This window comes from Trachurus trachurus (assembly GCF_905171665.1).
Source record: "Trachurus trachurus genome assembly, chromosome: 5".
In the NCBI taxonomy this organism is placed as follows: Eukaryota; Metazoa; Chordata; class Actinopteri; order Carangiformes; family Carangidae; genus Trachurus; species Trachurus trachurus.
The window spans coordinates 22,060,776-22,204,954 of NC_139896.1; the positions used below are offsets into that span (position 1 = coordinate 22,060,776).

At 42.1% G+C, this 144,179-nt stretch overlaps 1 protein-coding gene across 2 annotated transcripts; it reads right to left on the reverse strand.

Moving 5' to 3' along the window:
• Positions 1 to 67,966: 67,966 nt before the first annotated feature.
• dag1 (dystroglycan 1) lies at positions 67,967 to 115,871 on the reverse strand. Of its 2 annotated transcripts, none has more exons than XM_083972436.1 (4): positions 115,586 to 115,871; positions 87,744 to 88,546; positions 70,539 to 70,997; positions 67,967 to 70,383 (listed from the first exon to the last, which is right to left on the reverse strand). In XM_083972436.1, exons 2-4 carry the CDS (start codon positions 88,194 to 88,196, stop codon positions 68,557 to 68,559), a joined length of 2,739 nt encoding a protein of 912 aa, XP_083828562.1. In that variant the 5' UTR covers positions 88,197 to 88,546; positions 115,586 to 115,871; the 3' UTR covers positions 67,967 to 68,556. The 2 variants fall into 2 exon arrangements, with proteins under 2 accessions (XP_083828562.1, XP_083828563.1); XM_083972437.1 differs by lacking the exon at positions 115,586 to 115,871 and adding an exon at positions 114,629 to 114,824.
• Positions 115,872 to 144,179: the final 28,308 nt, after the last annotated feature.

Below are 144,179 nucleotides of genomic sequence, written 5' to 3' on the forward strand. Positions count from 1 at the left end.
TTGACAACATTTCTTCGGTGCGAAAAAGCTGTTTTAGATTTAGTGTCAATATGTGAGAAGTGAAATGTAACACCCTATTAGCAGGTTTTTAAATGCAGGTAAACCAACTAATAAAAGCTGACTGATCTCCTATCCACTCACGTTTAGCTTTTTGTTCAGATACAGATATGCAAGGAGCGATGTCATCACATGCACTGTACTGTCTCATTCCTGGGTAGGCGCTCCTGTAAAAAGTGACATAGAGTGAGACCTTCAATCTGTGTTCGAATGTTTTTCAAACTTATCTTGAAGCTGAATCGTGATGTTACTGGTGTAACAGCAGAGCAATGGACAGGTGGCAGGTGTGTTTAGTGTCTGTGCTCTGAAAGACATCACAGCAGAGAAGTGGTGAAAATGAATGGGTTCACCTGTGTGAATGCCGATTGAACCCTTTCCCATGGCAGAAAAAGGCCTGATGTTAGTGAATGTTAGTGGTGGAACAAGAGCTTTCAAATCAAAAATTATCCTTGGGCATGTTACTTCTGTTTTAAACTTGGAAGCCAGACCCAAATTTACTAGAGAGTAAATCTCATTTATATCTCAGGGGGGGCACTATAAGTATTATTGTAGTTGATAAGAATATAGCCTAGTAATATAACAATATAATAAAGTAATTGATGTACTGTTTTCTACTCCTGCCAGGCCCAGTGGTCAGAGAACAAAGTATAGTATCATCATCAGACTCAGATCAATAAAAAAAAAAGTTAAAATAGCTATAAGCTAACTATAAAATGCATACCAAGGAAACAAAGCTGCAAATGATGCACCATGTCTATGTAGTTAGATGGAGAGTGAGCAAACATACACACATTTCAGCTGTACAAGTGACCAGTGATGCAGTTTGTGATCAAACCGTTCAGGCAAATCTCCTCTGACTGTGTGATCATGCAGTCGAGAAGAGGGAGCAAATAAGAGTGAGGTAAAAAGTTTGGATGAAAGCATAAATCAGGCCGAGCATCAGAAGAATATGGGATATGATTCAGTGTGAAGAGGCTGACATGAAGCACTTACTGAAGAGATGAGTTTCCAGCCCACGCTACGCCATGAGACATCATGCGGTCATGGTGCACAGACCAAATTATCATATCCAATTCATTTTCCGAAATTTTGTGGATAAACGCAGCTGAGAAAAATCAGCTGTAAAATGTGTTGCGATGTTGGAGATTTATTTGAATATATCGGGGTGGTGCTGTCATGTGTGGGGAAACCGTTAACTTCACATTTTCTCTGAACTCTCGCAAACTGTGTCCTCCAATTGAATTTAACAGAACAAAATCATCTTTGGTTACAATTTTAATGCATCAACTGTTTGTTTTTTTTTGTTTTTCTGAAATTGAGGATTACAATTAATAGATGCATCTCAGTGCATGTGCATACACACACACATACTTACACATTTAATCAGCCATCTCCATGTAGTGTGTGTGCTCAACAAAGAAGAGCAGTGCAGGATAGAGTGTAATTCCTTGATATCCCACCTCAGCTGTAATCTACACAGCAGATAACACCTGACAAGGCTTCAGAACAACACCTTTTGGCCTGAATTATTCATAGAGAATCAAAAGAATATGAGAGGTGTGAGGTGATGAAGAAAAAAGACATCCCGCATACCAAATCTTTTTTCTTTCACCCCCTAGTAAACAGAATCTCGACTGGAAGATCGATGAGTTGACGCTGTGGGGAGGAAGGTGCAGATTTGGATAAATGCTCACGTCATAAATTATTGGGTCATGCGTGTTTTGAAAAGCTAAAATATTAAATACCCCCTTTCCCTTCAGTTTTCTTGTTCAGTGGGTCTGAACTTTTATTGCCTGATAAAGACGCCACCTGAGGATTTATAAGGCCGACAGCTGACCGAGACAAGGTGCTAATCACAGTGTGCAGAATGTGGAATCTGTTTACTCGCTGTGCTTTTCTGACCCATTTACCTCACAGAGCAATGGTGCATGAACAAAATCGTCACTGTTGACCTCACACTCAAATTGGCTGGCTTCTTTTCCATGGTGTATGATACAAATAAAAATGAACACAATGAAAGGGCAACGTAAAGATCTCAAATCGTGCCAGGTGATGTAGAAACAGCAATTAATCACACAATATCTCAAGAAGGTGACAGACAGACTGGTGATGGTGACTGGCTGCACTAAGAGTCTAAAGCCCCACAGTGAAACCACAGGGGTTGAAAGCTGAAGCATGGAGGATGCCATGCAGCTAAATCAGCTCAATATGCACTGGGATGATAGTTGTTGTCTCAGATAGAGTTCAGATTAGTGCTCATTCACTGACACTGCCCCCAGGGCGTCTGGGCTGAGGCCTACAACAGAGCCATCCCTTTTAAACAGTCTGTTAATTCTGATTGCATCCCCAGCGTTGATGCCGCCCTCTTCCCCGGAGCATCACCGGAAACAACAAAAGAACCAGATTAACCTCCACTGTGCTCCGAGAGATAATGAAAGAACTCTGCCTCTGTTAGCATCTCCAGAAAGGGCTCAGATCTGCCGTGGTTCTGTGTAAAATAATATTCACACCAAGTCGGTAAAATGTATCAGCAGCAGATGCAAACATTGGAAACACATTTTGTTTGTCACACGTTTACAATTTTTTGAATTGTATCATATCATTACCCAACTGCAGCTCCTAATGTGAGTCAACTCTCATAGACTTCCATGTTTTTTCCTTTCATTTGTACGCTGCACAGGGGGTGAATCTTTTAAAACCCGCCCCGGTTTAAATTCTACAAATCTAAAGCTGTAATCCCGGCGATGCCTTCGGGCAACTGCTGTCATGCATATTTGAGGAGAACTAATAGACACTCCAAATATCTTATTCCTTCAGTCAACTCTGACAGTAGCCATTTTAATTGTTGTCCCTTAATTGATGGACATTACAAATGTCAATATATTTATTTATTTTAGTTAGAGTCAGGTAGCCAAGATGGAGACGGTGGAGCAGCTCACTCTGAGCTTCAAAACTCTTCAGAAATCTATGAGTGATGTCATGGAGGCTGCATTTATCTTCATACACCAACATTTTAACTTCATAAATCCCACCTGATCATAGTGAGATGCATGTTTATGATATCTGATCATTAGCACAACCATATTTCTATGTAAGTATGTATGTGCCTAATTTGTGGATAAGTGTCATTCACAGAAGTGTAACAGAACAGTAAAAAGTCAAAAAGTATTAGACCATCTCAGAACCTCCGGTCAGTGCATGAAAACCAACAATATTTAGCAGTATATTATATTAGGGGACCAGAAACAATTACAAATACATTCACACAGCTGGCAGTGCCTGATTATTTCTTGGTCAGGCACAGTAACTTCCCAAAGTCTCTGCTGCTTGTTGTCTGGCAAATAGCCTGCTACATGACCTCCACATTCAAGTATGAATTTCCATTTTTACACTTTCCACACACAGTGTTGCGTGGATTAAACAAATGTGATGTAATCTGCTCAGAATCGATGTAGTGTTAAACTTTCTTTTTAAAGAAAAGACAGATGGACTACCTACTCCTGAAAGACAAATGAGCTTCTAAATACGGACTCTGGATTCCCAGAGGGATCAAATTTTCCTTAAAGGGATAGTTCACCCGAAATTCCACTCATTATCTACTTACCCTGTCGACTAAGGGCTGGGAGAATTTTCAGAGTCCTCCGTGCCTTCTCGGAGTTACGGGGGGGGTCCGCGCAGCAGTATTTGTCCATAATGGTTGTGAATGGTGCTCACTTTTCTTGGTCCAAAAAGACACACCAAAACACATCCAAATACCTCCATACTGCTCGTCTGTAATGTCCCTCTTGTATTGAAGCCCCGACATGAGAAAATTGTTCCGCCGGTGATTTGCACTGACACAGGAAGAGCAGTGAACTGAGACACTGGGAGCTTCCGCTACAAACAAGCTTAAAATATAGACTCATTTAATTTTTTTCGGAACAATTTCTCATGTTGGGGCTTCAATACAAGAGGGACATTACAGACGAGCAGTATGGAGATATTTGGATGTTTTTTGGTGTGTCTGAGAAAAGTGAGCACCATTCACAACCATTATATGGACAAATACTGCTGCACGGATCCCCCCGTAACTCTGAGAAGGCACGGCTCTAATTACGTAGACCAGGCGCAGGCACGGCGGACATGCCCTGGGTGTGTCCAGGCACAGTTTGCAATTTTCGTGCACGACGCAAAGTCCTCTTTTATTTAGTTTGAACTGTACCAATCTTTAAACTTTTATTGTATTATATAATTGTATGCCTTATGGGGACAAATAAAGTTCTTCTTAAGTGAACCTTACTTGACTTGTGCAAAATTGCAAAACTCAGTTGGTCACGCCCATATGCCCTGAATTTGCTTGTGTCCAATTTCCAGAAATTAGAGTCTTAGTCTTTCGTCTGTTATCCCTGCACCTCATTCCGTCCAGAGATTCTTCGAGTCAGCATTGCAGGACTTTGAGTGGAAAATATCTCATCAGCACAGCTGAAGTTCAGTTTCAATTGAGTATGTAGAGAGTAGAGGGTGAGTATGTAAATGTGCAGTATATGTGTCTATGCAGCCGCTGCAGCATTCAGGTATCCGAGCTTTCACGCTAGCTGTCTCTGAGGTTTGAATTTTATGAAGCAGACACTGAAAAATAGCCCCCAGACACTTCCCAATATACATTGCACACCCTGCTCCTCTTTGAAATGGGAACAACTATACAGTGTGTGACGGGAATGCATTCAGCTTATTAATTCTTCAGGCTATCTGGGGCAATGCAGGAGTGTTTTATGCATTACATACCTCGCCAGGGTTTTCAACCTGTGAGGGGGAAGATGTGCAGCAGGGTGGCCTGGTGGTTAAAGAGGATCATCCACTAGCCAGAAGCTTTCCAGCTCAATTGCATTATGTTCGTCCCAGTGAGAGTGTCCTTGCATGAGTCACCCCCGTCTCTACCTGCTCCAGGGGTATCGCTCACAGTTGCCACCGATTCTGAACCCTCTGTAAAGAACACACAGGAATGTTGGAAGTAACAAGCCTCTAATTTTGTTGCATATGTGTTATGGGTGCAGCACTATAAATTATTGTCGCTACAGGGGGAATGGGTTTTTTTTTTTAAATGTTTTTTAAATTAAAAGTTAACATGGTCATTTTATTGGTGATTAGGTTTCATGGCCCAAGGCACCAGTAAGCCCACTTTAAATAGACTGTGTAATTTGCACAGCCATCAGTTTCAATTTAACACAGATTTTTTGGAAAAGCTGAGGTTTTGGAGATATGATGGTTTGTACCTACATGAGCCACTATAACAGACATATAACAGTTGAGATTTTCCTCTTTTTATGTATGTATAGCCTACTTTCCCTTCTTAATGGGTTTTATTCAGACTCTGAAACTGTTTTTTGAGCTAGTAATTCTGATCAGACCAAAATACCATTTTTGTTTTCTTCATAAATTTTATTATTTATAATTCATGTTAGCTGGGATTTTTTTGGCAGTAGTAGTGACTAGCCATACTATTATTTTCACTAGATATGCACAGCTGTGATGTCAAGTTCACTAGAAGACCTGATTATTACAGTAAGGTGTCAACTTCATTGTTATGCATGTTACGCTGTGTACTTTATGCTAACAGTCCCAATATTTTATAGATGACAAAATTGACTTCACATGTTTCTGTTTTGACTCAAAATGTGATGACTGAAATCTCAATTTACTGCTCACTGTAGAGTTAACCACTGGCTGTTTGTTATATGGGGTTTAATAAACAAGTAACCTTTTTTTAATCCCACATCCACAGCTCTGATTGGTTTCTCAGTTTAGTTAACATCTGTCAGTAAACACAGACTCAGACCTATATATTCAACAAGGAGGAGGACACAGCTCTTGAATTGTTTTCAAAGGGTCAGACAGCAAAATTAAACTTTTGGTCAAACATTCGCCTAGATCCTTTGTCCAAGTCTGGCCCAAATACTTCCATATCTGGGCAGATTCTGGTAGCTGTTGTCCTCTGGTATTGGCTGCCAGAGTGTGCCAGAAGTGGTACAGAAGTGGTAAGTAACACTTGAGATTTGGGACATGAAATGGGAGCGTAATCCAGTCCAGAAGAAAACAAACACATGGGTTGGACTTTAAATTAAAATAGATCAGCAACTTTGTTTTTAGTGGCTAAGAACGTGATCTGCGGCCTTTGATATATCCAGATGAAGTTCATGATACCTCTCAAGTAGTCAGGACAAGAAGTACAAACAAGAGAAAGGATGTTGTGGTGGAGCAAGAGAGAAGACAGGTAGGTAAAGACAGGACACAAGGCAAACAAAGATGGCAGCAGCGGCCCCAACAGATGTTAATATGGTTTGTGCTCAGTCTGCTCCAGCCAAGCCTCTGGCAACACTTCATTTCCAACAACGTGCTTGTGCGCTACAGTGTCTGTCTCTTCTTGTTTTACTGTCCTTCTGAGAGCCGTTTGAGCTTTATGTAAACCGGCAGAGGGGCAGTTTGGCAAAGTGGGGTCATTTGTGCAAGTCCATTCTTCCCTCTGAGTGTCTTGCACCCTGGGTTTAGGGTTAAAGTAAGAATCCATTATATTTACATATAAATTAATCTGTTGTGTTACTTTTGATCTCTGACATAATAGCAGTTGATCTCATGCCCTTCACAGCAGTGGGATATCTTCAAAACTCTGTTTCTGTAATTTTGTCTTTTCTTTCTCTCTCCACTAATTGTGAATCATGTAGGCTATTAATTGTTTGTATATTGATGTTTGCAGCTGGAATACTTAATGGCCGTCTGTGAGTAAATGTAAGGAAAAAAGTCAAGTCAGATCTTACCCTTGTTTTGGGGGAATCAGAGTTTAAACTGTGAGATTGCTGAAAATGTCAAAAGAATTAAATTATTTGTGTAAAAAATGTCAATGCTATACTAATACTACCAAATTAATTGTTGATGTATGTAATTTAATTAAAGCCATAACAGGTCAAAAATGTTAGGGTTTTTTTTTTTTCTTTTTTTTTATTGACCATTTTCGACCCGTTACTGATTCAAATATTTCACCCTCACAATTCACCACCATGTAGAGGTGGGTGGATCAATCTAAACATTATTGATACCATGTGGGTATTGAAACCAGATAGGTGGGCGCGATGCTCGTTTCAGGTTCTCTGATGCAAGTTACCCACTAAAACAAAAAATAGAATACAATCTAACTGTGTGTGCAAAAAACATGCTGTTGTCGTAAATCTGCATGCTACTTCTCTTCTCACTGCTGCTGCTGTCAGTGTTGTGACCTGTGTCTCGTGAACAAATTCTTCATGCACAGCTGTGCACTCCCTGACAGACGTCAATCAATCAGACAGACAAAACAACATGGCAGAGGAAAAAGAAGTGCCATTTGGACCTACATATATTTTACAAATGTTGTTTAAAATGTTGCAAACAAACTGCAATATATACAAGAAAGTGTGGAGCAAAAAAAAAAAGTCATGAAAAATTTAGTGGTGATGAAAATGTATTCAGATTTAGCCTAATTTTATTTGCAAATTAACCAATCAAAAAAAAATGCTAGGGAAGACACACACCCCCTCACCCAAATATTGGATATATTCAGAATATTGGGAATAACTGGGACACATTGGGACATTGAAAAGACAATTAGTGAAATTGTATCTTTGTGTTGCTGTCAGAAGGGTTCAGTTTGGGTCAGTTGCAATATCTGAATTCTTTCATTCAAATAAATATTGAGAATGATATGTCATAATCTGTGTCTAATCATTAGTTCAATTCATAAAGGTTTTCTTGCTCTTAGCCAAACAGTCTGTGAGTTACAGAGACAAAATGCCTTCTCAGTAATCTCTCTGCCTTTACATACTCCACTCAAATAATACCCATTGGCTTTTGTGGTGTTAGTAAAAACTGAACATACAGTAGGTGTGTGTGTGTGTGAGAGAGAGAGAGAGAGAGAGAGAGAGAGAGAGAGAGAGAGAGAGAGAGAGAGAGAGAGAGAGAGTGTGTGTGAGTGAGGGGATTACTCTGCACAAGACTAAAATGTTGTACTGTATGTTGTAAGTGTGTATGAGTCAGTGGGAAAGGAATCTCTGTATGCTTGCTTTATTTATGAAGAACATACTTTACCTGAGTGCACTCAACAGATTTACCCTGTGCTCTAATGAACTGGAGGGGTTCATGGTGTTAGGTGAAAACTGTCTGGTTAAAGAAAAACACGAAGCAGGAAACTCATTTATTGTGACATTAACTTCATCTCTAATTTGGTCTCAGTCGAGTGTGTGCATGATCACACGCCTGCAGAGGAAGAGGCACAGACTGAGCTGTTCTTGGCTGTATGGGAATAAGGCTGTGGTGGAGAATGTCACACTGACACACTGAGCTCTACTTTATTATTCTTGCACTTTATATGTAACAGTTTTGTGGTTTTAAATGGTTAAAAGGGAATAATTGATGAATTAATGTATAGGTGTATTCATTCAAGGGATTTACTCGCATTGTGTCAGTCCTTTTTAAAAAAATTTCTTTACAGGAAAACTGCATTAAATTTGGCCAAATAGCATCATAATCTGTGTTCTGACATGAATATTGTCCACAGACAATGATGTGCACACATTTTGAACAATGATGTTACGGATAGTGTGTGGTTGTGTATATTCACTACCTGATTACAATTTTTCCTACCTCCTACTGTATGCTTGAGCTGTCAATAATAAAGCCTTATCTTGTTTATCTTATCTTATCTTGTCTTGTCTTATCTTATCATACCTTCTTCTATCTTCTGTCTTATGTACTCTTATGTAATATACTAACCTATATCCAACCCTATTTCACTCCCACTGAGCCGCCCCCCTGCAACCAGGAAATTGGTGTGGAGGCATGGAGGCCATAACACATGTTCGAAACACAAATTCTTCATGTAGCATATTGTCTCTGTATGTCATCCACCCTGTCATCCCCTCCCTGTGTAACATATCACTCTGTGCAGACACAGTGTGAACACAGTGGACCTCTCTGCTGAATGATAAAAGATAACCCAAAGAAGGTCTTTAAGTGCATATAAGGCACATGCATGTTGTGTATTTTACTGTAATGTAGGTTTGAAGATCAGCTTCTTTAAGATGAGGAGATTAATATCACAATCCTTAGTGATTCACAGCGTTAAACATGACTGCAGCGAATGAGATCTGGAGTAAACCAAAGCTGCATAATTATAGTCTTGTACAGAAAATGTCACTGGTTATAATCCTAGATTACAGCTGGTAAACCGTCTTTTCATATTGACATGGGTCAGTTCTCTGCTTTTGAAGAAGCCAGTCAAATTTGTCCAGTGACAAATTACATCCTACAAATGATCCGGGAGAAAAACAAGCATTATTGTGCTTCTAATATTTATCTAAATATATTTCTTTTGTATTTCAACATAAAAGAGAGAGCTGATATGAATGATTCATATGAGACCTCCCCCTTTTGCTTATTACCATATTCAAAATCAAAATCAGATACTTAATTGATCCCCAGAGGGTTATTACATTCCATTACAGTTGCATAGAGATAAAACATATATATATCATAACAGTTATTTTCTTGTATTTCTTTATTGATGACTGTTTCTGTTTGTTTTTATATTGCAGCACCTTTTCCTTCTTTGTGCCTACAGTTTTAATGTTGACATTACAATCATAAACATTCCAACTACTCATCACAAACCAAATAATTATGCATATAACAATAACAAGTGACAACAGATTAACAAGCTCCAACTGAATTCAATATCTAACAGATTACTATTGTGTTTGTTTATTTGTATGTATGTGTTGTGAGTTTTTTCTTCTTTTTATTTTTTGCAGTGCATGTGTTGTCACCTTGATGAAGGTGTTTTCTCAATTTGCAATGCATTGAGCTCTCAGGGCCACCGTAGATGAGGCCAGGGTCAGTGATGGCAAGGCTATTGAATCAAATTAATGTTAGTGCATACAGTCACATATTGCACTGTGTCACACGTGTTTATTCACTCCACCCATGCAGCTACCGTCACATAACAGCATATTGTTCCTCATCACGTGGCACATCTGCAGAGCTGGTGATCGAAATGTGTCGTCTTCAGCAGCTTTGAGTGTCTCCAACTCTCTGTTTTCACTTTGGAAAATGACACAATGCTCTTTAGCTGCACTTTCACTGCGGCACTAACAGGTAAACATCCTGTTAATGAGTACCCTTCCCTCCAACGGCTTAATGAAGGCTGCATAACAACAACAGCGGTAACAAAAAAACAGACACATTAGTTTACAGCGCGATAGCACATGTGTGATATGTTGTTGCTTTGAACAACCTGTTTATTTTTAATTGCTGTAACAGGCTGCGTTGTGCATGAAATGAGTTGCAGACACGTGGCACTGTACATCTCTAAGCCCTGCTACCCATCCCGTTAGCGTCTGACAAATTAAAGCCGTATCTGCTGCTGCCTCCTTCAGACGCTGCTGCTGTCAGACTTGTAATTCATTCAGTCTTAATCTTGTATTATTATGCTAATAATAAGCAATCAAAAAACATTTTAACGCTAAATTGAAAATGGAGAGTATTTCAATGGCAAACAATTCAACAGTGACAGCAGATTTGTCAGCGCTGAGCTTGGAGAAATGTTTTCCACGGCTGTTTCATGTTGTGAAAAACCACTGGGCCACGAGCTCTAAGCTGGTCTGAGTTGGCGACATTCGAAAAATGTCGATCCAAGTGGCTGATCCTCGATCAGTTTCCTCGAGGAGGGAGAAGACGCTCATCCCCACTGTGAAATCAGAAGCTGTTCTCTGGTGTCAGCTTTTATTTTATTTATTGACCTGACGATCAGATCAACGGCAGAGTAAGAGAGAACAACAGGTGCTCAGCTCTTTAGCAGTCTTCGTTTTATACTGTCTCACTCTACTTGTTTATTCCTCTATGCATTCTGCATATATGTGAAAATGATGTCTATGTTTAAGTGCAGTCCCCATCTAAATGTCAGAGAAATAAGCCTGTGACTGAGAGGTCGCCAGTTTGTTCCCAAGACTTAGGTTGGGGTGGGAAAAGAGAAAGAATAGCATTTATTCAAATCCTTCACAACAGCACTGTGCCCTTGAGCAAGGCCCTTGCTCTCTCCAGCTGAGCTGCTGAGTGGCCAGCAGGGTTAAGGTTAGGACAGCTCTGGCACTGGTCTCAGTACTCTAGACTGTGGTCGTTCCCAGTGAAACAACAACAACAAAAAAGAAAAATGCTTTATTCACAGTACATGTACAAATAGTTAAAGCTACAGCAGTGACTTTGCATGTCGGATATTTTGCACAGCCTGTTTACTGAAGATGACATGGGCTGTAGCCTATGACTTCTCCTATCAAGTGACTGCATTTTTAACAGTCCTTGGTTTCCACTTGTGCACATGAAAATAAAAAGTCATACCATGTCCAAAATTGTTTTTTTCCCCCATAAACTCACTCACATGTTTTGATTCTCAATTGCAAATAAAATGGGTTTATCAACCTCATTCTCTGCCTCATGAGAGAAGAGACAGTCATCCTTAGTCTGCATATGGAAAATAATTATGTTGTTTAATTGATTAGGACTGTGTATTAATGTGAACCAGCTGCTACATAGCACACAGAGCATGTGCTGTTTGTTTCTGATTGGGAAACAGCTGTGGCTGCTGCAGAATGCTGTCAGTTAACTTGATTCAACCTCAAAATCCTCAATCACCAGAATCACCAGTCTGTCCGTTTGGAAAAATTAGCCCCCGCTAATACAGCTCTGCAAACAGAGCCAGAGCTGCTAAGGTCACTGATATTATTAGCAACTCGCTGACATTTGGTTGCCATGACAGAAAACAGCAACAGCTGAATCAACCGGAGAACAAGTTAGCCAGATAGCCCACAATGAAACACCACTGAGGTCCAATTATGTGCACAAATAAGGGGAATGTCAATTTAATGTAAAAATCGACTCATAATAACCACCATGCGTCTGAACAAAGCTGTCAAAGTCCATGCAGGCTTGATGCTTTTTTCCCTGCATGAATTGTGCATGAGAAATAAATTACCTCTGCACTGTTAGAAGGGGGAGAGGTCATACAAGGTGGACTGTGATTATGGAGTTAACAGTGTGAAAACCAAAAGGAGTTCTTTGATAAAGTTCACCTAAGAGAACTACATTATAAGGACACCTGTATGTATCGGACACAAAGTCACAGGACAAGGTCAATATTTAAAATGAGCATTTCTGTAATGACAATGGCCATAATGTGACCACGTCTCAAATTAAAGAACCCAGCAAGAGTTATCACCCAACTTTGAATTTTCCCTCTCGCGCCCTGCAGCGATCGTTTCATCTGGTCTATTTTCCGCGAGCGATCGCGTCAAGCCGGGCAGGAAGCCAAGCAAAGAAACACGAGAGAATCCGGTCCTAACCCAAACCCTTCAAAATAAAACACCGCAATTGACACCTTCGGAATGGCGGCCCCTCAGAAGTTCGGAATGGCGGCTCCTCGGAAATTCGGAATGACGGACCTTCGGAAATTTTTGGAATAGTGGACCGTCAGAATGGCGGTCCGCCAGATAGACCAGGATAGAAGGACCATTTCACCCAGTATAACAAAACATGTTTCTGAACAGGATTACCAACCATAACTTTAAGTTTAGTTTTTATTAGTTTCAGTGTTGGTTTATTTATTTATTTGGAATATGATGTAGGCTATTTCTCAGAGGTGAGATTTGAAAAAGGTCAGAAAAGTATTGTGTATAAAAACTCACCAAAACATTTCATATTCACTAAGGACTATACAATATGTGTAAGCCCATGTATTTTTTGTTATTAATAGGAAAAAAAAAAGTGAATGGATACAACAAAACAGAAGATAAATGAAGAAATGGGCACAAATATCCAAACATTTGACACACAAGGCCTGAGACAAGAACAGACCACCTATGAGCTCAAATATTCATAAGGAGACAAGTGTTAGCTTTTTGTGGTGCCCTGAAGATGCCAAAGCCGGGATATATCTGTATACATCTGGGTTCACATGATGAATGTGCTATGAGCTTCTCAAAACAAGCCACAAACCCTCCAGGCAACAGGATGCTGAAATATTGAAGGTGTTTTAAAGATTTCACACTCCTGGGTCAGGTGTTTTGTGTCTATGTTATGGGGTTGTTGACTCTTCAGTGTGTGTGTGTGTCTGTTGTCAGAGCAGCAGCTCCTTCCTGCCTTGTTAAACTTTCTGTTTTTCTCTTTTTGTCAATCCCTTTCTCTTCTCTGTCATAGACGTATAAAAACTTTTACTCACCGCTCTGCCCTTGTTTTATCCATCTCACATTCTGACCATTCTGAAAGACAAATTAGTCTCAGTCCACATCCCTGTCTCACCCTCCGTGTCTCCCCCACCTCTTTCTTTTTTCACAGCTCATCAAACCCAATCACTCTGGTGGCTTCCAGTTTTGTTAAAGAATTACAGAGTTGTGGGACTGTAAAAACCTTTCCCCCAGATGTTCAGTTCACATGACTAGAGAAAGACAGTGGTGATAGAGGGGGTGATTGGGAGGGCAGCGCAGACTGGTACCAACTAATTAAAGAAACTCCCAGAATCCACTTTTCTATCTGTGTGTGTGTGCGTGTGTGTGTTTTTTTTTCAGGGCTGACTGAGGCAAAAGCCGCATGACCCGTGAAAAGAATGAGACAAGTGACCCGCAAAAGACCACAGGAAATAGAGTCTGTGAGGATGGAGACAGAATGAGGGCGGGAGACAGACGACGATGGCAGAAGCAGAAGTGGAGGGAGGAGGGGAAAAGGTGAGTGGGTGCGAGAAAATGAATGGGAAATTGAAGGAGGGGAATGAGTGAGAAAGGCAGGGAATTAGCGGGGCACAATAGTAATAGTGTCAGGTCACACCCTTGTGGGTGGAGATTTGTGGAGAGGGACGACAAAATGCACTGAAACAACTAATGAGCCTGGTCTGGGCTTTATTACCCTGAGAGCACGAGGTGGTGGTTGGTCAGTCCTACAGTAAACTATGTTTAGCACTACACACAGACACTGACTGAAACAAATAGGAACCCTTCATACAGGCCTAATGTAGGTTTACAACATCACAACTCAAGATAAAGGAGAAGTGACACACATTAGTTCTTGTGTGTTGAACGATATGTTTGCAGTTTCACACGCCTTCTCTTCAGACACTGTTCTTAAAACACTTTATTTTTTCCTATGTTATTCCAGACATTCACAAAACAGTCTTGCATCAGCTCTTAGTCGACACTTCATGCAAATGTGATGAACTGAGGCTGGGCTCATGTAAATTTTTTGTGATTACCCCACTTTGTTGAAAAATTGCAGTGAGCCAACACTGATGGTAATTTTATAATTTTCTTGAGGGAATAGTTTGGGGATCTCTAGAGTCAGCAGGATCCACATCTGAATCAGAATCAGGAAGTAGGCAGTGTTGGTGCTTGACAATAAATATAGCAGGTAAAATCTATCTATCTATCTATCTATCTATCTATCTATCTATCTATCTATCTATCTATCTATCTATCTATCTATCTATCTATCTATCTATCTATCTATCTATCTATCTATCTATCTAAGACAAAGCTGGTCTTGTTGCAAGTCATGCCAATATTAGAAATAGGAACCATTTTCAATACAATGTAACAATAAAAAATATTATTAAAAAATGGAAAATAACAAAACTATACAACAAACCATGTGCAATAGGAATGACGGAAACCACAGCAGTTCACAGTACAAGAACATACAATATGAGAAGTGTGTGACAGGGGTAGGGGGGTTGAGACATGGGGGGGGGGGGGGGGTGCACTATATGACTAACCCATAAGACTCTGGAGCATGTTCAGTGCACTAAAAGCACTTTAAATGTCCGTATAAGGCTTGTATTTGAGTCTGTATGATAATAAAATGCCACTTGTCCAGTCTGATTCAACATTACTGTTCCCCTGGCCTAACACTTAGCCCCTAGCCATGCATCAGCATTCATAATGAGGCACAGTGAGGCAGCCGTTTGCTCGTCACAGCTAAGTTCCTGGGAATGTGCTTGGTCAGTTTTATTTTACTGCCCTTATGCTTTATCCATCTGATGAATGCACATGGGCAAGCAGGAATACATGCATAAAGCTGCACAGACAGTTACTCACACATACGCATCCTGTTTTTTTATTACGCTTGTGAGAACTCTGTACAAACTTAATTTAATTTCCCTAACTGTAACTTTAAAGCCCGACCAATAAATCCCACACCCATAAAAAAACAAAAAATTATGTCCACCCTACAAACTCCAGATGAGGGGGGATGATTTTCTTGGACCTCGGTTGTTGTTGGAACATTTGGACTCGGAATTAAAAGGAGATATTGCTCTTCTTTCTTTCCCTCCCACCCTCCCTCCCTCTCAACACAAAAACAGATAAAGCTGCACAATTCACACAACTGTCTGTAAATGAAGAAATAGCTTGCTGTGTCTGCTTGCATTAATGACGCCGTATGAAATATCATAAAACACAATGGTGGCAACAATAGCTCTCCCCCGGCTGGACAAGAGGTTTAAATTAACCTCCAAAACACATTAGAGGTTAGGTTCTACATTCTAAAAATCACAGTATGACCACAAAATATCAGGGGTGGTTGCCAAATGTTGGTGATTGAAATGAACAATTAACAGTTCACCTGATGGGAACATTGCTGCACTGAAACCACAGGGGAAGGACAGAAAGGTACGGCTGCTTAAAGACTCTGCTGTAATGTTTCCAATGGAAGTCTTTACTACCCCACTGTTTTCTAAGAAACTAACATAGGACCTAGTCGGATCACAAACATGGTTTGCAGATTTATTTCAGCCTGATTTATACTGTAGTACTACCAAGCCAGTTTGAATTTGGCACCTTAAACCCAGACTAATGTGAACCAAGAGCTGTGTTTTATTTATAGTGCTGTTGATCAAGTAATGGGAAGAAAAAAACGGATGTGACTTGTTGGAGTACGTATACATTACTGTGGTGAGACGGACTTGACTTCACCAACGTTTTTGTTGATGCAGTCACCTTCTCCCAATTAGGATTCCTTCAGTGTTGGTCATTCAGTTGGTTTTTACTGGAAGATAGATCCTCTGCAGAGGTAACCAGGTGTTTGAAAGAGGCAGAAACACAAAGTAAGAGTTACTTATTATCTGATCTACTTAGATGGGTGTAATTATCCTTAGGTCTATTTGGGTTGTGTCTGACTTTGCTCAGCTCTGATACAAGATCATTATAGTAGATGGAGGTGGAGATGTTTGGACCCGTAAGACCTCTAACTCTGTGTAACTTGAACATATTTTGTAATTAAAAAGTAGCAAAAACATCCATCAGATGGAATATCTCATACTCTGAATCAGACTCTACTGGTTTGCAAGGTCAGTCAGTCAGTAGCAAGGTAGGTTTGTGGGTAGTTAAGTATGCAGGTAGGTAGTTAGTTAGGTTTGTTTAGTCAGTTGGAAGGTATAGGTAGGTAGGTAGGTAGGTAGGTAGGTAGTAGGTATGGAGGGAGGTAGGGAGATTTGATTCAGGGATTCCATTTGCTATATAATAAAAGTCATTCACAAGGTTCCTTTAATAGACAAATAATGATATAACCCCCCATTAACTGCAACCAGACCCTAGCTATCACACCCAATCACTGCATTCCAACCAGCACCTCTCCATCTCTGCCCCCGCCCCCCTACCCACACACACATTCTCTCTCTCTCTCTCTCTCTCTCTCTCTCTCTCTCTCTCTCTCTCTCTCTCTCTCTCTCTCTCTCTCTCTCTCTCTCTCTCTCTCTCTCTCTCTCTCTCTCTCTCTCTCTCTCACACACACACACACACACACTCACACACACCCTCATACCATACACCAAGCTGACAATAACATAAGCTTCCAAGGCTATTTGTCAAACAGAATTTTGCACATTTGTCATTTATGCATCTTTGCCAATTTATCACTCCCGCTGCTCTTTACACTTCAGCTGTTCTCCCACGCCAAGTTTGTTACACTGCAACAATTCTTCATCTGTGATACTCACAGCACTTTATGTTCAGTTTGCAGCTATATGTCATATGTACACACTAATACACAGAGTCAGTCCACCACGGTGTTTTCCTGAGAAACTCCATAATATAACTGTATTTAAAAAAAGGTGTGAAGAGGCACATTTGAGTTTACTATATAAACGGGGAGACACTGCAGTACCTGGTTGTAAAGATGGACCTGAACCCCGTACCTGAGCTGTATGAACAGGGAGAGGTTGTTATGGTTGCTTTGAAAAGAGCTGTTATTCAGAATTCAAGTGTGAGTGTGTGTGTGTGTGTCTGCGGATTTGTGTGCCTGCTGAGTGGGTTTCTGGATTCATCTGTGTGTGAAGGTAGGGGTGTGTGTGTGTATATGTCTCTCTGTGCATAACAGTGGAACAGAAGAGCTGCCATCTGGTAAAGCCCTCCACCTGCTCACACTTTGGTGGTCCTCCATTGTATGTGTGTGAGTGTGTGTGTGTCAGGGTGTGTACTGTATGTGTGATTCAGGTTGCATCTTGGTGGTCTCCTAAATCCCTGAATGTGCTGTGGTCTGATTGAGCAGAGGTGTGTGTGTGTGTGTGTGTGTGTGTGTGTGTGTGTGTGTGTGTGTGTGTGTGTGTGTGTGTGTGTGTGTGTGTGTGTGTGTGTGTGTGTGTGTGTGTGTGTGTGTATGTGTGTGTGTGTGTGTGTGTGTGTGTCAAAAAGCAGAAAACTGTATGCAGTGGCTTGTTCAGTAACGTGGAGACAATTCCACTGATGCCTGCACCTACACTACCCAGCGCTCACTGTTGTGAAACTGATTGCTGAAGCCACCCACTTCATATTTTATCAAGGGGAATGTTTGTGTTGCTGCATGGTTCCACACTGAGCTTTCTGCCTGCACCTGCAAACTTCCACGGCAACACGATTGTGACTAATGTGCAGACGTGTGTGTGTGTTTGTTTGAATCATTGCAGGCCGTACACGACTTTTGGGTGCGAGTCCATTTTGATGATTGACTCCTTGTTTGTGTTTGTGCCCGGGGAAATGTTCATACTGCTTTATCTGCTTCTCAAGGAAGTCCTGAATATAAGTCTGTCTTTTTTTTTCACCAAACTTTGCACCCACTCCTTTGTCAGAGTGCAGTGGCAACTTTTGTGAGGACGGGAGCACAGCGATACATCAGTGATCAGAGGGAAGACGGTGCGCTGACAAGTGCAGTGACCATGACAAACACTTCACCGGTCAGAGGTAGATGATTGATTATATGCAATTTGTATAATTTAGAGGGTATTTCTAATCCTTCTTGCAGCCAAAGTAGCACACCCACTGCCTCACCTGTTTATCACTGGAGTGGTTAAGGCCCTTGCACAAGGGCACTGCACCACTGATAAGCAACGAGGGGCAAGTACTCACTTACCCCCTTGCAGATATATCCTGCCAGAGAAGATTAACCTTCAACCTCCTTAACTTGTTATAGGCTACACCACATTGTGAAGCAGAGCAAATGCACCACTTCATTGAAATGACCTAGCCTATTAATATAGATATAGCTCTTCTGTATAACTTACAAAGATGGGTTTTCAATGTCTACAAGTAACTTTTTACTGGATATGCAAAAGTCTCTTGTTTCTGCTGATGTCTCTGTGTGACCTACAACGGCAAATGAGCCCATTGGTGTGAAGATAAGCTATTTCTAAATAGTGAAACCAGGAGGCACTGGTCGGGTCAGACCTTGGATGAAACAATTTACGGCACTCAGACCAGTGACGGCACACACGGCAGGGCTCAAGCCGTCCCCATAAAGTATTTAGGATGATAATTATACCCCAGGGGCACAGTCGGGACAAAGTTTGTTTGTTTTTTCACTGGAAATGCACATATCACTGTCACTACACAAAGGGTGCGCAACTTCTTGCAGCAAGAGACTCCTTGCAGACTACCGTGTCAGTGAGCAGTTCCTCCACACCAGAGACAGCCGTGGCAGCTCAGTCTCACTAACCTCAGCGGTCCTGGTGCTTCACAGACTGAGTCTGTCTTGGCTGATCGGAGCTCACAATCCGTGGTGGGCGGCCGAGAGATGACACGGCCGGCTGACCGAGACTCTCTTCTCCTCCTTGGCCCCGAGTTTCAAACACCTGGCAGGTGAAAGCGAGGCAGCTGGTTTATGCTCCAGGCAGCCAAGTCCATCCGTCCTGGGTTATACTGTAACGTCAGCCTGCTCCGCTGTCCTGCTCGGCGAGGCTGTTCTAATGTATTTTTAATTTATTTCCAAAGTAATTTACCTAAACTGCTCACAAAAGAGTAGACTAGAGCCCTGACGTGCGAGCCAGATAAGCGTCTTTACGACAATACGGGCTAAAGCTCATGGGAAATGCAGTCTTCATTCCGGCAAAATGCTTTTGTCCACAACATCAACACAGTCTGAAAGTTCCTTGTAGGGTTCCTTGTAAGTGACATTCACTGCTCACCTGAGTGATTCAGGTTCATAAATCAATATTTGATATATTATGTCCCTCAATGGGGAAATATTCTAAATCTACTAATTAATTAATGCATTCATCTGTCAATTTTGCTTAAAGGGACAACGAGGAGTTTTGGAAAAGCGAAGCGTTTTCACACTACATTTATGAGCCTCCGCGCGCACCGTAAAATTATTTTGACCGGCGCAAGACGGACTCATGTTTTCATTCATCAAGAATTAAAGTCAGAGGTTCAAAGAGGTTCACATACCGTCATAGTTCTGACCATAAACGGCGATTCAGCTGCGTTATTCTCATGATTTGTTGCGAAACCGAAAGTAAAAAACGCTGGTCGGCTCGACCAGCATCTCCGCCGCCACTAATAATAACAAAATAACGATAGAGACAGAACGATATATTTATCGAAAATGGGCCCATTAACAAGTGTGGGTAGCGGAGATTCATCCACATTAACGTGAGACTTTTTTATAACCAAATAGAAACTCCTCGTTGTCCCTTTAATTGCATGTGGCAAATGCAACTTTTGGCTGCATGGCTTATACCTGGAACATGAAACACATTAATATCCAAAACAAAAATTCAATATGCAGATGAGCTGTATAAAACTGCAAATAAATAAGTAATAAAATAACAAGTGCCAAAAGGACGAAGCTGTGACACATTGTACTTTTCAGGAGAATTCTTTCTACCAAATGGTTAATTTAAAGTGATTAAAACTGCCATTTTTCCACAATCATACATCAAAAGTTATAAAGTAAATGTGAGTCATTGGAGGTCAAGCTAAATGTTTTTGTGTTGCTCACTCACCCTTTCGTCCTCGACACTTTCACTCCCACTATATTAGTCCAGTGTCAGTCTACAGTCTGCCTGCAGCCACGTCTCCATGGAATCAGTTTGCATTGAGAAAACAAGTCTGTTTTAGTGCACTAAGCACAGTATTGTATTAAATGCAAACAAACAAACCAAGGTCCAGTTAAATAGAAAAACAAAATTCTCAAGGCTCCCCATCTCTGGTTGTGAATATTTCTAAATGCTCAGTGAAAACAGATACTGTCTGCCAGGCAGGCCGGTAATGACTTGTTTGCTCCTTTCATTAACTATCACTTTAGATTGTCTAGAATGATTCCTCCGACACAAAGTGCAGGTCAGATTAATGTGCAACTGGAGCAAACAGCCCTGTAAAAAGGTCCCTCTCATATCATCATTTTTTGCTGTTTAGGTGATAAGAATCTTTTTGTTCTATCCACCATAATCTGCTCCCCACTGTAATAAAAAAGGTTTTATTTTATGGCAGAGTTGTGTTTATGTGGTTGTTGTACACTTCCTGTGGTGTGAGTGTTATGGTGCTGTAAATGATGCACATCTTAGTCCAGCCATCAGGAAAACAAAAGCAAAGATAAAGTGAAGAGAGGCAGACGGCATCATAAAGAGAAAAAGGAAAACAAATACAGAGGGAGGGGAGAGAAGCCATATATAGAGAGATTAGACAAGAGAAAGAACAAGAGAGAGATGGATGGATAGGGAACAAGAGAACAGAAAGGCGGGGTGATTGTGAGAGCAAGATACACAGGAAGAGAGGGGATGCTCAAGCATCTGACCAAATGATTCATGACAAGTTAGCTCAGCGCACAGACCTCTGGGGTCACCCAGGAAGATAATGGGGAGGAGAGGAGGAGGGAGGATGGGGGGTGACGAAATGAGACAGAGCAGAACAAAAAGGATGCGAAGGAAGAATGTGATTGGGAGAGAAAGATGGGAAGATTAACAGACTGACGGAGAAACTGCGAAGTAGCAGTCAGTCAGTATGTATGTATGTGGGCCAGGAGATACAGTTTCAAGGTCGGGAAAGGGAGAAGCGGTGGAACAGGGGTGACAGCAGGTCACTGTACTTGCAATAGTTTGTGTGTATAAGTTAATGGAAAAATGCCACATTCAGAATAAATTCAGCTGGCATCATGTCTTCAGGGACCTCAGCAATGGATAGTCTGCCAACGTTGGTCCAGATAGAATTCTAACAATTTTGGTGAACCTCTTTCCCCCCATGGTCTCCATCAGGTCAAAAATTACATTTTAAACTGCCCAGAACAACTAAAGCTAATGACATTTGTATCAGCCACAGTGTGTATCCTAGGCTACTGCTACAGTATAATGCTAATTGGCACCTCAGTATGTTAACATGCTACTGTAAATTAGAATGGTTAACTCTTAAATGGTTAATGTAAGAAATATATATTATGGTGTTGAAAGAATGTGAAAAGTAATATTTCAAAGTGAAAACAACTTACTGTGGGGGAGATCCAATCAGTGATCGAGGTGATAGGTCGACCAGATTCGGAAAAGGAGTCAGGTGGAAGAGAAGACGGAACGAGAGAGCAACGAGGGGAGAGCGGAGCAAGCGAGAAGCTGCATGGCGGAGCAAGGCTGCGGCCAGAAAAGACATTGAGAAGGACACTGGTTAAAGAGGGTGTGCACAAGAGATATCGGACAGAGCATCTCGGCGTAAGTGTGCATTGAAGTTAACCTGTTGTTGAGTTGAAACCAAGGGGGGAGTTGTGGGTTCTACAAGTGAAGACCACTTCTGCGTTCAAAAAGCTGCAGTACCCCGATGGCCTCTGGGGGCTGGCTCAGGGAGCAACTCCAATTGAGCCCCATGTTTTACAGCTTAAAAAAAACATATTTACAGCCTGCATTTTATTTTTTTGGTCTCTACCGATAGTTTCTACCTCTGTGAACACTGTGGGGGGGGGGTGAATTTTTTTGTACCACAACCGTTTTAGTATTGTTTAGGCTTCAAATTCGTGCATAAATTACGTTGAGTGACAGGTTCACAGAGAGTTTACCGGCCATTAATTGGTTGCTTCGAGTTCAGTGGGCGGGTCGTGTCAAGCCGGGCAGGAAGTCAAACCACGAGAGAATCCGGTCAATTTTCAAAATAAAACACATTCGGAACGGCGGCCCCTCGGGAAGTTCGAAATGACGGACCTTCGGGAATTTTCGGACTGGCAGACTGTCGGAATGGCGGTCCTTCGGAATGGCGGTCGCCCCCCGTCGGAACTAGGGGTGGGGGGGGGGGGGGAGTCCCATTCATACAAATGAACGGGACTCCAAGATTTATTTCGTGATCCGTTTGAATTGTGCCATGACAAAAAAATATGTCCTCTACCTGTTTAAAACATCACGTTTCATGCTGAGAAATCAGCAGTTTGTTGTAAACCTATTGTAAAATAAAATTGTCAGTTGGTGACGTATTTTTTGTGGGACACCAGATTTGTAGTCCGCAGAGCGTCGTCACACAAAATACATTCTTCTGTTGCCGTTTTACGATAAACTGCTGATTTCTCGGCATGAAACGTGAGGTTTTAAACAGGTAGAGGACATATTTTTTTGTCATGGCACAATTCAAACGGATCACGAAATAAATCTTGGAGTCCAGTTCATTTGTATGGAGACTTTTTTCAAATTGAGGACCCATGGGGCTGCTTCCGCTTCGGCACTCTATAGGCTACCCACAGCATTACGCTTTTTTCCCCCCTCAGTTTATTTTTACACATTAGCGACCAAGCTCATTCTTAATTAGTTCATCTTCCTCCTCACGTAGGCCTACTGTTCTCCTCGCTGCGCTGTCGGACCTGGGTCTCTGTCACACGCTGTAGCGCTTCACTCCCTCCATTTCAGAAAACGCTGTAGTACATAGGCTACTCCAGGCCTGTGTGTGGCGCTGTAGCTGCCACACATATACACCAACAACAGAGAAGAAGACACAAAGCTTCCCCGCAGTATTCAAACTCCAAACATTATAAGTGGATTAAATGTTGACTGGGAGTCGTGTCAGTGCAAATATGACGATTGATAATGATTTAACGGGCGAGATTCAGCTGCAGTATCCGAGGGACCGACAGTAGTCAGCTGTTGTTAAGTTACGTCCATAGACCGCGGTGTGTCTCGGCAGATGTGCAATGCTTCATAAAAGAAAAGTCCAGGTGCTTCAGCTGGCCTTTGAGAGTGAACCCGAGAGTGAACCCGAAAATGTCCAACCCAGTGGAAAGACGCTGTTCTTTAATGGCCACATACAACTGCATACAACTCTTCTAAAGGTAACGCTAAGCCTCTTTTAATATGTTTTGCCCGCTGTGGCATTGTTTATAACACTTAAAGCTGAGTGGGGGTTTGTCCTGTCTGAATTTATGCTGCATCTGGCTGTGTGGTCTATAGCTTCAGTTGTTTCAGTGATGCGCAATGGCTGCGTGCGTGCGTAAAAGACAAATGGCACATGTGTGTGTGTGTGTGTGTGTGTGTGTGTGAGAGAGAGAGAGAGAGAGAGAGAGAGAGAGAGAGTGAGAGGGCTGTAATTAAAAAAATAAAATAAAATAAAAAAACGCCGGTGCACTATGCGGTGCCTGTGTGAAAACGTGCTCCTTTGGATGTTTTGGTATAACACAAGAATTAGCATGGTGATTGTTGACAGAATGTCATCATGTATTTACGTTGTATTCAGATGTTGAGTGGCAGAAAGTGACCCCCGCATTCACTGAATGCCCCCTGGTTAGATGTGCTCTGACGCCGACGCTGCTCCGGAGCATTCTCTGTTCAGCTTGTTTGGACTTGATATTAATTAAAATTGAATGCTATTTAATGTGTCATTATTATAATTTTTTTAAATGGTAAAAATAGATTATTACGGATTTTTTATGACCCCCAGCCCGTCGCAACCTCTGCTCCAGTCAGTCTTCACATGCAGACAGTCCACAAAGTTGAAGGAGTTTCTGATCATATCGTTGTCAGTTTGTTCCAGGCGAGAGAGTTTTTTTTTTTGACCCGGCTTGTATTGGGTCCATGCCTATGTTCCCACAGCCTTATGTTCCCACAGCCCTATGTTCCCACAGCCCTATGTTCCCACAGTTCTAAGGTTTTTCTCAAAATTAGGCCCTATGTTCCCACTGGACTCTCTCTACCTATCTGGACTCTATCTATCTGGCCTGTCTAGCCTCTACCGGGTCTTTTTACTAAACTTAACCAACTCTTTTCTTCATTGCCTAAACCTAACCAATTGTGGGACCAAAGGGCTGTGGGAACATAGGGCCTAATTTTCAGTGACAACAAAAGTTAGAAATGTGGGAACATAAGGCTGTGGGAACATAGGAATGACCCCGTATTTAGGGCCCCAAAACTGCCAGTAAGATGAGTTTTGGTGCTTTTGACTCAGAGAACTAAATAAATGCTACCTTCATGAAGAAGCAGTGACAGATAGAAATGATATGAGAAGAGGAGCGAGACAGAGGGGGGGGGAAAGGGTGGGGGGGTATATTAAAACAGAGTGAGAGAGGTGCCCAGACTCATCAGAGAGACCATTATCTCTAAGGAAGGAAATTGTGTGAAAGAGAAGACAACAGTATCGGAGCAGAAAATATCAGATTCTGCCACTGAAAGCCACCTCCCCCTGCGCTGGTGGTTAACAATAACAGGTCAAGGAGAGGGGCAGCACAAACATGCCATTAGGAGGAGATGGGCAGGCTGTTGTAACAGCTAATCATGCTTCATCCCAGTTACTGAGAGCCTGGCTGACTATATGGCACCAAGCATCTTGAGTGCTGTGCAGTTGTCAAGACTGAAAAGGTTCTTTCTTGAGAAATCAAGTATTCTGTAGAAAATGGTCACAGATGCAATCATTTACAGCACAAATCTGACAGTTTTATTTTATCCATCCAAAAACAAAACAAATACCCAGAGATTATGTCTATCTGTTGGCCAGTCCACCACTTAGGTCCAGACTGGATAATCCAAAGAGATGTTGGATGGATGCTTTGACATTCTTAAAGGCATTATATCTCAAGATAAATTGTAACAACTTTGTGAATCCTATTATCTTTTAAAATGAAAAAAATCCAGGAAATTATTATTGATATAAATATGCAGGTCCTGCAGCAACATTTTCTCAGTGATTTGTATTTTTTAGTGCTGTTTCATTTCATTCACCACTATTGTACCGGGATGCAGGCAGATGTGTCTGTTTTGCTCACTGGCCTTCAAGTGACCCAGTAATGATTAATTAACAGACCAATCACACTACATTGCGTTATGGTGTGAAACCTTTAATGCATATTATTATGTGTGAATGACAAACTGGGCAGCCCAGAGGCCCCGCACCTCTAAGGGGCCACAGAAGTCCTGCATCATCATTTATTATGAATTTGAAGCTATCACTATATCTTCCATGCCCTGCTCTTGAAGAGGACCTGAACTATTCAAGCTTATAATTCAATGGTTTAGCAAATTGCTTTAATTCTTTAGAATTAGATTTTAATTCATGTAATTAACATGCAAAAATCCCCAGGCAAGGAAGTAATATACATATGGCCTATAGCTATATGTTTAATGTAAGTGATAAGTGAAGAACAGGTCATTAAGGGGCCCAATGCATATGAGAGGGCCCCTCATTTCAAATCAATCGATAGTTTTATTGCCATCTAGGTGAAGGGTCAGCAAATGTGTCTGTGTTGCTAAGGTAACAGTGGGCGCAGTGAGCTTCGTCTTCTCAGGACGCGTCGCCCTTTCTCATTACAACAGTTCATGGTCAAGAGCAACAGAGGAGTAATAAACATGTTTTTCGACAGGTTTTTCCTGTTGTGGCGAGTACAAACAACTGTAGGCATTACAAACAATTTTGAAATTACTGGGACTTCTCATGCAAGGCTGGGAGGGATATGTGTATGAGCTGGAACCATTAGCCTATACCAACTAGCGCTATTAGGAATGAGGTCATACGTCATGTTACCATTGATACAGATTTAAAGGTATAATATGTAGGAATTACCCCCATCTAGCGGTGCGGTTGCATATCGGAACGTGTTCTTGATGTTGCATTCAAATTGGCCCATTGCCATAATCCTTATAGTCCTAGCAGTAGGTTCGTTACCTTTATTTGTTACCTGCACATATGAGATAACGGAATGTTACGAGACAGAGTTCTTTTCGAGGCAAATGCAGAGACTGCTTGCCGAAAAACTGCCCTCGACAGGAACGCACATCAGCGGTTTTGAATGAATTTACCTCAAAAACAACTCTGTTGTAATGTTACATTATTATATCATAGCGTGGTGAATGTGCAGGTCACAACTTGTCCATAAGAGTGTTTTCGAGTTGTTGGATTGTGTATTTGATGAGTTTGATGAGGGAAACCAAGAAAACCCATTAGCCTCTGTAGCGTAGCTCTGAGCAGCTTGCGGCTTGGCTCGGCAGTTCTAAAAATAGCTTGCACCTACAAATAAAGGTAACGAACCTACTGCTATGACTATAGGAATTATGGCAATGGGCCAATTTGCCAAAATGTTGAACTATCCCTTTAAAATATACCTTTGCAATAGGGATGCACATGATTAACCGTTTAACCGTTAACCGATAACAAGAACTTTGACCGATTAATACTATCGGTTATTTATTTATTTTATTAGCTCCTTATGTCGTCAACTCATGGGGGCGTGTCGACACGTGCAGAGTTCACGTGCCTTCAGTCATATTTCCCAGCAAAAAGTTACACAGGAGGACTGACAGTATGTGCAGCAGCAGCCCCAGTGAAGGAAGGTCAGACAATAAATGTAGCCTACATGGACATACAGTAGATGTGCATCACCTGTAACTACGGCGCTGGAAAAAAAAAAAAAAAAAGAGGACGTCGCTGCTCTCCAGCCTGTTCACCTGCAGCTCTCCTGCAGCTCCACAGAGGAGCTGTCAGGAGCTCTGCTGTTCCTTCAGCCTGTTTGGCTTTATAAAAACAGTTGGACGATCTAACCTCCATATGAGCGCGATCAGCTGAGACAGAGCACACTGATCAGCTGTCGCAGCGCACGTGTGTATTTAACGGCAAAAAAAAAAAAATTGGAGCGATACTTTTTTTTTTTTTTATCGGTTAACGGTTAATAATCGGTTAACGAGCGTTGGTTATCGGTCAGAAAAAAAATTCAAAATGTGCATCCCTACTTTGCAAATAGTTGTGTCACGGTTTGTCTTTTGTGTTCTAGGCTATGTCATGTTTTATTTAGAAATTACCTGTTCTCTTGTCTTCCTGTGCCCTCCCTCCTGTGATTTGCCTCACCCATGTGCGATTCCTCCATTTGTGTATTTTACCTCCATGTTTTCCCATTGCCCTCTGTCGGTTCATTCATGTGAGTACATGTGTTATTTGTATGTGTTAGTTATTTGTTTCCATTCTGTGCTAGTTTTCTAAGTTACAGTAGGTCCTTATGTTCTTGCTGCCTTTCTGATTTCCCCTGTTGGGTTACTCCTGCAGTTGCTTTGCGTTTGTAAACAGTTATTAAAGTTGCCATTAGTTTATTCCTTCCCACCATGCCTGCTGTCTGCTTTTTGGTCCTACCGAAATCCTCCCCACTTGACAGGAAGGTAGGAGCGTTAAAACAGTATTGAATCAGTTAGAGGACTCTGCACGTTGCATTTCCCAGTCAGTAGAGATAAACAGGTAACAGGGTTATGGTATCAAGGTTACCCAGTGAATTCAATTACATGGCTCAGATGAGGTTTTCCATCCTGCAAGACAGTTACTGTATTTAGAAAATTGTGCAGAGCATACAGTAGATGGTTATACTAATGCTGGTGTGAAAATCTGTTTGCTGTAGTAAATCTAAATGTTTTCTGTCATCATGCTCTCAGCATTTCTAGCAGAGCTGTAAGTTGACACAATTACAGCACAGTTCACAGTGAAGAACAATACCACAGGTGATGCACGTATCCACCTGACAACTATGATATGAACAGTGCAGTAGACTAATGGTTATCAATGTGTTTTTGACGGCAGGAATGAATGTGTCCACTTTGGAACCAGAGTTTCACTCCAAGCGTGTTACAGGTATGTCTCTCTCTCTCTCCTATTTTAAGCAGCTGTTAAAAACACATCTGCTGGACGATGATGATGTGATGATGATAATAGCTGGTTCCATTTTGATGGCATATATTAACTGTTTCTGTATAGCACTAGAATTTGGGATGAAACATTTAATATACATATTCATATATTTTATGTATTTGAATGACACATTCTCCTGGATGATATGAAAATACAAAGCAATCAAGCTGAGAGTAGCTGCACTGCAGATGCATGGATAACATGCAGCCTCACTTTCACTACTGTCCCTTTTTTCATAATAGAAAATATCAAAGTTGACTACTTTATTAGTATTCTATGTTATTTTCTCTGTCAAAGAATTGCTGTTAACATTTAGCTATATGGTAAGGCAAGCAGGTAGTTAGGAGGAAAGGATACATTTGTTCTTTGTATTTACCATGTTTTTTTTTTTTATCCTTGACGCACAATAAACAATGCATCGACATGCGCTTGAATAGAAACTAGGGCTGACCCGATTATCATATTTTGATAATCGAAGCTTTGTGGACATAAAATCGATTTTAATCGAAGCTTCGATGGCCGGTCGGGGGGGGGGGGGGGGGGGGGTGAGCAATTAAGATACATTACAGTGTGGCAGTGAAACAAGACAAACCTTTCAATCGTGATACTAAGTAAGTAAGAATTGTAAATCACACCTCCAAGGGTTTCTGTGGGACATAAGGTACAGTGGAAAAAGGAGGTTTTTATACGCACATCATGCTGTAGGCTATTGAGGTGCAGGGCAATAAAAAGTAACGTAGAAAAAGAGAGGGCACCTGATGAAGACCACACATGGTCGAAAACGTTTGTGCTAAATAAATCACTGTGACCTCCTGTAAGAGTGTGCGGGCAACCCTCTCTTTTTCTTCTTTCGGACATAAGGTACAGTACAATGTGGCCTGATCACATATGGTGACAACAGGTGAAGTCCAGCAGTATGATGAAACTTCTTTCAACCAGCTCTTAATAAGCAATGACACAGTTCAAAAACATCATTATTTGTGAACATTATAAAGTAGTTAATTGGGGATTGTGTGGGTGTGTAGTTTGATCAGAGTTGTTATCAGATCTCCTTTCAAAATCATCAACTACTAGAGCACAAAAATTGGTGGATCTGTTTTGTGAATTGACCTAAATTGTTGTAAATTTGTCAGAAATTGTTGTTTCCATGTGAGACCCATTTGCTCAGAGAAAGAAGATGATTGATAAAATATGTTTTCAGGGCCTTTGAGATTCACTCGCTCAAAGTGAAGCATGATGGGAACAGCAGAAGCACTGCGTCACAGAGGAGAAAATCTCAGCAAAAAGCAAAAGTTGCACTTTCCCCCAAAGACTCATCACTGGTAGCTAGCCTTGATTAGACGGCAGGGATGTTTGTGAATCCTCTCACCCCGGCTATGCAGTGGAGTGTGGTCAGGCCAACTGAGCCCATTAGCCTTTTCTGAAATAGCACAGTGAAGTTCTGCCAGCAGGAACTGGCCAAGTAAGACCAGATGCAGAATAATGTGTCTGCCAAAAAACGTACTACCCACAACAGGATCATAGTACCTACAATAGTATCATATATTTCCAGTAACCTACGTCTGTCGTAAAGAGTAGCAACTAAGGCTGTCACCCATTAATGTTTTTGTAATTCTGACCTACAGATAAACATCAGTATGTTTTAGTCCTTCTATTTAAGCCTGTTGCTCTTTGATTGGTGATTAATCCTAAATTAGCTTATTTAAAAGATTTGCCGATTATGTGCCAGAAGATAAACAGCTCCAAGGTAGAGGATGTTTTCTATGTGATGTTGTTGTGAAAGAAAAAAATGCCTGCAGACTACTGTCATATAAAGTGATTATGCAGCTGTGGCCTCTCTGTGAACTGCTGTACTTGTGTGTAGTGTGAAGAGATATCTCAAAAGTAACAAGTCTGAGGAGGTCCTGAATTTACAATGCATTAAACAAACATCATGGGCTACAAAACGCTTCTGGAAACATTTGTAAAGGCAGGATATTGTTGTTAGAGTAACATTCTCGGCTGAGGTACCAACCCCAATGTTTAGCACCGCTGCATCAGAGCAGCAGGGTGAGGGCGAGATTTGTTTCTGTGCTGAGGCCTCATACGAAATTCACAGTTTCCAGAGTGATTTGAATGGTAAGTGGAGTAACTGCGAGGTTAGGGAGTGTGATGATGCACAGCCCGGAGATGACTTCAGGGGAAGTGAGCTTGTTCCTGGGAAGCAGCAGAGCAGATATAAAAGACCGCAGCATGTGTTTACACAGTGGTCTGCGTGCCCTCGTGGAATATCTTCCTCTCTGTCCCTCCCTCCCTCTCCTTGGACTCTAGATGGGCCAATGTCTATCAAAGAGAAACTGTTGAGGCTGCGAAAGATTTTCCACTCTGTCTTTTCTGCTCCTCTTTTCAAATCAATGGGTGTTGTGTCTTGAAGACAGTTTGTCAAAAGACACAGGTGGTGTAAGGCAGTCGATGAGGCAGAGGAAGAAAAGCTAGTTTAAAAAATAAGGTAAGAAGAAGGGAAGGCAGGTAGGAATTTAAAGGATGGGGAAATTGATTTTTTTTATGTTGTTGTTGAGGAATTAAGAACCAATATCTGTTAAAAGCTTGAAGGAACATGACAGACTTAGAGGAGACAGAAATAAGCCATATTGTAGCAGGAGAAGAGGAATATGAATGAATAGAAGTCAAGATGAATGGGCAACACAGGGTGAAGAATACAGATGTGGGGAGTATGTCAAATTATTATAAGACTCTGATCCTAGGGAGTCCACATATTTGCTGAATTGAACCTACCCTAAGGCCACAGCACAAATCTTTTGATTTTAGTTATGTTCCTCCACTCTTCAGCTCCCTTATCAACCTCAGCACTTAACACCATTTGACAAAGACTAAAGCAGCATGTTGATTTTATAGAAGTCGTGTGCATTTTCAAAACCAGCATCAGTGACAAAACATAATAAAAGTTGATAACATTGGGATTTCTAATTATTCCAAATCAAAGCAGAACTTATAACTTACGTTTGACCATTTAGCACAATTAATTAAAGCCATAGAAGTAAAAGTGGAATGATTTGTGTTATCAGAAAGTCAAATCTGGAGCTGATTTAGAGACGCTGAGGTTTTTGTTCCTGGAAATCAGATAGAACATCAGGAACAGTTTTGTGATGATTTTCATGTATTTGATTTTTGGTCTAAAGCTGTTGAAGATAATCCTAAACCACAGTGATAAGATATAATCTCTGAGACACAATTGGTCTCAAAGAAATACTTCTACAAAGGGTGACAGTAGGACATAACCCAGGGCTAAATTACATTTCAAAGAATGTTTTATCCCCCAGTTAATTGTTAGCTGTTCACAGAGGCGAAAAGAAACAAATGTAGACAGAGAATGAGGGAAATGTGTCAGTGCAGTAAAGGACAATTTCTGATTCTATGCAGAGGAATACTACAGAATCCAAACTGATGAGGGAGAACTGACCCCCTAATTGTTGTGAAACTTTTTACACACATTACCCACAATATGCACAAACACCAACTATATTTCTCCAAAACTATTCTGCGACCAATAATATCAAGTCCACCTGATTTTCTTGATTTGATTTCTACAACATTAGAGCAGCGCTGTCAGCCAGACACTGACTGGTTTTAAATAAATATCCAGCAGTCACATGCCTATTATTTGGCACTTTTTCCCTACAAAATAAAGATCTTTTTTGAAGCAGTGCTTTCCTTCTGAAAACTTCTGACCAAATTTCCAAATGTTATGTTGCGTGCTTGACAAATCTCATGAAATAGCGTGTGTGGTAATAGTGTAGTATGAAAAAATGACACCACTTCAGTAAATCATTTAATCTTATGTGTGACTATGGACCACAGAACTACACATGTGAACATTAACACAATAATTAACTTTTTTTTTTTTTAAATCAGTCAGCTTCTTAAAGTTAGCCTTTGATTGTGTTCGGGCTTGCCAATGAATGGTTTAGAAAAACACTGGCCTGGGGCCAGACTTACTTGCCGACCCCTGCTGTAGTCTGCAGCAGAGATAAGGGGGGCTACAGAAATCTGGTAAGCCAATTTCTTTCTAACTTCACATCCACAGATTTATTTATAATTCAAACTTGTAGGGTTCCAACGCTGGCAGTTCCTGAGGACATTTAGCCTACAGTATCAGTGGTCACACAACTCCTTCTAGAGACAAATAGTACAACCTTTTACACATAGCCTATGTAGCAGGATGCTCTACCACTTGGAAACAGACGTTCCCCTTTAATGCACTGCCACTGACACATTTTTCCGCTTCTCATTCTCTGTCTACATTTGTTTCTTTTTGCCTCTGTGAACACAGCTAACAATTAACTAGGGGATAGATTTTCTTTTGGAATGTAATTAAGCCCTGGGTTATGTCCTGCTGTCACCCTTTGTAGAAATATGTCTTTGAGACCAGTTGTAGTCTCAGAGATTATATTTTATCACTGTGGTTTAGGATTATCTTCAACAGCTTTAGACCAAAGATCAAATACATGAGAATCTTCAGAAAACCGTTCCTTGATGTTCTATCTGATTTCCAGGAACAAACACCTCAAGTCAATCAGCTCCAGATTTTATATTTTGATAATACCAAATCATTTCACAATTAGCTCTGTGGCTTTAATTAACTGTGCTAAATGGTCATACCTCAGAGATAGATACTTTGATCTGGAATGATCAGAAATATGTGGTGTGGTGGGATGTCAGAATGACAGCATGTAACTGTCCAACCTCATAAAGGCCGAAGATACCCAAAAATATATATACGTATATAAAAAAAAGATGCAGTCCTTGAATTGAGACACAACTTATGTTATTCAATAACTAACATCATTAGAGAAAGAAGTGTGGTGTGGATAGTGGCAACTCTAAAAACCCAACAGGAAGATAGATGTGCATGTTGGAGGATTACAATGAAGCAATCTGTGTAAGATTTTACGCTTGGTGGTTTTACTTTCAGCTGGACCATTTGACTCAGTTGAATAACAAGAAAGAGGTTGAAAGTGATTTTCCAAATTGCCTTTTTTACTCTTGACCACTCAAGTGGAGAGTGAGTCTGCAGCCAAACATAACAGAGTTTTACAGTTTGTCAGGGCTGAAGCACCAGTTAAATGTAAAACCAAGACAGGGAGGAATCATACAGCTGCAAAGCCTGCCTTATGAAATTGGTTACTACGGTTGGTTTGCTATTAAATACTTCACCAGCAGCCCACAACATACACACACAGAGTAGTCAGCTGAATAACGCATCCTTGGCAGAAGTATAATAGATCATGGGCTTTTCCCAATGATCATCTTGTGTTTACTTACATGCAATAGTTATTACATTGCGCAACCTGAATAGCCTAGAGCTGATATATAATATACAATTAAACTCACACTGGACATCATTGGAGCTTCCTTTGTCTGAGTGAATAAACCTAGATTCTGAATTGATATTCTTTTGTATCCCAAGTTGTGAATCAGTCAACAGGTTAAATATTGTGCAACATCTTATGCAACTATCCATTGTGCAGGACTGTTGAACTAGATTGAATGCCCACATAGATTTCCTCTTACTTTTGTATTTGTTGGTGTGCACAACTTATTAAACAGATAACTCCCATCTTGTTTTGTAAAATTAAGCCCATTGAACCTGTATTTTATTCAGTCAAATGTGGTTGGCTACACTTTGATTTTGTTGCTCTTACTGTAAATTACATCTATTGTATTTGGCGGAGTTGACCAAAACCAAAGACAGATGACACACAAGTCTCACACAAAAATATAAAGCCTTTCTGGACTTGGAGAATGTACATTGCTTTAAACAATTCCAAAGAAGACATTTATTTTACCAGAGAAATGTGCATGTCATTGCCAGGAGTGTGTCCACTTACAAACCATCAACACAGGTCCTGAGCAATGGGCCCAGTCTGTTCCTGTCCTTAGAATAGCAATTCATCACGGGGAACAGAAATCAAAACTTTTCAACAGTTGAGAGCAGGAGTGAAAGTGTCCATGTTGTGGACTTGATAAAATAGATAAGCTACAAAGACAGAGATCGACATGAGACAGGGTCAGAAAGACCTGTCCCGTTCTGCTCTGTGTAGCAAGAGAGAGACAGCTCAGACAGACAGACAGACAGTGACAGACAGGGAGCAGGCAAGTCAAGGAGGTTGGGGGCTGAACAGGCAAAAATGAGCAATCTATCTGCTCCGCAACAGCTGTTTAACATCTGCTGCGTGCCAGTCAGAGCCCTGGGAACATGAATGCTGTAGAGCAGACGAAGAGAAAGTGCGAGAGGAGAACCAGGAGAACGCTTGCCTGATGGAAATGTGAGTGAGATGGAGAGTCAACGAGAGATGTAGAGACACTCGGTAGAAGAGAGGGAATGATAGAGTGATTTGGTGAAGGGAGAGAGCAATGGAAAAGAAGTGGAGTGTTGGAAATGAAATAATATTGTGAATGAGAGGAGAGAGCAAGGAAAACATTGAGAGACAGATGAGAGAGGATGAATCTCCAGAGCAGTAAACTTAATTAAAGTTGTTTTTGTTTTTCTGTGGGTGGGGATGGGGAGGTGATGTTAAACATTTTGGTGGGTGAGAAAAAAGATGGGAGAGGAGAGGAGAGGAGAGGAGAGGAGAGGAGAGGAGAGGAGAGGAGAGGAGAGGAGAGGAGAGGAGGCCCAGAAATATTTAAAAAAAAAAAAAGTAAGAAAAGAGACTGAGCCAAAGAAAAGTTGAGACAGAGAAAAGTGTAGGTGAAAAGTGAGCACATACTGTAATCCTGGGGATTAAAGAAACGACATCTGCACAGGCTCAAGAGTGCATGTGTGGCAAGAAATTAAATTGAAGCCTACTGTACGATGTTGTATTTATGTTGTGTTGAAGATACATGGATGGTTTGTTCAAAGCTGGACTCCTGTTGTGTAAAAATGAATGATTTAGAGGGAACGTATAAGTACCACAGAAAGTGAGCACCTTAAATGAACTTAATTTTAAACTTAAATTTAAAAAACAACACATAAAATCCATTAAGCCTGTAACCTTTTATTACAGCTCTTGCTCTACTGCCAACGACCTTATTCAGACCACAATTAGTGTTGATACCACACTGAAAACTGAATATTCAGAGTATGGGAATTGTTAAAGTTGATACCATTTCCATCTCGTTGTCTGCATTGTTTTAATCATGGGGAGTCAGAGGAGTTTTAAGTTGGTATGTTTACAGTGAGTCAATACTGGATTACATTAGCTGCCGCAGCATACCAGCCTCAATGTGATCAGCCTGTTAGTCACACAGCCAGCTGTCGAGGGGCTTGGAGGTCTGGTGCATTAAAGAGAAAAGATTGCTTCTCATGTTAGCTGGCACTGGGCCGCTTTATGGGAATTGACCATAGGGACCCGGGTGTAGAAAAAGCTTCCAGTATAGGACAGCAACGTTTTCTTTTGAGAGACAAACTTTTCTAGTATTAATCACTTCAAGACAAAAATAAATAAATAAATAAAAATCAAGTACTTGTGTCCCTTTCTGTCTCAGGACAAGTATTATTTCTGTGAGCTCCAAAGCCAACCTTTTTTTTTTATCAGGCAAGGGATTCAGAATAATTTCTACTTGGCCTGGCAAGTACTAAAATAATAATAATAAGAATTATAGCTGCCGTGCAGCGATGGGTCGGGTCCAGGCTATTTTTTGGCAAATTTAGGCAAATTCTGAGCAACAAACAGGAGAATAGGAAGACAGAACGATTGACCTTATAATGTTCATTTTGCACCAGTTGAGGATTGAACCCGCAACTTATGGAACCAAAGACCAGTATAAAATGTTATTTGTTCATTTCCCATTATACATTTAGGAGTTGTTGGGAGTCAAAAGATAAAGTATACTAGTTTATAACTCATCCATTGAAATGTGTTTTTGTGTGTGTCTGTCTGTTGACGCCCTGCTGTCTGATTAGGCAAAAAAGAAAGCAATACGTGTCTGACATAGAGTGAGCAAACAGTATGTAAATAACTGTTATGATCTCTGTGGGTGGTGCATAAACCAAGGTGAGAAAAATAAACACTGAATTCACAGCAACAAACCCTCCACCGTCACACACAAAAAAAGCCTCCTTGCCTGTTGTTAAACAAACACACACAGAGAAACTTGGCTACTTTGCATATATTTTTGCAACTCATATCAGAGATGGTTATCGGTTTAACGGTAACATGATTTCTCAATATGGATCACGAGATCAAAACAGGAGGCACTGCACAAGTTCTGCACACATCTATACAAAGACAATGTACTATAGGCCTACTATCCCCAAAGAAATAGATTGAAGTAGAAACTGTCCTTTTAAAGGGTTAAGTTAAGGAGACAGTGGTAATAAGCAGCTGTTTGCAAAATATTCATCTTGACTACTCCCACAGTTCAGCAGACATGACTCATGCTTAGGCTCGTCATGGTCCTAAGGGCTTTGAATTGAAGTGAGGCTAATGGGAGATCCTGCTGCCTCTTGGCTGAAATCTAGTTTTCAGGTGAAGAAAACTTTGAACCGTGTTTGATAACCATGGTAGCCCATGCTGCACAGCTAACCTGCAGGTCGACTTTAGCAGCCCTACCACTGACTGGTCAGTTTTAAGGGAAAACTGAATTTACCTTGCTGTTCCAGGCTCTCATGTCCACTCAAACAAAATGCCTTATGTAGTCCATTACTGCAACTCAGGATAACATGGGGAGGCGTTGTCATATACATGTAGCCTAACTGCTGACTTTATCATCAATCATCTCCCAGTCAAATAAACATAACATTCATCACATCATGACAGCAGGATTAATCTTACTAGTTATTATAATGAACTACTGTAGCCTATATAAGATAAACAATAATTGCCATTCTTCTTTAGCTTTCTTTCTTCAATTTCATATTGTTTGCATTTCACCTTCCTCACATTGAAATAACCACATTTTGCTGCTGTTTAATGTCCTGTCATATTAATTACTCGGCTTACAATTCTAATCAAATTAAGGACCCTGCCTCTTTTACGTGAACTTTCAAGGTTCAAGCTGTTTTAGCGAGCCCACTTAATTGAGCTTGTTGACCAGCTCTATGTTTCGTGGTCTGTTTCAGCACCCAGCACCTGGTTAAGGTTAAAGGAACTTGAGGCAGGATCAAGGAATAAAACTCATTAGCGATACAATGGCCGCTGCGGCCGTCAGGGTTACTGCAGCCATCAGCCAAGCAACTCTCCACAGCAGTGCAGCTGATGCTGTGACCTGTGACAGTGACACTGTGGCTATATTTGAAATGGCATACTATACCAGTGTTTCCCATTAATTAGCTGCCATAGTTTCATTTGGGCCCGCCGCAGTCTCTCACAGAAAAAAACAAACAAAAAAACAGTGTTTCACTATTTCTCATCTCTGCTAGTTGGCCCCTCTACCTGCCGTCTCTCTCGCGTGTGTGCGGGCGCGGCGCACCGCACACACACACATAGGTCGCGCTTGGCCGTTAATAAACGGTAAATGTGCTATACCACGCTCATTGTACAGTAGGGTTGTTCGGTATACCGGTACTAGAGTGGTACCGGGGTACTGAGGCATTTAAAACGGTACCATACTGCGCTTAGATGGGACCGGTACTTTCATTTTGCGCCGCCGGCAGCGGTGACGTCGCCACGTGAAGTCGCCGCATTGTAATTTGAGCCGAGCGAGTGAGCGAGTCACAAACGAAGCAAGGTGCTTTTTTTATTACCGTTACAGCGCCACCTGTCCATGTGCCTGTGTCTTGTGTGTGTGCGCCAGCGCGTGCGAGAGAGACGGCCGCCACAGACTCGTTAATTAATGCAAACACTGCTGGTTGATTTTCGTTTTTACCGCGGATCACCACTGGCATTCTCTCTCTGTCTCTCTTTCTCTCTCTCTCTCTCTCTCTCTCTCTGTCTCTCTCTCTGTCTGTCTCTCTCTGTGAGTGAGTGAACACAGCGAAGGAGCGCTACGCGGAGATGAATTAACGGAACGATATTGCGTTGATGGGGGGGAAAAAAGCAGAATCAATTTGGTCTACGTATGGGAAACGATAGGTGTGTGTGTTTGAGTAAAATTAACGTTTGTGTTTCATTCTATAAACTACTGATAACAATTTCTCCCAAAGATTACAACTGGTCAAAATAACAAAAAAAAAGATGCAGTGTTTTCATACCTCAAATAATGCAAAGAAAACAAGTTGATATTCATTTTTAAACAGACCACTAATGTTTTAATTTAGGAAGAGTTCAAATTAATATAGATGGAAATTTAGGCCCCGTCCAGACAAATCCGTTTTTTTCGAATCCGGATAAATACTTTATCGGATTGGCCTCGCGTCCACACGAATCCGGCGTTTTCAGGGGGTGAAAACGGTATTTTTTGAAAACGGGTCCCAGAGTGGGAAAATTTGAAAACGCCGCCCCAGCGTATCCGTCTGGACGGCCAATACGGACTTTTTCAGAAACGATGATGTCATGCCCCCCGCCGCTCTACCTGTAACCTGAGACACACACACACACACACACACACACACACACACACACACACACACCGCTGCAGCAGCTGCTGCACACTGACAGTCTATGCACGTAACAACAACAACGGCCGACTAACGTCGCGTCGCTCAGACGCTGCGGCTGAATCACGTCTGTTTAATCATCACTGATCATCATATTTACTCTGACACGACTCTCTGTCAACATTTAATCCCATGTTTGAGTTTGAATACAGCGGGGAACTTCTTCTATTGAATTACAGCGGGGACTTCCCGTCTTCTTCAGCTGTGTTTATGTGTGGCAGGCAGCGCTGCAGCGACACACACGCTCCACACACACGCCTGCAGTATGTAGGTAGGCTACTACAGCGTTTTGGGTCGTTTTCAGGTGATCGTGTGGACGCAGATATTTTTGAAAACGATGCCGTGTTTACAGAGATTTTTTTCAAAACGATTAAGAAAAAGATCGGATTCGGTGAAGCCGCGTATTCGTCTGGACGGGGCCTTAATCCTGCAGCAGCAGTAACTGTTTACTGATTTACTGATTATTTACTGATGCATATGTTATGGTTCTAAGATTTTCTATTAAAAAAAAGCCAATAATGACATTTCTCTTTTTATTTGGAAAAGTACCGAAAAGTATCGAAAAACATGTTGGTACCGATACCGGTACCAAAATGTTGGTATCGTGACAACACTATTGTACAGTGCTCAGTTTACCACGACACCCGAAGGTTGACCGCCCAGGCATCAGGTCAGCACATCCGGCCGCCGCCTCTGTGAGCCACTGGTGCCGCTCGGCTGCTCTAGTGGCTCTGCACTCCTCCGAAAATGTCGGATGTTACAGACGTTGTTTGGATAAAGACGTTGTTTGGATAAACTGACCACAGATGAAGCTCATTATAAAATGTTTATCTATTTATTGAAGTAAATGTGGTGATTTTTGTACGTACAGAGCCCCGAGGCTGCGCTGCTCTTCTGTCCAAAACACACCTGAAGCTTCACGTTTCATTCAAATAAACTAATGTGACTGCCACAATTGTTAGATTTCATCAATGAGACCAGCATTTATCTTCTAAAAATAATTTAACCAGCAGGCGGTAAACCTCTAAAAACCTGTGGGTAAGTTATTCAGCTCGTTTTCTTCCCCGGGAGGAGGACGGAGGTTGACCGGCCGATGAACTCAGCTTCTGCAGCCTCTGTGATGAGCCACTCGTGTGTGGCTAAATTAAACTGTAAACTGTCACTTTCTTGCATGAAAAAATATTAAAACTTAAGAAAGTGCAAGACATCCGCCGAGCGGTGGCAAGCCAAAGCTGTCGAGGACGTGCATGCAGCATGAGTGGGCTCATTTTGGCTTTGAACGCTTCATCACCCATTAGCAGTAAAAAACTTCAAATGCATGTGTATTAATTCACAAATCCTGCCTCAAGTTCCTTTAAGGGAAACCCATGGTCTTTGTTAAATATTGAAAACGTCAGCATAGACTTGAAGCACATGTCAACTTTATTAACATTTAATGGAAACCTTTAACCAAAGTGCTTTTGTGGTCTGATTCTAACCACATGCAAGAGTCAGCATGTGTATCCTCATCTCTGGTATCACAGTTCCAAGCTCTGCAGAGCTTTTTGACAAAAACACAATTGCACGTATTGTAAACTAAATACTCCAATATAACTATTGAAATTTGTCCCAGCTAGCAGCTGCTATGCTTACTTTGTAACTCTGCATTTCTTCTTGCATGAGTCTTCTATGAAGTTGAAGGTTTTCTTTCTTTCTTTCTTTCTTTCTTTCTTTCTTTCTTTCTTTCTTTCTTTCTTTCTTTCTTTCTTTCTTTCTTTCTTTCTTTCACAGTGGAAGACTTATTTTCAAGGTTTCAAATTGTCGGGAATTAATCACCTTTTCTTGGAAATTTTACCTACATCAGCTTTTATTTGAGTATTGGATAGGAAAAAATCTATTTTTAAAAATCTAATAACCTGAATGAAAGCATATGTCAGTAACAACATTCTGGTGACTCCTGGGGACACACAGTTGCAAGATTGGCACATTGTTCCTTTTAACTCGGGAACCTCCAGTTTTAATTAGGCAAAGTCTTGCTAGGCTTGCACAACGTCTCCTCACCTGTGAGTCTAATTACATGATGTCTTGCTCCAGGCAGTGTTTAACTTAAATACAGAACACAGGGGGTGTATTAACAAATGAACCCAGCCTTACTCCATGTTGGCATAAAACTATGGAGAAGGTGTTCAGGCCTCTTCATACTCAAGGAGCAACGCATACTCTGATCAAATTAGGGCAAAGGCAACGGGGAGAGGTGAGGCAATTAGGCAGAATAAGGTCTAAAGTGGAAAAGAAAGACGCCAAGTTCAAGAGGTATGTTCACAAAAACAGCAATGGACAAAACAATCTCACCTCAAGCTCGAGTTGGAGCTTTTCATTATTTTCTTTTTTTTTTCACAATGTGATTGGTAAATTTCCATTCTTTCTGAGCACTTGCAGTAAGATGTTTCATGCAGTGATGGAAAGTAACAAAGGAAACATGCTCAAGGCGTGTACATAGTATTTGTACTTTACTTGAGCCTATGTCACTACAGTATGTTATGTAACTTCTGTCACTATGTTGTATTTATGAGACAGAAATTCAAAGGTCTGAGTTTTAAAGAATTGATAATGAAACTTAGTTTTCTTCTTGACTCTCCTATGACCCCTCTTAAGAAGGTTTTAAACAGTAGAGATTACAACTAGAAATACATTTTAATATTTTACTTGGATGTATTGATATTTCTCCATCAGATGTGAATATTTCTTCCACCACCGGTTTCATGTAATGCTGAGCTTCATTAAAAGGAAGAAAAAAAAATGCTTCATGCCTCAAAGCAACTCTGGTTAAACAAATTCTGTGTGTAAATATGAAAAACACAATTTTATCATAAAGATAAAGTCTGTCATGGAAAGCACACAGACAAAACAAGGCATCAAAAATGATGCTTTGTACATGATTTTTATTCCTACCATTTACATTGTTTATTTCACTGAGGAACTTGGTGACATTTAAATGCCAAAATCCTGAACACTGCTTTGTGATATATAACTGCCCCATAAGTATTGTCTTGCTGAAACCAATATCAATCTTCTCCTGAGATGGTTCATTTATGCTGCAGTAAATGGAGCATCAAAATCGTTGTTTACATCCCAATACAATCTAAAACAGTTTTTCATAATTGCTGTCACAGACGTTTTGATTGCAAAACCGTCATATTTATGGACCTCCACCACAAAACTAAATGTGGAAACAATTTGCAAAATGGGTTTATTTTGCTATTTGGGTTGCTTACACACATGCACTTAATTATCCTGCCAAGATTAAGCTGATTGTTCTAAAAACCCACCTCTTTCTCCCCCCCCTCTGCTTAATTTCCAAAGATTTAGCCAACATTTGCGCAACAGATTGATAACCTCTGCATTCCTAAATGGTGATCTGCTTAAACAATGTGTACATTAGTCGCGGGGACATCCTTGGGGGATGTTCACACCAATAAGCGTCTCATTCCCATCAAGGTCAGAGGAGGAGGGGAAATCACAGCCACAGATGAAGACATGCTCTCCCTGAAGTTTTCTCCAACTGTTGTCGAGTTCTTCCAGAGCTAGGGGCCATTCAGAGAGTTTTTCGACGACACATGCCAACATCTCTTGATGCCGTGCCAGCATCGCTTAGCCCCAGCCTGGCTGTGACATTCCTTCTGGCAGAACAAGTCTGTGACTCGGGCGAGATTTTCAAACATTTCTCAAAGCCCCAATGAGCAAAATTATGGCTAATTAGTCACCAGGCTGCCATGGTTTATTAGGAGTGACAATAGCACGTCTATAGCTGACAGCACATGTCTCGCTCCCCTCTCTTCTCTCTCTCTCTCTCTCTCTGTAAATCTTTTGCTCTATCTGTCCCTCGCTGCCGTCAGCAGTGACATTACAGAAATGGAAGACGTTATTGAAATAAATAATTCACTATCACATCTGTTATCTATTCACGGTAAACATTTCTCTCATCAGCATTGTGATGTGTATGGCTCATCTGCCAGCGCCCCTGACAGGGTGATAATTTTGTGCTGAGTGAACAGCAGCAGCCATTCAGATGTGTATGTTCGTCTGTGCATTTCAACTCTCAAAAGATTTTTTTGTAGCTGCATTTGCCAGATGGCCTACATGCTACCTGGCCTTCATTTAGACTCGAGCAGACGGGAATTCCACTTAAAAGTGAGAGTGAGCAGACAGTTCTTAATAACCAATAGCAGGGCAGGAATCAAGACTACCCTTAGTTTGTTTCCAATATTAGTTTTCAGCTCATTTTGCTAGGTTGAATCCTGACAGAGCTGTAAAGTTATTAGCAATGTTGCAATGTGGCCAAGCAAGGAGTTCCTTAATTAAGGTAAAAATATATCATAACAGCATACTATGAATAAAGTATTGTGGTACAACAAGCCATGAATCATACTCTCCAGACACATTTTGCTGGATTCGCAACAATACATTATACGATATATTTTTCAGTTTAAAAAAAGATGCAAAAATGACCATTTCCCCTTTATTTTTTGGATATCTTAGTAACTTAGTCGTTACTAAGAGTAATTGCAATCTAAAACCATTATTTGGTTACATTTGTGTGTTTCCTCTTTGTGTGTTTCCTCTTTTTTTTTTTTTTTTTTTAGCTCTTTGGGGGCTCTGACAGTTATGAAGCTGCTTACTGCTCCCCTATATACATGAGTTTGTCAGTTAATGAGGTTGTACACCTAAACATAATTCCAGATCCATATATATTTATGTTAGGCTACTACTTAGTCTAGTGTTTATTTGTTTTACTTTGAGGAATTCATTAATGCTGTATGTCCATCACTAAGTGCACTCCTTTTTTTTCTCTCCCTGTCCCTCTCACTCTCTCGCCCCTCACGTTCTACCTCCAGGCCCTTATAAAAACCATATTAGTTGGATGTGAGTTGCAGCAACAGCCTTTGGTGACATGTGGGGGGCTAAGGGACCTTAATTAAGAGACCCATTTATAGTTCCTCATGCTGCAATGGCAAAGCTGTAGCTTTTTGTTTGACACTGCTCTGCTCTGTCTATTTGAGTCTTTCTCTGTCTCTCCCCATCTGCCTTTCTGTGTCCATATTGTTCTGGAGGGTCCGACTGACCTTATGAGTAATGAGGAGGAGAGCACTGTCTAAGCTGAGTGATATGTTATGGCAGAATAAGAATTATACTGGGCATCAAATGGGAAATTCACATGCCACTAAAACTGGCACAGGCAAAAGCTGAGATGTAAAAAAATAACATTGGCGACAGCAGTTATTAGTTTGAAAGTTTGGTATGAACTGATAGCTGGCTGAGTTGGTGAGTGTATGTCTGCTGGATGAATCTGAAATCACAGTATGGTTCCTTGGAACTCGTTCAAAATGCGCCAAAAAGATGAGACGGGCTCTAGATCTGGGGAGGAAGGAGGGATGAGCCAAACACTCACACATGTGAAGATGGGGAAAGTTTTAGAGTCAATGTGGCCTGAAACCAAATCTGTTGATCTGCTGCATTGTGTTACAGGCAGGATAGCAATCATCACAGTCTCATCACGGTTGCGTATAGTTTCCCATCTCTTTACTCCATTTGATTTTGCCAAACTTGTCACCATGAGGTTAGTCTCTCTCGCCAGACCCTCCTCCAGAGAAGAAGGGTCTGGCTGGTCCGCCTATGATTCTGCGATCTGAGAAAAAAATGCTCCGGCCGTTTGGAATTCTTTTAACCAGTCACAATCATTGCGGTCAGCGACATAGCAACGGTGCGATTGCAAAATATTGCAGGGTGGAAACTGGATTTGGGTCTGCGGTAACGATGGTTCAGCAACCGTTGATGGATATTTATTCTTTTGTTCGGTTTAACGGCGATTGGCAACCGCTGACGGATATTTCTTCTTCTGTTCAGTTCATGACACGGATGTACTATAATAGATCCATGGTTCGGTTCCTGTTGTTGTTTGTTGATGTTTCCCTTTACCGGGCGGACTGTGAAAGCTGCAGCACGGAGGTGAGACTTCCGCCGGGTGGCTCGTTCCGGCCAATCAGAGGCTAATCACAGCAACACACTTCCGTCAGGTCAGACTACCATGAGGTTGACATTTTTGGTTACGGGGGAAATTTCTTAACAACTGCTAGAATAGATTAATGACCATGAAGTGAAAAAATATGGCAGTTCAAGACAAACATATAAGTGTGAAATGAGGTGTGACTGTTATTTCAAAAGGGGAATTTCAACAGAATTTCATGTCATAGTATTTGATCCTTGTATCATTTATTGTCTTAGTGAATTTTCTTCAATTTATTTCTGTGATGATATATACAGCATATTTTGCGCTCAGTGTGAGAAACAGAAAAGTAAACAATATATAGGAAGCAGAAGTGGTAGTGCATCCCACTGTGCTCTGACATTCACTCACATATGAAATTCATCAATGTGTCATGTTATGAATCATGGGCTGCATGGTGTCCTCAGGCACTTACAGTGCACACTGTCAAAATATACACACAGGGCAGAGGATGCTTTCTACAGTATATCATTTATAAAAATACCACATAGAGCATCACATTTATTTAAATAATGGAGGGTGCTGTACATATATCCTTGAGTAGTCCCATATGTTTTTAACAAGAAATTGTGGCTATGACAATGACATGGATAATAGAATGTTACCCTCGCCGCTTTTTAATCACACAGAGTATGAAATTTAATTATGATGTAGAAATGATTTATATGCTGTTCAGAGCACCCTGAGGAGTGTGGTGTTCATCTGGAGGTTGAGATGTGGTCTGTATCATAGGATAATAAAACCAGTACGTGAGATAACTAGGTTTCTTATTTGAGCCCCCAACTTGTAATCCTATTAAATCTCCTACAGTTTCATGCCCATGTATCCAATCAAACATCAGTTTAATGCAGCCATAAATGTATTCTTTACCCCTGTAATTGAAACCTATGAACCACATGTGCACATTCTTATAAAATTTTAGGTTCATATGATACATGTGATATTCATTATATAATATTCATCACAGCCAGGGGTAGCAGCTATATTTATGTCAATCAACAATATTTCAGTTATTCGTAATGAGAAACAAGATGGGTGGTTTAGGATAACAAATAAGCATGGAATTTCAAATATACTTAAAGGAATATTGCATAGAATTACAGCATCCGCATGTTTTATTCAGCATGCCCTGGGGCTGTGCAGTTTGTTTATGTGAGCTTGCATTACCGTTCCCCATAGGAACAAGTGATTATAGAGAAACAAAGGCTGGGAAGGAGCCAGGAAGTTATGAACATTTAGTAATGAAATATGGACATTTGGATGACAAAAGCACATGTTTCCTGGTTGCCAATACAAATAAATAGATAGGACATATGTTTAACCCCCCATAAAATAATGGAGCTCACATTATAGGTATTGTTCAATGTAACTGAAACATACTGTATTATTTGACTTTCAGATTTCTAAAATGTTTGCCAATATATTAAGTATGAAAATGTGTGTATCACAATAATATGAGCTGAACATGCAGCAAATATGATACAACAAGCTTTGCACACATGGATGTGGATATTTTCTGCCATTTTTCTTTGCAGTTTCTCTCAAGCTTTGTTAGATTTTTGTGGGGGCACTGTCCACTGTCAGTGGACAAACATTTTCCCATTTTCAGTTCTTCAAGTTGGATTGGGTTGTAAAGAAATATCTGAAATCAAAACATCTCTGCCACATTTCAGGCTTAAGGCCCAATCCCATTTCTCTTTTTTACCCCTACCCCTTGCCCCTCGCCCCTTGAAACGGAGCTACAAGGGGTAGGGGTAGAAAGTCAACCCCTCCGAATTGGGACACCCCTTCAACAATCACATACGTCATCACGTAGTCTCACTGGCTTTTACGTAAGCTGATGCGGCGAGCTTTTGCAAATAGCCGTGTACCATATAACTTAATAAAATAAGATAAAACGTAATGAGGCTGATCAGTTCATTGTAAAACATTTATTTGCTGATGTAAATGTGGTGATTTATGTACACAGAGCCCAGAGGCAGCGCTGCCTGCTCCTCTGTCTGATACACACATGAAGCTTCACTTTTCATCCAAATAAACTAATGTTACTGACACAATTGTCAGATTTCATCAATGAGACCAACATTTAAATGCTGAAAAGAATTTAACATGCCGGTGGTAAACCTCTAAAAACCCGCGGATAAGTTAATTAACGACCGCCTTCTCTCCCGGCGGGACCGGGACGAGGACGTAATTTGGCCGGCGGAGCAGCGCTGCAGACCGGCTGCTGCCTCTGTGAGGAGCCGCTCCTCCTGGAGCTTCATTTCTCCGAAAAATCGTCGGAGCAAACTTCTAACCCGCCGTCATTTGGGTAAACTAACCGCACATTTGGGACCTAAACAGTTACTTTCTCGCAAGAAAAAATATTAAAACTTGATAATAACCTCGCTACAGTGAGAAATAAAACAGCTTTTCGTTTTACAGCCACCGCTGCCGGCTGCCGCAAGATGCATTCTGGGAAACTTTTCATACCCCTCCGTTTGGAGTGTGCCTCTGAAAAATCTCCGTTTGGAGGGCTATGTAGCCCTACCACTTCCCCCTACCCCTCTGTCCTGACGGGGACTGGGACACCCCTACCCCTACACGTGAACGCGCAAAACGGAGGGGTAGGGGTAAGTGGTAGGGCCAAGGGGTGAAATGGGATTGGGCCTAAATATGTATAATTGAGCATGCAACACATGGCAGTGACAGGAGGTAGTTCTAAGATGGTGGTCCAAGGGTAAGCATCTACGACCCAAACAAAACAGAACCCAGGACAGTTACCAATCGACTGCCTAAGTCTGTCAATCAGCACACTCTGGTCTACAGGACTCAAAAAGTCCACTGAGGACATTACTAAAAAAGAGTGTTCACTTCCTTATTAGACAACATGATCTACCCAACACCTTGGTCTCTTACAAGGTTAAAGATGTAGGGTGAACACTAATCATTGGTCATGTTGAGGTTAAGTCTCCAAGGAATGAATGCAAGGTGATGGAATTTCAAAAGTTTTCAAAGTGTGTCTGCATGTGTGTGTGTGTGTGAGAGAGAGATATAGATTGTGAGCATGCCAGGCTCCACCACAGTTTCAGACAGTTATCAATAAGCCATTTTTCTCACCTCTCCAATGTCGTTTGTCTGGCCGGGAGAAACCAATGGGGATCCATTATATTGAGCACTATCCTGATTTTAGTTGGACAGTCAGGCTCGCAGTGTCCTGACAGTGACCAATTGAATGCTGAGATACAGTCTCTGCTGTCCAATACAGTTCAAGGAGATTGGGATTCTTAATTGCTAATAGACTCGGTGGCATATTCTGTTCTTTTTCTTTCCTCTTATCTGTTCCCCAAGTGGTTGGCTTCATATTTCCATTTATACATTATGTAAAAAGATTGCCACAATATTTAGTTTTGTCAGAGGAGCACTGTTCAATTCATTACAAGACTGCAGTTACCGCGTGAGCTGACATGGGAAAAAGAGTGCAGTGTGTTCTCTAAAAAGGTGTGAAAATGGGACAGAAGCTTATTAACAGACTAAATGCTGTGTTGTCATATAGCTCACTATAGCATGTGTGGTTTTTACGCAGCCAGCGCGGGTTCTAATCCAAGGGTTAGTTATGGATTTTGGTCGGTAATGCATTTTCTCATTATTTGAGTAGCCTATGTGGTTGTGTGTAATCTGTGGCCTCTCAGAAATGCCCATTTTAACTTGATAGCTCTATTGATTTGTTCAGCTGTAATCTACTTCAAATCAAACAGTAAGACAGTTTCAGTTTAGTTTATTTGAAAAGAGACAATGGCCTTAAAAGGATTATGCTATCTTTTTTTTTGTCACCCCTCGCGTAGTTCTTGAGGATTTAAACTTTAAACTGGATAGTGGAGGAGGAGCTGAGCCCTGCATGATCTTGTATACTTGACAGATGTTTTTGTATGCAATTAGGTTGTCCCAGCTCAAAAGTATATACTTTTTCAGCTTGCTTCATTATTGCAATATTTGGCTTCGGTTCATTTAATTGCTGAATAGTTAGACTGTGGACACCGAGGGGCCGACAGAGGTTTACTGTATCTTCAATATCATGTGTAACGATTTCTACTCACATTGTCCCACATGAAAACCTGCACAGTCTTAACAGAGCAATATGCGGCCCGGCGAGCCCTTGTCTTGCTGCTGCGTTCACTGTCTCCAGTGTGGAAAAAAAAAAAAAAAACGTTTAAAAAATCTGCTCCGATGATAATGAATTTTTCAGCCTATCCACGATGTGTGGTGAAACAGCTCTATCTGTCATAGAGGTAATAAACCCTCCAACAGGCTCTACTGTAATGATCCGCTCTTCAACAGCCTTTAAATAAGTTTCACTTCCACCATCCACAGCTTCATTCACTAAAGGGCACGATGTCTCTGCTTCCTGCTCCACGCTCAGCGGGCATCAACCTCAGGCTGAGATGGATCAAACCTGCCAGGGAGCAGGTTTGCTTCACAGCACATGTTGCCATAGCGACTGACTCAGCATTACACTGATCCGGCTCTCTGAAACGGAAAACTCTGAGTTTCCCTCATCTCAGGCTCAGCATACTCTGAGTTTCCACTAATCCTGCTTTCTGAAACGGACCCCTGCTAAGATGCGGTGTTGAACTCAACAACAGTCAGTGCATACATTGTGTTCCATGCTTTTCTTTTGTAATGTATCCACATGACAATGCAAGACAAAATGACTGAAACTGGTGAAGCAATAAAAGATTATACAAATGGCAATACTTAGCAGCAGCTTCCTCTGGGTCATGTCATCAAATAGTCAGTATTTTACAGGTTGTGAGTGTGACCAAGCCGGATGAAGTGCTTGACCGGATTATATCACAGGCCAAATGTAACCACTGCACAAGCTTTGGACTTTAACCCAGTGTCTAGACTGTATTTATCAGCCTCAAAACAAGATGTTGTTTCCAGAGAACTTAAAAATTCTAAGGGCAAAGCAACTTTCTGGTCAGAGTTAAAACAAGGTCATATCTAAGAGAATTAAAACTGCAAGATGAAGTGAAGGGACAAAACGGGAGTGCTAATGATGGATACTACAACCACCAGTTAGTATTTTGCCCAACATGTAACTTCATCTTATCTCCAAGCTGACGCCCTGCAAACCTAGTGACCTGCATTGGACACAGAAGTGATTTATATACCAGCACTATCTGCTACTGTACCTGCAAGTGGTGCTGAGGGCTCATTCGTGCTTCAGCATGGTATGGAACAACTGGCCCTAGTGTGAGTGCACCCTTAATCTGCTGATTTGCCGTAACATCATACACTGCATGTAGAACTGAAGATGTGCCATGTGTTGATCCTACAGTGTCACCCTGCTCAAAGACAGATATAACAAGAAACAGGAGACAAAGATAGATATGCTCAAGCTAACGAAGGGCAAGACTCTCCAATTAGAAAGCCTATTGAGGAGTCCATTAGCTTTCATTCTGCTGACATGCAAAACATAAAAGGTGAAACACAAGAAGAATGTGATCGTCAGCAAGGCTAAGAAAAAAAAATCTTGTAGTTGGAAGTTAAAGTTTCGAAGAAGGTGGAATCTGGAGCCTAAGTGGTCTGCCTGGAGAAGAAGAGGAGGTGAGAGTGAGGGTGATTGACATGTGTCAAAATGTAGCTCCAGGCTAAAGAGAAGTTTCTGGAAGTGATTGATTTGTTTCACAGGCTTGGCTGGCATGTTATCTTTCAGTTTCCTATGAAACATTTTCACAACGTGGTCTGGAAGACATCCAAACACCTGAAGGCAGATTTTGCTCCAGATGATCCTGAAAAAACAGAACCAACTATGGACAGTAATCAAGAAATCCGACAGGGAGATGAGGACCACAGTTTGACGGAGGGAGAGCCTCTGTGGATAACAAGGATATACTGACTGATCCGATGCCTGCATTCAGACAGAAGGTAAAGTTCTACTTCGCTTACATAGCTTCAATTACGAGGCTATCAGTGATCATGACATTTTCTTCTGTTCAATAAAGTGGATGTTGAGTGGAAATCTGCAAATTCAGTTGGAGGATTCTCCTTAATCATGAGGGAACACTTTGTTCTCAGTTACAGTAGCCTACATGTTGATCACATCCAAGTAAGTATGAAGATTTTTTTTACTCATGTTCTCCCACCTGTCGTCCTTCTGTCAGGTATTAAAAGTCTGATGTTTTCTGAAACCACATACATTATTTATAAAATTAGTCTTTGCTTGTATCGGTACAATTAATAAACCTACAAAGGAAAAGTAAAAAAAATGTCTGTTAATCTTTTCTCTTCATTAGCAAGTCATCGACACTGCACAAAATCAATCTTATGCACAAACTTAGTGAATTTAGTTTGAAAATTTGTCATTTTAACTTTTATAATTGCCTTTTTTATTTTTGTTATTTTATCTTATCTTAATGTGTTTTTATATGATCCGTGAGCTGCCTCAAGAATACATTGCCTAGTTAATGTTAGTGTCTGTATTGTCATGGCAGCTTCAACTAAGGTTCATCAATGTTGCTTTTGCAGGGGCAGAAACTTTTCTTCAGCAAGGGAAGTTGAGCAATTTTTCATTGACACATTCCATACATTTTTCTCAATGAAAATGAAATCCACAACTCTGCTGCTTAAAAGTGAAGTTCTGTCGTCAGATCTCCTGGCCTTGCACCCTGATGGAGCTGCAGCAGTTCTAACTAATGAGTCAAGTCAGGCTCACTGGAGCCTGTAAGCTCTCCCCGGGCTTCTGTGCTTGTATGTAATTTGCGCTGTAAACATCTCCCTGGCTCTATCTTGACCTCTAACACTCCAGCTGGGCTAAAGAAAATCCTGCCAAGCAAAAGCCATCATTCTGCCAACTGTATTTATGTCCTATACAATCATTAATATATGAATATGTTCTGTGAAATGTATATTTTCTTTCAGTCATTAATTTGGTTAAGTGGGGTTTTGACAGTGTTAGATGATAGGTATGTTTTCAATCATTCTTTTTTTCATCAGTTCAAATGCAGACTGTTTTTCTTGCATTTCATTTATTCTTTTGACAACATAAGTCTTATCAGTATGTTTTAGATTTAAATAATATGCAAAATTTTCTAACATTTTTCAAATTGCAGATTTTTCCATTAACTGTTGTGTTTAACATAATTATAATAGCACCAATACTTAGACACATTAAGTATGTAATGGCCATATATTGGAGGACAATGCAGATCAGGTTACTTGTGTATGCACACTTCAAAATAAAGGCAGTCAGTTGCATCTTTGAGGAAATGGAAGTAACTCAATCCCAGCTCGAACTCTTCAATTCCACCATTCTGATCAATATATATGATAACAGTGTATCATCTGCCCAGGAATTGCAGATGAAAAAATAATTCCTTTTGGCTAACTGCCACATTAACGACTGTGCTCATTTATCTGCGCTAGTGTCAAATCAAAAACAGGTCAAATAAAAAGATCAAATTCGTGGTTGAGTTAAGTATTGAGTGGTGGCTCTGATCTTTTGTGGTGAAAGGCGTCGCTATGTTTCAATCACATCACGTGGTAGATGATGGAACAGTGTCTTGAAACCTGCCCCCTCCAATGGCTGGCAATATTCTGTCAAATGGTGAGAAAATAAATAGGTTTTGATTTTTTTTTTCTCAGAATCTCCCTTTTTGTTTTTTTGTTTTTGTTGCACACACTGTAGCTGCAAAGTGCAACACTGAATACCTCCAAAAGTAGCCCAAGTTTGGAGTGATCCCTGTGAAATAATTGGGTTTCACTCACCTTGCCGTATGACCCATCTACCAATACCAATGGCATCTGATAATCTTAGAAAGACTAAGACTAATATACATTTCCAAAGCACAGCAAGGTTGATCTTAGCAACGCACAGCATTGATATTCATCAGGTATAGATTTGCCATGTCCACCATCTTAGCTGAGTGTGGTTTACCATAAACTGTAGCAGGCTGATGTCACCTACTGTTTTTTGAAGAGTGGTTTTGAAGCTCAGCGGGTTGTTTCCATCGCCATCCTGGCAGTGCCTGTAGCAAGACAGTCCCTGAAGTTAATCATCGGGGGATCTGTTCCATATCGGTGAAATTTGCGTCACGTGAGATGATCGCTGTCTTGCAACATATATATCTTCTGAACGTTCTGTGATGCAAACAGGATCAAGGTTGTGCAAACATGAAGAATTATGACATCACTTCCAGAAGACATACTGTAGGCAATAAGTGCAGTGATCTACGAGCTGGACTGATGATAATGTTTGAGGTTTTGAAGCTTGTTTGTGGTTTTAATGTTTGTGGTACATGTATTTACATTGAAAGAGATTTCCCTTTCGGATTCTCATTTGTTATTTGTCGACAACTCTACTTCCATCTCATTCCCTCTGAGCACAGTCTTTTCTTTTCATATCTTCCACTCCTCCTCTGCACTCCTTTTCTGCCATCTCTTGACCCGTGAGGCAGAAGGACGAATAAAAGACCTTGGCAAGAGTAGAAGACAGCTTTACTTTCTTTTGTTCCTTGGCTGGCATCCACTGTGGCTGTTGCTTCTCTAACGCAGCTTTACAGTACATTTGTCTTCCCCAGTCCTCTCCTCTCCTCCCTTCCTTCTCTCCCCATTCTTCATTTCCCCTCTTGCTCTGTATCTCTCTTCCTCCTCTCCTTTCATCTGCCCCCTCAGCCCTGCTGCAATATGGCAAATCTTTCCCCCAAAATAATTTCTCTTCTCCACTCTCCTCCTCTGTTCTCCTTCCTCCTCCGCTCCTCTTCTCTTCTCGTCTCATTTTGCCTCTTCCTGACTCGACCCCTCTGATCCTGAACCCGTAGGGGGCTAACACAACCTTTGATATCGGCTCCTCTGTTTGACACGACTCCTTGGGGGAATGAGTGTACCCAGAGAGAGAGGGAGACGGAGAGAGACTGAGATGAAGGAAGAGGAAGAGGGACACTGAGATTGCACTGATACTTTAAACGCTACTGTCTTTGAAACAGATGACTTGGTCTCTGTATCTCTCAGCCCATAGCAAGAAATGTAGCAACACGATATGACACACAGGTCACGCTACTTCAAGTGGCAATATGTGTTCAGAACAGATGAACAGAACTCCCCATTTGAGACAGAGGCTTGAAACAGAATGACTGCTGCACTTCGTAAACAGTTTACCATTTATATTCTCTGGTCCAAACTACAAAATAATTTGGCTCATTTACAGCCACGGTTATTCATCAGTGAATAATTCAATACCCTTCTCTAAAAACTGACTATCTGTTTGTAGTAGTCAAGGTTCCAATGAAAATTATTCTTCAGATACTGACATCAGTATCAGATATTATTTAAATATGGCCATAAATACTGGCTCGCATTGTGGCAAGTATGTGAGTCAGTGCACCAATGCAGCTGTAAAGCAATAGCCCAGACAGGAAGTTGCACTTTGCAGCCACTGGCAACTCCTGTTTTAGAGCAGTGAAGAAAAATTGACTGCCAGTAAAAAGTCAAACATTAACCGTCAGCAATTTGCCGGCTTGTTAGACTGGAAAGTCCTAGTAAAAAGGCAATGTGTAAAGTATAAAAAGTTTCAATTTCAAAAGTGGCAACAATATGAGGACAACTAGTGTAGGATTTGGTATCTACTATTTATTCCTTATTTGTTATCATTATCCTTATCTTCATTATTATTATTTTTATTTGACAGTGAGTCAAGTGACATTATAATCTGGTTGTGTTTTACAAAGAGGTTTAATTTAAAACACTGAGAGCAGTCATATCACATCCATACAGGATAAGGCTTACGGTGTCAGATCAGAGCTCGGTATCAGCCGAAACATGAGTTCAGGTGCTGGAAAGGAAAAAAAATAGGATTGCATCTTTTTAAGTCATTTCCAAAGCATTTGGTTATCAGGCAGATATTGACAATCACAGGCTGTTTTCTTACTTGTAACCTACTTTTACCTGGGTGAACATTCAACAGTCACCTGCAGATTTTATCAGTAAAAACTGATATTCACCAGTTGTTAGTCCATGCAGATCGATCTCTGTATTATTCCATCATGAATAACAAGGCCTTTGACTGTCAGACACTCATTATTGAGATTCTCCTGAATCCCTAATTGTTAACACTTAACAAGAACCTTTTATACATGCTCAGAAACATGAGCTGATCCATTATACTAAGAAGACATTTCAACCTTGGACATACTGATGGACATATTGGACATATTGATAAACATGCAACTAGTGTAACATGCAATCAATATGCAGTATGAAGCTGTTTTGTATTTCTGGAGCAGTCTGTAGCTTGAAGATCTCATTTCCCATTTTTTAACCTCCTAGATAAAACACATTTTAGGTGTTATAAATCTTAACTTGACAGAGCAGTTTATCATATTTAAGCTTTAAGTTTTTTTTTTTTTTTGCCAGTGAAATCTGCTGTCACCAACCTGATTCCCAGCTCCAACAAGCAGATGTTTTCAGCGAAGAAACCAGCCGCAAACTGGATGCCAAACTTAATGCAATTTTAAGTAATAACACGGTACAGCTTCAGGGTTGAGGAATGTCTAAAAGAACATCACACCACTTTACCTCAGGTATGTTGCTGAATGACAGCCAAGTAAACCATCAGTCAGTGCTTTTAGGGCCCAGATGTGAGAAGGCCGTGTGAGGAATCTCATGCTGCTCAATGACAAAGTTGCAGCATTCAGATAAATTACAAACAGGCCACGTTTTAAAGGTCAATGTTACCTGATAACACAATTAGTTTCAAGACACAAGTGAGCAAACTGACCTTGTGTTAGTGTCAGAGCCACACTTTTGTCCTTGGCACGGGAAGATTTATCTTAGATAAGTTATTGCTCTTTGAAAACCAAATGCACACATAAACTATCAAAGTTATCCTTGGTCAAATGAAGTATAGGTTAGATGCAGAGATTCTGACAGTTTGAAAGGTTTTTGTTGACTTTATTTCACTTTTTCTGCTCACTGACATGTTAAGGAAAACTGACATTTTCATAAATCAAATATTTGTACTGTTGTTTCTGGTGTAAAAGAAGAATATAGAGTAAAATATGGATGTATACTTAGGTAGCACTTTCCAAGTACTGAACAGTGATCCATCAGATGGATCTGCCATTAAGGGCAAGACGAAGTTCAGTGTCTTTGACATGAGGCCCGAAGAAGCTGGGGCTCAAACCCCTGACCTTCTAATTAATGAATGACCCTTTCTACTACCTGAACCGAATATGATACGATACGATACAGATTACTTTATTAATCCCCAAAGGAATGGAAATTTAATGACATTTATTCCACACTTGCACACAGAAAACATTTTACTTTTACTTTCATTTAATCATATTCGGATAATTGTTTTTATACTTATATCTTTCTAAAAAATCATCTTCAGACTGTACAGAACTCTGCTGCACTAAGAGACATGACCACATCAATCCCATTTCAGCCTCTCTACACTGGCTCTGAATATGTTTTAGAATATATTTTAAGATTTAATTTATCACTTTTTGTGTCCTTCATGATGTCTCTCCTAGTGACAACCTTAAATGTTTGGGCAAATTCTTCTGTCAGTCCCAGGGGCCTGGATAAAAATTAAAGTGGGAAACTGGTCTATCTGTCCCTTTTCATTTAAAATGCAGTGACTTCAATAATTTCTATTTGTCCGGTTGTAAAGCACTATGTAACAAAGGATCAGAAAATTTATAGAAAATATGTTTCTAAAATGCATACCAGCCCGTTGCCTGTGTGTGGGTGGATGGTAGACAAAACTAAGGATTGAGTGACTCTTCATTAAAGGCAGCTAAGCTACTCTCAGTATTGTTGTGGAAGATTGTAAAACGTAATTCCTATCAGACATGAGCATTAACATCTTATCTGTAGTCTTGAGCAAACATTGGCTTAATCCGTCACGCACCCCTTGGGACAAGAGAGGGGGGTACAAAGACCAGTACCTCACACTGGTAACTCACACAAACACGTTACACAAACAAATGCACACACACACACACACACACACACACACACACACACACACACACACACACACACACACACACACACACACACACACACACACACACACACACACACACACACACACACACACACACACACACACACACACAACTAAAAACAAAGGCACCAGTCAATATGCCCTGACTGGCACATGTCACACAGAGAGAGTTGATGTCACACATGCATTTGGGCACAAAACCACAGACACACACACACACACACACATTTCCACCCTGGCTGGCAGCGCAATGTGTTGCTTGGCATTCTGCAAATGTCAGAAGGATAATGCTCACAAATTCAGCCAGGCACCTGGGAGATTACATTTTATCAACATACAAATGAGCACTGCTTCATACTACACTGGGCACTGTGACAGAATACTAACCATGGCTGAGATGATAGGAAAATGGCTGTGACACTGAATTGTTGTACAGCTGTGTGTGCACACATGTGTGAACCATGATCAAACAGGGAGAAACTGACTGACGCTCACCAGCATTTATTCTGTTCCGAGTCCAGAGACTTCAGATTAAGCTTGTAGGACAACACATTATTATTTACCTAATGTTAACGCTAACTAACACTTTACTTGAATACATGTTCATAAGACTGACATAACACTGTCATAACCATGACATGACACATGTCATAAACATTAATGAATACTTATGACAGCTGTCATTAAGTGTCATTTAAGTTATGTCACTTTTGATGCAAAGTTGACATTGTTTGAGATGTCCTTGTTATGACAACTTATACTGATAACTGATAACATAACCTGTCATACCAGACCTAATTGCCAAACTTCAAACATTTTGTCAAGTTTTCATAAAAAGGACATCTCAAACAATGTAAACTTTGCATTAATAGTATAGTATTCATTAATGTTTATGACAGGTGTCATGCCATGGTTATGACAGTGTTATGTCAGTCTTATGAACACGTATTCACGTAAAGTGTTACCCAATGCACTCACCTCTAGCACAGTCAGGACAGACACAGTTAGTTACACCACCAACAGAGGCTTAATGATTCACTAAGGTCATTTGTTTTCCATAAATAAATAAAAACTGATCCTGATGTGTTAAAAATTGTTGTGTTCTACCGGTCAATTTCATATATGGCAAGTTACACTATATAAAGCTAATTTGTTTTTCTGGTCATGTTTTGATGGATTTGTGCAAAGTTCAGGACTCTAGAGAATGAGGTTTGCAGAATTCTGTTTGTGAATAAAGGGACTGTTTGAACATTTTCTCTCCTGCTAAATGTGGTTTTGTGTGAGCAAATAATTGTTGGTCAATGAGAGTTTTGGAAATTGTAAGACGCCATTACATGTGGTCTGAGCAGCACAATGTCCTCAGGGCACATTGGAGGCTGAGTTGGAAAATGACAAGATGGGGTGGGGCTAGCCACTTAGCATGCTAACTTAGTAAAAGAGAAGATGTGATAAAGACAGGACTTAGGGGCCACCCTGCAACCAACGGCTGTGTCCACCAAACGTGCTTTTGAACAGCTCCTTCAAGCTTAATCAACAAAAATAACTCTGGTTAAAAGTTGCACAAAGATTGGCATCAACAATAATACGGTAGAAATGTTGTGTCAGCTGCATCTGTTGTGGGAGGTGAAGGTTTTGGGTTCAACCATCTTAAACCAAGACACCCTAAAAATCAGTAAGAACCTATAAAATAATTGTATCCATTTTTTTCTGGTATGGTAACACTAGTCAGTTAGCTGGTCGGTCCATATATTTTCCATATAGATTTTGTGTAAACATTCATTATCCTGATAACTGGAGTTGCTACCAAGCTTGATTCAGAGACATTAGTTTTGTGTTATATAGGATCTATATGACTAATCACTTACAGTACAGTGTCCTTGACACAGGAAACATGTGAGAGGATAACAAGAACAGCTGCATTGCAGTAAAGCACCTCAGCTCACTACACTATCCATCTATATGGTCTCTATCTACTCTGGGCCGTGTGGGATACCTGTAGTCTTTCCCAGCATGCAGTGGAAAAGAGGCAGGATAAAACCTCGACAAAATGGGCCGTCATATACTTGTCTTGTCAACAGGCCATGGAAAAAAAAACACAGGCTGATGAAAGCAATGCTGAGATGTTTACACTTGTATTTGTAGAACAGAAAGATTAGAATTGGTTTTGTACTGTATCTGATTTCACTGACTTGGTTTTCTGCACTAAATTGTTTCTGTTGTCTTTTTTATCTGATTATTTCCTAAACCTGCCTGTTATTTTGCTGCCCAGGGAAACACTTTGCAATTTGGGTTTTTGAAAGGCGCTCTACAAATAAAGATTACTATTATTACAACTAGATTGGGAGAATGTGAGATAAGTAGGGTGGTCATGACAAGGAGGTAAAACTGAAGAGGTGGACCATGAGGAAGGAGGCAGTGTAGAGGGGTAGTGAGAGAAGAGTTGATATTTACCCAGTGAATTGTCGTGAATTGATATTGGTAACGATGATTGCTGTACAAACTCAGAGAGACACTGATGCCTGGGTTTGAATCCCTGAAGAACTCATGAAATAGATGAGGTATTGATGTCGCAATATGCTTCAACTATTTCACAGTTATCAATGTGTGATGTATTCTTCCCCACCATACACTTCAAATATGTGTGTGTATGTAGGTGGGTGGGGGGCTATTTATTTTCCCATTATGTAAAGTATCACGGTTGCATATAATGCCTCAGTCAGTGGATTGCAAGAAGGGAAGCTCATACAGTAGGGAATGTAGTGTGATATAAAGAGATGGAGAATGAAAGGATCTCATCATTCATCACCTTCTATGTAACGCGTGTGTGTGCATGTCTGCATGTGTGTGTGTGTGTGTGTGTGTTTTCACAGTTTGCATTGTACATAATGTTCAAGAAAACATCTGTGAAAGGGAAACAGCCGATTATCATGCTGTCAAAGCAAGAGAGGAGATGAAAACATAAATGCGAGATACGAACAAATATAGACAAACATCACCATGGATGGATAGATAGACAGACAGACAGACAGACAGATCAGGAAATGTCTGATTTAATTGCTTTCTCCAATCTCTGCCTTTGAAAAACCAGATGAGGTCCAACATTGTCAACGTGAAAAAGGTGAAAGAATCATAACAACAGCTCCCCATCTGATGAATTAATGTGTCCAGATTCAGGTTTTTTGTTTGTTTTTGTATACATTTATATTAATACAGGACACATCACAAGTGAAATTATCAGTCAAAGACTGAATGTTTCCACCTTGAGCTGCAATGAACCTTTGATCAGCTCATAAAAACAAATACAAGCAGCCAGGTTTTTATATATCCTACAGCTAAGGAACCAATCCTGTCAACTTGTGGGTACAGGGGGCGGGGCTAAATGAAACTAAACACCTTATTTGCCGCTGCTAGAAGCTAACACGCAACATAAACAGATAAAAGATTAGATAACCACTCTGATTCTGGTCTCAGCTGACTCCTCATCTGAGTCTGTCTCACTTTCTGATTACTTCCTAGTTATCCTGATGCTCTCTGCTTTTTCACCGATCAACCTGGGGCAAGTAGCAGGGGGTAAGCCCAGTGGTGGGCGGGGCACAGGGCCTGATCTAGATTTTTACAATGAAGATGTAAAGAGATGATCTAACTGCCCAAGTTTTCTTCTTTGTTTTTGTTTTCATTTTGTCATTTTTATGTTTATCTAAATATGAATTATATCAGATTACTTTTTCAGAGTTTAATGAATGGCCTGGACTGATTTTTCTGCAAAAGAGTGTCTTTTTGTGTGCACTTGGGCTATGTGACATGCATACTTAATGTACAATCCATGGTATGCTGAAAAGTGGTGAGTGGAAACAAAATCTTCAAAGACAAGTTTTCTTCCAAAAACACACATTGTGTCCTCTAATTTTCTTTTTTCAGCTGTGTGGCATTCTGAAATGTGCCACGCACACACACACACACACGGTTGAAATGATGGGTCTGAGGAAGACAGGTAGAGACTTGTCAATAGCTGCAGCATTTTAGTCCAAAAAAGAAAAAAAAAAGACAGGAGGGAAAAACAAGCATTTCAGTAAGACCAGACAAGAACTCATTATGTGGTTTACAAAAGCAAAAGAAAGGGGGGGGTGATAGGAGGTGTAGGGGGGTGTTTTAAAAAATAGTGAGTAAGAGAAAGGAAGTAGGAAGATGCAAGGTCAAGAACACTCAGTGTGACAAGATGAGTGATTGGACTTAAAAACAGACTCCATTCCATTAAATTGCCAGGAAAGAGACAAATACTGTATAGCTACTTTGGTTGTGTTCTGTCCATCACAGAAAGAAAGATCTGGATGGACAGACAGGTGGACAGACAGTCGTGTGAAGTTTTCAATTCAGTCATTTACTGTACAAATGTTGCCTGTTTTCTGATCATTGAGGAAGGAAACAGTGTGCTAACAGGTAATGTGTGATCGCTGCTGTGGCCCATTAAAGGCCAATTAAAATGCAGCGATGCATTAGTTCTGTTTTTCTCTGTATTTATGCACAACGTTTCCAAAAAAACTCTCTGGTCTCTCTGTTACATACAATGGCATGTGTAGCAAGCCTTTGGAATAATATTTGCTTACAGTGGCATGCAAAAGTTTAGGCACCCCTGGTCAAAGTTATCTGAGAGCTCAAGTCTCCTGGGTTTACCATTTATTTTGCAGGTTGCTGCTGCTTTCCTTTTTTCACTCTAAAATTGTAGAAAACAAAAATAATACACTGATATTGCTAAAATATTGCAAAAGAGTGTGGAATGTGCAACTGTTTACCTTTTGGAAATCATTTCATCTTAAACTTGCTTAACTGTTCACATTAACAGAAATTCTGACCAGGGGTGCCCAAATTTTTGCATGTCACTGTATGCATTTACTGCTGTGGACAATCCAACCTACATTTCTATTGGGGTTAGTGTGTTATCACACATACCCAATACCTCCTTTTATTGACCCTATATTCCCATTTCAACTACTACTATACATTTTTTTCCAAGTATTATTATTACTCCTATATTTAATCTTATATTCTTATACACTGGTATGTGTTTATCTTGAATGTGAGCTGCTGGAGCACTCTATAGTTTCTCTCTGGAATTAATAGTGTTATATTGTAAATTTGATTTATTTGATTTAAAGACATTTTTTGTGATTTTTTTCTTGCAAATTTGTGAGTTTTTCTTGCAAGATTGTGACTCTGTAAGATCAGAGAATGTTTTTTGTTATGTTTTTAAACAACAAGCATTTTCATCAATCTGACGATACACACAGTGTATTGAAAACACAAACCTCCTGCAAATATACACAACACATCCAAATAGATACAGATGCTAAACTGTTTGCATGTGTTTTCTTAAGCTGCAGTGTGTCGAGCTCTTAGAGCCATGGAAGAAAATACTCACTGTGCTGCTCTAAACTTGTGTAGATTAAATTAGAAGTGAAACCAAATTGAATAAACTGAAAATAAAGAGTGTTGTTGTGTCCACATGTGCAGTCAGCATGCATGGTCGCCACAAACAGTCTACACAGTTGCACCTGTTGGGCTTTGCAGACCTTTGCAGACATGTACAGATGTAAAATTTACTACAGGTGAACCCTCACAGATGTGTGGGTGGAGCAGGGGGATTCACAGGGATGACGACGGTGCAGAGGAATGGAATGGGCATTTATTGAGGGTTTACAGATGTGATGGTATTCTGTTTTTGTTGTCAAGGGCAACAGGAGATGTGCAAAATGGATTTATATTAATAGCAGGATATCTTTGATATCTATACTGATATTGCTTTCAAATGGTAAGAGTTACCCTTATCCTAGTCAGACTGTCTTTAGCCTCATCACTTTGTTCAATTATACAAGGTCATTTTACATACCTGCAGTATTTATTCTATAGGCCTAAAATGCTATCGCTAGTGTTTCACATACTGGCCTTTTTTGTTCAGCTACTTAGCTCAGTCTTATTATGAGAGAAAGAAAATATAAATTAAACGACCACAATCATGGTTTCAACACAACATAGAAACAGAGTTGAAATGGTCTGAGAGGAATCTGTGATGGAGTTAGACATCTCAGACGACACAGACTCACAATTAACTGGTGTTTCCAGTTCAGTGAACCAGTGGAGAGGTGTGGGGGTGCCACAGGGGGAAACAAAAAGGGCCAGAAAGTGAAAATGATGTCGGAACTGCCCAAGTCAGTGAAGTACTGTAAACTGTAAAATGTAATAACCAGTATGCACTGTCACAGTAAGACATTGATGGTTTGTTTGAAATTCAAATGAAAATCAGCATTACATATTTTTCATCAAATAATTATTTTGTGCATCACAAATTATTAAGATTACGTGTGTTATCATCATCTAAGAGTTCATGTATAGTATATTATATGTTAAATAATCTCATCCCCTAAAAACAGAGATGAAGACGTAGAAAATAACTTTTAAGTTTCTCGACAAACCCTCCTCAGAGAAATAAACTGCAGCAGACAAAACCTTCACTGTCAAACCTGCGGGGGGAGCTTACGCTTCAACTCGAAAGAACTCCACTGCTGTAAAACAGAAAAAAAGTTAAAATCACATAAATGAGCAACACTAGTGTGTTCGGTGACACATTGCATGACACCGTTTTTTTCATTCTGATACAATTCTTCAGCTGTATATTCCTCCTCCAGAGAGAGTCACTGTACATTTCCACACTTAACTCTGCTGAGTAGAATGAAGTGTACCGGCTGTGTTGATTGTACTGTTGTGGACTTTTGTTGAGAGTCCACATGGCTTTGAGGATAATGGCCACTGCTGCAGGACACAAAGTGAAAGGCTTTCATACTGCCTTTCCCTTCGTCTCAGGATCAGGATGAAAGTTCATACTGACTTTCATCCTGATCCTTGACTGCATGGCAGCTTCCACCTGGACCACACCTCTTTAAATGGGCAGACCCCGTCTGCTCCACCACATGTGACTGTTGATGAGCACAGAACATGGATGTTGATGGTTTTTATCAGCCTTCTCCTGCAAAAAGAACTGGAACTGTACTATTTCCTCAGACAATTATGAGAGAGAGAGAGAGAGAGAGAGAGAGAGAGAGAGAGAGAGAAAGAGAGAGAGAGTATAAAGATACTGTAAATTCAATCATCTGAAATTACAGCTCATAAAGTCTGTCACAACTCCAGAGAGAACTAATCATCCATTAGAGGGCTGACTGCAGGGAAAAAAGAAAAAATCTTGTCACACTTTTTTTTATTTTTTAACCTGGTTTCCACTGGAAAATCTGCAAGTTTGCGATCTGTTTACTGTATGTCACAAATCCAAAATGATATAAAAATGAAAAGTGAGCATGTCACCACCTCTTTAAATCAGACATTGTTAACTGAAGCATAAAACAGACTGTTTTCTTAAGTGTTAGTGTTGCGTGGTGTTGTGTGCGAAACCAAAGGAGGATTTGACAGGATTGAGAACGATCAGACCTTCTCTAAGAGACTAACTGAGAAAGGCTTGGTACTGCGAAGGCATTGTAAAGCGAAACTTTAATATAATTCTTCTTCTTGCCTTCTCTGTTATCCTCTGCTGCAGCCAGAGCCCACATCTAACAACCAGAACACAAAGGTAATTTGATCAAAAGCGCCATTTCACAAAGGCAACACAACCAGTGAGTGAACACCACCACTGCTTTTCAGTTTGTCTCCTCGTCCTTTATCTTTGCTTCTCCTTTTCCCTGAAACAGGATCAAGACGTTCAGGCTTGGAACTGAAGAATGTTAAGCTTTTAAAATGAACACTCCAATGTGATTTTAGGAGATGTGAACATTGTGTGTGTGAATACATCAACCGCATAATGTGTCAATTTAGACATTTCTCTCATTGTGACTGTACGTTCTGTTCGCGCTTCCAATGTGAGTTCAGGCCAGTCGTTGGCTAGTGTCAGAGCTGAGAAACATAAGAACTGGGTTTTCAGGGAACACAGAGTGGTTGTTAAGTGTTCAGTCATGCAGCCTGGTAATTGATCCTATTCTATTCTGAGAAGTATTCATAATGTTGCAGAAGAACAGTTCTGTTATTCTGAATGGCCTTAGAAAGTGCAAACCCTAGTTGGTGTGGGACTGGAAAACTGTGGTGTGCACATACTCATAATTATGAATGTGTAGAACTGACACGGTGTGCCTTTGTGTGAGCGAATCATCAATGAATCTGTTCCCTGAATTTAGGATTTTTTTCCTGTCCAGGAAAATTGGGAGAAGTGAGAGGATGAAATGCAGCAAAGGACCAAGACTTGGACTCCAACCAAGGCCTCCGTAGTGAGGACTGAGCCTCAGCGGTATAGGCACTCTCAGGTGAGCGACCACGACACCCCTGAGTTTAATCGCTTACAGTTTTCCTTTTACCTCAAAGTCTGGAAGGACCAAAGTTAACTTTGAAAGATGTGATGTCACTGCAGGATGCAGACTCCATGACATCACAAATTGGTTTAGCACCTTCCCCGTGATTGATTGAGCTTGTCTGGTGCTCTGAGGGCGACTGATTAGGCTTGGTAAAATGCAACATCAGCACATCTGCAATACACAAGGATCCCCAATCAGATTATCTGCACATTTGAGATAAAAAGGTGCTTATGCAATCCTAAACTTACAATAGGCCAATGGTAAATGGTTGGGAGTTGTTCTTAAATGATCATACTGGTCCTTAGGATCGTGGATAATCAGTTTCCTATAAGACTGCAGCCTGGTGTGTTGATTCAACCCCCTTTACCTTGAAAATGAGCATATACATATACATATGCTGATTTTATCTTGAGAAATTAGACCTTGACATGAATACATTCAGCCACCACACGAACTGCCTCAATCAAATAATCAATCATTTAATCAGTTTAGTCATCATCTTGATCTGTTGATTCATCTTGGCAACTAGCAGTGTCTTGAGGATTCGCTCATCACCGCTTCACCTACTTTGAGCTTCCAGTCTGCCATGAATTATAACAGAGGTACAACAGCACTGACAAATTGTTTACATCTAATCAATATTCTGAGCAATCAATGCAAATTATCTGTGTGCAAAGTGTGGACAGACAGATGGAGCTGAGAGACTGTTTTCACAGCATAAGCCTTTTTAATGGGCAGAGCTTTCAAACCGAGTTGTCCAACCAGCCATTCAATAGCAGAATAATTTAGTACAAAAAGGACAGCAGGGTGACCGTTCCATTGAGTCCAGAGACCAAAGATGGTTGCCAGGCAGCAAGCCATCTGTGGAGGCAAAACCTCTTGTGGACTTAAGACAGATTGATTTATCAATTCAAGGCTAAATGGGAGCAGTAGAAAAGTGACAGTGACCAAAAACCACATCGGCCAGGTTTTGATTGGGGCGGGGCTGGTATGACAGGATAAGACATTTTCCACAGGTGGAAAACTCCCAACAGAATCAGCACAGACAAAGTTAAATCAGATGCATGAATGAGGAAGGGTTGGTTTTATCGTACCAGTCGGTTTTATTATGACAATGCACACTCCATAAGCAAAAGCCTTGGCATCCTGCAAAAAACCAACAATATTATGACAATACGCGTCACTCGCTTAGAGCCTGCATCGACCAGTCGCTGAGCGGGACTGAGCCTTACATTATTATTGCAAAGGGTCACTTTCAGTTGAAACTCATCAGCAAACATCAGGACAAAAAATAAACTTTGTGATTACATAAAATATGGGTCATTTCATCTTTTTATAGTGGGAGATACATTTTTGATATGCAAACACACACAATAAAATAAAACACTTGAAGTATGTGACCCAAGACAAAAAAAAAGAAAAAAAAAAAAAGAAAGAAAGAAATTGAAATAATGTGTACATAATTGAATCATAGTTGAAGTTCTAGGCTAAGATTTTACAAATCACAGAAGACTAATCATTAATCATGTGTTCTTTTAATAATCAAACAATTTGAGGCTGTATCAAAAATATTGTAAAAAAAAAAAAAAAAAAAAAAATGAAGAAGATTTTCTGACCAGTTTTCTGTGAGCTATTAACTGGAAATTTATGGTTCTTTCTCTGCCTCTGTCTTCTTCTCTGTGACCTCTAAAATGTGAATATTTGTACAATCCCATCTGGGACAGTCTCCATTGGCACATGTTTTCTTCTCGGACTGGAGAGAGGAACTGCCTTGTTACTTAAAAAAAATAATTATCCCTGGACCAAAATAAACTGTAGGGCTCTTCTTCCCGTTCAGGCACATGCTGGAGGTGGAACAGGGGAGAGAAACAGCTTTCCACGATAACTTCAATACAACAACAACCGCTATTAATTGTGTATTCAAATCCACATTCAACTTTGCTATTACAGGTTAATTAAATTGTGTATTGTGTACATCATTCTCTTGTTGCTTACATATTTTTTAACTGTAAGGTATTAATTGTTTGCATTAATACATCAACTTCTTTATCTTCCAGTCAGAAGAAATCATCTTTTCATAGACACTGTCAGCTCTGTTGAGGTTTTAATCTAATGGCCTGTTGTCGAGGAATAAAGAGCTCCTGCAGGCTACTTTAGTGAGGCAGTCTCCTTCCACCATCAACAACGAAAAAAACAAACAAACAAAATAAAACACAATCTATCAGAACATCTTCCAGATATACAGTGAATTTTAAAAACCAATAAAACAAACAAATTATTTATTATTCATCTCTAAATCTTTTTAGGCTACCTTGTTATTGTCATCTTTACTAGACATTGTGAATAAGGATAGAAACAGACAACTAGTGTTAAAAGGCAAACCGTACTGAATCTGAAGAAACGCACACACTCACACACATTCTCACACACAGACACACACACACACAAACAGACCTTGGCCTCTGATTCTCTTGTGTCGTCTGCAGGGGTGATTTGAGATCCTTATGATAGCTTTTTTTGTACTCAGAGAATCTGAACTCTCCTTATTAAAAACACGAGTTGTCGCCTTCAGTGGTCTGATGGCAGTTCACTGTCTTCTCGTATCATTTAAAAACAAGACAAAAGAGTTGTTAGGCAAACGATTCAGTCCCCTCCCCCAAAAAAGAATGAACCAAAAAAAAAGAATAATAATCTTGGGATAGAGATGAAAAACAAAATAAAAGCCTGTATCCAAATCAACGGAGGAAGAAAATGAAATGCTGGGATGGGAGAGCATGTCTCCCAATTGTCACTTCTGACCAACCGGTCGAGCCAAAAAGCCAGTGTGATGAGAATTTGTTTGTCTTAGGCCACTGTTGTAGCTGGGCTACCACTAAAACAGTAGTTTGTCCCAGCTGTTTCAACCAATCGTCCCATCTGTCTACTGAAAAACCCCACCCAACTCATCGCTCCCCCTCCCAAACCTTGTAGCTGTTTTGTACTTTAGCACCTCTTGTCATCTCTCCCTGTAAATGTCCAGACAGACACCAGAATGGAAACCGTTGCAGTTCCTCAGGCATCCTCTCCCTCCACCCCACGTGGGGAGGGTTAAATAAGTCTTAGGGTGGCACATAGGGGGGTGGTGATCTGTAGGGAGTCATGTTCTTGGGACGGGATCCCTTGCCCTCCATGGGAGTGGTGAAAGGAGGAGGTGGCTGGTAGGGAGGCGCGTTGGGGTCCTCATCCCGCAGAGCTGTGTACTCCCCCAGCAGTTCCTGGTTGAGGGGAGTTGTCTCTGGTGTGGCCATGTTGGGGTACTCAGGGGGAGGAAGTGGGGGCTTTTCTTCCTGAAGAATCAGAGGCATACTGGAAGAAGGAGGGGGCTTGGAGTCATCAAGTTCATCTGCAAAGATTATGGGCACACCTTTTTTGATGAAGGTGGCCTGGTCTTCAATGGTCAGTTTGCCCTTTCGTTTCTTCCTGTAGCAGATCATCGCAATGATACCTGCTATTAATAAGATGGCTGCAACTACCACAGCAGGAATTACTGTGTGGAGATAGACATCATCTGTGCTTTGACGCCCTGTTCCCAGAGCTGGAGTGACTGCTGGAGGTTCTGGTATGTCAAACTCTTGTGGTGGGATGAATGAATATGTTTTGCAGCTTGCCCTCCCCTTAACCTTCACATCCAGTACTCTGAATTCAGGCTCCATAGAGTACAAGAAGGTCGGTGTGGGTCGCCCGTCAGCATTGGCAAGTTTTCTGCTCATGACTGTTAGTTGTTCCTTTGGACATGGGTGCTGTGGGAGGCTCGTGTTTGTCCAGTCCACCACAATGGAACCTTTGCTGATGTTACGGAGACTCACTGTACTGCCATTGCGGTCCCCCAGGGCGTATGCCAGCTTCTTCACCAGAAGGATTTTCTTGTGGATGTCATTGGTTACTGAACGTGGCTCACCGTCAAAGCGTGCTGTGAAGGTCACAGGGGTTTTGTCATTGACAGGCCAGCGGTTCACACGGACTTCAAAAGCATCAATGGCACTCAGGCCTCCTTTGTCAGTTGCATGCATGAAATATTCATGTTTTCCCACATGCTGGGTATCAGGCAGACCATAGAGAAGCTGGCTGGTGGTGTTGAACTGGATCCAGGAGCCCTCTTCAACCACTTCATTGTGGTTTTCTCTCAGGGAAAGACGCAGCTTGTCTGTTGTTCCATCCTCTTTATCGAAGAACGTATCAGGTGGGATCTTAACCTCGAAATATGTGCCCACCAGCGCATTGACCTGGTCGATGGGGTTACTCAAATAAGGCTTAGTGTTGTATGGATCTGGAACTACACCAGGTGATGGTGTGGTGCGCATGGATGGCTTTGCTGTTGTGGTCTTTGGCTCTCTGGGCACCGGCGTGGTTTTAGGCTTCTTAGGTTTCCTGGTAGGCCTTCTTGTAGGTGTGGGTGGTGTAGCAGTAGCTTCCACATATGTAGGCCTGGTCATGGTTGGCTGAATGGGAATGGTGCTGGTGGTCTCCATTACCCTTGTTGGCTGAGGAGGTCCCAGGGTTGGAGTGTGGGCAATGGGGTCGCGGGGTCTGATGGTAGGTTTGCCAGGTAGGGGAACGGGACCTCTTACAGGGGGAGCAGAGCTTTCGGTCGGTGCAGCAATAGAGGGAGAGGAGAGGGTTGGGATAATCCTCACAGGAGGCTCCACGACCGTCGTTGGAGGAAGCACTGCCAGAACAGGTGTTGGAGTGTTGCTTAATTGGCGCCTCACCCGCTTAGGGACATGGGGTTTCTTGTTGGCAATGTGCCATCCTACCACGGGGTAGCCCAGCTTGGCCGACATTGTGCCTTCCTTTGCAGGACCCTGGACGCTGCTGATATTTGGAACTGTGCTCTGGTCCAGCGAACAGCCAAGCTTCCAGGACAACAGAGCTCCATTCTCCACCACCTAGAGAGACATTATGACATTAATTACCCATCACATTAGATATGTTAAATAATTCACAAACATATGTACACACAAAACCATATGTGCATGCATGCTCTTATTAACACTCATTCTCATATTCATTTTCTTACTTGCTTGTTTGCACATTCACTCACCTTTTTAGCATTTCCTGGGCCAGCCATGAACGCAGACATGTCAAACAGCCTGTTGTTGACGACAGGGAGTATCTTCATGTGCTGGAGCCCCACCCCAGAGAAGCTCCTCATGTTAGACAGGAGCCCCACCCTCTGTTCTGAGCTCATCTTGGTTAAATCAGCGTCCAGAATCACAGTCAGCACTGTGACTGGCTCCTCGTTGCCGCACATGAACGGCTGCACGTCATCTTCAGCGGAGGCTTGGTTGGACGTCAGCTGGGCTGAATCTGGGTCCAAATGATCTTCAGGGTGCACCTCAATGGAAAAGACCTCTGAGGAAGAGGATTTTGTGTGGTTTGAGATGGATACAGAGATGTAATGGACACCTTTGTCCTCCTCCAAAGGCAGACCTTGTAGGATTCTGCTGCTGGCATCCCAGTGCAGCCAGGCAGGGAGGGAGTCTTTACCCATCTCAGTAATCTGAAAGGAAACAGAAAGCAAAATGATGCATGTCATTTTACATTTTTAACAGGGCAAGGAGAACAATAATGAAGAATCAAAGGCTTCATAGACCTAGAAAACTAGAAGGCAGAATATTTGGTAATATACTTGTAAAAAACGGTCATGTTTTGATTCCGAAATGTTATGTGCTTGACAGTTTCATGTGAAAGAAAGGGAATGATGAAGGGGAGATTGAAAACCAAAATACACAAAGGAAACTTTTACTTCAACAAAGTAAAAGTTTATGTTGGCATACAGGCTCCTTGACTATTATGTTGTTACTTCAACAATCAGTATACAGCTTTTTTCTACTGCACAACAATTTGATAGATTCTATAGTTGGTGCTTTAATAGCAAAAGCTGTGGTATACACATTAGATGCATTTCTTTTAGATGTCACCCTCACTCTTTGTATTAATTTAGCATTATTGTCTGACAGTATTTTATCATTTTACCAAGATAAACTATTATGTCGTGCTTTACTTTAAAATGAAGGGTGCATGCTAAAACAGGATTTACTGCTGTGGCTATGCACTGGCATCCGCTAGGGTCCCAACTCTGTGCACGCATACAGACATGCTCAAAAGTGGTGCTCTGAATTGTGATTTAAATCCGACTAAAATTAAAATAACTTGGCCAATTATACGGCTGGGTACGCCCCCGTGGCAGGCGGCTGATGGAGAGAAATGGATCACAGGGGAGTGACAATGCATCTACACACATAAATCCAAAAACAAGAACAAATGCATCCTGTGCTCCCCAGCCCCTACAAGTTAATTCTGCGGCTAATAAATCCTGGTTGATAAATTATGTAGAGGCAGTGCTCCCTAGACACATCATTAATGCTCTAACCAGCACGCAGGCAGCACTGGGGGAAAACTTGCGCACGCACACGCACGCACACACGCACACACACACAGACAATGTCAAGCATGCAGTCATAGAACAAAAATGGACACACTCTTACAAGGCCACAGACAGACACACGCAAGAATACACATAGAAAATCATGTGTGTATTTTCTCTCAGACTCAGACAAGCGTCCACACCTCCTCAACCGTCTTTTTTCTTAGAAATACGAGGATCTTTCCCTTTTCCAGAAGCAGAGAAAGCAACAAAGGCACATCATGGAAACAAGCTATCACATTCACATTGATTTTTACCTTTTTTTTTCAAATATTTTTTTCCTGCCCAGTTTCACTTTCTTCTTTTGACACCTGCCCCCTCCTCTGCTGCCCTGCTTCCCTCTTTCCTGCTGCCATAATTTCAAAATGGCATTATCAAAATGTGACAGTCTCTTTCAGTGGTAGATAAAAGCTAATTTCAGGGGTAGTGATGTAGGAAGATGTCTTGATTCTTGTCCAAGATTATAAATCTGGCTTGAAAATTAGCTTCAAAAGAGCAGCAAGCATGTTTTTTTCAATTTCATGAGTGGAAAACATACAGAGACTATTACAACCAAGATTGGTCTCCTTTAAAAAAAATAAATAAACAGATAAATAAATAAACATATTTTCTATTACTGGGAATGGGGATGGAGGATCTGGCCAAAGGATGATAGGGAAATATTTTTGGGCAGGATCATGAGCATCTTCACAGATTCAGTTGGACTCCTGCGGATCAAGTGAGTAGTTGTGAACGTGGTTGCCGAGACAATAAAAGTAAAGGCTACAGGCCCACCTCACTAATATTTGCATCCTCCATCTGCTCTGATTTATTCTGAAAGTTCTGACCAGAAGTTGTCATCCACTTGTTTTGGATGTTTATCAACTTTGACTACAGAGTTGTCGGCACTGTAATTTACTGAGGTGCTGCACTATGTATTTTAACTAAAACGCTAGGTTGCACCCATCCAGATTCCGGCTACACCTAGGTCGCAAGAGTCCCGCCCCAGCTGCAGTTAGTGAGTTAAATGTCTAAATATAGCACCTTTTGATGACATGATTTATATGACCTTAGGCTGAATTAAAATCCATGTCATCAGATTGTCCATGCCAACTGGAAACTAACACTGTCCATTACTGGGAGCAGAGAGTATCAGAGAAAGTGCTGATGACATATATTTGCCTGTAACGAAACAACAAGAAAAAATACTTGTCTTCAGACGTGGGCTCCTCAAGCAATGTTTGATTTAATTTGTCACAGTGTTCCACTGTCTCAAAACTTCAAACTGAGTGCCTCTTGACACGGCATTGCAAATTAAATCACAAAGAGACAATGAAGGACAAGTGAGTTGCCAGGCAGTAATCTCATCATAACTGTCATAATTGCTCTGTAAATTACTCAATTGTGTCCTGAAAGCACAAGGATGATCGCTTTCTTATCTGCTGCCAATTAAAATTGGGTGAGAGGGAAGAAATAGGTGATGTGTATTCATTTTCTTTTCACAAGCTTACAACAGATATGGGGCAATGTCTGAATAACACAGGGAAACAAAAAAATCATCAGGGCTTTGGATTCCTTCTTAAATATACATGCAGAAGTGGAACAAAAGAAATGTTCCCTCTCTGTTGACAACAATTTGTCCTGAGGTGAGACTGGCTGTGCCGGAGTAGCTTGTCCCTGCCTTTACAAATTCTATATGCTCACCAACGCTGCGGAGTGTGGACCTACAGCAATGTTCCTATGTTGCTGGCTCAGTAAGTGTTAACAAACAAAAACAAAATAGTGCCTTTAAAAAAAAAACTCCTACATGAACCCAGCAGAGAACTTGTCTCCTGCCTCCCCAAAAAAAGAACATGAAAAATACATCAAATCCCCCCCAAAATGTCAAGGCATAAGGTATCTGTGCAAGGGAGCTTGATGTTTTGGCCCTAAAGGTTATTGTGTGCTCTCACAGACTCCTGCAGCCTCCCCGTTCCCTCCCATACAACACATACCACTGGCAAGGTTACCACGGAGGAACCTTCTAAAAACAGCCGGGGAAAACGCTGCATGTTGGAAGAAGGCACAGAGAGGCCAGGCAGCGTGAACCGGACCACTTTCTGAGAAGCTATTAAGACAGTTCAAAGGATACTTGGTGCGACGTATAGAAGCAAGTAACTTAACTGAGCAGTATGAGAACTTTTCAAAGCCCTTGTTAAATGACTTGTTCACAAACTTTTCAACAGAAAAATTGTGGCGTCCTCACCTCTTAGAAAAGACTCAAAACTCTCTCCAAAATTTGAGTAATGTAGCTTTTGAGGAGGAACAATTACTTTAAGTACCATGTACAATGAATGTTAATGTTGATGGCATTAAAAACCCAAAGCACTAGAAGATAAGAGCCTTATGGATGACTTTAATAACATGAATGGCTGACATTATAAAAGAGGCCTGAGTATGGCTGTCACCCACAGTGAGGGTGCAGCAGCAAACCGCAGCCTTTTTTCCCCTCCAACCAACCCCGACATAAAAGACTCTTAATTAGAATTAAATAAATGATAATCTGATCAAAGTTAGGATTTGTTTGATCATCTTTTTTTTCTTTCTTTCTGATGCGTACACACGTCAGCCGTAAATCCACCGTGACTATCGGCACTGGGAGATACAGTGATGGGCACTGTGGTGCGACAAACTCGGGCTGGAAACGTATTTGAAGTCTATATGAGCGACAGGCATGAAACACTAGGAGACAATATCACATATCACTGGCATCATCCTTGTTTCACTCCGCATCACTGGCCCTGCTCCCTCTGCCTCCTCAGCTATTTTGTTTAGAGTTACAGTCCTCACTCGTTCAGAGTTGCTGCTTTTTGAAGTAAGACAGGATTACAGCCCGGACAAAAACTCAGACAGATTGCAAAGTAGCCTCAGTGCTGACGGGTAATGTAATAGATGGAGAGTCCAGTGTCAAAGCGCTGAAATGTGTGAGAAGCTTTTACTTCTGCAAGTGTTTTATTTTTTCTTAAACCACAGTGAAATCAAATTTGGGAGTTTTAATTTAATGATATCCTTGATGTTCTTTGACATGTCAACATGGTTGTCTACTGCATAATTAACAAGGCTTTAATTAGCCTTAGCTCAAACCCCCCTCCACCCTCCTCTGTTGGTCTGATGCGACAGATGTCTCTTCTTCAGTGCTGGGATGTAACTAAGTACATTCCCTCTGGTATAGCACTACTTTACCTTTTATACTTGTATTTTTATCACATGTCAGGAGGGATTATTCTACTTCTTGCTATTCTGATGTATATACTTACACTTTTTACATTTATAATATTGCAAGGTCATATAATACATTGAATTGACTGGTGGGTTTATCTGTAACAGAGATTAGTTCCACCTGCTACAATGCTGCTTACATAGTAATGCATCAGCAATAATATCATAATATTATAATTACAAAACTGTGATGACCCTTCAGAAGGACGGGTACCACATCAGGACAAATCAGTCCTAAACATCAGATGACACAGATGTTATAATAAATAGATTTCTGTTTAAGAACAAGATTGAAAAATAATTTCCTGAGGATTTGCCTAATATGTTGGGAACGTCGAAAATAAGGACTTGTGGATCTGCACCTGCAGGTATTTCCCCCATCCCTCAGTAAAGTCTGTTGGTTCTGCGATTTGATGCACAATGGGTGAAAATGTAACCTCCTTGTGGTGGCGCTAATAAAAACATAACACTGACAGCAGCCACTTCACTACATAATGAGTACATTTTGAATTTTAAAACCACGTACATCCAAGAATTCATTTAGCCCTGTGTATGTAAAGCATCACCTTATCAATGAATAATTTCAACAAACACCTTTATTTTCCCGAGAGAGACGTGATCACAGAGCTTTCAAGGAGGGAGCGGTGGAGGGATGGAGGGAGAGGGAGAGAGAGATGGGACATTGTCAGAGACACAGAGGAAGAAGAAGAGGGGATGAAAGAGGGAGGTCAAGCAAGAAGAATGAGAGAGAAAGAATGAGAGAAAGATTTCCTAAACATAGAGATATTATGAGGAGGCGTCGAGCCTCTCAGCCTTCGGGGGAAAGAAAGCAGCTCATTGTTACAGCAAGAAGAGAACATGGAGAAAGGAGGCCATTGTTACCGGGGACCCGGCTGACAGCTTTAACAGATAAGCCTCATATTTTGGAGGAGGCGAGGGAGGTGGAGGAGGAAGAGGAGGTGCTGACGGGGCGCACCGTTGTGATATGACTTGTCTTGGTGAACGGAAAACAGGGAGAAGGGAGAGAACGGGGAGGCCTCGGAGATAGAGAAAGAGAAGACAGACGGTGGAGGCATGTGAAGACAGAGGGAATGATGGACAAGGATTGAGGGACGATGAAAAGAGAATGATGGAAGAAAAAGAAGGGGAAATGAGAGACAATGTGAAATGGAGTTGGGAAGTGAAGTGCAGTGAGAGGGAATTGCTGGCATAGTGAAGTGTTTCCAGTGGAAAATGTGAGGTGTATAGGGAGGGGATGGACGGATGGAAGAGCTATAGAATGAGAGGATGGGGTGGGGGCTTTGGGTGGCCAACAGGCGGATGTTTATGAGGGAAAAAATCCATCTTATAGCCCATTTTCTACCGTTAAAAATTAATCCGTGGTTCAGGTCCACAGCAGGCACTTTCACACACTAATGCTGCAATCTAGGAATGGAAAATGTATGATCTGATCAGCGAGGGCTCCCAGCCCTGCAGCTTTATAATGTCAACTCAGTATAAAAAAGAAAAGAAAAACCCAGCGGTGAATGATGGCCAGTGGTGTATTTGTCTTTTAGTCCAAGTGAACATTTGTACCAAACCAAAAGATATTTTCTTTACGGTGTTGCTAAGCTGTTGCATTCATGAAAATAGGACGGACAAACAACTCTGTAATTCCTCTAGCATGGCTCTCAGTGGTGTGAAGGTATTACAACGACAACCAAAGGAAAGATCTGACAATGAGCTCTGGAGGAGATTCAATTTGATTCATGCAGATCTACATTAACTCTGAGATTCACAGTCGCAACTTCTCTTTAATTCAAAACCATCTCGCCCCAGAGGGTCAGTTCAGCACTACAGATATAGTTAGTATTTGTATAATATTGAATTGGCGATTGATTGGTGTGGATTATCAAGGACACCTTGGAGATTGTTTCTGGGATGACATGTTGTTGCCGACTGTTTTAAATTGGAAGTGTTCACTACTTTGAGTGCCATGAACAAATGTATCATCATTTATCTCCATTCGTGGAGGTGTGACAAGAATCGGAAGGGACAAAATCCTCAAGAACCTCAACATTAGGCTGTAGTTGGGGGAACTGTCCCTTTAAGGGAGTGCTCATAATCGTGCAGGTATAATATTGACCCTTTACCCATTTCTTCAATAAGAACATCTGCCACGCAGTAATTATATATTACCTGCACAGTAAAGAGTCGTTTTATTATGCATTAATGGGTCCTCGAACATAAAACCCGTAACGCGTTTCCAAAACTCTGCACACTTCCCCGTCCACGTCCGACATAAAAGCACACCAGTGGAACTTGAGTTATGAGACTTTCACTCCACAGTAATACAGTTGAATGGAAATGTAGATTCCCAGAGATGAAATACGTTCCAGGAAAAATAGACTTGTTCTATTAATAGGCCCCATTGTAGGAAGCTGCAGCGTCAGGTCCACAGGAGTCGGCTGCAGGAGGACGACGTTAACCAACAAGTCATTCACAGGTTTGGTTCACAGTATGAGAGACGTTTGTAGAGGTGTCAGAAAACGACTCCCAATAAACAAGGAGAGCAAACAATCCTGTACATGTGCTCCCATTAACACACACGTGCACACACTCATCCACAAATACAACCCCATTATACTGTCGTTAAGGCACGATGATGGAGAGGGCTCTTAGCTATGAAATCTGTGCTGTCCTACTCTCTCTCTATACACACACACACATCCAGTGGTTGCCAAGACCTGCAGCAAAACTTATAAAGCTCTCCCTGCCTACTCCTATGCCTCTCTACCGCTCTCTCTCTCTCTCTCTCTCTCTCTTTTAATCGTGCAGTTTACAACAATGAGCAGATTCTCAAAGGCCAACAGAAGCTAGTCATCTCCGGCCACAGTGTGAATGTGTGAAGTCAAAAGACTGGGGGAGTGTGTATGTGTGAGAGGAGGACAATAATTGTAGCAGAGTGTGTGTTTGTGTACGTGTGTGTGTGTGTGTGTGTTTTGTTGTGACAAGGACAACTAGAAGGCAGGCGAGGAGACGAGCACACAGCTTGCTGCCTATGCAGCAGTCGTCCAAGGACCAGTTTTTGGCTTAGCAAACACAGCGATACCTCACTACCAACAGAGCTTCACTGGACACCGGGCGGAAGACAAATAAAGCGGAGCCTAAACAAAGTCCCGGCAAGACAGATGTTGGGTGTGAATGTGTAAGAGAGAGAGAGAGAGAGAGAGAGAGATGGTAGAGCAGAGAGAGGAGAAAGTGAGTATGATGGGTAAACATGTAGTATAAGACTAAGTAAATAGATACACAAACACAGAACTGCACACTGTATAGTATTTTTACATGTGTATGCGCATGTGCATATTTGTATAAACCTGCTTGTGTGTGTGTATGCATGCAATTTATCGCAGTCACAGCAAGTGGTTCATTTTCCGCAGACTCTCAGCTTCAGCTCTGACTAATGCTGCAGCCCCACCAAAATTACTCACTATCATGATCAGCACACAAGACACAGACATACACCTCAAATATCATCAGTAGAAAATGTTTGTAAATATCTTCAATCTTGAGGGGAACTTCAGCCCACTGGAAGGTGTAACAACATGCATACACATTACACACACATTATTTTTCTGGCACGCCCATACAAATACTATTTCCTGAGAATAAAGACTAAGCCGTGCATCTGTTGCAGTAAACAAGCACAGACAAATCCGTTTGTTCTCCAGACTCGTTGCACAAATACTCAGAAGTTACATGATTAATTCTCTTCTTCTTTTATCAATGTGTTTTTCTGATTTTCATTTTTGTTTATGGCTGTGCAAATTATCTCTTTCTCTGCAAATCTCTCCGAACAGAGCTGATTGCTTACACAGCTTTTACAATCAATTAATCCTCGATCACATTCTCAGCGAACTGATTCTATTTGTTTGGTCCATTAGATTTCAGAGATTGAACAACACAACTGCATTGACCTGAAGAATGGACTTTTTTCACCAACAGTCCAAACAAAGTTCCACAAGATGAATTAAAAGATGATTTAATTAATCAGTTATTGAAATAGTTTCAATATTATTATGTTATGAATATTTATTTTTCTATTTGTTTCAGCTCCCGCTCGTGTTAATTTTCTACACTGATTATTTGTCTGATCTGAAAAATGTTTTCTGAAGTTTTATGAAGAGCAGTCCACAGTGTTGTATTTGTGTACTGTCGCAGTAAACAAAGAAAAGGAGCAACATCGCCAAACTGAGAAGCTCAAACTATTTTTTTTTTTCTTTTTTAATTTTCAAGTATATTTTTGGGGCTTTTATTGCCTTTAATGGACAGTGCAGTCGAGAGAGAGACAGGAAATGGGGAGGCAGAGAGTGGGGGAATGACACGCAGGAAAGGGCCGTCCGACGCGGGATTCGAACCGGGGCCACCTGCATCGAGGACTGAGCCTCAACATGGGGTGGCAGCTGTACCCAGTGAGCTAAACGCCGCCCCTCAAACTAATTTTTTTGCTTGAAAAATTACTTGAAATTATCAACATGGCTAATGATCGATGCCCACAATTTAATATCACAGTCCATCTCAAATATCCCAATACACCATATTGACTCAGTGGGTTTCATTTGTACTTTATGTTTCATGTTTGTCCAACCTTGTTGGTTAGACAGACAAACAGACAGACAGACGCAGCACATTGTAGTGAGTGGTGGGAGGAGCTAACTGACAGGTCGTCACGGTACAGTAAAGTAGCAGCAGGCCACATCACTACACTGTTAAATCCATTGTGACAAAACTACAATGGAGGAAAATTTGACAATTAAGCACATGTCATCCAAAGTTAAGTCCTCATCAGTTCTCCTGACCAGCAAATGAAAAGGACTTGACAACAATTAGATTTACTCGTCTTTACAATCAGATGTTTGACAGACTCCTTTTCCCCTCCAACCGTCTTCATCGGTGGAACCCGACAGACTGACAGCGCCCTAACACACTCATTTCTCCTCATGACGCAGGGCTCGGCCGGGCCCTCACTTGTCCCTAGGTCAGCAATTATCCCCCCTTCTTTCCTTTGATGCCGTGTGAATAAAACATTAGCTATCTTTATCCGGCTAACGAGCCATAGTGCCGACACAAACCATTAAATCTTAAACACATTGCTTAGGGATAATGAGAGACATGATATAGAAGGGCCCTCTCTTTCTTTTTGTGAAGCGCTGGAAATGCAGCAGCGGGCGGCTACAGCCTGAAGAAGAGATGGAGGCTGGTCACTTGAAACAAAATCAATATGGTTTGAGATGAGAGGAATAACGCGGAGAGTTTCGTTCCAAATTGAGACTTCAAGCGTTTTGAACACACAACTCTTGTAAGAACAATGTTACTGTAGGAAAAATGCTTGATTCGGTATTGAACACAGCAGCGTAGTTAAGACTCATTCAGCCAGCTTGTCACTCTGGGAGAAGTGCTGCTGTGTATAATCACCTTTACAAGACATCTGCAGCTCATGAGAAGACTTTAAACCACTGAGTTCCCCGAATAAAAAAAAAAGAAACTGCAGAGATCTCCTTTAGCCACTGTTTTTCTTTTTTTTCTTTTTGCAGCAAGACATCCAGTAATGATCAACAAATTGCCTTCCTTAATAGGCCAATCTAGAGGCTCCAGCATCTATATATAATCTGCTTCTGTAACCTTCACACACCAAATACGGCCGGCCTCACTGAGCCTGGAAAACCAATGAAAAGCAGCTCGTCCCGCTGCAACTCTTGCTTCCCCCGTCTGGGTGACAACCAAACATGCTCGGAGGGTATACCAGCTGGTCCAAAAAGCTGTGGTTGCTAGGCTACAGAGGGACACACCATAACAACAGCAAGAGACGTCCTCTACGATAATCCAACGGTCACCAAAGTACCACATTAGCTCTTTTTTTCCCTCCCTCCTTTCTCTCCTACTTTCCTTATGGAGGTTAGCGAGTCAAACAGTGGCTGTTTGGCAGTAATTATGTGTGCGAAAGGTCAAATGGAAATTACAGCCTGAAATCCAACACTGACATGAAGGCATCAATGTGAGTCGCAGCAGAAATCAGCCTCAGCTCAGGGACAGAAACTTATGTCAAACACACTGACCCTCAGCTGAGGAGCTGAGAAAACACCAAAGTATGAATGAAGTTTACGGGAGCATATAATTTGGAACATATGAATCCAAAAAAAAAAGGGCTTGCCTGCTGTATGTTTAATTACATAGCAACATGGCCACCACCACCAATCTGGTGCAGTAAACCGATCGCAGCATGCTAGCATACAGCTAGGGTGACTCATATGTTCTGGTGTGTGTGTGTGTGCGTGTTTTTATCTTTGGGCTGCCTCCTCCCTCCTGCTCTGTTAATACCAGTTTTCCACTGCTACGCTGCCAGCTAACAGCTCTGGAGCTGCAGGGTGAAGCTCTCTGCACAAAGGGACTTTTTAACACAGGACAAAAGAATGGAAGAATGGTTGTCGTCTGTCTCTCTGAATTATGAGACGAGAGCCTTGAGAATCAGAATCAGAAGAAGTTTTTAAATTTTAATTTAAAAAGAAAATAAACTGTGAGGAGACATGAGACGAATGAAAAGAGGGAGGAATAACAGAGTGATGGTTGTGGTTGAAGAAAAAAAAATGCGGAGGGAGTCTTGGAGAAAAGCGACAAGTACGGAGAAAGAGAAAGAAGGAAAAATAATTGTTGCTTATGTTGCAGAAGAAGCTGAAAGCAGAGACAAACGGCCTGCTGATGTGGAAGAGGAAGAGAGAATGACAGCAATAAAGGAGAGAAAGGGAAGGAAAAAGAGGGTTCCTTCAATTAGAGGCGGAGAAGAAGATGAGGGGAGGAAGAGAGAGGAGAGGAAGCTTAACAAGATGCCAGGAAGACAGGGAGAAAGAGGCAGAGAGACGGTGAACGACAGAGAAGCAGAGGAGGAGGAGGAGATAATGAATAGAGAGGAGGGGGGGGGGGGGAGGACGCAGCGGGGAGGAGGAGAAGAGAAAGTTAGTTTTCCCACCAAAATGCCCCCGGGGGGAACAGGCCTTTACAACAGCAAGCTACTGTCTCCATTCATCAGGAGGAGAGCGATCCAAACAGCCAGTCAATGTGTTCTGACAACCACACACACACACACACACACACCCCACAAATATGCATACAGTATACGTCTGTGCATGAGTGCATTTGTATGTACATAGACATACACACACACAATATTTGCCTTAGTGTCATAGTCACCGACTGTCTCTCTCTCTCTCTCTCTCTCTCTTACACACACGCGCACATAGCAGCCATCTCCTTTGTGTGTGTGTGTTCGTGTGATCTCAGTCATTTTGAGCAGAGGGAGAACTGTGTTTCACCAAACACACAGTGTGTTATCCAGGGTTTTTGCTTTGGGGTGTGATGTTACATTGAGAAAGACAAAGATACAGAGAGTGGATTGGTGGTGGGTGGGTGGGTGGGGAGTGGGGGGGCTTACAGAGAATAATTACAAACCGGTTAGCTGTGAGTATCTCCCTTTTTAATCTGCATGCAAACACACAATTGAAAAAAAAAAAAAAACTCACAAAGGAATATGCAACATACGCATAGGCACACGCGTGCACACACACACACTCTGAACATCACATCGTCTGACTGTAAATTTTGCTTTTTTTCCGAGAACTGAAGTACAAAAGAAATTTTCAGCTAACGTCAGTTATTTCCTAGAATGAAAGGGGAGAGAGAGAGTAAAGCAGGGAGGGGGTTCGCTCGCTGCCTGCCAGCCAGCCCATCAGCCAATCAGCTAATTATGCTGGTAATTGTGGTAATGAGGCTATGGAGAGTACTCATCTGTTGGCCAGAAACTCCCGTCCTAGCCGCCACTTCCATTAATAACAGTAAAGGAAGCAGCCGCCACAGGCTGTGAGTCCCAGCAGCACCTGCATACAGATGCTGCAGCCGCAAAGGTCCCGCCCCCTCACCTGAGTGAATTATCACTGCACCGCCACTGTCTCGCTGACTCGCTGCCCCCCACAACCCACCACCACCACCACACAGGACAGGTTAGAAACATCTGAGGTGTGCAGCTCTGAGTTTTTTGTAGATGAAATCATTTCATCAAATCATTTTGTTTATTTATCACAAGACTAAGACGTTTAAACGTCTAAAATCATCCACTTTAACATTTAGACAAGGTTAAAACTGACCACAGATCCTCTCCAAGAGAGAGAGAGAGAGAGGCAGACCAGTAGAAAACACAAAAAGATTGGCCTTATTTTTTCTGGTAAGATAGTTTCTGCACGACAAAACCACAATGATACTTTATGATACACAAAATGTAGCTGTTTTGTTCACATACAGGTGATAAAATCAACCGATCGACTGCAATCAGTGTCCCACCATAACACGTGTCAACGGTTAACCTGGGCCGGTAACAGCCGCCCACATATATTCATCTGATTCATTTCGATGTTTGGATGTTTTTAAACCTGAGAGAACGACATCATTAGCCATCGATTAGTTATTTTTTCTACTGTTTTTCTACTCTATTTAATTTTCCTTCTCTCAAGCTATTGCAACAAATCACGCAACTGTTTCTGTTGCCAACAGCACCACTCGTAGGTGGTGATAGGTTTAACGTGGCTGATGGTGAACTTGTCCTCAGGGTGAACAAAGACAAAAACTAGGAGAACATGATTTCATTTTAAGGTGTGCCTCTTTTCAGGTCTTCCTGTGTCCTCCCTCTACAAACCGGGGAGAGGGAAACATGGAAAGAGGGAGGTGTCTGTCTCTTTAGAAGACGCTGACATGGTGGATACTGAATGGACGTGTCAGTTCTCACTCAGCATCCAGTCAGTGGTGAGTGAAGCTGCTGCTAGAGGCGATGAGGCAAACTGCCCTGAAAAAAATGACACGGGCTGCAACAATACAGGCACGTACGCCTGGACACGGCAAAATGAAACAGATGCTGTCGTGTTTGAGTGTTGCATGGTTGTTTTCATTTTGGTTTAATCACACTACAACCTATTTAAAACCTCCTCCTCCTCCTCCTCCTCCTCGTCTGAGGTTGACATCTCTGCCCACCCTGGCTGAGAACCCACAGCTCTACGCCGTGTGAATGGATAAATGGCGCCGTATTCACTGGCAAGCGGAGGGCGGGGAGGGGGGGGTGGGCTGAGACTGCTCAGCAAAAGGTGAATGGACAGGCCTCTCAAATTCTGGCAGATTTTCATAAGAAAAGGCCATTAGTATGAGCGCAACGCCAAGCGCAAAAATTGATTTGGCCTTTCACTCCACAACCTTGAGCGCCGACCTTCGAAATACCTGAGGGGGCAACTCACAGTTAAAGAGGAGGAGGAGGAGGAGGAGGAGGGGGGTGTTGAGATTTGTAATGGAAGACGTGAGCAGAGGTGATGGAGGAGGAGGGGCAAGAACGTTGAAATTAGAAAAGTGGAGCTGTGGAGGTGTTGAGTCTCTCACACTCTCTCACACACACACACACACACACACACACACACACACACTGTCCAGATCTAATCTGTGACCTTTTATCTGCAACATCGTGAAGTCTCACAAACGCTGAACCCGCTGCTTCTAAGGTCACGACCCTGTTCCCTGCTCAAGCCTCCCCTCATCAAAAAGAAACACCTCCATGTCTTCCATCTCTCTTCCTCCTCCTCCTCCTCCTCCTCCTCCTCCACTCTTCATTATCCCTTCGCTAACACTTTGCCCCATCCTTCTGCCTTTCCTTTTTTTTGCCCACGCTGTCAACTCCTATTGGCTCTAATAGGAGGCCCCACAGCTTACAGTGAGACAGACATAATCAGGTTTGGAGGAACAGCTTTCGTCTGCGGGACAAACGGAGAAGGAGGGAGGGGTGACAGAGGAAGAGGTGGAAGCAGTGATAGAGAGAAAGAGGAGATGAGCCGGGTAAAACAAACAAAAAAAAAACAGGAGAGGAGAGGAGGAAGAGGAGGAGAAGGCGTGGAGCGTGACTGCGGAGGCAGGTGGGGACAGATCAGGAGGAACAAGAGTTGAGAGGTGATGACAGAGGGAGGAATGTGAGAGGAGAGATGAGCAGATCAGAGGAAGTGGCAGAGATAAAAAAAAAAAAAGAAAAGGCTTCCATCATGACGGGTAAATTATAAGAACTAACATCCTCATCCTCCTTTTATCCTCATTTCCACAAGCCTTACATAAGCCGGGCGACTGACCCAGTGGGTTTCATGTCAGCTGTCGCATGAAATATACAACGTGTCCCCTTAAATTCCCAGACAGAGTCCACACGGAACGCATCGTGTGTTAGGACGCTGTATCCAGTCAGCTCTGATCAACTAAAACTTCTGCAAATATCCCGGTTCAGTCGGGTGTGACCTGAACAAAAACAGTTAAGATGAGTGAACAATCAAAGAGCAGACAAAACAAACTAAACAAAACAACAAACTCCACGCTTTGGACAGAGACCGAATGCCTGCTGCCGATGTGATATTTTTAACGTCTTCGGTGTAGCTGGTGTGTAAATGAACTGCGCCTTCTTCAGGCAAGTTTCAAGTACGAGTGTATTTTCATGGGGCTCGTCACTGGGGAACTTGATTGATATGATCTGATGCGATTTGACAGGGGTGGAAGAAAGGAGCAAGGGAGGAAGGGATGGGGAGTGGAGTGAGAGATAAGGCTTAAAAGCAGAAGAAAAAAATGGGGGTGGGGGGGGGGGTGATGGAGGCTGGGAGGAGAGGAAGCAAGTGGCAGGATATGAAAGACTGGAATGTGATGGAGGGAGATAAAGGGGGAGATTAGGAGGGAGGAGGGTGAGAGAAGATAGGGGGTTTAAAAGTGAACATGTGATAAAGAAAAGAAGAAGAAAGAGGAAGGATGGATGGATAAACATGAAGAAGCGAGTGATGGCAGGATGGAGGAGATGGAGGCAGCGTGTGTGGAAAGAGAGGCGAGGAGGGCAAAAAGAAAGGAAGGATGAAATAGTATAAATAATATAATAATGTTGGGGGGTAAAAAGTGTGTCTGGAACAATCGGAGAGTGGAGGTGTGTGTGCGTGTGTGTGTGTGGAGAAGAGGAAGTGATGGAGAAGGATGAGTTCAATTTGTAGCTGGAGGTAAAGTCTGAGAGCCTGGTCGAAGGAGGAGAGGAAGATAGAGGGAATTAATAAGAGAGGAAAGAGGAAGAAGAGGTGGGGTTAGGACTGTGTGTGTGTGTGTGTGTGTGTGTGTGTGTGTGTGTGTGGCCACATATATTAGAGAGAATTGGCCATCGTGGAAAATGCAGTGCAATTAAAAAAAAGGGCGCCTGCTCTGAGCGGCCTCTGAGTCGTGTTGCCTCGGGGCAGGTTCTGAGCGACGGCGCTTGCTTGCATTATTTCACTGACATATTTTCTTTTTTTGGCAAATGGCTCCTCCCTGTTCTTGTTCATATGGAGTTAATCCCCAGACACGCACACACACCCATGACGTCTTTATGTTTGGGATAGTTTTTATCATCATAATCATTAAACTTGACATGAAAATTCTATCAGTATATATCTGGATGTCGAGTGGCTCAAAATAAAGATGAAATGAGCTCTATGTGCGTTCAGAGAGGAGCAGTGGTCTTTCTAACGCAGGTTAAGGTGTTGTAATGTGATGTAATTTAGTTGGGTTGTTTCATTATTTCATGGTTTTCTTCTATACCTCTGAAATAAACAGCCAGATCATCTGTGATCTGACAAACCACATAAACATCAGCCACACAGGGACTCATGTTACATCTTAGAAATTATACATCTTAGAAAAAGGTGAAAGCTGACAGAGCCTTTTAAATCGTAACTCTTTACTCATGGTGAAACCTGAACACAACACAAGGAGCAACATGCTGCTCTGTAGATCATACAGACTGAGAAAATGAGTTCAAACACAGTTGAAATAAAGAGCTAATTGTCAAAACAAGAAAAATAAAACTTAAGTTATATAATACATGCTTGTTTTTTAGCTGTGAGTGTATCAGTATTTCAGTTAAAAAATAAAAAAGCTCAGTGGAGTTCCTTCTGTTTTAATAACAAACTCCAGAACTAAACCACTCTCACAGCAGACATGAAAACTAAAATGTTGAGATGTTGAGGCGAACACTCAGACCCTCTCTTGCAGCTCAAAAAAATATTCTCCACATAACTTTTATCAGTTTAATACTTGAAGTCTTTCCCTGCTGACATGTTCCTGAGGTCTGCTGCTGAAGAACCTGACTTCTGTTGGAGGTGTTAAAGGACCACAGCTGAAAAACACTGGAGGAATCTTACAGGCTCTGTAGCTCTGATTGGTATCGACAGGATTTTTTTTTTGTTACTCAGCAGTACTTCCCCTGCTGAAGCCAAAGCACCCACAAAAATCTCTGTGGGTTTGTGTGATGGGAGACAGTTTGTTCATAAGGGATCTGACAGGAGTTTGACCTCTCTGGGCTGCAACTGAAGCTCCACGTCTGAGCCAGTTTTCTGTCACTTACATCAAACGTTCAAGTTGAAGTTTAAGTGAGATCAGGACAGAAAACAGATTTAAAAGGAAGAAGCTGTGTTGACTTTGAAGGAGAAGTCAACGTCACCAAGTCAGTTAACATGGAGGGTTGTGACTCACCTTGACAATATCGCCCAGGTAAATGTCCTCCATCTTGTTTGGCACCTTCATCTGGAAGATGCGACCCACCACCGCCGAGGAGTCTGGGAAGGCAGTGGGCGTCGCCGCGTTCTGCTGAGTCGTTGCCGCCGCCATCATCTCGCCACCGTTTCGCATGGCGACGGCCTCCATCGCCCGGATACCTTCCGTCACCTCCTGGAACTCCCTCAGGAGCGAGGACTGCATGGAGGCCTCCAGGTCGCTCCGTCCTCCCTCCCTCTCGCCCGCCCGGTCGCCCGCCTCCATCAGCACCATCTCGCCCAGCACGTCGATCTCCACGTCGGCGCGGACCGGTGCGTGGAGAAGGCCCGACATGGCGAGAAGGAAGCCCAGCAGCAAGGCTCTAGTCCTGGGTAGTCTCACATCCAGGCCCCCGCTCGCCCCGAGGCGTCCCAAACTTAGTGTGCTGTGCATTCTTTCGCCTTTTGTCGTCCTGTCACTAGGAAAAAAAAAACAAGGAGGAGGATGTCCGCGTGGGAAGGGGGGACTGAGGGGGGAGCATGCACCCCTGACAGATAGAGCAAATCCTTCCTTTCAAATCTCCCTCCCTCCCCTGTCCTTCTCCGCCCACTCCTTCTGCCCAAAGGCTCTTCTTCTGGTCTGGCGTCAGGCGAAGAATCTTCCTTCCTTCTTCTTCTCCTCTTCCACCTCCTCCTCCTCCTCCTCCTCTTTTGTCCTCTTTTATTCTGCCTCTTCCCCTCAGCCTTTTGTGTCCTCGCCCCTCAGAGGTTCAGGAGTCCCATTGCGCCGGGCACCTTTGAGATCTGTGGAGGAGACAGACAGGAGGGAGGAGGGGGGGGGAGACAGAGGACATTGGTTAGGACAGTTAACTTAAGGAAACATTTCAGCTTCAAAACCTCAACACCTCGGCTTTAAAAACATTTTAAAAAGATAGAAGGGAAATGCCTCGCACTGTATCAGGAGTCAATCCTCTTGATCAGTTCAGCCCCTTAAACTGATTCACGCCACACAAATCTCATTGTCGATAGAAATCCATCACGAAGGAGGGGGGGGGGGGGGGGGGTGGCAGGAGGGAGGGGGCGAGGGATGGGGTGGGGGTAATATTATCAATGCTGTGGGGTAATCTGATTAGTCTCTTTCAACAATTCTGCCTCTCTCTCCCACTCACTTCCATCCTCTCTCTTCCATAAGCTCACGCACTTTTAACTGCTTTTTTTTTAAACTAACGTCAGAGCAGTGGATGAAAGAGGAAAGAGAGAGAGAGAAAGGGGAAAGTGATGGAGAGAGAGAGAGAGAGAGTAAGATGGATGGATGGAGGTAGGGAGAGAGTGAAGGTGATATACGGTGGGACCTTGGATTAGCCGAACAATGCCCAACCAGTCAAAGCTTTCTTGGAACTGCTAATGAATGCATGCCTTCGCTATTGTGCGAGGGGTCAAACTCAGTGTGCGTGTGTGTGTGTAGGTGTGAGTGGGGGAAGGATGAAGAGAGAGAGAGAGAGAGAGAGAGAGCGAGTGTTGATGTGCGAGCCACTGCATGTGTGTTAGTGTCCATTGTGAGTGAGAGAGGAGGGCCGGACTCAGGGGTTTGTTATTCACTCAGCTCTTTCATGGAGGAGAGGATCCCCTGAGGGCTTTCGTTCGGCAGAGATGGACAGAAAACAGGAAAGAAAAAGAATAAGAGAAAGAGAAAAGAGGGCAAGAGAGAGAGAGCGACCCCCCTCTCCACTACCGTGACTCCATTCTGCCCCGGAGCAGATGCCCCGCTGGAGAAAGTGAAATCACCACGGGACTCCCCCCGGCAACAACAACAAGGCCTCCCAGGTAGCTTTTGACCGACTGAAGACAAAAAGACTCTCTCTTGTTGCTCGCTCGTCCTTGCCGAGCTTCACCTTTGGGACAAAACTTTGTTTTTAATCACAAGTGCTGCGGCTTCTCTTTCCCTGCTGCTGCTGCTGCTTTTATCCCAGGAGTCAACTCTCAGGAAGCTTTGACTCTACATCATGTTCCTTCCTTCCTCTACGACTTAACACATTTCTGAAAGTCAAAATGCAAAGATTTTTTTTTTCCCTTTTTAATTTTATTTTTTATTGATGTCACCTTGGAATTTACAGAACTATTTACGGCATTAAACTTTTACCAAGCTCTCTCAAAAGTAGTCCAAGATGGCTGACAGGGATAAACTCCATCCCTTTCATGTCGACTACCTTCAACTGCATTGCCACAGGCTACATCCCTCCTGTCTCCCCTTTCCCCTTATTGCCTTTTCCACTGTTGTTCCTTCTGTCTTCTGCTTCCCTTCCTTTTTAATGCTTTCACTCATTCTTCCATTGCTTCTCCCTGTCTCTCTTGTTCTCAGGATGTCTTCTAGTTCTTTTTTTTGGCTGTTTTCTTTCCATTGCACAGCTTTCCTGTCTAAAAAAAAAACCCAATCATTTTCCTTCTTCTTCTTTTTCTTCCTGTCCTCCCCTTTCTCCCCTCTTCCTCCAGAGACTACGGTACGCCACACCTCTCTCTCCTTCAAGGCCTTTTTTCCTACTACTCTCCTACACCCCCCCTCCTTCCCATCTCTCTCTCTCTCTCACCTACCTATCAAAAACTCAGCCCTGTCTATTCATCGTGTGACAATAGGACTGATGATGGTGGAGGAGTGTCGCTATGAAAGGGCCCGCTGAGCTTGTCTGTGCCGCTGGATAAAGAAGCACTGTCATCGCAGAGAATGAGGGGCGCACACACACACACAAATGAAGAGAAGTAAAGAAAAGACTGGGGGGAGATGAGAAATCTTCCAACTCAAGAGTGGGACAGAAAGCTGTCATTACCTTGACACTTACAACACAGCCCACCACCACCCCAAACACTCTCCACCCACCTGACGGCATTGATCACTTTGACACGGAGGGAAAGATACACGAGGAAAGAGAGATATTTAGCATGGAGATGAAGAGAGAGAGAAAAAAATACAAAAGAGAAATAATGAGAATTAAATATTTTAGAATAAAGGAAAGAGGAAGGAAAAGAGAGAGAAAACATCAAAGAAATACTAATAAGTGTTTATGTGTGCGAGTGTTGTGTGTGAGATAGAAATAGAGAGAGTGGCCATTGCCCATGGCTAAAAGATCACCATTTAGCCCAAGGAAGCTGGGGGCCACTCGTGGGTGTGTGTGTGTGTGTGTGTGTGTGTTGGTTTAAACTAGTTCATCTCAACACCTTTGTTCCCAACGGGCAATTAACGATGTCCGTGTGACTCTCCTCCTTATTGGTCAGGCTTCTCTCAGTCTCTCTCCCCCTGTGATTACTTGGCCGGTGAGAGCTGAGATTTACTTCTCCACATGTTGGCCATGTTTGTGTGGGTGGGGGGAAAAGCCGACTAAAATCTTAGCAAGGCTCAGATGCTCTGAACTGCTGCACTCAGAGAAACCTGGAGCTCTGAGCCGATGCGATGTCCTTCAGACGACTGATTTTTTGATAGTGGTCACACACAGTAACTCACACTTGGTCCAAGTGAAACAGAGAGCTGAGCAGCACGTTCAAACACGTTTCCATAATTGTCCGTCTTTATCTTGGCTTTACAAAACCAGGAGTAATTAAATGGGAGGAGGGGGCTGGGGGGGGGGGGGGGGGGGGGGGGGGTTTCAGACAAATAGTGTATGTTTCTACTGAATACAAAGAGTAGCGTGTTCACTACAGGGGTTCAAAGTCACCCTCTAACACTTCTGCTGCTTGGTTTTAATCATGTTAAAGTTAATGTTCAGTTTTAGTGTTTTTATAGCAGCTGATGATTTTCTTTTAAAAAAAGACAAAGCTTGTAGGTTAATATATTCGCTCTAAAACCACAGCATAAAAGAGTAAATACAGAACTTTAAGTCAAAAATCTCAGCTTCTGTATACACAACTTGGGCGTTTGTTTGAATACTTGTTCCTGTTTTTCGACAAATTAGTCAGAAAACCGTCTGTGACAAGTTCACAAAGGCGAAAACAACATCTTCCAGTTGTCCAGGCAACGATCCAGATCCCAGAAGGTCTTAATTTACAATGAGACAAAACAGAGAAAATTCAATTACGTAATCCTCACATGTGAAGGTTTCTGAAGGTTCCAGAAAGTGTTTGGCATTTATCTTCTCAAGAAACAACACTTCAATAATTAATGGATTGTAAACTTCCAGTCAATAGTAACAGCACAGTAGATATAGTGGCCACGGGCTGCAGAGATGGAGAGCAGCCCAGCAGTCTTTTATTTGTAACAGTGGCACAGATTATTATTGCAGGATGAACCGGGTGTGGTATCACCCGTGCCAATTAGCCAGACGTTTTTGCAAGCTGTAAATGTTAGCGAGTAACGAGGCATAAAACACACTTCAGCTATCTTTGGGGAAATACCTCTGCACTTTGCTAACTATAGATTTCACATCACGTCCTGTAACCGATTAGAAATGAGAACTCATCATCATCCCCTCAAACCTCCCAGTCCTTCTCTGCTTTTAGCGCCTGTATCTCATCCCCCAAAATCCCCCCCCCAGACCCATTTCTCCTTTACCTCCCTATACCACTGACCACCTCTCCCCCATTTCCCTGTCCAAGTCCACTGGATACCCCGCAGAGGAAGAGAGGCAGCAGAAGCATGCGAGTGTCCGGTGTACTGTTTATTTATAAAGATGTCCTCGCAACCTGATAGCAGAGAGGTTGGGAGAGGGGAGGGCTGTTTTCAGGGGAGCTGGTGTCATGTCTGGATATTTATTTTTATTGCTGGAGGAGCATCAGGAAAGGGTTCGACCATCTAAAAAAGATGCTCAAGGTGTCAGTGTGGGTCCACTGGATGATGATGGCCAGACAGGCGTGGCACACACTGTGTATCACCACTGCTGTCCCTTTGGAGAAGTTTGAAAACTCAAAAGGTTTTAAAGTTTTTAAACTGTATCATAAGAGGATGATTAGTGGCATTTTTCATGATCAGCATCGGCCAAGTTTAATGCTCATGAGGCGAATAAAACTGTCTACAGACAACACAGACAGGCGTCCTAGTTACTGTAGCTATGGAACAATGTTGGAGCAAAGTATGACTTTAACTCTTTCAAAGCTCAATATACTTCATTGTTCCTCATCTTTATGCATTAAACTTTACTGCCTATATTTACTGCACACTCACAGTTTTTTGGGGTATTGCAACATTATACATACATAGTAATATATAAGTCCAGATATTTCCCATTTTCCCCGTTTATTTTCCCATTTTGGAGCTTGTTTGTTTGAGACCAAACTGCACATTCCATCCAAGTGGTGACAGTCTCTGTCCTTTTTTCCCCTCTGTTAGTTTGGAAGGGGGATAAAGGCGACATCATGGGCAGCCTCATGAGGCTTGTGAGAGACTTTAATGCTGTTGCTGGGGTGTGATGAAAAAGGAGGTGATGGAAAAGGTCTGGAAGCACCGAAGGTAAAAATCTTTGGAGAGGCTTTGATGCCTTCCCATGAGAGGAAAACACACACACGCACACACAGTGTTTCTGACTTAACAGGCTCAGTGCACTGTGAAGCTTTAGCATTTTCTCAACAGAGGGCGAGCGGCAGGACGTCCAACACCTTAGACAGCTGCTAAAATCTGAACACAGCGCGAGATGTGGAGTGGAACAGAGAAAACTGTGAAGTTTATGTATTTATCGATGTTGTCGTGTCCCTGTTAGATTAGATTAGATTCAAATCTAATGAAATCTAATCCAACAGGGACACAACAACATGGATTATACATAAACTTCACAGTCTACTGAACAGGAGTCTGGAGTCTTGTATGGTTAGACTGCAGCAATAAAGTTTTAAAATTACCCAGAAGTACCACTGTATCACTTATGTTGCATATTTTCACTGGTTTCTGTACACAAACATAGGAGCAGCAGTGAGACAGTTTAAACCTCAGAGGAAATCGCTCTTCTGGAAATCCCCTCAACCACCAATAAGGAGACAGAAACGCCACTCAGCAGCCAATTAGGGGAGAGGAATTCCCCAGGTAGGCAGCCAATCAGAGAGATAGACATCTCTCACTTTAAAGTTCTGTTACTCCTTCAATCTCATTTTCACTCCACACTCCTCGGCTCTCTCTTTCTCTTTCTCACTCTCCCTCTCTCCTCACGTCACCTTTCAGTCGCCCCAAAGTCACAGCTGATGCCTCTATTATTGGCTCAGACAGGACGAGAGAGGCCGAGAAACTGAGGGAAGGGGGAGGGAGAGAGAGTTTCTAAAAATGATCGCATTCCTGAGGAAGCTCCAGCAGACTGACAGGTTGACACTGACGCCATGCAGGACACAAATACTACTGCAGCTACACACACACACCAATTTTAAATTCAGATCTGCCCGCTCATTAATCACACTCATGAAACAGACAATATTATTTTTTCAGTTTCTTAGAGCAGGAGCGGCGCATCTGCAGAGTTCCCCCGCTGTGACAAACAGCAGGTTGTATTTATTTTGCAGCCAATGAAAGAAAAAAAGAGATCAGAGAAAAAAGACTGGGATTACATTGTGGTTTACCTTTACAATAAGATTTAGATATTTAGCACGGAGATTAGGCACACTTTAGGTACTTAGCTGGCTCTCTCACCAGGAGTGATTTGCAAATGTGTAAATAGGAGGGTGAGATTATTCTGTGGTGTGAGGATAGAAGGAATCAGCATTGTTCTTTTATAGTGAGTGTAGGAGAAAGACAGAGAAAGAGAGAGGGAGACAGAGAGAGGGAGACACTTGAGAGTATTTGTGTTGATTTCAACCTCATTATTGAAAATGCATGGAGGAATTTCAGTGTTGACCTGTGACCTCAGCAACTGAACAATCTGTGCAAACACATGTTTGTCTAAAACAGGGATGTCAAACCTGTGGCCCGTGGGCCAAAACTGGCCCACCAGAGGGTCCAATCCGGCCCGCGTGATGAATTTGCCAAGTGTAAAAATTACAGACAGAATAGGCATAATATTGTTGAAATTGCATTTTTCCCATGAAATTCATAACATGTTTTGTAAAATGATAGTTAATTTAACATAAACAGCTTAATAATGTATTTCTTTGCACTAAAACAAAGAGAAACGTTAAGAATTCTCATTATTTATAGGTTCCTTTGCTCTTATTTTACCAGTCTGGCCCACTTGAGATCAAATTGCACTGAATGTGGCCCGTGAACTGAAATGAGTTTGACACCCCTGGTCTAAAACAAACTTACAGTGGATAAATTCAGATTCAGATTTCCCACTCATAATGACATTTCTAATTAGCTCGGCGGAGTTTAGGAACCAAGAAGATCCAGCTCCAGTCCAACGCAATACAGTCCTAGAAATGAAATCAATCATATTGCAAATCCACCATCCAGTCTGGGTGGATGAGGGGGTGGGGGGGGCACACCCTGTTAGTTGCTACTAAGGCAAGCGGATGGGCCATATGTGTGAACATAAGGCGACGAGGAGAAGGCCTGTGTGTCATGCCAGCACTGAACCGGCTCAGCCTGAAAACGTTCCCAACAGCTCAGTGAATTATCAACAGTGTTCAAAGCGGAGAGGAAACGAGGAGAGGAAGCAGGTAGCGGAGGGAGGGAGAGGAGGAGATAACAGATAACAGTTTTACACTTTTCCCACAGAATTTCTTCATAACGCTATGTTGATGTTTCACGAACAAAAAAAAATCATCTCAGCATAGTTTTATCTCTCTCTCTATCTCTTTTCTCTGGAGTTCTTTATCACACTATATACGTAAGGACATCGCAGTACAATATGGGATCTTTAATACCTTGATACAATCAATCTTAAATATCGCAATACAGAATATGTAGTCCAGAAAAATCACTGGTAGCAGATAAGAGCAGAAGAAACAACCGGCATGTCAGAGGTGAGAAACCGACATCCTACCATAAACTAAAAACACTGATTTCTGAGAAATTAAAGGAACTATCCAGCAGCAACTAAAATAACATCTCCCTGAAGAAACATCCGGCCGCTCCTTGGTCGGCAGCGGCTTTGATACCGGAGTTACAGAAATCTGCGTTTGGCAAAGGACAGTTGGAAACAGATGTGAACCTGCCTCGTGAAACACAGGGAGTTCTGGGTAAAAAAAAACACAACAGAAGGACAAGAAAACACCAACATCACCTCAGACCAGACTCTTGGGTGGTGGGGGGTCATGAGAGGGCTCAGATGTTGTAAATATGATCTATCTTGAAATTAACACCACACATCAGGGTGCAGCATCCATTTTGGGGCATGCAGATGTCCAATCATGCTGGATGATGAGAGGCACAGATGTATTTGCATATGTATAGAAAATCTGAGCCAGTGAGCTGACGTGAAGTGAATGCCTTGTTCATGTTTTAGTGGAACGTTAAGCGTATGGACATTACGTAAGTGGGGCAAAATCATTTATTGTTTTTGTTTTGACTTACTTCCTGTGTTTTCAGTTCCATTCTGCTTCAAAAAAATAAATAAATCAAAGCATCATCAAGGCGTGGATGCTGTTTTAAACTCCAGATGAACAAAGACACAACAGGGAGTCAGTGGCCTCACATGGGTGTAGGGTGGGACGGCTTTTCCGGACCTCCCAGTGTTCCCAAAAATACAACTATGGGAGGTGTGTGGGTGTGTAGTCTAGTGTTACACAGATCAACTGCAGTGACTGGGATGTCTTTTATTATCTGCAAAAACAAGATCCTTATCAAATAATCATTTTTTATCTCCAAACAGGATCGTCTTTCCACAAGAGGCCCATGCAGCACCAGCTCCAGTTGTCGTGGCGACCGAACCCCGCTTTGTTACCTTCAAGTGTGACATTAGGGAAACAATTCAAATCGGCACGTGAACTTTGCGGAGATGAAAGAAACAGATCAACTTCCCTGCTGTTTGAAAATATCAGTTCATAATAAAGTGAAGGTTTCAATTTAATTTCCTGTAGCGTGGAGCTTCGCGTTCGTCTTTACAAAACATTTTTGTGGCCCCGCAAGCCTCAGCCGTGCTTGAAGTTCTTCGAGATGAAGATTGCATTCAAAGCGGACCAAAAAATTAAATAAATAAAAAATGAAACCAGCGGGGCAGAATCATGGGAATTGCGGTTCTTTTGCGAACGCAGCCAAACACACGTCCACTTTGATTAGAGTTGTGTTTTGGAACGACGAAGCATCAGCGCTTTCCTCGCTCGCTCGCTTACAAAGCTCATAGGCTTTTCGAGAGGGAGGCAGAGAGTGTGTGTGTGTGTGTGTGTGTGTGCAAGGATGTATGCGTGTGTACAGTGTGTGTATGTGTGTGCATGTGTGTTTGTGCATGTGAAGGCTAACAGCTCATGAGGGGAAAGTGCCGCGATGCTTTGCGCATCTCAGAAGGCTAATTATAACACTGCAATGGCTGCAAAAATGAAACATGAAAGAATTAACAGTCCGAGAGAGAGATGGAGTGGTGGGAGAGAGGGAGAGAGGGGGGGAAACACAATTATTGTTAAAGAATGTGTAGGTAGCAGGAGTAATTACATTTCACTCCAATTAGACTGCTGAAGTTGTGTTTTTCTCTCTAACGCACTTTCTCGCTTATCTCTGTGTGTGTGTGTCTGTCTTGTTAACTTAAGTGTGTTGTGTGAAACTTGTGTGAATGCGCTCAACAAAAACACAGGGGTATGGCACTGACAGCGCATGCAGACCTTGAACTGAGCACGATATCAGAGTGTGTGTGTGTGTGTGTGTGAGAGAAAGACCCTCCTCCTACTGAGACCACCAACTAAGACTTGCGATACCCTGACAGCTGGGGGCAGCTGGTCACGTGTGTGTGTTCATGTGTCTGTGAGACAGACAGCTGGGGACAGTTGCTAGTGTGACAGAAAATGACAGCCGGGCAACACGAGAGCTTCTATATGCTCCAACAGACACACGCACGCACATACACACACACACACTGACGCCCTTCCCCTCTTCAACCCCTCAACCCTTCAGACAGCACTGCAGACTTGCTAATCTGTGCCCTTTAATCCGAGAGTGCGCTTCAATCCGTGAACTTCCCCTCCCAGGTGCCATCCAATTCCCTGCGACTGTGCTCCTGCCTTCCCTCCCTCTGACAGCTCTGATCGGGGTAAATAACCCAACAGCCACTATTTTTAGACTTTGACTTAAATACAGTGGTAAGTTACGCAAAAGTAAAAACTCATCCCGGTCTGTAAATCATAAACGGGGCCATTTTCAGAAACACAGCCGGCTCTTTGCTTGGATACAAAGCTATTTCCATGAGATGACTAAGACGATACACTTTATTTTGATATTATGAATGTGATTATGGGAATAGGCCTCTCATTTCAGATGAAACAGTCTGACACTCAGTGCCACAGACAGATGAATCCATCCTACACATAGTTAAGACGCCAGAGGAGATGTGGGCTCCATCTTTTTACTTTAGATGCTAAAACCGCACAATAAGAATAATTCAACTGGATGTAGTTTTTTATGTATATCCATTAGACTGATCAGTAAGGCTTTTACCAAACAGATGGAAGTTGATGGAGCCTCATCAACACAGCTGCATGTCGCTCTGAAAAGTCAAAAAGTGCAAAATTATCACACTGAGATGTCATGATCACAGATGCTAGAAACTGTAATTAGTCAGTTTTAAATATTTGACAGGAATAACTGCACTGATTTGTGAGACTCTCAAGCACATATATATTCTGTGGTAAACAGGCTGAGATCTTTCCCATGAGCCCTCAGGTGCTCCGAGTTTGATTTCCCCCCGCCCCTTCAGCCTTGGCAGGTTTTCCACTTCACTTCATAATGTAAACACGTCTCTCGTCTCTTCCTCTAAGATAAACACAACTAATCTGGCTCAGCCATGTGCAGGTACACCTCCGATAATATAGTTCATGTTTGCACATGCTGCACTGACCTGGATACTGCAACAAATGGCAGCTATTCCTCGGGTGTGTGCGTGTGTACACGTACAAGTATGTTGTTGCTTTATTTGTTTGCTCTGTGTCCCCTCGCATTACGTGTTTGCCAGGCTACATGCATCTGTGTTGTGTGTGTATGACTTTGTGTCCCTGTGTGTGTGTGTGTGTGTGTGTGTGTGTGTGTGTGTGTGTGTGTGTGTGTGTGTGTGTGTGTGTGTGTGTGTGTGTGTGTGTGTGTGTACATTCGTCTGATGAGTTTGCAGTGATAGCCATCGCTTTCCATCCCCTGGTGATGCAGGTCATCAATTCTCATCTCCGTGTCTGTCCTCTCCGGCTTACACCACCGAGTTATAAATACACAACCAGGCAGAAAACTAACCAGTCGGCAAAATCTGCTCATAAGCCAGAGGGAACAGACAGCATCACTTATATATACACATACTGTAGATACCAGCAAGAAAAAATAGCAGCCTGTAAGCATTACTTTAAACTAGGGTTATTGTATTACAATTATTTTTGACAGATCTCAACCAGATTGTGATTTTGCTCATATTTTGATTAAATGTTTCAACTTAATTCAAATCCTCTTTCAACAGGCACCATCCAGGTGCACCACAACCCAACTATTAATTCACTTAATTTAACATATTTCATTTTTATTATATTGATTTAGGCTATATGTTACATATCATGTGTCCGACATTCCCCAGATATTATGAAAAACAGCACATGACATGAAACATCACAATATTCAATATCAACCAGTATCTACAACTCAAATGTGCATGTGAATTGCAATGTGCACACAGGAAGGAAGGAAAATCTTATTTCAGTTTGTGGCTGCATGTTCCCAACTTCTCAACAAATGGTGCATATCAATACATGAGCAGATACAGCTGAGAACCAGGGGACCAGGGATGTAAGAAAACCATTATGAGATATTAGTCTAATAGTCTTAATACTTAAGTAGATAAATGATCATTTTATACCTTTTTTTCGTGGTAACTGCGTCACTCTGTGCGGAGGGGTCATGTCAGCCCACTGTTAATCAGAAACCTACGTCTGAGCCGGCCAACAGGTCAGTAATCAGCAACAACATTTCTTCATCTATCGAGTCAGCAAGGTATCATTCACACAGTAAGCCAGTCAGCCTGACGGCGTGTGAGCCACTTATTCACTCCATCAGTCCGTTAGGCAGTTACACATTTAGTGTTCCTGAGTCATTCAGTAACAGCCAGTTGTGCTGCGAGTGATGCAGGCAGGAAGCAAGTCACTCCTACAACATTTCATTTTCTCTGCCAGAAGTCAGTCAGCAAGTTTTTTTTATTTATGTATTTATTTATTTTTTAACCCACAAAGCCCATAATTCACTGCAGCCAGCCAGTCAGTATCTTTGGATCTCCCCTCCCTCTCCCTCCACCTCTAAGTCCCTCCACGGTCACTGCAGATGTCTCAGCTCCAAGGCTCCATTCTTTATCTCTATGATAATAGCAGGCCACGGCTGATAGCCTTACGGACTGAGCAATGTGACCTCCAACTCTCTGGCAGGGTTTTAAAGGTACCACGGCCGGGATTTTTTTTTTCTGTGCCAAGCTAAAGATGTCCCCCATCTGCTAAATATATCACAGTCAAATAGACCAAGACTGCGAGCACCGTCGCTGCTACGTTCAGCAGCCTCAACCGGCTGATATTTATCACTCGGTTTTACTTTTCACCTCTGTGCTAAATATTACTTAATGCTCCGCTGTAAAGGGATTTAGGTTAATGCCACGAGAAATCAAAGCTGAAAGCCCTCTAAACTGTTGCAAATGAAGACACAAGAGAGAACAGTGGCCATCCAGAGTGCCTGCCTTCTTTCTCTGCTTGCAAACACAGCACTGCTAATGACACGGCAACAGTTGCATATCATTAACAATGGTTATGAGGCTCAGAGGAACAATTAAAGGCCTCATATATCACACCTCACTGGTGTTTTGTTTTTAAGATCTGATAACCATAAGACACAAAGGTTTAATGGTTTTAAGAAACAGATGGGATGGGCCAGGGTGCAGGTGGGTGTGGTTGGGGCATGGTGGGAGGTTTTCTGTTGTGACATCACAAAGTCACAGCAGTTCTGACTTGTTTTAAGGCTAAGTTTCAAAATACAGGTTGTGTACAGTTCTCTTTGGACTGAGGCATTTATACTTTCACAGTAATAGGCTAATATAGAACCTAGACCTGCTTTATAATCCCACTACACATTGACATCTACCATTATACTGTATGGAGCTTAAATATCTCAATACAGTCCAACCTAAATATCGCAATATAATAAATACATTGGCATATTTTATATTATGGAGAAATCTGGCCCAACACTGATCCTCGGAGGTTGTTTTTTTTTAATGAATGAAAACAAATTCCTCACATCTGCAAAATAATAATTAATCTTAACCAAGTCTCACTTTATTCAGTATGAGACCTTTAAATGTCAGATGTAATATTACAGATAGTTTGTTTCTAACACAACAAAGACTTTTTGCCTCTTTGAAAAAAATAATGCTGCAAAACAAGAGAAAGAAACCATTGGTGAGAAAAATATGAAACGTTGCACTTGTGAGAAAAAAAAAATACAGAAATGTCTTCCAGTTAGGTCATTTTTCTTTGTCCCTGCAACCTCAGCTTTTATGCAGGTTTTTCCATGAAAGAGACTTTGATGCTAATGAGTCAATTAAAAGTGATACTCTTTGCAGTGTTTTTATTCAAGAGCACTGTGCTACATAGAAGGTCGAGTCAAGGCGACACTGTACTCATGCTATCTAAAAAAAATGGACATACAAACAGAAGAAAGTGATAAGATTAAAGAAGGTGTAGATGGAGGGAGAAAGAGAGCACAACAGTGACGGAGAAGGTTGAAAGTTTGAGTCTTAGTATATCTGGGGTTGTAGAAGCTCATCAGAAGAAGGGGTGCAGAGACATAGGGCAAGTGAGGACAGAGATGCAGTTTGTATACTGTACATGGAAGCAGCTGAAGGCCCATCTACATTCAATCAACACTATCGCTGGCTAGTCAGATAACACCAAGGATGGGGGAAGGATAAGCTGAAAAGGAGTGCATGGGGACAGGGATGAGAGATTTAAGATAGACAGCGAGACCCGTGGAAGCCATGAAAAATGAGAATGGCAGTGGGAGGGGGGGGGGGGGGGCAAGCAGAGGGGAGCTGAGACAAGTGCAGTTTGACCAAGATTAATGCTAATGTGCAGATAATATCCTACACGATGACAGTATCACCAATATTAACACGCCTTTGTTTTCACCACTACCTGTGTTCTCCGTCTTCGCTCATCATATTAACATTACAGCTATTAGATTAGCTCGGATAGATCTGCATCGGGGTGCGCGTCGGCGGGGAGACGTAACAAGATCCTGCAGCACAGAAATACCAAAGTAGGTCTGAAACAGTGAGAGCACTAACAAGTTTATTTTTACTCTGTATATATCTTTGTCTCAAGTCAGTATTAACTTCAAAGCTCATGTATCAGCTGCTCTGTAGGTAGCATGCTAACATTTGCTCATTAGCCCTGAACATAAAGTGCAGCCAGCAATGATCAATAATCATACACTGAAACGGAAAACCAAAAGTCACAGGATCACAGGTCATTAGGCTGTACGCTGGGGGGGGGGGGCAGATAGTATAACATGGGGGGGTGTCAAAGTCTTCCACCGATAGTCGTGCACGCAACAGCGGCTAAAAAGAGATTCACAAGTGGATGATGCACACAAGTTGGGTGAAGCAGTGCTTCCTACCTGTACAGGCAGCAGAGGTGAGTCAAACAGAGACGGAGAAAAAACAAAAACATGAGAGAGGAGGTGTTGGTGTTTCTAGTTAGCGTGCAGCGGCAGCAGAGGGAGAGACGATGAGAAGCCGAGGGATTCAAAGCATCAGGAGACTTCCTGCAGGCCCCGGGATAACAACGGTATTTAATATTGTGTAAGGTAGCAAGTCTGACACATGCACCTTCAGTATTCACACATGCATACATATGTACACACACACACACACAGAGTCTGTCTGGTGTCTTGAGGGATTGTAAATGCGAGTCACAGAGTTTCAAACACACAACTGCTCAGCGCGATAGCTCGCCTGCTCTGTCTTTTCTTCTCTCACTGCCCTAATGACTCTCTCTCTCCCTCTCCCTCTCTCGTGACTGGGCGACAGTCTTTTTAAGTGCAGTCCTGTACCTTCTGATAGCACTGAGCAAACAATGAATGTATTAGCCATGCTAGCGAGTCGGTTAGCATCTCAGACAACGAAGCAGAGGGAGGATGCTATGGATGAATTACTGCACTTCAAAGAAGAGTTTAGGAGCAGTTCTCTCTCTCTCTCTCCGAGAACAAACAAACTAAAAACAACAGAGCGAGGCGCCTCGTCTTCTTCCTTCACTGGAAAATTAGTAGGAAAACCAACACAGATGCAGATTTTTTTTGTTTCTTTCAAAAGGATTTTTCATTTAATTATTGAATCCTGTACAGTTGCGCGAAAAACTATATTAGATTTGTTGTTCATTTTTGAAACTGACAGTGCTTCATCAATCCCTGCACGGATGATGAGTACAATTATATTTGGTCATGCTGCAACGAGACAGAGAGAAGAAAGAATGCGTCAGGAACCAAAAATGGCATCCATGGCTGATTCGCACTTTAAAGAGCAGGAAAGCTCAGAAAAACAAGCTGTACTTTACTTTATCATGAGGCTGTGAGGGTCTGAGCCTCGTCCTGAATGTTCAAACAGAATTCATATCATTCCAGCCGAGCTCGGCTGATTACAGGCCAAGCGCTGCAGAGGCTAAACACCTGGTTTGAGGTGAACTTCAAGAGAAGCTGTGGCTCAGCAACAAATCCACCTGATGTCTCAGGACTTAAACACAGAGCAGATGATGGCAGAGCGCCTTCAGGCTCCTCCAGCGAGACTTGCTTTTTTCTCTCGCTCTTTCATTTTTCTTGATGCAAAAGCATAACTCATTTTGAAGGTTATAAAAATGTTTTTCTCTGAGGTTACTCCTGATATTTTTGTGGTTTCATTGCCGTTTTATTGACTGCCATTTCTGGTGTTAAAAGATGCCGTAGAGTGACATAAAGCGTACCGTCTTTTTGACTGGTTATACGTTAAAATCCTGTTGGGCAGAAAGCAGGAAAATAACCATCCTCTAAGACGTTCACATCCTGAAAGTGAGAACTCGTCAAATATAAAGAAATTCAGGGCAAGTTATCAAAGCAGAACTTCAGCCTCATCCTTTTTCGTGAACATTTCAAAGCAGCTGTGAGAAAATCCCCCGACACACGCCACCCACGAAAGACCTCTGTGGACCCCCCCAGGCCTTTCTAGAGAAAATCACATTTTCTTGACAACCTTGATGACTTTAACATTCTTAGAGAAGGCAGAGGTGGAAAGAGTCCATATCTTATATCCCATATTTCGCTCACTAAAACGAGGCTGAACCCAAGTTGCACTCACAGTAACTTTGAATCTGTTGAAAGTGAACTTAGGAGATGTTCACTGTCCATAGATTTGGTCAGTAAGACTCACTGTCTACAACCTGCAGGCACCCGCAGGTAAGGAATGCTTTGTGAGGCAAGATTTTTACAGTTTTACAAAGGATGCACCAACTGGCCTCATTTCTCTTCAGTTCACTTCAAAATGCTTTTTATTCACCCCTCAGATGGCAATACAAGACAAGAGCCTTCACAAAGACAAACACATAGACAGTTCATTCAGACCCATGAGAATGACCTAAAAATACGAATAAGTTCATGAAGGAAAAGAGGTGGAATGCACAAAGGTTGGTGGTCATGAAGACACATTATGATAAACTTCACTGGTCAATATTAATATTGGTCTGTGACTGTAAGGTGAACATATAGGCTCTGGGTTTCTGAAGAGCTGCTGGAAGCTCAGAGTGAGCTGCTCCACTGTCGCCATCTTGGCAGCACATGACTCCGCCTCAAGCTAATAAAAAACAACCATGCCTTCAGTTATGCAGAACTTTAGTCCTTGATAAAATGTAAACAAGTGAGTTCCATAAACAGTGGTCATAATGGAGGAAATTACCTGTGGAGACCAAAACAGTTTTTGCATCAGGAGTCTATTTACTTTCTTTTTCATACTGTACAACACTCATGTGGGTGGTAGCATTTTTTTTAAATATAAAAGTGAGTAAGAAATAACCTTGGCTGTTATCTAAATATGTAACATGCTTGAATGTCACAATATTACATGTTATCACATATCAACAACAATCTTTTTTGTTTTGCCAGTGATTCTAGTGCTGAGGTTAAAAATCACACAATCTTATTATGACCTTCTGTCCTTTTGAAAAAGGAACACACAGAAGGAATGACTAATATTTTGAGACTACAATGTGCTACAGTTAGCATACAACGTGTTAGCACATAAACAGGAATGAGAGACAAAAAAAGCAAGGATGTGAAATCAGTGAATCACAACTTGTTCGTTCTCTAGTTTCTTTGAAGCGGAGGAACAAAGCCAAACGTCTCATCATTAGCGCGTCCAGCTGCCGATAAGATGACGATCGGGACTTCACTCTTCAGCTCCGACACGTTTGAACTCTGTGTGAACGACTACAGACAAAAGGTTACAGCCCCAGATAAGAATGAAAAGTTTGGGAAAAAGTTATTTTTAAAGCTGCCTAATAATAAACTTCAGATGATTGTGTTATTTTTGATAAACAGCTTGGAGGCCTTGGAAACAAACTGTTCCAGCTGCAGTCAGTGATGTGAGGCTTCGGCAGGACTGTGTAGTTGTGCTGCTGTATTGTGAACAGCAGGGATCTGGGCGTGGGCTCCCTCTGCATCACAGTCCATTTGCCCTTGAAGATTATTGCCTTATTAAATTGTAATGCTCTTTGAAGCACAACTATGTAAACAATATCCCCCCCTCCACCCCCTCCAACACACACACACACTCCTCACCCCGTACCTCCTCCTTGAGGTCCAGAGCTGTGAATGGAGGTCAGAGCGAACACTTGAAGGACGTTCAGGAACAGTAATCTGCTCCATTGCTCCATTTCTCCTGCCTTTACTCACCTGTCCTTCTCTGCCCGGCTTCCTACCGTCGCCCCCTCCCCCCACACGCACCTCTCCCCCACTTCCCTCTCTCCATGCTCATTTTCTGTGTTGCTCTCACTCCCTCGCTTTCTATTAACCCCGTTTCTCTCTATCTCACCCACCTCCCTGCTTTCTCCCCGTCTGTGTATTTCTGCAGTCTCCAGCCCTATCAATCAAGACATCCCATTACTACATCCCCTGTCACTCCCAAATTCCTACTGTCCCCACAGCCTGTATGCACACACACACACACACACACAAATGCAGAACCCTCTCGGCTTCAGACGCACTCATACCAACACACACACACAATCTCGCAGCTATGGCGTCTGCAGGACGTGAATCATCCGAGCGCATTGGCAGACGACAGCTCTCGTCCCTTTGAATGACTGCCCATCAGAAAAGACAGATTGACGGATGAATGGGTGGGGTGAATAAATGGGCTTGATGGGTGGAAGAGTGTGTGGATGGTCGGGTGGGTGGATGAATAGAGGGATAAATGGGTGGGTGAATAACTGGATGAATGGGTGACTCATGACATCCTGATCCGTAACACAAATCTGCAAATAGGCTTGAAGATGAGCATTCATGCCTTGTGACACATTTCCCCGAGTGTTTACTTCCTGGTGCGTCAGCTGGAAAGCAGCACTCCAGTAGAGCGCTCGGCTCGCAACTTTCGCTTTTATTTTAGCTCTCACAGAGTTGCAGCATCTACATAGGTTTGTTTCTGCAGCTTTATCTTCACAGACAACGTTGTTTCTGTTGTTTCAAGCTGCAGGTTGCAGCTGATTTATAACTAATTATCACTGAATATAATTGATTTGGGACATACAAGAGCACATCGCAAACTAATCAATACATACTCGCCCAAAGAGGAATAAACCCCAGTAATTGCTAAAGTGCTGAAACGATTAAGGCGGTCAATATTATTGATAAATAATTAATCATTAACAAGGTCGATCGAGAAGAAAATGGCAAAAACTCACTAGTTGTGGCTTCTGTAATGAGAAGACCTGCTGCTGTTTAATGTCACTGTGAAGTGAACATGTTGGAGTTCATGAGTTATAATGACTTAATGAATGTCCTCTACCAAACAAGAGACTGATGACCACCTAAGATGTAAAACAAAAACTCCTTCAACTGGTAGCCACTTAATTAATTGATTGACAGAAATTGATCAAAAAAAGTCAGTCTGGGTGAGTGTTACATTGTAGGTATTTTTCAATAGAATCCTTTAAAATACAGATATTGTGAATTGAAAAATATTGAATATGGTGGGAAATATAACAATATTCAATAGTGATGATGATTATATTCAATATTATTGAATATCAGCCAGGGCCTTGTGTTAATGTTTACTGGATCTAAAAGTTAACGTCTGCATGCTAATATGAATATTTCACCTGTAGAGTCTTTTTTTTTTTTTTTTTACTATTTTCTAACTAAAAAATGTAATATTCAATAACAATCTATCCATCTGTGTGGTCACCCCATCGCTCAGGGTGTCAGTGTGACTCATGTGATCAGTCTGTGTCTCTCACTGTGGAGGAATGTGTCACTGTTTACAAAACCTGTTGGCTTGTCCCAGCTTGTCGAATCTGTGTAACCTGAGGCCTTTTTACTCTTGTTTGTCCCGGATTGTATAGTGTGTGTGAGAGAGTGTGTGTATTGACACGCAGCGCCTGATGTACGTATGTATGCCCCTGCTGGTGCGAGTGTGTGACTTTGGTGTGTGTGTGTTTGAATCCAGGCCAGGAACAATGTCGTCTTTTGAGAATCTCAGCCACTGCCCTCCTCCCACCTACACACACACACAAACAAACACACACCGACACACACAGACACTGGTGATGTTTGACTGTTAGATTTAACATGTCAGGCTTCTCAGCTCTCATTTCCTTAGCCTTCTGTATTTGTCTTCCACCAATGCTTTAAAGGCTCCCGGTCGGGTGGAAGGGCCAAGCTGTTTCCTGAGTCAACACAATACACACACACACACACAGACGCCCACACATACACACACATGTTAGAGGAGGCAGATGAAACGTGTGGTGTCCCTTTGTAAAATAGCAACAGAGGGCTAATCTTTGCTTCCAGCTCCATGTGTCGTTTCCTCAGCTCTGCTGCTCTTTTCCAGTTCTTTGAGTTACTCGGCCATCATTAATTTTTAATAACACAACACAGTTTTTTTAAGAAGCGGCAACTCCATGCGTAGGAATGTAGGATTCTTCTGTCTATTCATTGTCCGTAGCCACTAATGCTGCGCGGCAGAGGAGCCAAAACAAGCGCTCAGTGTTTTACTCCAACATGTCTGAGTTATCAGAGACGTCTTCAAACCACAGGCCAAGACAGTAAAACCAAATATTATTCAAACATCAGTGAGCGTCTCATGCTTTAAAGTCGCCTCTCGAGCATAACTGCTTAAAAAAACCCAACTCTTGTTAAATACCCCCACCACCACACCAACCCCCAGTCGGTAAACCAGACTCAGAGTCTCCATGGTTACTGCACCAGTAATGCTTTGACGGTCTGTGGCTGTTGTGGTGAAGCCTGAATTCCTTCATGGATGACCAAGCGACATGCCTCTACATGGGAGTGTGTTTCCAGTGCTTGAAGAGAACTAAAGACACATCATGAAACAGCAAATTTTAGGACAGACATGCGGTCTCCAGCATGTGCACACAACTAGCCACAGATCCTTGTGTTCTTTAAGTGACATATACCTCATTCAAGAACATAGAGAAAACTCTGAAAAAGTAGATGGCAACAAAAAACTGGGTCTTTTCAGCATGTGTGTGGCACCAGGGTTGAAATTCCTCCATGTTTGGTTCAAACAAACCCAAATGGTTTGGCCATTTGGGGGGAAACGAAAATCAGCAAAGCAACAAACGGGCGCTGCTCTGTGTTTATTTTCTCCCGTGGTACACAGACGGCTCCAGCGCCGTGGATTACAGGACGACATCTTGACTCCGTGTTGAGTGTTTAACATTTCACAGCATGTGGCCGCTTATGACGGCGGTGAAGTCCAATCACAGCTCAGCTCCGTCCCCCTCGCCACATTAAGAGGTTATGGCATTGTAGAATGGAATTCCTCCATGGTTGACCGGGCAACTCAGAGCAACCATTTGGCTCCATGTCCAGAAGACTAACCAGCCAAAACAAGGGGGCTAATAAAACTGTCCACTGATAAGCAGTTAATGCCCCAGAACTAATTACTGCACTGCCACCCCATTTTCTCTCTCTCTCCCAATTCAGTGGTATGACATGGACGGACACACACACACACACACACACACACTCTTCTATCTGCTTCTTACACAGTTTTAAAGACGTGACTGGACAACAGAGGGAAGCTTTAATAAGGGGAAAGCAGAAGTAGAGACAGGAATTCTGGGAAGGCAGCAGGGATTTGAGCTGCTAGAAAATTAAAGATACGGTCTGAAGTTTGAAATTAAAAGAAATTCTGAGGAAAAAGTCCTAAAATAGCTCCGCAAGCAAATGATGGGGCTGGTCCACTGAGCCGCAGGTTCATCCACTGAGCTCATGTGCATCATAATAATAAAACAACCTTTTTCCTCCTCGCCATCCCGAGCTCCGGCGCTAAAATGGCCTCTGTATCAGTGACATACAGGCCTGATGCAGTTAGCTACACTGATCGCTCATAATGGGCCGGCCAGCGTGCGCCACCTCCCGCTGCAGCAGCACACAGCTCTGTCAGCTGCAATTACACAGGAAAAGTGCCGGTAGGAGCGACAACAGCAGAGCAGCTGCACGGCCACATAATACACACACACGGCAGAAAGTTTGTCACGCTCACCTCGTGTTCACTGTTTGACTTCGGTTATTTCCGCCACACATTGACGTTCAGCTGGAGTGCGGCTGCCGACACAATTTTTACCGACACCGCTGCGCTGCCGGATGTAATTTTCCCCGACTCAGCACATTTTAAAGACACAGTGATGATGATGCAGCATGTTGACCAGATATTTATCGTCAGGTCAGTTCAATCAATAATAAAAAAAAAAGTCGTATTAAACATGTCAGATATTTGAACCCTTGGCTTGTAACAGTGTCGGGAGATGGATTTTAGAGGGATGAAGGGAGGGAGTCACGCCTACACCCCCCCACTTAAAGCAAGTGTCACCATCCACCTCCTCTATGATGCCTTTTATCACTGGCATCAGGATCAATTCATTCGGATCACTGATTATCTTCTGGTTGTGGGAGATATCTTTGCTCTGATATTATTTCTACGCTGCACATTTACCACATTTTCAGTGACCACGGTTTGACGCTGACAGGTGCCGATTAGAGCCTCGTTTGATCTCTCCCAGGATTGATACAGGTCCAGGTGAGTGTTCAAAAAACTCTATGCTAAATTAATTCTGATGGCTGTGAACTTTTATAAACATTGACACAGCAGATATTTCCACACACACTGACTGGAATTAACAGTGACAAATATTCCTGAGTGAAATTCGACAGCTAAAGCCTTTACAAATGAATTTGTGCAGAAACTGAACTCACCACCTGCAGATGATGGAGTGCAGTGGACACACACCTCTGGCCTGGTTTTGTCATTTGCACGACATGGGCCATTATTTAAATAATATTGCAATATTTGTATAAGCTCTGCTGGTAAGTCTGAGTTGTTTACAATGAAATGACAATGAAATAATAAATAAAATTGTGTTTCTATTATTTAAAAAATAAAACACCTGAAATATAAAATACAATATAATTATTCTTAAAAATCCCCTCGGCAATATTTGGGCTGGGCAATATGAAGATATAAAATCTGGTTGCTATGATTTATGATGCTTTGCTTGTTCTCAGTGACGTTGATTGGCTGCCAACAGGTGAGTGAAAACAGCAGCTGGAGAGAGAAGGGTGGTTGGGGGGGGTAGGAGGGGGCAACATAAGCTGTGACCGACTGACAGGCTCTGCACTCGACACTGTAACACACAGGAACCACATTCAGACAGAATTACAGCCAGAGACAGGAACTATTGTAGATTACAATCAGAAGAAAGCAGCGCAGCCTCAACGTTGAGACGTACGGTCGACGATGGAGGAAGGTGCTGAAGCAGCGAGTCGTGTTTCCAGGTCGTATACAGCACATTATGGATGAACCCTGCAAACCCTCCAGAAGTGGAAGGCAAATCAAAAGGCTGTCTGTTTAGTCACTTTCTTTTTTTTATTGGCCTCTATTTTAAACCATGTTGAAACCATGACAACAGCAAAAAGACCAACTTTAGCTACATGTCCCAAATGCACTCCCAATTCACACTCAAAGACCGACTTGAATCTCTGGATCTGCTGGCCAGCGTCATCAACTCAAGTCCAGATTTTTTTTTTTGGTACTTAAATATTTATTTTTTTCCTTCTGTTGTCTTGCATGACCAAGAATAGCGACAGCAGCAGCCCAAGCCCACACCTTTCCAAAGCCCGCGAGGCTCTTTAAACATCCTATGACTGTTTTATTTTTGAGTTCTGACAAATGTGCCGTATGTGCATCGACGAGTGGTGTTTCAGTCATAGCGAGAGCGTGACTCACAGCGACAGAATCGTAGCCAACTGTGGGCAGAGAAACTCTGTAGATGCCTCATCCCCCTATTTTAGCCCAGAAGGGCCGTGGAAGAGGAGAGAGAGAGACAGAGACAGAGAAAGAGAGAAAGTGCCTAAAGGATCTAAATCTCATCTCCCAGTGTGATAAAGTAGGCTCATTCCACAACAGATTTCTTTCTCTTTTTTCCTACCTTTGCTTCCCAAATAGGAGAGAGAGAAAAAAAACAAACCCTGATCTCTGAGCTGAAAAAAGAAGCCTCCTTTCCACTTGTAGCAAAAGTTTGAAAAGCAGGGAGCCAAAGATTAGACTCATCATTTGGAGGATACAGGGGCTTTTCATAACAGAGGAACTCAATCCTATTTCGGTTGATATTGATTTCTGAAATAGGACGTAGCTCAGATGTAGACACCCTCAGAGAGGTGGGGCGAGGAGGAGGAGGAGTATGGCTGAGGAATATGTTTGACTCCAATCTGCTTTTTTGGTTAAAATGGGTTTATTCCAAGAATTGGAGTTGGCATCAAACTAAATATATATATATATATTATATTTCCAAGATGTAAAAGCCAAATCAGGAGAATGATTGGCAGAGGTGTTAAGAAAATAAATAAATAAAACAACAAAAAAAACACTGTGCTCTTAGTTTTGAGTGGCAGGTAAAGGCCACCTGTGAGCTACTGAGCACTTAACGGATTATGCATGTTTCAAACATTGTCATTCACGGCACAAAAAGTTATTGGTACTGCCAGAAAATGTCGCCTCCTTATAAGTAACAGAAAATGTGTCTTTGCTGTCTTCACAATAAAGTAAGTCTATAGCGGACGTCTCAGGGTTCATTTCGGGTCAGAAGTTGCTCAGCACATTAAAGATTATATAAGACAAAACCCAAAGCGGCGTTCCAGGGTTCCCTTTGCAGAAATAAAAAACCACAACATGGAGCCACAGGCGTGTTTTTTCCCTCCTCTGTAACACACACACACAGCAGGCCGAACATAGAGTGTGCGCTACATCCCATGCAACAGTGTTAATCACCTATTAAGCTGACCATCACCTTGAAAAGATGGCTGCAGCCCAGTTGCCTTCTAGTGGTAATTTAAACCTGTTAAAGCCAAGAAGCACACCTTTTTTTTTTTTTTTTTAACTGGAGACTGAGGCGCCTTTCAGAGGAGTGCTCGGCTGGTGTCGACTCTTTGATACGTTAACACACACGAAATAGCACAGGAAACTACCCAGGCACAGCACAGCACATACACACACTCTTCCTAATGCACACTATTTACTTAATCCTTAAAGGCTAACATGATAGAAAGCATTATGAATAAAACACTCACACACACACACGCTTGAAGCTCAGCGGAAGAACAACTGGACGTCTTGTTACTGCACAGGAAGACGGCTCCACACGCAGAGAGCTTCTCACCTCCCTGTGTTAATACAGCTCTCCCTCCATGCTGCAGGGTGACGAGATGCTGCACAAATAAATCCAGTCAAATACCCAAACAGATGATTCTAGTGTGTGTGTGTGTGTGTGTTGTGTGTGCACGCACTGCAGGCTGTGTGTAGCTCTGTTCCTCATCAAAAAAAGACAAGATGGGGTTATTTACTGCAACTGCCTGGGACACTAATCTGTTTTTTAATCCTTTTTTTTTTTCATCCGAGTGAAAGTCGACTGAACATTGCTGTTGCCCTTTTTTTTTTTTTTGCAGCAAGACTCCAGCTTCATATTCATTTCAACATCAACACACCAGTGGAGGGTGGAGGGGGTGGATGTTATACGTTGCTTTAAGGAACACTGACGGCGGCCGTTGAGGCAGACTGACCGTTATGCAGCCACATCAAAAAGTCACGTACATGTGCTTGAACTTCATCCCTCACACACACACACAAATATCAGCCATCATCAGTGGAGGTTGTGTGTCCCTGCTGCTCCAAGGGGAGCAAACACTGCTCTCTGTGTGGAGGATTAAAGACAGCCTGTCTACAAAACACACCAGTCCTATCAACATGACTCCTGTTTACACACACCACACACATACACACACACACGCAAGTGTACTCAGCTGCAGGTCTGGGCTGATTTACGTCACTACAGGCTGAGTGGGATGGAGTAGGATAGAATAAAATAGAATCCTGTGTGATATCCTGAGAAGGTATTGATTTACATTCATCGGGGAGGGGGAGGGGTTGGAGGAGAGGAGGTGGGGGTGAGGGTGGGGAGGTAATAGGAAAATAGGTGATCCTCTAGGCCTCCTCGATGGGGCTGCAGACAGAGAATAATGGCACCCACGGGACCACTCAAAGCCCTCCAAATTGCCCATTTACTGAAAGGCCGAGTCCTTTAATTTATTTAGGGGCCTGTGGGATAATAAGAGCCGCCAGGACTCTCTCAACAATCAAACCATATTTAAAAAGAAAATTTAAACAAAAAGAGAGAGAGAGAAATCCACAGCTGAGATTGGCTGTTTAAAAATGTGTGGAATCGCAGCGCACACACACCCAGACACACCCCGAATCATACTCAGGGAAAGCAGCCAGACATGATTCGAATCGCTACCAGGACCTCAAAAGGTCAGATAGTCACAGCCAACTGTCTGGAAAAAAGCAGCTTTGTAGTGAGTCAAGGCAGGAGCCACGGTCACACTACACTGGTCCCAGTAAAACTAGTAGCAGGACACCTGAGAAGGTGCATATTAACACTCCTTCAGGCAGTCCTGGTCCTGAGTGGCCTCTCACTGCTCAGGCTTTTTACACTTACAGTGATTTCCCCCTTCACACACTCCCTCTCCAACTCAATGAACAGCCTTACTCAGCTTTAGTTTTCTCTCTCAGACTTCATCCTCTCCGTTTCACACAGCAGCCTCTCTCTCTCTCTCTCTTGCTCCCTCTCTTTTTGTCTTGTCCCTCGGTCAAAGGAGACATACCCAGACCGCAGCAGGCTGTCAAACGTCTCCATGGCAAAGCATACGTGAGAGGAATCACGACATGGTGGGCGAAAACATCCTCCTCCGGTAGCCTACGTTACACTCTCTCACTTCACCTCCAGCAGCAGCAGCAGGAGGAGGAGGAGGAGGAGGAGGATATAGTCGGGCTCAGTCCGAGCTCCGTGTAGTACTATGGACCATTTCTCCGTTCGTTACCGGGGACTGGGATGCTCATAATAAGGTTTGTGTCCATGTCACACCCCCACTCCCTTCTCTCTGTCTAATAGCTACACTGTAGTCAACTTCAAATCCCACTGGAAACGCACGCGCACGCACGCATGCAACAGCACGAGCGACACAAGGAGGGAGAGAAAATAGTACCAAGAACAATAAGGTCACCAACTCACTGTGAGATGTCCCCGCCGTGCTCGCGGTGGACTTGTCCGCTCTCAGGGGACACTGGTGCCAAAAATAGACCCAGAGACAGTCGGTGAGCTACAGTCAGTCCACAGTGTGAAGAGGCCCGGTGCCCCCCCTCCACCCCCTCCCCGGACATCCAGCCTGTCCCGGCCTGGCTTTTACATGCACCTGTTCAGGGTTGAGGGACGGGGCGGAATGCTAGAGGGCAGCTTCAGCTGTCCACAACCCGCTGGGGCACCGACAAGCGGGGAGGGAGGGTGGAAGGAGACGAGGAGAGGAGGAAGTAAGGAGGGAGCAGGGGCGGAGAGCGGTAGCTGGGATAAGTAGCCCAGAGAGCCAGCTAATAACACAGCGATTGCCTAAAAATATCCTCGACCACAGAGCTCTGCCGCTGCCGCTGCAACGGCAAACCGCGGCGCCTGCTGCACACAAACCCCGCGCCTCCGCCGCGCACCCGGATGTTTTATCAATCGCACCGGTTCTTTAGAGTGTAGGATTTCAACAGTGACCGTGGAGGCTGCAGGATATAGTTCACACTACATCGCTGTGGAGTTGGGAGGGGGGTTATTTTTCCGCTCCGGCGGTATCTCCTTGAATGTCTGCCCCAGTCCGACAAGCACTTTCTCTTTCCAGCAAAACACACACACACACACACACACACACACACACACACACACACACACACACACACACACACACACACACACACACACACACACACACACACACACACACACACACACACACACACACACACACACACACACACACACACACACACACACACACACACACACACACTCACATAGCCGAGCAGGAACAGCCAGGCTGCGTTCAATGCCACATCCTCGGGAAACTGACACACGCTCACACACGTAGAGAAAGAGAGAAGCAAATGCCACCGTAACGAGCAGCGGTTTTTAAAAAGAGAAGCAGAAACTGACCGGTAAATCTCCTCCACGTTTATATCCTCTTCCCGTTATCCAGGCTAAATCCTCCTGCTTCCTCTCTCCTGTCTTCACAGCACGGTGGAGATAAAGCGGGGACGCTGGTGGCGGAGGTGGCGGCGGGGAAGCTCGGGTTTTCCTCCCTGCTTTCCACGCGGAGTCGAGCGGACAAATAGAGGCTCGGTGCTCGGTGTCAAATCTCCTCCTTCTCGGTCCTCGTCCCAACCTCCCGACTGGCGACAGGCTGCTCGCTTCAAGGTCCAAAGTTTGTATTCTCAGCGGAAGGTGGAGGCTTAGTCACAGTTTCGAAAAATTAAAGAAAAGCAACGAAAGAAGAAAAAAAAAGTAAAGCACCGTGTTTGACTAGTGCCCGGAGTTGTAATTAAACGACTCACACAATTCCCACAGTGGACGCAAAACTGTATGCGGTGTTTTAAAAAAAAAGAAGAGAGAAAAAAAATGTTAGGGTTGAGTGAGGAGGAAAAAATAGAAAAAATATTAAAATTAAATCACATCATTTTTGTGGTGGTAACAGCGGAGCTATGCAGCCACCAACCAGGAACCCGCTGCTGCTACTGCTGTTGTCGGACCTCGAAGCCTCCACGACTGAACACGTCCAGCACTTCCGAGGTCCTGCACACAAATGTCCGCTACTGAGGCTGAAGGATGAATTTCCACCCGGAGGAGGAGGAGAGAGAGAGAGAGAGGGAGGGAGAGAGAGAGAGAGAGGGCAGTGCTTTGCATTCTCTGGATTACTCCACCCCCCAAACCGCCTTCCCCTTCTCCATTTTTTTCCCCTTCCCTATCCCTCCACCTCAACTTCCATTGTCGCCCATACAGGCTGCTCATATCCGGCTGTTCAGCTCCCACACCTTAATTGTGTCTCTAATGGCACGCGCCCTAATCATGAGCAGATAAATCAATATGTTTACTCAACGCCTCCTTCAATGGAGTTATGATGATGACATTGATCCAGGGTGTGAATGATCATCATGCAGGTGTCTATCAATATCGATGCAGTGAAGTGGAACATGCATGAACTATAATATAATAATCGTAATAATAATAATAATGATGATGATAATAAAACGAAATAGGCTATAACAGTGATAGTACATTCAAGACTATAAGAGTTCAGCTGCCCCTTCAATATTTCTGTGACCAAAAAGCAGCTTTTCAACTATGTTTCTTTGTCAAGTAAAAGCTTTAATAAGTGTCTTTGCTCATATTGACTTTGTGGATACACCTGGAGTAGTTTTGTGTGTGCCTGCGCATGTGGCACTGCATGAATTAAGGATTCTTTGGATGAAAAATTAATAATAGAAGAAAAAAAAAGCTCAGCTAAGTGTTTGGTGAATTCATAAAATCATTCTTTGTCTGTGAAAGCCTCATTATTTTAATGCTTCTCTGGGATTCACGGTCACCACTCAAGCCTGAACTGCCTCACCTCCTGCTTTCATTTGGTGAAGTTTGCAAAGATTGTGCCCAAGCATTTTCTTTTTCTTTTTTTTTAACAAGTTGTTCCTCATAGTACATTGACATTGATTTTACTCCATTTGCAAAACTGAAGACAGGATTAAAGAAACAGAAAGTCTGACTGGAAGGTCACACCCCCTGTCGGCCCTAAAAAATCTCAGACACGCTCATGAAAACACTCTTCAAAAACAATCACTGTGCAGGTACAAGCGGAGCACTTAGCATGCAATTGTGCTGGTGAGGGTGGAGATGTCTGAATATGTAATATGCGACAGTCTGAGTGTGACGGTTAATGGTGAACAGACTGCATTTATATAGCGTCCTTACTCAAAGTGCACAGATTGATACATGGAGGTCGTATCGGGCGGCCGTACGAGGTGCACAGGATGTGGTGTCTTGCTCAAGGACACTTCAGCAGCTCTTCAGAGTATCCATATATTGAATCAAAAGCAAAATAAGAAAAGACGTCTGTCTGAGCTATTTAAAAAAAGAAGTGGTACTTTCATTAAATCATACTTTACTGTATGTCCACAAGTAGCCGAGGATCTGGGAGACAGGGTTTTCTATTTCTCTTTGTCTCTGCGTCAAAGATGTAAGTGGCTCAGTGTCCTCAGAAAAAAAGTGATTTCATTTGATTGAGCTTTGTTCCACGTCTTTCTTTAAATTTAGGAGTCACGTTAAAGTTGTGTATGTCTGATTTCTAAATGCTCATTAACTCATTGTCCAAGGCCGGAGGATTGTGATTTCAGGTCGTCTGTAACACTTTGACGAACCAACTTTAAATTTGGTATATATACCTCAAGCATTAAATAGGATAAAATGAAGTGACTGTATTTCATTTGCAGAGTGTCAAAGGTCAACTTCGTTCGACATCATAACGTTTTGCAAAAACACTTTTGACCATTATTAAACACTGTAATTTAGGGGGAAGGACAAAGTCTCCTGTGTCTCATGTCATGAAGGTTAAAGATCTCTTGGGTCAAACAGATAAGAGCACATGAAAACTGTAGTTTCCATGTCAGTGATGATACTGCACATGATGAGACATAAGGTAAAATGGAAAGCAGAGCCAAGAGGTATACGTGGACAGTTAAAGCAGAAGTAAGCGATCCGGTCGTTTTGGCTAATGCTGCGTTCCAGGCAGGCTTTTGAAACCGTAAGTTACAGCTTCAAGTCACGACTTACGACTTTGTAGCGTTCCAGGCAACCCACTCGTGTTTTTCCGACCTGTTTTACCTGTGAAAGTCACTATAACGGCCACTCGTAACTTCCGACCCGTGAAGTCGTACCAGATCGAACTGGTACGACTTCACAGGTCGGAAAAACACGAGTTACGGGTTGCCTTGAACGCACCATAACGGCTTGTCAGCCGACGGAGTTAGCAGCCCCCGCCCTCGTCATGGATCTATTGGTCCTCGTCCCTACGTCACCACATTCAGGCGCATCCCTTGGCTGCACACACAGCCCTTCATGCCGTTCTCTCTCCTCATTGGATAAAACTTGTAGGATACAAGAAAAGTTTTCTCCTCGGCTCAGAGCAGAGCAGAGTGACTGAGAGACCCGTGTTTCGGTCCAAACACTCTATGTAAGTGATTGCTGTCGGAAGATATAACTATTTAAGACTTATATTAACACAAAAATATTGCTTACTTCTGCTTTAAATAGTAAAGAGACTTAGTCATGTTGTTAGCATTGACAGTGTACAGCATCTCTGTGATGCTATTTAAGTGCCCACTGAGCTGAAGTGGAGAGACAGGAGTGAAACATACCTTTAAAATTGCTGGTATTTTTGAAAAAAGAAAAAAAAATTATATTCTGTGACTCTGGGGAGTCAGATAATTGGAAAAAACTTTGTTAAATGTCAAACAAAAAAGTCAAAAATGGACAACTTCATCATCAGTTTTGAAACGAAAAACTTTTGTGGCCACTGAAGGTCTCTGTAGGACACTGGGAGTACCTTAAAGGACCAATTAAAAAGAATAAAAAATGAAACCCTCTACGAAACTATCACACCAATAAAATACTAAAAAAAAATGAAAATGACAGTCAGGGTAAAAGGTGAAAAAGAAAGCGCACTGTAAAGGAAAGCCTGCATCTCTACGAACTCTATACCTTACCATGGTCTTTTTAATAAATTATTAAATTATTTACCTGGAAAATCTTTAGTTGAAGATGAAGTTGGTTCACGACCCATGAATAAGACATTAGATTGCCGTCTCACCTGGCGAGGTTCACGGCAGGAGCAGATCCTGGTTGAGGGCTCTGCAGGAGGGCGTCTGACACAGCCACCATGTGGAGTCTTGAGTCATCTTGATGGGAGGTGGTGATGAGGAGGTGGAGGGAGGCTGTGAGATGAGCAACTCAGAGACGTGAGGAAAAAGGGCGACTATACATTATAGCAACAGCAGCCGTTGTATTGGCTGCATGAGAGCATGTGAGGAGGAACAAAAATGCTGAGGTGAACGGAATGATGTAGATACGATCAAAAGTTATCAATGAATCTGTATTACACTTTACAGTTCCTTGTAATTGCTTTCTTACTTGCTGTTTTTTAAGTCTTCATATAAACAGCAAATAGCGGGGCTATATCGGTGTAACAGTTCACATATAATTTCCCAAAACACAGTTATTTTCTGACATTTATAAAATATACCTACAGTAAGTTGTCGCTGATCCACATTTCCTCCATCATTTCTGATTTCAGTTAAACTGCTTACTGATATTTGGTCCTAAACCAGGGTATTGGACAAATTAAAATGTTGGCACCAACTGAAAGGTAATGTGATCTTCTAAGTGATTGGCGTCCATCTTCTGGGCACTATCGATTTCTGCACTTTCAAGGCAATCTATGCGAGACATACTGTACATCCACAGGTTACAAGGGGTCACTCAATTGTTTGATGAGTATGAAAATGATTTACATTTGGCCTTCACAGTCACCAGACCTCAACACCTATGAGAGATTTTGGACCAGCACTCGTTGTTACAGAAAAGGGTATTTCTTTGAGGAGGATGTTGTTCATCGCCCCGGTAGAGCTCATTGAGGTAGTGCATCAAAGTTTGTCTGGCAGCACTTATTAAGACACTTTATTCAGTTTTTTTTTTTTCTTCAAATATTTCACTTGTCTATATTTTGCTCCAAAAAATGTCATACTGATGGTGGTGCTATCAGAAGCACAGATCAGCGAAGACAGGATTATTTATGATGTGTCCCATTAGAACTCAGAAGTTGGGTTTTCCAAGTTCCCAGTCAGCTACATCATTGGAAACGCCCCTGAAGTCAGAATTCCACCTTGGAAACTTGGAGGAACTTAAGTAACCCTGAGATCACATTTCAAGATGTGCATCAACAGTGAAGAGAAGTTGAACATCACACTGTTTATCAGCTACTTAGTAGTGTTTTTGTGTCATAACATTAGCTTTGTCGTGGCAACGGTATTGTGCAGGGTGGCTTTTCCAAACTTTTAACAACTATCAATCCTGGTCATCTTGGAATGCGGTCAACTTGGAAGTGACGTAAATGGAACGCAGTAACCTGGTAACAAATGTCCCTGGTGGTAACAACAAATGTCTTTGCCAAATTCGACAGTAATGCATCCAATAGTTTTGAGATATTTTAGTCTGGACCAAAGTGATCAACTGACAAACACAACTTCATTGCCATTAATAGAGCCACAGCACTGGCACAGGTAAACAATGACAAACTAATCATGAGCAAGGACTCTAATAATCATTCTGTTGGTTCCCATCAGCTGTTCAGCACTAGAAAAGGGCGCAAAGGTGAAACTGGAACCTCTCACTGAAGCTCACAAACATTATAGAATAAGACAGTGAGGTCGGTGAACTCTACTGTACACGTAATAATGGAGTAGCAGGATATTGCTGTTCAGCGCTGCTGCTGAAAACATCTTAGAACAGAGCAGCGGACTGGCTGCTGGAGGGGCTGTTCATTGCTCCTAACGTCTTCAGACAGGCTAGGCTTTACCAAAGGGGGTGGTGTTTCAATATTCATGACGGTACATGACAGAAGCGTTGATGAGAGGAGAAGTAGGAGTAAACCAACACTATGGAGGGAGACAGGAGAGCCAGGAGAGGGAGGGCAGCCGGAGAGGGAGGGCAGGAGAGAAAAGGTAGAAGTGATATCAAGGCTGACAAAGACAGAGAAAGTGTGTGAAGGTGGAAGATCCTCTACCGCCGCCTACTACTACAGCCTGCCAGAAATACTCTGTATAGAAGCAGACCACATATATGTTATTATATCCTCAATAGTCTTTCTTTTTAAAAAAGACATTTACAAAATACTCTGATACCCAAAAACCTCCTCTGCTCATACCATAAATAAACCAGGAAGCACGTCAGAGCTAAAACTAATTAAAAACAGTTTAATTGTGTCAAAACACAGTGACACGGCCGGATCATCCAATATGGAGATAATTCCTCAGGACACTGGGCTGGATTCAAACCACAGAATGTAAACATGTTTCCATGAAGTATAATCCTCACCTAAACGCTACATACGCCTTCAGGATTGCATGTTTCATTTGACTTCTGTCCTCAAGTTGTTATGTGAATAAGTTTGCACATTTTGACTTGATATGAAAGATCCATATTTTCTAATACAGCTCCTCCTCTTTTGTCATGTTGATTCAACCAGGAGAGTTTCATGCTCATCCAAGCCCTGGAACTGCTCCAAATGTCACTCACCAAAAACTTGTCTGTGCAAAAAAAAAAATGAATGGGATGTTTACTTCCCAATGAACACTGTGGAAGCCTCCAAAAATAACTCCTCTCCTGCAACGCCACACAGCAAAAGACAAAAGCCGAGTTGTACAAAAAACAACCTGGCAACATGAAGAATACACAAACACGGGTGGGGGGTGGAGTGGGGGAAGGACATGTTACATTAAAATGACAGATGCGTACAAAACACATGGATGCAAAGTCATACACTTGCACTCTGACGCGGTAAATCTCTGCAGCTGTACAGCTCTTCGTCTCCTGGTATGAATGCAGGGAAGGCGTCAGCCGAGCCGGGGCCTCATCCGTGCGACTGTATCTAATGAAAAGTGACAACTCCCTTCTCCCGGAGAGCCTTCCTGTTTTGCTAGGCTTCAAATCCTATTTGCTTGCCCCACCGCCGCCACCACCTCCCACACCATCGCCACCAGTCTCCGTCTATCTCTTCTCATCTTCCCCTCGCTTTTCTAATGAGTGCCCCCCTCCAAAAAGCCCTGACTTTATGGGGAAACGTACTGCCAATATAGTCTTATTATATTTTAAATATTGTAATTGTTCCGCAGGGAGAGGGGAAGAGAAGGAGAGAAAATGGGTTTTAAATGTGTAATAATCTGAAAAATTGTAGGCAGCGACGAGCTACTGTATGGCAGATGTTCGAGGAGAGGAGGCAGGGGAGGTGGAGAGGGAGACGGTTTGACAGTGTAATTTGAGAGATAGCAAGTAAATTGATTATTGAATGGCAGGTATTCAGAGCGTGTCAGATTATCTGATGAGCATGTGATAGGAAAACTTCACACTGAACTCAATCAATCTACGAGAAAGATAAACTGCTGTTATGGTGCGAAGACTCTCCACCTTCGCTGGGTGTTTAGAAGTCGATGAAGCAGAATAGCTTTAATGTGAGACAGGTCGGGGGATCCTGCGGTGGATGAACCCATGGGTTGCGTCTGGATTTATACACAACTGACTCTGCAGCACCAGCATGTATGGTAAGTCTCAATTCAAACTATAAAGGATTTTTTCAGTATAAATACATATTGTAAAGTTGTTCAAGTGAGCTTGTGTGTGTGCTTCTGAGAGTATCTAAGGGTGTTTGTGTGTTCTGCTCCCGTGCCTGTTAAGACAGTCAGTTAAATTGGCAGTGCAGGATACAGTATGTGGGTTAGGGTGCCGTCCTCCTTGTTAATATTTCATCTCAGAGCTGGCAGAAAGAAATGGGGCAGAGAAACACACAAGGCCTAATGTGACACTCTGTAAGATGGGGGGATGTGTGTTTATGTGTGTGCACATCTTTATTCATTTATTTTTGTGTTTTTATGTGTAGAGGTATGAATTGTCTTGAGATCTTGTAATGGCTTACTCGGTTGTCTATCTGTCCGTAGCTAGCCCAGCTATACAGTTCAACAAAGGTCAACTTCAGAAACGTTGTTGTATAAAGAACAAATATTTTTAAAAATCTGCGATTTATTACTCAGTTTCAAAGTTATAATTCCACTGATTTACAAATGAATGTGGCTGGCTAATACACTTGTAACTAATTACTAATCACTCAAAGGAAGGTAAGAAAACGGTTTGCTTCCATAGCTCTCAAGCACTGACTGAACGTTATCAAAATCAACAGAATATAGCGCGTATACGGTCTTAAAGGGCAAGTACACTTTTTTGATCAACATGTACCAAATCACATAAAACATGAATTCTAGTATGTTTTTAACATTTTTAACCATTATATGAACTTCTAAATTAAATTATGTATCATTAAACTCTGTATGTCATCAAATCATGTGTCTTACATCCTTTATATTGTCAAATTATATATTTTTTTAACACATTTTAATCACGTTAACTGTATTTATCACTATGAACTGTTCTTTCACCTACATTATGGTTTGGTTTTCATCAATTTTGAGCTGTGTTATGCTATTTCTTTGTTTTGGATATGTGTTTAAAAGAGACCATTGTGTGTGTTTCCTACACATGTGCATGATCACATGCATGTGGGACACACCACGACACATACGCCATCTTCACACGCTCATTAATTTGTCCTGGCACATGTGAGTGCTTTGTGTTTCTTATACATATCATGCGTGCTCTTCTGCTACAGCTGTGTGCCTGTTTGTTTTCCAGTTGTTAACTCAATTTGACATTTTTTCCAAGATACTGTCAAAGACGATAGTTGTGTTCACGTGTGCCCGTGGTGTACATGAGAAATGCATGGCCTGAGCTGCTCCAGGGGAGGTCTCAATCCCACTGCATTATTAGGAAGTTAAATAAACATGTCTCAGGAGTGAGATGGAGATGAACGCATTTCATGCAGTTTCAACTTGTAACATGTCAGGAGAATTTAAAATGTTCAACTCTGTCATGTGTTATGTACTGTAAGGACTCTAACCGTTAAGTAACACTCATGGAGGAACCTAACAGCAGACACTACAATTAACAAATATCCCCTAAACATCTCACGCAAATGCTAACTATAGTATAGAGTTTATAGTTCTCATTGCAAATTGTGCCCATATGAGGGGGGATCAGGGGCCAGTTTTCCAAATGGGACCCCAAGCATTTGCCTGGTTGTCTCTCTTGAAGGTGACCCCCTGGACAGAGAAGTGACGTCATTAAGAAAAAAATCTAATTGTTATGCAGGTGTGGATAATAATAATAAATCTGTCCACATCAGCAAATGGCAGACTTTCAAAATAAGATACATGAGCTGGGTTAAAACCAGACAAAAAAAAGAAATAAATGTGTAGCTGTGAGAGAGTCAGAGGAAAGAATGTGACAGGTAAAAAGCAAACATCTATTAATTCACTGCTTTGTACAGTAAATTACTGAAACGACAGTTAAACATACAATCATTTTGAAATGTCACATTTTGGATTTGGAACCAGCCAGATGAGTCATCATACACTCACTCTGTCAACAATGTTTTTTACAGACGGCTGACCCTGGATTTGCCTTTAATCCAATCAGATGTGCGCTCTACTCACAGTGTCTTTTCTAAACTCAAACTCTTACTTTCATTTCACAGTTTGAAACTTCTCAAACAGCACAGATGATATATTGAAAAGAAAGTGAGTTTAAAAATGTCTCAGTGATTTTAGTGTACACATACAATTTGTATAACGTCATCTCTTGTGATGAAAAATGTGTTTCGTTTTTGCTGTCAACACTTGAAAATGCTGCGACATCTCTGTGTTAAAAATCTCCTTAAATAATCAGAGACAGTTGGAGACAAATTAGCTGCAGGGGATTTGAATTTCCTGTAGCTGTTGAGACTGGCATCTGTGTTACAGACAAAAACACATTATGTTTCCATGGTGATGGCACAAGCAACTTCCAGCTGACCAGGGATGTCAGCAGAAATAAGAAAAGTGTATTCTTCAGGCCCTGGAGGACTAATAATGAAGTTGGGAAGATTTGGGGCTGAAATTCGCCATCACTGCAGAGACACCCACAGCACAGCTGAACACACAGGTGATCTGATGCAGCGAGTGTTGTCTCTTGAATGTAAAGTGTATGAATTATTAAGGTCTGTAGGTGGAAACTTGTGTTTTGTTCAGCTTTATTTATTAAAACAAACAACACACTCACTATCTTCTTACAGCATACGGTATACCTCACACTGGACTCATCTTATTTAAATTATTCTGTGGGTTGGACTGTACTGTTGTGTAGCAGGTTGACATCAACTTCATAAACTTCAACTTCTATAATTTTGGCTGACTTAAAACTAAAGAACATATTTGATATGGGTCTATTCTTAAAAATCAACCATGTTTGATATGTATGATTCCATCACCAGTTGGATGATGTCTGTATAATGTCTCATCGAAGACGATAACAGGGTCAACAAGGGAAAAGCGTGGACAGGAACTGCATTGCTGTTGAATGTAACAGGTGAGTGATAGTGCAGAATACAAAGTCCTTTTTGATGGACCTCTGGTGTCTTGGGACGTGGTCTAGTGTGTGCGTTCAGAGAATCTAACGTTAAAAGTCAGTTTAAATTGTCCCTTTAGTTAAAATGTTAAAATCATGGAATGTCGTCAGCTTTAATTAGCATGAGAAAACATAGGATTTGTTGAGCATTAGGCTGCTACAGTACAATGGCCAGGGCCTCAGTGTCCCGATAATGTAACAGTCAGCTGAGAATTACCATGTAAAGGCAGAGCTTTAAAGTGAAATAAGAGCAATAAAAGCCAAGGGGGGAGGGAGAAAGGATTTTGTTAAGTTGAAGATAAGAGCATATTATATGCAGTTAGAGGAGGGAAAATATGGGAGAGAGGATATGATTCAGTGGGGACAAGGTGAGACGAGGCTCTTCTCCAAGAGATGAGTTTCCAGCCTGTCATGGAAGATAACTCTGATGTTCTGACTGGAGGAGGACTGGAGATATCACAGAGAGCACCTCTTGGCTTCCATGGTCCTTTCAGAGCTCACTCGTGCTTTCTGAAATACTACAGAAATCAGGCTATTTTACTTTTCAGCCTTTAAGGTCACGACCCGAGTGCAGAGGTATTAAACTCTGGCCATTTGATGTTTTCATCATCCTGGTTGATCGGCGGTTTGGGACAAGTTTCCCGCTCCTGTCTGGGTTTTTATGAGTCTTCCTGCACGGCGGAGCCTCATCAGCCATCATTAGTGTGTCACCAGAACAAAGAGGAGTCTTAACAGTCATTTGTCTTATTTGATGTAGCAAACCATGACTGGAAAATCAAATGATGACACATAATTTTGGTTTGATGGAGACTGGTAGCAGGAGGACTAATGAGGGAAGAACTGATGACACCATCTGCTCCACTGAGTACAAAGAGAATCGTCTGGTCTGAGCTCCATCGTATAGATATGATGAAAACATTTGAACACTGCAGTCGAGTAAGAGGTCACTTGTCTCCATTTGGAATAAGTTTTGTGCCGTCACGAAGAACTACACTGACGGACATTTTGTTTATCCGACTGAATTCTCAGTTGTATGTATGAGTTGCTGCTGTCTTGTCCCTTTAAGAAGATGATGTAGCGCTGCTTACACGATGTAGTTCGACATCTCATCTTGGAAACACAACAATGGCTGAAGCCTCTTTCAAGCAGCTATGCGTTGACTCTTGGGTGGGTTATGAAAAGCAACCACCATTTTATTCATTGTGGCTTACATTTATAGAAAAGAAACAACAAAAGAGGCTGAGAGCACATCTGTGTTTACCTCCTCCTTGAGAAATCAGGATTTTGCCACATACACCATTTAAGCTGTTCACACTAGAAAGTGAAAGAGCCAAAAATATAGAAATGTTTATTGTTAAAAGAAACATCAGAGACTCAGTCGTTCCCTGACAAGTTTGCTGTTGTATATGAAATCTGAATCTGTGTCTATGTGTCATTGGTTCACTACAGTTACACTGATTATTCCACAAATTACATGTTTCTTGTATTTTATAAAATCCCTATTTGAATGTTAACATGGTTAAACATTTGATTTTCACAGTGGGTTTTTGATTAAAACATAACAAATACAGGACCATGTTTCTTCTGGTTTTGTTTGCCATGTGCAGCAGCGACCAGCAGCTCCACAGAGCAGAGACGAATCATTCAGTCACTCTGGTAAATATACATAATATATTCCTACACATACATTCCTCACAGCACCAAATGGCAGCTGTGTCTGCCCTTGTGCACAGCAGTGTAATTCTTAGTTTAGTCATTGTCCCTACGTCAGTGCCAACAACACAAATAACCTTTTTCTGTTGCTTGTGTTTAATTTTATTTACATGTCACTCCTCCACTGGCACCAAGAAAAAACAACAACTGTTAATTAAGTCTCGCTTTTTCTACAGCACGAGAATTTATATCTTTGTTTGGACCTGTAAAGAACCAAAACAAATGCCAGGATGCGCTGAGGCAGGAGCAAGTCCCACTGGGATCTACATGACACGGCACCCTGTCAGGGAATTATCTTGTAAAGCTGATAAGCATCTAGACAGTGGTCTCTTGAAGCAAACAGCCATCGTGTGGTCTAATTAGCAAAATAAAGACCCCGAGAGTGACCACAGTTTGACAGATAAGACCATAGCTAGAAATGTCACCAGGTAATGCACCCCTGTTCTATATCCACACAAACACACACACCCACACATTGGAGCAACACACAGAGGTGCAGCGGCATCAACATAGACTATGTGCACAGATACTTGAATAGGACGCCTCACACCTCACACAACAATGCACAAACACGTTTCTATCTTCTTCTTTTTTTAAACCTGTTGCCGGATCAATAACCATTTGTAGGTGCAATGACCCCAGATTCCCAAACCTAATTACAGCCCATACAGAGACTATTGGAGAGTTGCTCCCCGTTTATTCACAAACATATACAACCGCACTCCTTTGATCTCTTAATATATATAATCTGACTGGTGTAGAAGTGTGTGTATGGATTCCTACACTGCTCTCTCTTCACTCTCAGTCTCTATCACATCCATGAGTCCTCAGGCCACACGGACCAGGTCACTAAAGGCATTCAATGAATTGCAGAGGAACATGCAAAGTCACGCCATTGATCCATTGTTCCCGGCGAGGAGGGGTCCTATCTAAAAATCAACCCCCTGGAGCGATATTGGCCGAAGGAATGTGAAAACAGAAGACATCTGCGCCGGTGCTCAAGGGCGCACATTGATCAGCCGAGACAGAGAGGGACAGTTCAGTGGGGAAAATAATAGTGACACAAGGCAACATACTGTAATTGATCTTAACTTGCGCTCCGTCATTAAGGGTTGCTGTTTATTATGTGGGATTCCTGACAGGGGTGTGGTGTCAGCGGTGGAGTCTCGCACCACATACCTCCAGGTACCTTTTTTTTCTCTCTTGATTTTATCTAAAATTTTAAAGTTTGAACAAAACTTGTGTCTGGTTTTGAAACAAACTGAAAGATTTCATGTTCTTGTTAAAAAATTTATACTTTCTAGTTTCAGTGAATTAACTTAGGATGAGGTGGACAACCAAATGCTTTTAAACGTCTTTATTCATTTTTAAAACTACTCACTGACAAGTATTATACGTTTGACTCTACTATATGTCTAGTAGGTACTTGTTACTTTAAAGCAGAGCTTTTAGCCTTTTATTTTGAAAATGTTAATTATACTTTGCTGTGGTCCTTAAAAGAGAAAAGTCATCTCCTCCACTGTTCGTTATGCGTTTACTGCATGTTTGAACAGCTCACTTTGAACTTGGTTTTGTTAGATCAAGATGAGATGGAGATGGACTTTCTCACCACCAGAAAATATGGTCTGATCTGAAGTCCATGTTTGAAGATTTAGAAACAAAGAAACATTGTCTTTGTCTTACCACGACCAAGCTTCAGCTCTTCCTCCAAAAAAATCACTGTCCAACTTCAGAAGGCATGCCGAGGTTTGTAACGTTTGTTTAATCCCACATATACCTATAGAGACAGCTTGTAATAGTTGTCCAATTTTGTTGATCTCATTGGGTTTTTATGCCGTTTTTATTCTACAGGTCTTCTAGTTAGTCAGTCAGTCAGTCGGCTGTTTCAAAGTCATATTTTTTCTCTAAATGTGGAACAATACAATCTCCTTTTAAATAGTTAACCAAGTACTCCTGTGCTTTAACTCATGTAAAGGGAGGAGTTGTTTTGCAGTCATATTTGATCAAGACTATTTACAGCCTAACTTGTCTTAGGTAATGGAGCTGTGAACTTTGCCCGCCTCTGACTTTAATCAAAAGAACAAAAAAAAACTTGTAAACTCAACATCCATCTGCTCCTCATGACGAAGAGCTGCAGCGATAACCCAAGTAAAGCGGGACGCCTCGGCAATGAAGCTGATGTATGCAACTAAATGTATTCTGTTTGTTTTCTTTTAGCAAGTAGCATTTAAAGTTAATTAGGTGAAACCCCCAAGAGGGTGTGGTGTTAAAAGTTTAAACAGCGGAAACTCGCAACACAGCAACATTATAAAGCGACTTGAACGCTCCCCTGTCTCCCCAAGAAGTTCTCAGTGCAGTGAAGCTTTACAAGATTTTTTTTTTTTTTTTACCTAGCTATTAGATTTTTTTTTCTTCATGTAGCTTAGGGGTCATCAAATTGTGTCATCTGCTTTACTAATTTGCAGGTGAATGTTTCTGTTGTGTGCTCTGCTGTGATGGAAACAATCAGGAACAAATGAGTCTAAAGAAAAGAAAAGGAGGGACTGATGGGTCGGAACAGCCGCTGCTGGTTCGACGTTCTCTCTCACAGCCCTAAAGCACAAAGAGTTCATCTAGAAACTAATAACTGGCGACCCAATTACAATGAAGACAGACAATAATAAAGTCTGGTCTGAAACACTTTGCTGTGGGCATAAAACACTAGTGGTATTTTTAGATAAGAATATCCAAAGACAGAAGAGGAAAAATCCCTGAAGCAAGGAAATGGAAGCTTCATAAAAACCAGGGTTCATCTGTTCATTCATGTGATTTATTCATCCCATTCATTCACAAGTCGTTTTGTCATTGATCTGTGATGTCATGCAGTCAATATGTTACGCCCTAACACCAAGTTATGACATAACTTTCCCAAATTAAACTGTTTAAACCATCTCATTTTTGTCATGCTCACCGTGTGTTACTTACCAGAAGCTCTAAATCGACTTTTTTCCTGCCTTTTGTTTTCGTGTTTTTTTTTTTTTTTTTTAAGATTATGAGAAAAACAGGCACGAGATAATCAAAATAAAACAGAAGCAAAGATATTAGGTTCTGGGAAGTCAAGACAAATGTGCCTAATTTCAAACAAAATGTTGCAGGTTATTTCTAAAATAAATATAGAGAAACCTGTCTCAGTGGCTAAATAAACACTATTTTTCATTGTGGAGTTGTAAGGTATAAATCAATTTAAGGTCACATTTTTAAGACAAATTTTCTACACTTTGTTAATTTTCAATTATGTGTTTTAACTGGATGAAGGATTTTCCTTGGCAGACATCATGGCCTTAAGTTATCAGAGAATAACTATTTTATATGGTGTGTCTATACTTGATTTATCCCTTCATCAATTTGTTATGGAGACAAGGACACCTCTGCAGATAATTTGGCTGCTGGTAAAAACCTCCAAGTCTGGTTCATAAGTAACTAGAGAAACAAAAGCAGTCTCACTGTTCAGCCCTCTGAGGTGTTAAAGATCCGCCAAAAAGCATCAGTACATATTTTCTCTAAAGTAGAACTGCCTTATTTATCATTTCTGCAAGTTTGAATTCCTTCATCCTTTTGTTTTAGAGACAAGGACTTATCTCCATTATCTTTGGGTAATTCAGCAGCTGGTAAAAAACTTCCTGATTGTCTGGTTCTTAAATTATCAGAGAAAAAATGCAAACAAAGTTGAGCAGCAATCTCGCCTCCCAACCTTCCCTGATGACTCTTGTTCTTCATATTGTCAGTGAATCTGCGTCTGCTTGATTTCCTGTGATGGTACAGACTAGAGGCTTTTTCCAATCCTGTCCCGTCCTGCTCCCACAAAAAAACCGTGACAAAGTCAAAAAATAATCCCGTCCTGTCCCAATCCCGAATAAATCACTCCCGAACCAGTCCCGTTACTTACCTACCTCGTCATGTTAACGATTGTGATGACAGACGGATCCTGTCATTGCAGGCTGAATGACAGCTTGACAGAGTCTAATTTCATAATATCACAACGTGTACAGGTCTACTTTACAAAGTGAGTCAGAATTTGGAAGGAGCTACTGTAATAGGCTAACCAGTCTAACTGTTAGCCAGCTGCCTGTTGGGTGATTGGCAGTCATTGGCTACCAAAACAAAATACAGGCACAGGGAAACATTCACTCAATTCAAAGGTTAAAACACCACCACCTGTCAAATTATCGCTATGAGTTTAGCCTCAACTGAGACCCCAATAGACTCCCGTTTACTCCTGTTTACATTTTTCAGGTCACGTCCCAATAGGTAAATTGACTTCCGGATCACGGGAATCCTGCGGGAATCCTGAGAAAATGTCAGCCTCTAGTACAGACAACAACTCCTATGATCCTCTAGAAGCAGAATGTAGACAAGGTTTAGGTTGGAAAACAAAAACTTGCATGAGACTGAAGCCATCCAATTTCAGCCACCTCTTCGCACTGCAGCTAAATAGGTGTGAGTCTGTTACAGTACAGTAATGGATCAGCATACAGCACTTTACAGAGGCCTGAGGTTTCCAGGCCGTCAAGTGTGTACGTAACTCTGTGGACTTGGTGCTTTAGGTTACGTTCAGCCTTTTTTAATAGTGTGTAACAAAGGAGTTGGAGGGAGACTTATTCCACCGTCTGCACTCTGCACACAGGCATGCAGATTAGTCAGTGTACACCTTCGTCCTCATTCTATCTCTGGGAAGACGGAGGGAACAATCTCCTAAGTTGCTGAGGCGTGGGCTGCAGCAAAGCATAGGGAGAATAACAAGTTGTTCATAGCAGCAATGCAAATGATACGTACATTTAATGCATTAGTAGGGGGCATTCTGCAGAAGTAGTTTAACACTAAAAAATATTCACTTTAATGCACCGCAGAATACAATGAATAAGGATTATCAGCACACACACACACATGAGTGTGTTTTGATTTTATCGCTCTGACCCCAGTCATCACACGTACAGAGGGACTTTCCAGAATTACACAGAGGGAGCTCAGTGACCTGTACTTCCGAGTGCGAGGTAAACAATGGCTGAACTGGCTCCTTTAAGAGCCTTCATGATGCGACCTGCCCGGCTGGGGAGGAATTGAAAAGAAAGCTTCTGTGAGTCACAGCCTGGTTTGCATTTACACGGGATCCCTGTGTAATTTTCACTGAGGTGGGAACACATACGAGAAGAGATTACTGTCGAGAGGCAATGTGCAATTTAAGAGCCTGTGTCTGTGGAAGCACCGCCATTGTTCCACTGGCAACTTTACAACCACCACTTGTAACAACGGAAATTACAGTGTGTTGTCTGTAAGCTCTTTCACGACACAACAGCAAAGTGTGCGATATGAGATTTTAATGATTTGACGATTAGGATGATAAGATATTACACGCGTGGTGAGGACAGATGTCTCTCTGATGCATCAGGAAAACCCGCAGGTGTTAAATCACATTATACTCATACTCATACAATGCCTCTGCTCCAAGCGTGTGTGGACAGACGTGCACTGCACACATGCTGCCCATGCACCACACACCAAGTGGTAAAAAACAAACAAACATCCAAACCAAAAAACTTAAAAGTGTCTTTAAATACAAACACATTGTTTAAATATGGTTTGAGGATAGCATTGTATTCTATTGATTTTTGGTCAAAAGGTGCTTTGTGACCTTTCAGTGATGAATCTGAACAGAACATCAGCAGCAGTGCTGCTTGGCTTCTGCACTCACATTGCTGCTCAGAATCATAATTTTCTCATTTTGAAAAAAACATAACAAAGCTCTGTCATCAGTGAGATGCTATGTCACTCACTGATCAAGCACCCAGGGATTTTTATTTTTCTTCTTTGAAAATTGTAAAAAAAAAAAAATAAAAAAAATAAGGGGGGAAAACAACTCAGCTTTGAGGGCTCCAACTGTTTTGGACTATAGTCAGACCAACAGGTCTTTTCCCCGTTTTTCAAGGGGAGCAGGGGCTCGCGCTGGCGGGGCTGTATAGTAGTAGTCAGTGACAACCCAGTAGTGACACATGGCTTCTCTCCATCTACTGTATGTCCCATATCAGCTATTATCTGCCTTATTTTTAAGTGTTTTAGTGATTCTCTTCTCTATTTTTTACCTTAACATATTTGTTTCTTATTGTTTGCTGATTTATCGTCTTTAATATTTGACCACAGCTGAGTCATCATTTGGTTACCACTCTCCCATCTAATCAAATCAATCCCACACAGTGCAGATGGAGCTCATTAACACTAATTTGACTGTTGTTTGACTCAAATAATAAAACACTAATTGATGACCCTGCACCTTCCTCTCTCACTTGAGCTGAAGTAATATGAACACATACCTCACATAAAGACTAACATGATATAAATCCATTCATTAAATATTGAACACTCACTGTAAATGAGAAATGCCACAGGCTACACGAGGAATGCAGTAATTAATGTGCAATACAATTATGTTGTTTATAACATAACAGACAAAGCATAAGCGCCCATAAGCGTCTCCAGGGCGATGATGATGACGACCTTGGTTCAACCTTTCTACATAAACATGTTCAGCCTGAAGTGGCATGACGCTCCACTTAATGATGGAGCCGTCTCTCTTCACCTGAAGCTACAGCCGACATTACACTGAGATTCACTACTGACTGATAGGCCGACCGGGACGCCAATGACCCTAACTCCCAGCATTCATTGCTCTGGTATTTGTGAACCACAGATACTCTCTCACACAGCGTCATCATCACCATCAACCTCAAACTCGACACTGAAACAAAGTCCTGACCCTCCAACTCTCGTGACGACAAAATCCCACCAGTGATCTCACACTGAAATGTGTGCACATACACACGCAGTGGCAGCCGCTCCTTTGTGTTTCCATAGATTCTGATCAATGGGCTTGTTGCAGCAGACACTCGATATGTGAACACACACTGCAACCAACTAAAAGGCAGAATGACTAACAAAGGAACGAATGTGGCCATAGTTTCTTACAGCAGAGACACACACATTATTGTAAGAAAAAGAAGAAGAAGTGGTAGGTCTCTATCACGTCCAGATATGTGTCCCCCTTCCCCCCCTCTCTTGCTCCCTCTTCCTCCCCCGTCTCTGTTTTTGTATCTCTATTGTATCTCCTCTCGCTGTCACACTCACCATCTTCCCTGGAGGCTGGGTCGGGTGGATCAATGCTACTGGCCCCTGCGTGTGTGTGTGTGTGTGTGTGTACATGAGCGCTGATCAATGATGATTACCTGCAGCCCTCTGCTCTTTGTAATTGCGAAGTGAGGAATGATTGGCACTATGCCACGGGCCACTGCTACCAGGAATGCACACACACACACAGTGTAGGGACGGGAGGAGATGGCTGGTTGACTTCCATTGTTATTTTGGACTCGATGATTTACGTGCGCATGCTTGACTGAATACTAACTTAAAATGAGCACAGGCAGCTCTTTGACACAGATGACAGGTGATCTCCCTCCACGCTGACGTCATCTCCTTTGTGTCTGTCATCTTCTTCTTGCTGGATAACACTTTGCTTTGTTCTCTTTTGCCATAAAACAACATCAAGATGCTAAACATTACATATCCACCCTCCCTGAGTGTGTGTGTGTGTGTGTGTGTGTGTTTATCCTCTCTCTCTCTCATTATCAACTAAGCCATGTTGTAGTTACAGATCTCCGTGTCGTCACAGACCAAAGGCAGCGATCTGGAGGTCACTTACAGCCAATCCTCTTACACCACCCCCCCAATCCCTCTTTAGCAGCTTGACTGCTTAAGCTCTGGCCACTTTGCATTCGTTCCCTGGCAAGCGAACAATGCCGCCATCGCCACTTCCACCACAGCATTGTCTTCTCCTCGATTGGAGCCGGTGGCTAATTATGGTGTTTGCTTCCAGATCTTCACCTTTTTTTTTCTGTGCGAAATGTTGTTTGTGATGCTGCAGCATTGGCCAGAAGAGTTGTTGTGAAAAGGATTTGGCTTATGAAGGTGACTGCATTACTACATTTGAAAAAGACAAACCAACAAAAAAAAAAACAAGAACAACAGCAAAAATCCTTGAAGTTCAAGCTCAGACAACACAAACTAAGAGCTTTATTTTTCTTTTCATTCTTGGAGGAGGGAGGGGAAACATAACAGACGACAGGGGAGAAAACAACACCATGAGGAGGAATTAATTCAAATCATAACCATATGGAAATATCACAGTGTGGGGCTGAGGATTTTAGGCAGTTAAGGTCAAAACTGAACCCAAAATCAACACATTTGGATGTTGAAACAAGAATGAAAATCAAATATTTTTAGTCTGGTTATAAACTATGAGCTACTTCTGGGCCCAAGCTGCAGGCTGATCTTGATGCCGAGTGCTTTGAAAGCCGGCCTGCAGCTGGTTTGGAAACAATGTTGTGGCCTAAAACATAATATGTACTTAACTTTTGTTAAATGTGGGATCTGGAACATGACCTGGCTTGTGCAACTGATATGTCAAACAGAATAAGCTCAGCACAGAAAAAAAAACTTCCATCAAGGAAGTGAACGCTTAGAGCAAATGATTAAAGAGTTGGATTTGGCTGGAAATGGTTCTGCAGCAACAAAGAGTCAACTGGGAGAACAGATCCCCCTGAGTTGGCATTGTGCAGTGGCCCCTGACGAAAAAACATGTACAAGACTGAAAGCACAAACAGTACGGGAGATGTGCTCCAAATTCAGAGATGCAACAAATGCAAAAGCTCATTGAAATAAAGAGAAAACATGTTAAAAGAATTGCTAAACCTGAGGTGCTCTGAGACACGATGGGGAGTGATGAGCCCGACTTCAATAAAAAGCAATGTTACAGATACATTTTACATGTCCATCAGCCTGGAGATAAGGGGGGAAAGGTAGGTAGAGTTTTTACTACACTTAGCAGCTGCAGAAATGGAAACACATGACTTTTGATTGAAAAAATACAAATGTAGATGCTCATAGATCATATGATATGATGGATGGATGGATGGATGGATGGATGGATGGATGGATGGATGGATGGATGGATGGATGGATGGATGGATGGATGGATGGATGGATGGATGGATGGATGGATGGATGGATAAATGGATGGCTTTACTGTTTGCACTCTTGACTGAGTATTTAATTGTAAATCAACACATTTGCTATTTCCCTCATCAGTCTAGACTTAACAGCCCAAAGTAACAAAATGAAAAGATGCTTTTAGATGAGTTTGGATTTATTCTAAGTCTTCAGACCCTTTGCTGTGACACTCCAAATTGCAGTCAGGTGCATCCTCTTTATTTTCTACCAGTGGGAAATTGAATTGATTGGACAGAGTTTAGGCAGCCACACAAATTCACACTGCATGACAAAACCCAAAGTGTGACGTCCAAGGTGCTCTCTGTGGACCTGAGCAGTTATATCTCAGGACAATATCACCATTTCTATAGCCTTGAGTGTTGCCAGGGGCACAGTGGCCTCAGTAAATATGAAATGGAAGAAATGTGGAATTGATTAACAGGTAGAGACAGGAGGGAGGTGACCAAGAAGCCAAAGGTGACTCAAACAATCAGGGCTTTATGGTAGAGGTGCTACCACTGTGAGAGACACAGTGTGTCGACCTGTCCATGCCAAACACAGACTGAGAGCAAAAACTGCAGTGACAACGGAGCAGAATTACCGAAGCTCTGCTTAGTCGTCAGAACCTGGTGCCTACATCACCCACAGAGACAAATCAATCGCTAGCAGCTTATGTTACGTTATGCTAACCTGGTGCCGGGCGCATGACGTCTGTCCGACTACCCATTTCTCCGACCATACATTTCTTTATTTTTGCGTCCATTAGTCCGACCTCCCACTTCTCCGACTTAAGTAGCCCTAACCCTTAACCTTACCCTAAACCTAACCTTAACACTGTAGAATGGGTAGTCGGAGAAATGAGCCGTCGGACTTTTGGGCAGTCGGACTGATGTATGCTCCCCCCTGGTGCCTGCAGACTTGCTTTTAAAAACTTGTGTCCAGACCCAAGACACATATTACCAGACTTGATACAGAGACACTGAGGACTTAATATTTTTTCTCTAGGGTCATCAAAGTTACACGTATGAAACAATTGTGTGATAACACTTAATTCAAATTCCATTTAACGCCACTATTGTTCAACACACATTATGTTATATTAATGTTTGCCCATAGTTTAAAAAAGTTGCTGGAAATGAATCAGCTCAACTCTTACGCTAAACCGTTTTTGTTAACAGTTAGATTATGAAACAAATCCTACCAGATAGGTCTGTGGGCAAAAACAAGGTTATATGGTTTTAGCAGTGTACTGACAGTGGATATTTACCCCAAGTATTTGTCCACTCACTCTTTATCAAGTTATCATGTGAGCATATTTGTCAAATGCAGTGTGGCCTTCAAGTGTTTCTGGACAGTATTTGTTACTTTTTTGGGTTAATGTATAATAAGATTCCATTAACATAAAACATCAGATTTGTCCGTTAATAAACACAAAAAATATTGCTTAAAAAACACATCTCTTCAAGATACATTTTAAATAGAACATAAAAAACATCCAATTAATTGTGATTGACTAATGGATACTCAATATTTTCAATGGATTCACAGCCCTATTTCACATGTGTGGCAGTAACTTCCAACACCAGAAAACACACATTTATGTGTAAAATTTGCAGATGTATCCTTAAATTGGTGATTAATATTAGATATGAATTACCGTAAACCAACAAAACCAAGACTTGGACATATGAGGCAGCAGCTGTGGTTGGATCAGCACAGTAATGGTGAGAAAACCACTACATGCCCACATGCAAGCAAAGGTCAGGAGTAGTGCTGGGTTGAAAAGATCGATCCACCGATTTTAAATCGATTCTCATCTTAATTCCTACAGATCGATTCGTACGTCCAAAGATCGATTTTTTTATTTTTATATATTGTAGCGTCCGACCGGACCTGATAAAAGGATGAGGAGGAGTTGCTCAACAAACCTTCAATTATTTCAGGAACGGTACAGTTACTGTTGGCCGTAACCCAAAAGAAAGAAAAACAACAAAGATGAACTTCTCTACTAACGAGCCTCTGCACCTCTCTCTCGCGCGCGCACGCACACACGCAGGCTCGGTCCTTCTCACACCCGCCCCCCACTCTCTCATCCTACCAACTTGGCGACTTTCTCTATTTTGTCAATAGCTACTAGCGCCAAATCTAACGACTTTTTCCGGTGTTGTTAAAGACGTCTCTCGTTTGTAGACTCCGATGTGAAAGCACGTCTCAAGCACCGTCTTCAACGAGCCGCCGGTGCCGCCGTGAGCCCCATCCCCGTCCCAAAGCACTCACAGCAGGGTCACGGTGCCTGCTGCAGTCAGAGACCCGCTCCGCTCCACGCTGCCGACCGCTCGTCAGTCATGCTGCTTTTCACACTGATGCTGCTATTCGGACTGAAGCGTGCACAACATGCAGTAGTTTACTGTGTGACCCTACACTTAACTATCTTTAGTTGTTCACGTTCACAGCTGTTTTTGGGCCAAATGGCCATGACAAAATTAAAATACTTTTGTATTCAACAGCAACAGCTCTTGGGTGAATTCTTCATGTCATATTTTTAATAATGCACCAGGTTACTGTCCCAATAGCAATCCATTGCTGCAGGTGCCCTGGATCTGTTCAGTAATTCTGCCTTACAGCATGTTTGTAAAATTATAGTCTATCAACATTCTGGGATTGGTCCTTGCCATTTTCCCCAGTCTTATAGCCATCATTAACTACCAATAGGCGACTTCATTAATTTAATACTAGTATCAATATGTTGCATAACTAGACAATCAGGTATTAATATGTTACATAACTAGAAAATTAGGTAACGGCTCAAAAAACGGTATTAATGACACTAACCCAAATTGATATCGGATCTTAAGAATCGGAATCGAATCGATTCTTGAAATTTGAATCGATACCCAGCCCTAGTCACGACTTGGCTTTAAAACAAACAGCCAATCAAATAGCCAATAAGCTGCTGCCAATAAGTTGATGCCGGAACTAAAACTAAGCTCTCTTTATGTCAAACTAAATGAGGCAAGGTACATCAGTGAACCAGCTTCAAAGTTGCTGAGTATGTGTGTGTGTGTGAGTCGGTGACATGACCATGTCCTGTAACAACTACAGAAATTTCATGTCATTATCCAACTCTGCTGAACGCCTTTTCACACCGCGGACATAACGAATAAACAACACGAAATTGAAACCATTCACACCAGCGGTGACACAAATGTGCGACAGATCTGACAATTATATTCCAAATTTTCGCTTTGCGACGGGTGGTTCTTCGCCTCACGTCATGTCTTCAATCCGTTAATTATCCTTCACGTATTCGCTATGGCACTCTTGTCTTGTTACCAACTTTACTATATCAACACAGCAGCTCGCTGTCTGATCACTGATTAATATCTGATCACCGTCCTGACACTCCATTGCTATTTCTAAACCGTCTTTGGTGAGAGACACAGGTTGTTTACATTGTTTACATTAGCGATCAAGCTCGACCTGTCCATGCGCCCGTGTGTGTGTGTGTGTACAAGAGACTGTGGCGGGCCCATGGGAAACACTAGCTGCGTTTCCATTACAGATTTTCGCAAAATAAAAGCGATATTTCTGAAACTTCGAAAAAGTGCAATTGCTATTTGCGGGTGTTTCCATTAAAAGGTATTTTGCGAATGAGCCGTAATGCGTCTTGCGTTTCTATGGTGACGTTACAGCGATCTCAGCTGCCGACAGCTGTTGCTGTTATTGTTTATTGCAAAGCCCGTGTGGCGCCGGCAGCGGCCACAAATAAGGGCGCACTCACACTAGGGCCAGTTGTTCCGTACCGCGCTGAAGCCCGAATGCCCCCACCCCTGTCCCCCGCTGGCCCGCACTCACACCACCTCGAACCCAAGCTGCTCAAGTACGGTTGCCTCCGTTGGTTTAGAGGGATTTACCAACACGGCGGATGTGAGCTTTAACCTGACTGCAGAAAGAACGGAGCCTTTTAAACACCAGCGGTGATGAGGCGCTGACAACAATATAGGTGGTTGTGTCCACACACCCGTACTGGTTTATGTGACTTAAGGTGACATTTCGGCGCAGGAGGGAGTGGGAGTTTGGATGCGAGCCAATCTCCTTCAACCATGCACGGAAAAGGGGAGTGATAGGAAAGGTTTTTCTAATTTAATGAGAAACAATGCCCAGGTCAGCAATGCATGACAATAAACATGTGGTTAATTTGTCCCCTCAAGTTACATAAACCAACACAGCGTGGACACACACAACTCCAGTGACGCCGGTGACGTGTAGAAAAGCGAAAAAAGTGTTTCCATTACACTTTTGCGATACACGTTTGTATCGATACGTCTCAAAAACCACCTCATGAGAGCGTAAAAACTTTTTTGCGATATTTGAGAGTATTTTCGAAATGTAGGTGTTTCCATTACCAGTTTTTAATTTCGATATTTAGATTTTGCGCATTTCAAGGGGTAATGGAAACGCACCTAATGTCATTGTGTTCTGACGTGGGGGTTGTGACGTACCTCCTTTTCACTCTACATGATTGGCTGATGCGTTTATTCGCCGGGCGAAAGCTCAGAAAAATTGACCTCGCTCCGAAAAAAAATTGTGTCTGAAAAAAATACTGACGCACAAATTATTTGCACGAAAAATACGTCTGCGGTGTGAAAGGGCCTTTACAGTGCTTACACAGAATTACACTGCACGCACCAGAAGCTGGATGTAAACAACACAAAGTGGTATCTTTTCAGGAGTCCACAGTTTGGCAAGAGAAAAGGGCATCCAGCCAATTTTAAGATGGGATCAGAGTTACTGTTCAGTTTGAGCCGACCTGCAGCCCAGAGGATTGATCCTCTGGGGTGAAAGTGCAGCTGTGATGTCCTGGGACATTTTTTTGATCTCAGACTCTGTCCCGGTGCAATAAAGATTTGCTTTAATTTCTTAGGGTACAGTAAACAAATCTAAAGTGCATTCAGCAGTTCTGCAATTCACCACCAGTTGTTTAATCTGCTTCAGGGAGGGAGAGGGAGGGAGAAACTGACTACCGCACACTTGGATAATCTGGATAACTACAATCCCTTTTAAGTCCTCTTGTTTACAGGAGAGAGGAGGCGCAGCTCCCATAGGCAGCACTGCTGGCAAGGTTACGCTCAGAATGTAATCTGGCACAGACGAGTGTTTATCTGCCTCAAACTCAGTCAGAAATGTGATCTATGGGATTACTCTGTGCAAATGTGGTAATGAAATCAGTTCTCCTCCTCCCTCTCTCTTAGGTCACTTCTCCAAGAGCCTCACAACCAGAACTGACAAGAGAAGACAGTTTGTTGGAAACATTACTGAAGGATGGGAGGATGCAATTCATCAAATGTCACTGATTTTCAATCTGAATTTCTTGGGTTCCAACATAAAAGGTAAAAGGTTGTACGACAGTGACCGGTCCATGTTTAGGATTTTACAATTTTTTCTTATGATATCTTTTCAATTGGTGAGCAGGCACCTGCTTTTATTTTTCTTACTAGCAACTAATGACTGTGTGCCACTCTGTGGAGAAATGAGACTAAAACTGAAGAATGAAAACCTGCGGCCTTTAATGACCACTAGAGTGCATCTCCATTGGTGTCTCCATTGGTGAGTCAGACTCCCACGTTAAAACGTACAATTTAACAGCAGAAATAAACATCTTTACAGCCTGGTACAAATACTGTCTTGGTCTCACCAGCTAATTTCCTCCCTCATGACAGTTTACATTTTTGTTTAGGATTATGGATGTTGGGAAGTTTCAGCTCTGCATGCCCCCCTCTTTGCTGATTTTTGTATTCTCTCTCCTTGGTGGCTTCAGGTAGCTACTGGCAATGGCGATGGTGCAACATCACCATTGTGAGAAAAAGTGCTCTTTAAAGGTTTTTTTTACCTGGTTAAATAAAGGTAAACAAATATATTACTATTATTTTTGCAATAATGTAAAGTTGTGGAGTAAATTCATTAAAGGCAACAGACAAATTACCCAAATGCCTCTGTCCACAAAAGTAAACATCTTCAAAGGTGCAGGAAGAACCTCTAAAAGCTCAACCACCCCAGTATAGGATGGTAAATTGAGCTCATTTAGAAAGTGAACTGATGAATAAGTGTGAAGTGCATCAGCTACATCGGCAGGAGATTGACCATGAAGTGCTCTGTCAGTAAGAATGGACCCTAACTGTAAGAGTGAGCCAGTTAAAGGACGTGACTATAGCGGTAATATGAGGCCGTCTACTCCACCAAGTAGCTCATCTTACAGCAGCAGCATTCTGAATTGCCTGCAAATCAATGCAGTACAATGGCATAATAACCACAGCAAATTACGTTATTCCTCTGCTGGTCATAGCCGTAGTGTGTTGTCAGGTTAGGGAAGCACTCATTCAGCAGTCGGCAGCTCTCCTACTGCTGCTGGCATTTGTTGTGTCTTTCAAGTTCTCTTTGAAGCAGCAGGGGCCGGCTGCTGGCTGAACATGAACCTGTGAGATTTGGAGCAGGTAACGGGGCTCCTGAGGACTATGGCTGTGTGTGGTGGCGAGCATGGAGCTTAAAATCCTCTCCACAAATGAAATGGAAGAAAGACCTGCCGCAGAGATGCCGTGGTCCAGGACCCTGAGGACACCAAGAAGTGGGAACAGTAACGGTTTTCTCAGCTGGACTCTTTTGTAGAAATGTTTTTCTGTAGAAGAAAAGGTAGATGTTACGCACAAAATATTTATTTGGTCTATTCATATGGTGTTCTGTGTTTGTTCAGGGCTGACACTGGAGTATAGACTTAGGCTGCGTCCCAATACTTGCACTTCCCCTCAAAATTGGCCCTTGGTTTTGCGCGTTCCCGCCATAGACTGTAAAAAGAATGGACGTAGCGTCCGTGACGTCACCCATTGGTTTTGGGGAGTCTGTTTTGTGCCGCTACTACGGGGGTTTGAACCGCGCCATGTTGGATTCTACTTGCCATATTTGGAGCGGTGCGGCCGTTGGCCGGCCGAGAGCCCGCCCACTGGCCTCGTAGCAGCGGTCGCCGGACCTGTCACTCAAAGGTTCTGCGCCCTCATTGGCCAGAACTTTAACCCTAATAATAGTAAAACGGTAGAGTTTAAAAAAAATTCACCCCCCTCAGAGTGTGTGCGGGGGTAGAAACTATCGATTGAGACCAAAAAAATAAAATGTACCAGGCTGTAAATATGTTTTTTTAAGCTGTAAAATCGGCTATTTTAACATGGGGCTCGATTGGAGTTGCTCCCTTCTGGAGCCAGCCCCCAGCGACAGCCGAGGGGATTGCAGCTTTTTGAATGCGGAAGTGAGCTTCACTTCTCAGACCGACAACTGCCCCCTTGGTTCCCGCGGAGGGGTAGGGTGTCCCAAACTTCAAGACAAGTAAGGGAAGTGCTGTTCAGCCCTTAAAATCCCAACTTAATTTGAAGGTCTGTGTGATTTCAGTTCTGGGAGATCGTGACACTTCACATGAAGCCAGCCGTGGCTTTGAACAGCTGGGAATACGTAGTGGAACTGACATAAAACATGATCGCAATTCACATTCATCTGGCAAAGAACTGTTTCCATCTGCATTTGTTGCATGAACTTTTTGTTTTTGATCGACATTCATTGATTTGTCAGACAAAGGAGAATAAAAACAGCCAACGAAATCGGTAATACCACC

Excerpts from the sequence above, each read along its gene's own strand:
- dag1 (XM_083972436.1), bottom strand. The coding sequence starts at position 88,196 with ATGCACAGCACACTAAGTTTGGGACGCCTCGGGGCGAGCGGGGGCCTG. Across the intron at positions 70,998-87,743 it reads ACCTGGGCGATATTGTCAAG|ATTACTGAGATGGGTAAAGA; the intron begins GTGAGTCACAAC and ends GTTTCCTTTCAG. Across the intron at positions 70,384-70,538 it reads GCCCAGGAAATGCTAAAAAG|GTGGTGGAGAATGGAGCTCT; the intron begins GTGAGTGAATGT and ends ATGTCTCTCTAG.